The sequence below is a fragment of the Mustelus asterias genome, chromosome 18, assembly GCF_964213995.1.
Source record: "Mustelus asterias chromosome 18, sMusAst1.hap1.1, whole genome shotgun sequence".
NCBI classification, from domain to species: Eukaryota; Metazoa; Chordata; class Chondrichthyes; order Carcharhiniformes; family Triakidae; genus Mustelus; species Mustelus asterias.
The window spans coordinates 58,525,593-58,669,771 of record NC_135818.1 but is presented as its reverse complement, the minus strand read 5'-3'; the positions used below and the strand labels follow the sequence as shown (position 1 = coordinate 58,669,771).

The following is a 144,179-nucleotide window of genomic DNA, read 5'->3' as shown; positions in this document are numbered from 1 at the left end:
ATTAGACGGTGGGATAGAGGAATTCAAGCCACCTGAGGTAAGGAACTATTCACCTTAATAAATAAAATTGGGGTGTGATATATATTGTCTTTGGTGTCTGTGCCCAACACACTGATCTTTTAATAACAGTAAAGTCCATTTTTTTATTCTAAATTATCTGAATACGGAGTGGGTTTATGGCACTTCTTAACTTGCAAATAGGCAGTGCCACATATTGTATAATACCCCATGACATCTGCCTTTGTTTCAGTTAATATTATCCTGTTAGATTTTTTTTCCTTATCACAAAACGTTTGGCACAAAGTTTCATGATTACTTCAGATAAGTTAGTACTGCCGGTAATACTTAGGCTAAGATTGCACAGTATCCTGTACCTAAATGTTCTTCATGGCGAACAATGTATTATAAAGCAATCATCTAGTGCCGTGATTCCCAACTAGTGTGCCATGACACATTTGGTGTGTTGTGAAGGCCCCCCAAGGTGCTGCTAAATGAGATTCAAAATGATTCAAAATTCACGTAAATTGAAACTAACCTTCCTCTTCAGCTTGGTGGTCAGCATCCCCAAGGCCCAACAAACCTCGAGCCTCCCACGTGTGCACCAGCTGGGAAAGGGCTGCACATATGCAGTTCATATTATTTTTACGTTGGTAATCTGAACCATACACGTGCCAACTGGGAAAGGGTCACACTTGCACGAGTTTGGTTTTTTACGTTGGTCAGGCCCATGCACATGGGCGCAATCAATGTTTTTTTTAAAAATCCGAACCGCATATGTGTGGCCCTTGCCAGGTGGCGCACACGTGGGAGGCATAATATTCCTCGGAACTTGGAGATGCCGACCACTGAACTGAAGACAAAGGCTCCATGCGCCGGTGCAAAATCCCTGAGAGAAGTTCCCAGTGAGGGAAGAAGACAGTGGTAGAAAAAGGGAACCAATAAAACTAAGAAAAGGAGAAATAGCCTCCAAGTGGGCTTGGAAGAAGTCCTAGCTGTGGTAGAGACCCCAAAATAGGCCCTGAAGAGCCGAAAACGCAACCGAATGTTGGTTAACTCCGTGTTGCGGTGCGTTGGGGCAAGGAGGCACAGTAGTGTTCTGCTTGGCATTACCGAAGAGCTAAAATTATGTTTGTGAATTGATGCTTGAGGGTGTTTATTGTGTGTTTGACCACATTTGCCATGGGTAAGTTCTTGAAGAGCGAAGAATCTCACTCTGAATCTGATGTGACGAAATGAACAGAAGTGCAGGAGAAAAAAGCAAAGTTTGTACACAGACAGTAGAGTGACAGCTATTTGGCCTTCGGATTTTTGTGGACTGATGATGCTTCTTGCCCTGTCCCAGAATGCCTGATTTGCAGCGAGAAGCTGTCAAAGATTACAGTGGTACCAAGTCAGTTGAGGCACCTTTTCAATACAAAACATCATTCACTCACCAGCAAGGGTATACAGTACTTCAAACACCTGAGAGAACAAAACATATTATGTGCAGGAGGCAAGTTACCTGGTGGCTGAGCTCATTGTGAAATTGAAGAAGCCACACACCATTGCTGAAACCCTTATTCTGCCAGCATAAAAAATTATTGAGAGTAATGCTAAGCTGATTCTGTGAAAGAAATCAACAAAGTTGCTCTTTCTGATAATGCAATCAAACGGCATATTGTCAAAATATCAGTTGATATTTTGGGAGAAATTATGACTCCACAAGTATTAGTGGGCACTGCCAGTGCTCAGCCAATGTCAGGTATGTTGATGGGGATTCTATCAAAGTGAATATCATCTTTTGCAAAGAATTGCCTGGTCATTCGACTGGAGAGGAAATCCTTTGTGTCACAACTGCTTCTCCGGAGGAAACCATCTCAACTGGATCAAGTGCAAAAGCATCTGCACTGACGGAACAACTTCCATGACAGGAAAAGTCAAAAGATTCATGAGTTAGGTGAAATAACAGAATCCTGATCTCCAGGTCAGCCACTGTATCCTGCACCTTGAAGCCCTTGTTGCCAAAACAATGCCATCTGAGTTAACTGCAGTATTAGACCAAACAATGAAAATTGAGTTATGGGAAGTCAAGTCCTTTGAAATCACATTTAGAGTTCATTTATATATTATTGCCACATGTAGACTTACATCAACACTGCAATGAAGTTACTGTGAAAATCCCCTAATCACCACACTCTGGCACCTGTTCGGGTACACTGAGGGAATTTAGCATGGCCAATGCACCTAACCAGCACATCTTTCGGATTGTGGGAAGAAACTGGAGCACCCGGAGGAAACCCACGCAGACACGGGGAGAACGTGTAAACTTCACACAGTGACCAAGACGGGAATTGAGCCCGGGTCCCTGGTGCTGTGATGCAGCAGTGCTAACCACTGTGCTGCCCTTGTTTATTATAATCGCGTTTGTTTATTATTTTGTATGAAAATGGAAACCAAGTACTAAGGTTTACTCGTGCATATAGAAGTGCAATGGCTGTCTCGGGGAAAGGTCCCCTCATGTTTATGAGCTCCCTAACGTGTTGAAAGCATTTTCAGCTCTACATGAATTGCCACACATTTAATATGTGATGATTCTTGGTGTGCAAAGCTTGAATATCTTTAAGATATAATCAGCCATCTGAATGAGCTGTATGTTAAAATAGAGGGGAAAGCGAGAACATTCTGATTGTCGCATATAAACTTCAAGGTTTCAGATCAAAACTGGCCCTTGAGCAGGAAAAAATGGCAAGTGAGTCGATTGAGATGTTCAAACTGGCATCAGCAAATCCTGCTGGCAAAAGCACACTCCATTTCATCACACATCTTAAAAGTCTCCAAGAGAAGTTTGAATGCTACTTCTGCCCCAAGAACATGGAAGACTTTGACTGCATGTTATCCATTTAGTTCACTTTCTCTTGAATCATCAAATAAATTGTCATTAAAAGAACAAGAGGAATTCGCAGAGCTCAGGATGGATCGTACACTGAAATTGACGTTTGCAGAGGTGTGTCTGAATATATTTTGTTGGTTATGGGACATGGATATCCATCTATTTCATATGTACTATAACAGTACTCATCATTTCTCTCATCCTGCCTGTGTGATTTGGCATTCTTAAAACTGGTCTATTTAAAACTAAAGAGTGGAGCAAGACCTGTGAGCTGCCCTGTCATCAGTTCCTTCCCGGATCAAGAGGTTTTGCTCACAGAGGCAGGCCCAGATGTCACAATAATGTCAGTAAGATGCTGCTCACAGTATTTCCTTCAATTATGAACTTTCACATTGAGAAATGCAGATTTCTTTAATGGGAAACACTTAAATTGTGTGCATTTGCAAGAAGGAGTATTGTACTTTATGTACAACTGGTAATCAGCCTTTCATTGTAAACTACTGAAACCAATGAAAACTATGTTTTCATGAGGTTTTAGAGATAAAAGACTTTTGCTAGAGGACAGTTCAGTTGGAGAAAATAGGTGTGCCTCAACATTCTTTTTGAAATATAAAGGTGTGCCATGACACACAGGTTGGAAACCGCTTCTCGAGTGTCTTGCCATTTTGACAGTAGTGACAGCTGTGAACTTTGTAGAGTGATGCATTCATCTACAAGGAAACTATGTTCAGGAAAAGTCTACAATGGAGTATTCCATCTCTTGCATACAAACAACAAGCAGGAGTAGGCCATTCAGCCTCCCAAACCTGCTCCACCAATTAATATGATCATGGCTGATCTGAAGTAACCTCAAATCTGCAGCCCAGCTTGGAAAACAGAGCTATTTATGTTGCTTTTATTTCTCAAAAGGTATTGCACTGAAAACAACTCTGCACTTGTATAGCAGTTTAAACTTGGAACTTCAACCACTTTTTTGTGAAAGTGATTTCTGCTTTTGCTCCTTAATGGCCAAACTCTAATTTTAGAACTATGTATCTCATTCTTGATTTCCCATCACAAAAAAACTATCCCCTCGAATCTTTTTAACATTTTGAACACCTTGATCAAATCACTCCTCAGTCTACTGTACTTGAGAATACAACTCAAGCTTATGCAACCTGTGCTCATAATTTAATCCCCTAAACCTGGCATTATTATGCGGGACCTGTGCTGCCTCTGCTCTAAAATCAGTATATCCTTTTGGAGGTGCATCACCCAAAACTGAATGCAGCCTTTCAGATAGCATCCAACCAAGGTACTATTGCAATAATATTCCTCCCATTGATTTCCAGCCCCCTTGTGATAAAAGTCAATTTGATTACTTGTTGCACCTCTTTATAAGCTTTTGATTATTTGCATATCTGGAGTCCTGAACCTCTTTGTTCCTCTACAGTTTCTTGTATTTCACCATTTAGAAAATTCAGATTGGTCAAAATGGATGTCCTAACACTAGCCCACGTTGAACTCTATTTTTGTGTGGTTTTGCCCACTCACTTTAATCTTTGTATATCTATTTTGGAACTTGTTACTCCCATCTGCATCACTTGCTGTTCCCCTTAACCTACTGTCATCTGCAAACTGTCTGACCTTTCATCCAAGTCATTACTAAATATGGGGAAAAGTTGAGCTTGGCGCTGATCCCTGGGGAACACCATTTGTTCGTTCCCATGAATCTTCCCACCCTGTCTCCTAATTCCCAATTAATTTCCAAACCAAGTCTACTTTAGTAGGCTACCTCCAATTTTATATGTATTGATTTATGAACTGTGTTTAACTTTTTTGATTGCATTATGGAAGTGTAGATAAATAACGTTCTGTAGGAATATAGTTTTGGAGAAGGAGAATCAGTATTAAGGGGTTAATTGATTTAGATTAGCTCCTGGTAGAAATGAACTGTCAGTGATAGAAGTCCAGTTTCACAAAATAAAGGAGTAGAAGTGGCTAAGTTGCACCTGTTGGAAACTTAGCAACATTTTTATGTATGCTCAGCATGTTCTTTTCTCAGAATATTAAGTTTAGGCTAGACTGGTGTGGGGAAATACATATAATTTAAAGAAAAGAGGGGACCCTGACTTGGCTGTTCATTTATTTTGCAACGTCTCAATGTATCATCCATTTGATAAGGCATGTTGCAGCATATTGTTGGGCTAATGTTGAACAGTTTACAGATTTTCAATTAGCAAGAATTGTTTAAAATATGATGTTGCATTTTAAAACAAATGATGCCTGAATTTTTTTTCATATCATTCTTACCTCTGAGTCAAAAGATTGTAGGTTCCATCCCCAGTTCACTAACTCAGGTGCAGGCTAACACTTGATTGCAACAAGTTTATCATGTTCATATCTACTGTCTTTAAGTTGAGGTATTAAAACAAGGCCCTGGCAATCTTGGTTAGATTTTAAAGATCCTGTAATATGTAAATGAGAGCAAAATGTTCTTGTACCATACTGGCCAACATCCATGCCTCAACCATCATCACTAAAATATATTAACTGATCATTTATCCTGCTTGTTGTTTGTGGCATATTGCTACACTCAAATTATTCTTTTAAAAGAAAGTAATTGATTGTGGAAGACTTTAGGATACTAAATGCAAGTTTATTCTTTAGGCAAATCAGAAAATTAATGCCCGTTGGACAACTGAAGAGCAACTACTAGCTGTGCAAGGCGAGTAAATATTCCACTTGGGTTTACCACTTAAAATGTAAAAATGTTAATTTAAATGCAGTAACTTTTTGTTGATCATAGGATTTCTTTCTCCCCCACAGCAATAAGAAAATATGGCCGGGACTTTCAAGCCATATCAGATGTAATTGGCAATAAGACAGTAGTACAAGTGAAGAACTTTTTTGTGAATTATCGCCGTCGTTTCAACCTTGAAGAGGTTCTGCAGGAATGGGAAGCAGAACATGGTAGCAGAGAAGAAAATGGAAGCATTGCTGATAAACCCCAAAACTCTCCAGATGTTGCTACTAAACTTTCTGAGGAGGACGAAGAGGCAAGTCTCCATCCTTTGCCTTGAGCATTGTTTATGAGCCTTTAAAAAGCAAGTATTCAATGAAGAATGAAAGTTTATTTTCCTACTTGTATTTCCTTTTTTTCTGCTTGGAGCACAGGTATTTACAGAAAAAATAGTTTCAGTAGTGTGATATTGCTCTCAGTTGCAGAAGTATTTGCCAAATTTTACTGGAAATATTTTATTTATACAAACTAAATATTAAACTAGTATTAAAATAAATTGGCAAGGGGTGGGCACCATTATATAGAAGTAAAAAATAGGAATAAGGTTCATAAGAGTGTTGGATACTCCTAGAGAAGAAAGTAGTAATGTATTAGATAGGAGCAGACTATGAAGAACTATGAGGAATGTAAGGACGTGTTTAGGATGGATGACTATAAATGCACAGTGTGGCGCAGAAGGTCGCTGAGCTTCAAGCACAAGTAACTGTGCAGGAATATGATGTCGTGACAATAATGGAGACGGACTTACAAACGGTGAAACTAGCTACTTTTCAGGGAAACAATGTTCAGAAAATATAAGGAAGGGAAAAATGGCAGTACTGTTGAGGGAAGTCATTGTAATGTTGAAAGAGAGGATGTCCTTGAGAGCCCAAGGACAGAATCCGTTCGGTTAGAGTTGAAAAATAAACTGGATGATTATGCTACTTGGATATTCTATAGGTCTCCAAATAGAGAGAGAGAGAGAGAGGAGGAAATCTGCAAGCAAATTGCAGAGATGCGCATGAACTGTAGAGTGGTAATATTGGGGGATTTCAATTACATGACTATCAATCAGGGTGTTAAAGGATAAGGGGGGGGAGAATTTCTGAAATGTATTCAGGAGAGCTTACTTGACTAGTATGTTCTCAGTCCAACTGGGAATCTGGTATTTCTGGATCTAGTGCTGGGATAAGAGTTGGGCCAAGGAAACCAAATGTCTGAGGGAGGACAAAAGAACAAAGAACAATACAGCACAGGAGCAGGCCCTTCGGCCCTCCAAGCCCGTGCCGCTCCCTGGTCCAACTAGACCATTCTTTTGTATCCCTCCATTCCCACTCCGTTCATATGGCTATCTAGATAAGTCTTAAACGTTCCCAGTGTGTCCGCCTCCACCACCTTGCCTGGCAGCGCATTCCAGGCCCCCACCACCCTCTGTGTAAAATATGTCCTTCTGATATCTGTGTTAAACCTCCCCCCCTTCACCTTGAACCTATGACCCCTCGTGAACGTCACCACTGACCTGGGGAAAAGCTTCCCACCGTTCACCCTATCTATGCCTTTCATAATTTTATACACTTCTATTAGGTCACCCCTCATCCTCCATCTTTCCAAGGAGAACAACCCCAGTCTACCCAATCTCTCCTCATAACTAAGCCCCTCCATACCAGGCAACATCCTGGTAAACCTCCTCTGTACTCTCTCCAAAGCTTCCACGTCCTTCTGGTAGTGTGGCGACCAGAACTGGACGCAGTATTCCAAATGCGGCCGAACCAATGTTCTATACATCTGCAACATCAGACCCCAACTTTTATACTCTATGCCCCGTCCTATAAAGGCAAGCATGCCATATGCCTCCTTCACTACCTTCTCCACCTGTGACGTCACCTTCAAGGATCTGTGGACTTGCACACCCAGGTCCCTCTGCGTATCTACACCCTTTATGGTTCTGCCATTTATCGTATAGCTCCTCCCTACATTATTTCTACCAAAATGCATCACTTCGCATTTATCAGGATTGAACTCCATCTGCCATTTCTTTGCCCAAATTTCCAGCCTATCTATATCCTTCTGTAGCTTCTGACAATGCTCCTCACTATCTGCAAGTCCTGCCAATTTTGTGTCGTCCGCAAACTTACTGATCACCCCAGTTACACCTTCTTCCAGATCGTTTATATAAATCACAAACAGCAGAGGTCCCAATACAGAGCCCTGCGGAACACCACTAGTCACAGGCCTCCAGTCGGAAAAAGATCCTTCCACTACCACCCTCTGTCTTCTGTGACCAAGCCAGTTCTCCACCCATCTAGCCACCTCCCCCTTTATCCCATAAGATCCAAGGACATTTGAGTAAGATTGATCACCATATCATGAGATTTAGATTGATAATGGCAAGCCAAATCCACGACACCTTGAATGACAAGGGAGATTGGGAATCTGATGAAACAACAAAAGGTGCATGATGCATGTCAGGTGAACTATTTAAGTGAGACACAGGCCAAATACAATAAGTTGAAAAGGAGGGGCAGTGAAGAGCAAAATAAGACTGGCAATGAAAGAGTATCAGAATAGAATGGCAGCTAACATAAAAAGGAACCCAAATATCTTAAACTGGCATGTAAATGGCAAGCGAGTAGTAAGATGTGGGGTGATCCTATTAGGGACAAAGACGATGACGTGTTTGGAGGTGCAGAGCAAAACACGAATACTTAATGAATACTTTGTATCAGTGTAGTAAGGAAGATCATCTTGACAAAATATTGGTAGAAAGAGTTGATAAAGGTGATGGATGGGGTGAAAATTGATAGGCTAGATGTACTGGAAAGGTTGGCTGTGCTTAGAGTGGATAAGTCATCTGGTCTGATAGTTTGCAGCCCAGGATGCTAAAAGAAGTGGGATTGGAGATAGTGGAAAGGCTTTCCATAATCTTTCAATCTTCTCTAGGTAAGGGGGACATACCAGAGGATTGGAGAATGTCAAATGTGACACCCTCATTGATACATACATGCCTAGTAACTACAGGCTGGTCAGTTTAAAATCAGTGGTGGGTCAGTTTTTAAAACAATCGGGGAGAAAATCAACAGGCACTCGAAGAGGTTTGAGTTAAGGAAAGTCTGCATTGATCTGTGAAAGGCAGAGCATGCTTGGCTAATCTGGTCGATGAAGTGGATGTTGATATGCGTTCTAAGAAAGCATTTGACATAAAACCGCATCAAGGGCTGATTAACAAAATTGAGGCTCATGGAATAGGCAGGTCGTTGTCAGTTTGGGTAGGTTTGGCTTAAAGATAGAAAACAGAGAGCCATGGTAGATGATTGTTTTTCCACATTGGAGGATGGGAGACAGTGTTGTTCCCCAAGGGCCAGTACTGGGCTCCCAGTTTCCTTTGATGTATCATATAAAATAGATAAATGACTTGGATGTTGGAATACAGGAAAACTTCAAACTTTTCCCACGATGAACTTGGAGATGTGGCAAGCGATGAGGATGATGCAAATCGATTGGAAGAGGACATAGATATGCTAGCAGAATGGGCCGATGAAGTAAATGGAATTTAACACAAGTGTGAGGATGGCAGAGAGAGTAGTTAGCAAAGCATGAGAGACTTGGGCTTCATAAATAAAGGTATTGAGTACAAAAGAAGGTAAATAATGCTGAACCTGTAAAAAGCTCTGATTAGACCTCAACTAGGGAATTGCGTGCAGTCCTGCACATCATACTTTTGGAAGGATATATAGGGATGAGGGATTTTGCCTCCAAAGAAGGTTCGAGAAGCTGGAGTTCTTGGCATTAAGGAGGTTGAAGGGAGATTTGACTAGAATATCCAAGATTATGATAGGTTTAGATAAGGCAGAGAAAGAAAAACTTTTATGTTGGATATGTGGCACAGAAGCAGGCCATTCAGCCCCACCAGTCAATGCCAGTATTTATTCTTGACTTGAGCCTTTTCCCAAGTTTGCTCATCTAAATCTGCCATTGTAACCAACTGTTCGGTCCTCATTCATATGCTTGTCTGGTTTCCTCTTAAATGTATCTGTGCTATTCACTCCAATCACCCTGTGGCAGCGGGTTCCATATTCTCACCACTCTTTGGGATGAAGCGATCTTTTCTTATTTCCTATTGGTTTTCTTAGTGACTGTCTTATTTTAATGGCCTCTGGTTATGCTCTACCCCAGAGGAGGAAACATTCTCTCTGTATCCACTCTCAAAACATTTCATAATCTTAAAGACCTCTATTAAGATCACCCCGCTGCTGCCTTTCTCTAACGAGTCACCTAATTAACTTGCTGTGTAGCTGCCACAAGCAGGCAGCTTGTTTATCACTGACTGACAGAAAACTAAACAAAACTAGAAGTTGATAAATGCAAAACTAGACTAGATTTTAGAAAGTGATCAACCTTTAAAGTTCCCTCACTCACCAAATGCCCCAACTTAAGTAGTCTGTCAAGCTGGACGTTGCTACTTCTGTTTCCATTTTACAATCTTGCAGATTGAATTCAACAATTTTAGCTTATTGCCATAGCCTTTTTTTTCCCAACAAGAAGTGCTGGTAATGATTGTGCTGTGGCTATTTATAGCTCCTCTAAGACCATGTTTTGTTTCCTTTCTTGTCCCCTTCCCTTTTATCTTGCACTATCATCCTTTTTGTCATTTAACCACTGTTGCCTTCTATTTCAAAGACCTTTCCTTTTGTTCTTTGCTCCTGTCCCCTTTTCCTTTCCCCTCTGCTTACTTAAAAATAATAAAAGAAGCACTAAGTTAACAAGTACAGTAAACAATTAACAAGGCAAATGATATATTGATCTTTTAATGTAAAGGGATTGGAGTAAAAGAATAAGAAAGCCTTGCTACAGGTGCACAGGGTTTTGGTGTGTCCACACCTGGATACTATGTGTAGTTTTGGTCTCCATATATAAGGAAGAATATATTTGCATTGGAGATGTTACAGCAAAGGTTCACTAGATTGGTTCCTGGGATCAGAGGGTTGTCCTATCATTTTGAACTGAGATGAGAAATTTCTTCACTCAAAGATCACTGTGAATCTTTGGAATTCTCTATCTTAGAAGGTTGTGGATTTTCTGTTATTTCAATGTTTAGGGCTGAGACCAATTTTTGGTGTCTCCAGGGATCAAATGATATGGGGAGTGGGTGGGAAAGTGAAGTTAAGGCCTGATGATCAACCACGATCATCGTGAATGTGGAGCAAGTTTGAGGGGCAGTATGGTTCTCCCCTCCCATCTTTTACAGGAATGTTCTTAAAATTGTTGTTAGATTTGTCCAGTTCTGATATTAAGGTCTTAAACCTGAGTATTAACTCTATTTTTCTCTCCTCACAGATGTTGCCTGACCTGAATATTTCCATCCTCTGTAGTATTTTGCCTTTGTACACTATGATTACAACATGACATATGATTATGTAGGTAATCAGATTAGGGCTGGTCGATATGGCTATGATACCCCTGGCCCAGTGATCAAAAAGCCTAAAATAGAACTGGAAATTCTCAGCAGGCCTGGAAGCCTATGTGGAGGGTGAACACAGTTAACATTTCAGTTCCATGACCTATTGTCAGAGCTGAAACAATGGAGAAATGTTCCAACAAGAGGTCATCAACTTGAAGCATAACTGTTATCGGGTTTCTGATGCAGTAAGCCACTAAAAGCTGTCAGAACTTTTAATGTAGATCTTAAAATTTGTGTCATTTCTGAAATTCTTTACATGTAACCTTTTTAAAATATTGTTGTGTCATTTCTGAAATTCTTTACATGTAACCTTTTTAAAACAATATTTTTCAGGCTCCTTCTGTGCTCGATGTAAGATATCATTCTGCATCATGAGTGATGTGCAGTAGGTGATCTGAACAAGCTATGTTGACTACTGTTTAGTCCAGGTCATCCAACGATGCCAAACTTCAACCAACCACCTCCACAAACTCACCAGGACCAGCTAGCTTAACACCAAAAAAGCTACAATGTTCACAAATGGACGCTTCTGCCTTACCCTGCCTCTGCCACCAGAACAGCTTCCACTATTCACAGAAGTCATAGAGAAACCTTTGATTTGACATTCTGCTTCAAAAAAATGGAAATTCACAAAAATGCTTGTGAATGTCTATTGTCTTCGCTTAACCAGTTCATGACTAATGTCTCCAGGGCATTAATAATTTGTATATTTTTGGAACTGTGACTGCCATCAGATGCATCTTTACTTTCCTCACAGATGTTTTATGATTTAATGTGAATGCCATGATTGTATAACATATAACTGGCATACAGGAAATGGACGTCTGAACTGTCTCTAAATTATTGGGTACTTAAAACTGTATTTTGGACTGTGTATTGTAGACTTTAAACATACCTCCCAGTCTGAGGAAACTTGAAGGTAAAATAGGGCCTTTTATTAGCATATTCATGAAAAGAAAAATTGGATCTGTTTTTATTTAAGTTGCATCTTTTTTTGCTGTACAGTATTTTAGAGTAGTACGTCCACATCAAGTATGGAGAGACATTTTACTTGAATATTGCAGTTATTGGATTGAAACTGATCATATTCAGGTACTAAACTGTGGCACAGCTGAACTGTTGAACTCGTTGCATAATCTGTTGTGCTAACCACATGGAGTTCTTGCTTATTTAGCATGGTATGGGTTAAGCACAACATGCTATACAGACCCGTTGGGTTCATTAAAGTCATTTGAGTCTATGCATGTTTCTGTGTAAGAATGGGTGTTTACAATTTCTACATTAATATTTACCTGAAATTCAAATCCTTATTAGTCCTTTCTGGGAGTAATATCCCAGCATTTAGAATTTTCTAAATTAAGTTTGTTAAATTTGCTTTATGGGTTGCTGCTGATATATGTAGTGATGTTTGCCAGAATTTCAAAAAAATATAAGGATTTAGTTTGCAATAAATTGGGCATGTTTTTTATATAGCCTCTTGATGTGCTCAATAGGATGATGTTCTTTTTAAAAAAAAGTCAGTGTGTTTATATTGCAGATTTATATTTTATTGCCTGTTACTGCTAATTTTAACTGAGATAATTATGTGACAATTTCTAAGGTTTTGAGCATATTATACCATGGTTCCACATTGAGAAATGGTAATATTACAATACTGCTTTGAATATTGTGAGGATTCTTGTTAAATTTTTAAGAAGCGTTATTATTTCAACATTGCATCCTTGCAGCCAAGAAATGTGGAAGGGATGTAAATCATAGAATAGAAAAGGAACAAAGTGAAAAATGGGAAAATTGTAAATGCCACTTGTGGAAAATTGTACTTCTAACTTCTCAAAATGCACACAAGTTTTGCTGCAGTAAAACAGCATTGACATTTTTTCAGGAGAGTTAACCTTTTAAATCCCTCTATTTTTCTAAGATTAAACTTGTAAAAATGCTGGAAGATTCTGCCACATGACCTTTTCTGCTTGTGAAGATTGGAACAGTAATATGACAGCCATAACTGTAAATACAGATTAGCCGACTAATCATGTTTTATTGATTGGGAGCAAAAAGAATTGTGAAGCATTTGATCTCTAATGGAAAATTGGTCAGAAAATCTACATCTACTTGAAATAAGTACTTGGGGTAAAAAATACAAACCAAATTGCACTGTGGAATAATGTGTACACATTAGGTACTTGGACAATTGCTGTACTGCAAACCATGTTAGATAAAACAAAATTCTGCACTGCAAGTTGTGAAAATACTTGTTTCCAAAACAGAACATACAGCAACGCATTAACTAAAGTGGAAGCACATACAGTAATGCATTAACTAAAGTGGAAGCAATTGATCAAATTCTGTGGGGGGGAAAATCATTTTTAAATGTGGGCAGATTGTAAGGACAGAGTGCTTTGTGTGCTGAGAAGTTTGAGGAACAAATGGTCACCTCACAAGAAGCAGCATTGTTTTTAGAAATTCTGTTTGTTTCACCTTTAAATTTGAAACCCAAGTGGCTGTTTAATTTTAAACAAGCTTACAATGGTTGTTTTTATTCTTTCTAGATTAACTTCTTTCTGACTTGACAGCCAACTAAAGTAACATGAAAAGAATGATTGCAGATAAATAAACTATTGTTTGAAACAAAGTCTCTCATTATGACCAGATTTATTAAATCTTTACATCCGTGTGCAAAAAAATCTTTAAAAGGTCTGAAAAGCTGATAAGTGAAACCGTGGAAATATCTTTCTTAGTAAGAATATGCTGTCAATAGGAATTGGATCAATGACTTTTCAAAAGTGGAAATTTTATTCAGATTTAATTCAGTTTGATTTCAATACACCTTAAGTAATCCGAGCAACTCTAAAACTGTGATCAGGAGTACTAACTCTGTAATATCCCAATCCATTGTGATAACTGAAGTTCCAAGAGATTTCTAATCTGAAAAGACTAGAGCCCTATTTTCCTATTCCAGGCACAAATGTATTTTCAGAAGCTCATCAGAAACAGCATGACTAAACACTTGGTCAGGCATCAGCTGATCAAAGAGAATCACTCTAAATGACTATCAAGAAGGCATTTGATAAGGAAATACACAAGCTTATTAGCAAAAATGAGAATATTCGGATTTGGAGGTAATTTTGGGAAATAGGTTGATAATTGGATATATCTCTTGTGTTCGGTATCAAAGTTTGCCTTATACCTCTCCTGTCAGGTACCTTGGGATGTTTTATGTAAAAAGGTGCTATATAAATTCAAATTGTTGTTTGGGAGGTAGGAATGGGGGATAAAGTCAGTGTTCTTTGACCAGATGGATTCTTTTTAGGCAAAGGAATCAAAGGTTATTGGGAATAGATGGGAATGTAAAACTTGAAGCACAAATAGATAAGCCACGATCGTATCAAATGGCAGAACTGGCTCGAGGGGCTGCATGGCCTACTTCTGTTCCTATTTTGTATGTTTGTGTACGTTCATCTAATAGATGGTGATTCCCAGGACTCTGTCCTTGGATCTCAGCTTTTCTTCTGTAAAGGATAGAGGATTGTGTATCCAAATGTGCAATTAGCTTAAGGCAGGAGACAGATTTAAACAGATTGAACTTCATCTGCCAGTGTTTAGTTAGGAGCTGTTGAAGAACAATGGGATTTAGGTCTCCATGTACACCAAGCTTTTGCACAGCTAATATTGGAATGTTGGCCTTTTACTCAGGGGTTGTAATACAAAAATTAAGTATTGTTCACCTATGTGAAGTAAGCATTGTATTCAATATTGGGCATTAAACTTTGGAGAAGCTACTGGCCCTTGGTGTGGGTAAAAAGATCGTTTCACCAAAATGATACCAGGGTTTAAAGGATTAAATTAAATGCTGGGTGTATAAACATGACTTTGTATGACCTTGAGTTTACAAGATTGGGCGATTTGATCCAGGTGTTTAAAATGACACAGGGATTTGATAGAACGGCAACAGAGAAACAGCGAACGCAGAATTAGAGGGTGTAATTTTAGTCAGCTAAAACATTTCAGAGTGAAGTCAGCAATCATTTTTCACATAAGAGGATAACAAAAGCCCAAAACTCTCTTCCACTCCACCCTGTCTCCTTCCACAACCGCTGAGGCTGCTGGTTGAATTGAATTTTACAAGATGGAGAGTGATTTTTGGTTGGGAAGGTTTATCTATATTTTGATCTGCACTGCTTGCTTCTAGGTTAGGGGTTATCAAGGATGTATTTTGTGAAATGGTCAGGATATTCTGCAAAATCCAGCAACTCTAAAAGCTCTTCTGTTCCTTGAGGGAGCCGTATTAAAGTGTCTCATTCCAAAAGCACATTTACCTACTGAATAATTTTGTCTTGCACGATATCAAGTGTTAAAACTATGTGCGATTGGGAGAAGACGCCCTTTGTATTCACTGTAAGCAGCCATTATTGAGCTAACTTTATTTTCACCTTCCCAACAGAGGGCAGCAGGGAGGGTGCACTACACTTTCTCTCTACTTAAAAACTTATAATTTTACATTTTTGTGTGTATGTACCTAAATTCCCAGAATATAATACAACTAAACGTGTATGCAGATTAAATCTGACGGACTAATTACTTGTCACCTTGTTCAATTGTTCGCCAATATGTTCATTAGCATTGTACGGTGTTCATTTATTTGGACTTAATGTTACAATACAGGTGGACGCTTGTATGCAGCAGTGTCCCCCTCAACTGACCAAAGACAGATGTGTTTTAAAAGAAAAATGGTTTAACGTCGCCTCTCACCAATTTGTGTAACTCTCAAGAACAGAGAAATGCCAGGTTTCCTTGAGTTTTAAAAAAGGATGAATAGCATGCAAAATTAATCCACAACAGCAATAACACACACAGGTAATTACAAAAGAGGTAACGTGCTTTGGCCTTCTTTGGTCCACTGAAGAAATAGAGATTGGAGATTTATGGGAATGAAGTCAGTGGCTTATTGCTTGTTTGACTGTGCTAACCCCAGAGTCCTGTCTCAGGTAAGAGGCCGTGGCACTCTCTGCAAAGTTATTTCACATCAGGATTATTGTCCACCTGCTTTTGCATGTTCAGACTCTTGCTCAGTTCATGTCACTGTTCAGTTCACTTGCTCAGTTCATGTCTTCTGACACGCTGGTTCCAAATGAATGAGAGAACGGTGGTGCAGGGGATTGGAGAAATTTGCATTTATTTTTAAGATTTGAACAGAACTATTTGTAACTAATAAAATTGCAATTTTGTAAGGTTTTATCTGAAATAAATTGTTGTCCTCTGAATTCTAATGACCAGTTATATTTAGTTCATGGTGAACAGGTTTGCTGGGCATCACTTGCTGTTTGCTCGCTCTCTTAAGACCAGTGTGGATTTTGGGCCGTTTTAAACAAAAAAGTTAACCAATTTAACTGAACAGTCAGGTCAATTTCCAGATCTATCCGAATCTTTTTCTCTCTCTTTAAATGCAACACGTTTTGTTGATTTTAATTTGAGTCATGGTTTGTATGTTAAAAGCAAATTACTGCGGATGCTGGAATCTGAAACCAAAAAGAAAACGCTGGAAAATCTCAGCAGGTCTGGCAGCATCTGTAAGAAGAGAAAAGAGCTGACGTTTCGAGTCCAGATGACCCTTTGTCACAAAGGGTCATCTGGACTCGAAACGTCAGCTTTTTTCTCTCCTTACAGATGCTGCCAGACCTGCTGAGATTTTCCAGCGTTTTCTCTTATGGTTTGTGATGTTTCCTCTTTCTCCTCAATCATGGCCTTGTTAAATTCAATTATTCTTAATTTAAGACAGGTAAAAAATATGTAAATAAATATAATTTGAGATTTGTTGCTGGTTGGCCTTTCCAAATCTTTTGAATGGCGGGGGGGGAAGGGTGATGGCCTAGTTGTATTATCACTAGACTATTATTCCAAAACCACAGCAATGTGGTCGACTCTCAACTGCCCTCCAAGGGCAACGAGGGATGGGCAATAAATGCTGGACAACCAGCGATGTCCATGTCCCACAAATGAATGATTTTAAAAAAGCAAGTATCTGCATGGAACCTATCAAAAATCTCCATGGAGATGAGACACCAGGTAGCCCCACCCCTTGTATATGATTGGCAATTAATTCAGCTGTGCACCATGGAATTATTTTATTGAAGTGAACTGTGTTACTGAAAAGGTTGACAACCACTGCTCTAATGTTCTGCTAAATGTTTATCCCTCAGACAACATTAAAAACAGACTAACTGATCGTTCTTATTACTGTGGTCGAAAATCTCCTTCCTCATTAGTGACTGATTTTCCAGTGCTGCTGAAAGTGAATGAAGTTTTGGCTGGAACGCCAAATTTTCCGTTCTCGCTCACAACAGGTCCTGCCACGGACAAGACCAGAGAATCCCGCCCTGTGTGTGATATTGCTGTCTGTATAACTGGCTGCAACATTTGCCTGCAAAATTGAACATCTAAATTAAGTTGTTGGCTGTCAAGTGATTTCTATTACTAAAGCTGCCTCTGGATCGGTTTCCTCTTTCATATCAAATATGTCTTTATCCATCAACATTGACTCTTAAAATTGCCAAATCTACTTATGGCATGTAAATGCTTGCACATCTAAGGAAGCCCCATAACCTCTTCCATTGTTGGATACAATGCAAGAAATGAATGATTTTCTCTTGCCATCCTCCACCTTGATCTCTACGGTAACCTTACTCGTACTTAAATTTCACTTCTACTATGAAGGTCAGTACTGCACTGAACTTCCCTCTATTCTTTAAAAGATTCATGTGTTCCATGCTAAATTCACCTGCTTCCTACAGTTTTACAGCAAGGCTTATTACACCATCTCCATCTATTGGCAGGGCTTGAAAACTGGAGGTTCATTGCTCCCTCAATCTTGGTATTATCTAATCACCTGGTTTTACCTCTTCCGATAAGCTAAAATAGACAAATTTTCCTAATACTGAGATGGCCAAGGAGCTTCTATGGAGAGAGAAATAGAGTTCAGGTCAATGACCTTTCAGCAGAACTGGGAAAAGTATAAAACTCTCTCCACAGATGTTGCCTGACCTGCTGAGTGTTTCCAGCATTTTCTGAATGTATTTCTCCAAGCTGTTTTTAGGAAGTAACGAATCTCTTAAACAACCTGTGGTTTGTATTCATATAATTTGATCCAGAAATTGTTCCGTCATCTCGCAAACAAAATATTTGGTGTTTTGCTTAGCAATGTCATTTTTGGGTATTTCCTAGAAATATTTACATTTTTTCGTGCCCATGACTGCAACTCTGCTGTTTCTCTTGAGCATTGTGCAGTAATCACCAAGCCAGGCAATCGTTTTCACAGTGGCTAAATGGAGCTCTCTCAGCCCTCTGCGGAGTTTTGTCATGGGGCAGTCTTTAATGATGTGAGTCAAATGATTGAGCTGCACCACAGCTGCAGTCTGGGTTCCCTGTAAGTCCCCACTTGTGCCAATTTACTGCACAAAGGCCTTAGAGTGGAAATAGTTGAGTGCCCAGTGTTGGTGTGGCAGGTTGAAGTCGGGCGGACAGACTGGGATCTGTCATGAGGAAGTGGTTTTTAATGGTGGCATGTTGGTTCCATTCCTGCTGCCACAACGCCTCTGCTTTTATTCCTTGGCACGGTCATCTTAGCCATGATGGCAGGCAAGCAGCAGGTGGATTGGCAAGGTCTTTGTGTAGTGGCAGACTTGGGTTGATGTAAACCTTATCTAGGAAGTTTCTTGTTGCAATCTCCCTCCTTTATGTGAAGAGGTGGAATGTTGCTCAAGACTGGGAGCCAGGTGAGTTTAGTAGTTCGGAGGATATCCAGAATGATGCGCATTGTTGTGTTGAGCTGGAGATCTACAAGCCTGGTGTGAGTTGAGTTGTATTATACTGGTGAACAGTACTCGGCAGTCGAGCAGACAATGGCAAGTGCTGAGCTCCTTAAGGTTAATACTTCGCTGGATATAAACACAAATATATTCCCAACAAAGGGGGAAATCTAGAACATTTACATTTTAGACCAGGCAATAATCAATTCTGACCACCAGATCTGGGCACTATTAGTGAGCTGGTTGAACAGGCAAGGCTTTAGATCATCATTAGAATATTTTGTTTCACAAAGCATAGTTCAAACGTGCAACATAAATGCATGTCATTTGGAAAATATCAGGATAGGTTGATGAAGAGCGGTGATATTGAAGAACATCATAAAGGGATTGAAGGCAGTCAAATGAGGTCTGTAGATGTGGCAAATAGTCATTTGGTTTTTCAGAACTTGAGTATTGCTGAGAAGAGAGATGCTGTTGAAGCTTTTCAGCATTCGCTCATCAGGACAAACACGAGAGGGCCAGTTTTTTTTTAAAGTAAGAATTTATACTGCATGAGAAAAGAGGTTCTGATGGTTGATGTGGTAAAAATGAAAATGCAAAAAAAACCATAAATGAAAGAGATCTAAGGCAGAGCAAACTTTGAAACAGGGTGGTACGATGGCACAGTGGTTAGCACTGCTGCCTCACAGCGCCAGGGACCTGGGTTTGATTCCCGGTTTGGGTCACTGTCTGGAGTTTGCACCACCACCTCGTGTCTGCGTGGGTTTCCTCCGGGTGCTCCTGTTTCCTCCCACAGTCCGAAAGACGTGCAGGTTAGGTGCATCGGCCATGCTAAATTCTCCCTCGGTGTACCCAAACAGGCGCCGGAGTGTGGTGACTAGGGGATTTTCACAGTAACGTCATTGCAGTGTTAATGTAAGCCGCCTTGTGATTTAAATAATTTAATTTGTGCAGGACTCAAGTTGAAATGACATGAATGAAGTTCAGGTCGGTTCTGCCCCCTGCCCCCTGTCATCAGTTAAGTTATTGTAGAATGTGGTGAGGATTTCTTGGGCTTTGAATTGATTAATTGTGTTCCCAAGGGTTTTCAACAGTTGCTGCAATCAGTGTTACTGTTTGTGGCTTGTAATAACATGCCTACCCCACCTAGATGATCTGCTTATTTGAAACGAACATAAAATTATGGAGGACTTCATCAATTGAATTTACTAACATCTCATTTGGAGCATCACTGGGACATTTCCACCTCGCCCAAAATACAGAATTCTGGATATCTTGGCCTCAACTACATACAGCATTAACCACATATCAGCAAGATTTCTGACCATACCCAGGCCATTTTCTTTCTTTATCCTATGCACAATCCAGGCCTTGAATTACAACTTTTCCAATTATAAAGCAGCCATTATGTAACCTTTTTCACCTCTTTAGGAAGTGCTTCGCTTTTCTACTGCACAAACGCTCAAACTTCCTTTTGAATCCAGCCTCAACGACTTAATTTGAAAAGGATTAGTTTTATGTGCAGACTCCACTAAATGTCAGTTGTAGGCACTGAATACCTACATGATTCATTACTCTAATGTTCATTTACTACTATTGAATTTCCATCCAGTTTAGGAGATTATAATCCTGTATTTCTACTCTGCCTTGCATCATATTTGAAATGTTTCTTTTGAAAAATAACCTTAGTATGCATGTCTGGCATTTACAAGTGTGAATGCATTCACAGGTGGAGGCCTGGAATGCACTGCCAAGCAAGGTGATTGAGGCAGACACGCTGGGATCGTTTACGATTTATCTAGATAGCCACGTGAACAGACTGGGAATAGAGGTATACAAAAGAATGGTCTAGTTGGGCACATGAGCGGCGCAGGCTTGGAGGGCCGAAGGGCCTGTTCCTGTGCTGTATTGTTCTTTGTTCTTTGATTAACATTTCCAACATATGGCACCATGGTATGTTGAAATGTGGGTTTACTGTTTTAGCACACCAAGCAATTCAGTGTGGCTGGCAGGGCCCGATGGGCAAAGTCAGCTGTGTCAACTAACTATTAGACTTGGGAATAGGTGTAAAAGATGTTGGACTTTTATAAAACTAGTAGGTAGGTAGTTTTTATAAAGTAATAATCGGTTTAAGTACATGCTACTGATATGTGTTAACTTGCTGGATAATTACTGATGGCCTATCTAAGACCATGGGAAAGAAAGCAGAAAATGCTGGAAATATTTGAGGTCTGGCAGCATCTGTGGAGAGAGAAATATTTTGCACTTGAGGTTGATGACCTTTCTTCAGTCCTTCGGCCTTCTAGCTCGCTCTTGGCTATGCCTACTGTAAGCAGCAGGTTCACAAAAGGCACAAGGGCTCTGGAAAACAAATGATACAGTATAATGTACCAGTGTGATCAGTTACTGACAGAAGATGAGCCACAGCATTGGTGTTTCTCACTCTATATGTTCCTTCAATTTTGCAATAGCTCAAGATGATTATTCTGCTTACACGGGTGAGACCAAAATCACATCTAACCCCTTTTTCAAAAGGGCTGCATCCCTAACATTCAGAAGTTGACTCACACCCCCATTATCTTTTGGGGTGAAACCAGACTGAAACATTAAAGTTGTTCCATTTTCAGGAACCAAATGAACATACGGAACAATCGTTATGATTGGACTCAAATACTTGCTATTACTTGTCTTTGCATAATGATGGAAGGTAGTGGATGTGTCATACTTCTTTTGACTTTGAACAAAAGCTCTGATTACCCATCTGCTTTCTAGTTGTCTTGGGTTTTGAGTCATTGGTACTCAATCTTGTTCTACAAGCTGAATATAACTGAATTGCTGTGCCTGTGTTGTAGACCTGTTTTCACCACCAAAGAAGAGGACCCATGCCAGAGTGTTCGGGACCAGTGACTTGATAACAAAATAGCTGAGAGGTGTTCATTAATTAAACAGACTGGCCAATAAATTGCTCATTATTTTAGTCTTTGGGGAAAGAGTTTTTAATCCCTTCTTCGATAGCATCTTCATCCTCATTTTTTTTCAATCTAGAGTGAATATATTTTGCTTTGAAACAATTAAATGTAAATTCTTCATATAAAACCAAAATGTTTCCGATTATTCCTCTCACTTGCAAAGCTGGCCTTAATCTCAGTGCTTTTAATTCTCCTGAACTGCAGAAGGCCATAAGCTTCCAAGGAACCTACTTAAGATGTCCAATCCTGCATTTCATATGTCAGACCTTTTGTATTAACTGCAGTGCCACATGCTCTATGGCAGATCATGCCTAAACCATCCAGTAGACTCAGGGTTGCCTGTGAGACCCTATGCTTGGACTACCAGCTTTGTCTTAGGATAGTGCCTGGATGAAGTCCTATAATTTTGCCATGGGGTTTCTCTGTTTTGACACTAACCAAAACAGTTGTGCCCAATGCATAGCCTTGCCCCCAGAAAGGCATGTGGCAATTGTTGGCCCCGCTGAAGTATGTGTAAGTATAACACACATGCCTATTCAATACTGCATGAGGAATAGATGTAAATTGCCCTGAACACCCTATGCCCAACTGTGTGATTGAACACTAGCTAAGAATTTGGTGCATTTAAAAAAAAATCAATGAGGTAAGCCAGGGGGTGTTGTGCCGTGCTTTCTCTGAGCCTACAGTGTGGTCAAGTAATTGCATCTCCTCAATTTTCTGCCTGCTCTCAGCCAGTTATCTAGAGCTCCTTGGAATAGGTAACCCCTCGTATCATATGATGCATGAAGCCTACTTGACAGATCCTTCTGCATGGTCAGACTTGGATGGAAATGACCAGCCATGCACCATGTTGCCGGTAGCCTATTTTCCCTGAACACCTTGGCATTCATGTCATTACTTATCAAATGACATGTACAGGCATTGTGGATGACCATAGTTCCAGGGCTTGACCTAATTGGCTTCACATACTTGCTTTTTGCTTATGTGGCCCCTCGTCTCATCCGAGGTAGATTAAGTTTATCAATGAATTTGGTCTCCCAACTCACCAACTGTCTGACCAACTTCATGTGGTGTTTTGAAGAGGTGTCGCATCATCATTTGACAGAGAAAGCCAAATGACATAGTACAATCCGGACTTCTGAAAGGTCTTTGCTTACAATAACAAAAAAGGTACTTGATAAAATGAGCTCATAAGGATTTGAAACAAAAGTGGATTAGTAAGTCAGTAGTAAACCAGCCTCCCATCCATTGACTCTGTCGACACTCCCCACTGTCTTAGCAAAGCAGCCGGCATAATTAAGGACCCCACGCACCCCAGACATACTCTCATTCACCTTCTTCCGTCGAGGAACAAAATACAAAAGTCTGAGGTCACTTACCAACCAACTCCAGAACAGCTCCTTCCCTGCTTCCAATAGACTTTTGAATGGACCTACCTCGCATTAAGTTAATCTTTCTCTACACCCTAGCGATAACTGTAACACTACATTCTGCACTCTTGTTTCCTTCTCTCTGAACAGTATGCTTTATCTGAACACCATGCAAGAAACAATACTTTTCACTGTATGCTAATACATGTGACAAATCAATTCAAAGTAGCTAAAAGAACTTTAGGTCCAAATGAGTGAAAGTGTTGAATGACGTGTCTTAGGTCAGTGCTGGGAACCACCTTCATCTGGGTATACATAAATAATGTAGATTTACAATCTCAATGTAATAATGTGGATTTGAGACAACCACAGTCTTATAAAGGAATTTTGATAGGAGTGTGAACATTTACTAATCAGCAGCAAATGAAAGGCAATAGACAAATGCAAGATACCAAATATTGGAAATTGAAAAGAGGTGAATGCATAAAATAGAACTTGACGTGAAAAATTGAAGGAGGTGTAGGATCGAGTTTTCCTACGTTGCAGCAGTGACTACATTTTTGCATTGCTTTGCGACAGCCAATGATTGTGAAAAGTTTGCTTTGCAAACCTTTGTAGAATCTAGATGCTTGCTTATGTTTAAACAACAAGGCAATTACAGTAAACAAAGGAAACAGGGTGCTGGGTGATACTGCTGCATCAGTGAATCGTAAATCTCCAGAAGTGATGCTGAAGCTATACAATGCTTGTCAGCCCACATCTGAAATATCATGTCACTATGACATAAGACAACCATTCAGGACACAGTGACATTGCTGCAGAGAACAGCAATAAAGCTGGTAGCAGTATTAGAGGAATGAGCCATAAAGCATGATTAGAAAAGTCAGGGCTCTTCAATTTTGAAAATATGTGTCATGGATGATGTTATGGAGCCGTGTAAAAACATTTAATTTTGTGCACCCACAATAATGATTTTCATTCATACCATCGGAACACCGGACTCCATTCAGAAACAGATAACTGCTCTGAGTGAAATGAAATGCACTGGAAAGCTTCCCCATCTGAAATATTCTTGTAAACTTCTATAAGGAAATATGACATTTATCATTGACAGTCACTTAAACTCAATGCTGCGTAATTATAACAATATCTTCAAATTGTGATGGGTACAGTCAGTATGATACTGTACAGCATAATTACAGCAACAATATCTTCAAATTGTGGCAGGGATACAGTCAGTACGGTACCCTGCACAGCATAATTACAGCAACAATATCTTCAAATTGTGGGATACAGTCAGTATACTGACTACAGCATAATTGCAGCAATATTCATTTGTGGCAGTTGTACAGTAGTCCGTTCAGTACAGTATGGTTAGTTTGGTATGTACACAGCTACGTTCTCAGTACGGTATGGACACAGCAACATTCTCTTCATACTGTGGCAGCGATACACTGTTCAGTACAGTCAGTACAATATGGTTAGTTTGGTATGTACACAGCAACGTTCTCAGTTCAGTACGGACAGAGCAACATTATCTTCATACTGTGGCAGCGGTACAGTGATCAATTAAATACAGTACGTACTCAGTAACATTATCTTCATTTGGGGCAGTGGCCTCCATGCATTCTTGATACAAAAAACCAACAGAGCTGTCACAACGCACCATATTGTCCATTTCAGTTGTCAACAAAATTGGATAAGACAGAAGATGGTTGTTTACAGATTAAAGATGTAGCCAGAATTCTGGTTTTGTGATGCTTTTTCAGCTACTTTGACCACAATTCCAATGCACAGAAATTGATACTTTTGGTTAAATCCAAGTTTTTAAACATACGTTTTGGACTTGCATTAAGAGGACTATAGGAGCTCTTTCAGAGACTAAATATTGAGCTGGCTTTCACTTGAGGGATTCCCCTTCTTAATTACAGCTCAGCTAATGCAAATACTCAGGCAACAGTATTATGGTTAAAGAAGTTTCTTTATTTCCTAGGCCTGGTCAACGTATGAAGGAAAGAGATTTAGAGCAGTTCTAAATCACTCTGAAATTACATAACTTTTGATATTGTGATACTGAAAGTAATTTGCCCGTCCCGTTGCTCACACCAGCCAGGTGAACCAATAACCATTAGTAAAATTATTTACTTTGGTTAATAACATTTACCCTCTGACAACATGGAAATACATGAGTCCATGGATTTTGAGAGCCTTTCTCATAGTCTAACATTTTCTAGACTTTCTTATCGGGTGTAATGCATAACTTATTCATTGAACGGTCTGAGATTTCTAGTGCTGTCCTTGGCTAGGGAATATTCTATTCATTAGGGACGTCTAAAGACACTAATAAGAATTGCCTTTCCCTTCTCTCAGCAGCTGCGTTGTTCTGAAGAATGTGGTTCTTTTTACTTGACAACATCTCATCATGCCCTAGAGCATTGTGCTATTGACCAAGGTATATGCTTTTAATACAGAATATTCAAAAATGCTTTTATAAAATATATTCCAGGCACTTTGTGACTTCACTCTAAATTAATCTACCCTGATCGGTTAGTCTTTAGTCCCAAGTTATTCTAAACTCCCTCTTACAAGGACCAATATTTATTCTGTTATTTTTGTTCCTTTCATGTATTTGTAGTTTGTTACTTAATAAAATCGCTTGATCAAGTTAGTGATAAATTCACTCTTTACCATTGAATGAATGAATTGCCTGATAAATGCTTCGAGAACTATATGGTATTCTATTATTAATGTTGTTGCAATCAAATACACCAGTAAGCCACACTATATATTTGTGGTATATTTAACATACTGGGTTTCAACTGAATGAATTAAAGACAATTTCAGATTTTTAAAGAAACACTTAAAATTTGAATTGTCACATTTAAGTGGGAGAGACAACAGTTTTGACAAATTACAGTATGATGAATATCTCTCAGTACAAATTTAGGTAAGTCGTGATTAGAAATAAGCTGTTAGTGTCAAATTGCACAAGTTTCCTGAGTTTAAATAGATTGCAGAATCTTGCAATCAGTATCATGCTTATTATATTTGGTCAGATAAATCCAAATAAATGGAATTTAAGGTCAATTATGTCTGAGTGGGTTGTCCTGTGACCTTAGAAATTCTGAGTCTTACAAATGGTGGGTGAGGAGAACTTTTTCTCAAAGCCATCCTTGGCATATGAGTGACTGGCATGGCCAGCAGGTATAACCCATCCCTAATTGTCCTTGAGAAGGTGGTGGTGAGCCGCCATCTTCAACTGCTGCAGTTCTTGTGGTATAAGCACACACACAGTGACATTAGGAAAGGAATGTCTGGATTTTGACCATGTGAAGGGGAGGAATAATTATATAGTTTCAAATTAGGGTGGTGAGTGGATTAGAAGGAATCTTTCAGGCAGTGGGTTTCTCTTGTGCCTGCTGCCCTTGTTCTTCTAAGTGGTAGAGTTTGTAGGCTTTGAAGATGCTGTCAAAGGAACATTGGCAAGTTGCCCTACTGCATCATGTAAATGGGGTGGCAAGCAAACAAGTTGCTTTGTCTTGAATGCTATTAATCTTCTTGAGCGTTGTTGGAGTTGAGCTCATCCAGACAAGTGGAGAGCATTGAATCACACTCCTGACTTGCATGTAGATGGTGGACAGATTGGGAAAGTTAGGTGAGATGCTCACTGCAAAATTCCCAGCTTTTTTACTTGTTCATGTTGCCACAGTATTTGTATGGCCAGTCCAGTTAAGTTCTTAGCCTTGATGGTGGGGGATTCAGCAATGGTAATGCCGTTGGATGTTCAAGGGGAGATGGTTATTGCCTAGCACTTATGTGGAGTGAATGTTACTTGTTACTGAGGCACTGGCTGTAAGGTAGGTTTTGGTGGCTATGACTATGCCAAGGTATTTCTTGGCTAGTCTATAGCCAAGTAGCAATTTTGGCACAGATCCCCAGATATTAGTGAGGAGGACTTTACATGTGTTTTGCCATTTCCAGTACTTTGATTGATGTTGGATCATCCATCCAGTTTATGCTTTTCAGCTTCGCTGTAGTGGTTTAAAGAGGCATTTTGTGGGGGGCAGTTAAGTCGAACTCATTGCGACTGGTCCGGAGTCGGATGTAGGCCAGAGCAAGTCAGCATGGCAGATTTTCTCGAGTGAAGGGTATTAATGAACCACGTGGATTTTTACAATGAGCTGGTAGTTAATGATCACTATTAATGAAACCAGCATTCTATTCTCGATTTATTAATTCCCCAGCTCCCATGGTGGAATTGAACTTGTGTCTCTGCAGATTTAAACTGGGTTACAGGATTCCAGTAACACTATCCTAACATTGCCCCGTGCTCTTGATTTAATACACATTGGGCCAAAGATAAACAGAGCATGGTGCTATCAAATATAACAGTTGGTTGAGGTTAACTCCTAAATTCCTTCAGATGAACAACTAAAATTTGCAGTAAGCTGTTTCAGCATCTTAAAATCTTTCCCACTGAGATAACAGCTATAGAGAAAACTAGGCTGTGCATTTCACAAGTTCCAGCTGTAATCTTCAAATGTAGGACATTAGATGCATAGTGATATTTCAGCATATAATGCAGAGGTAAATACCTCTCATTTTTCTATACTCCAAAATTATTGAACATTGTCAAAGAAATATAATAGGCAACATCTTTAAATTGTGGTTGTGAATTCCTCAGACAATACAGAAAGTTACTCCTTAATGCATGAGGATCCAAAATAATACATTGAGGCACTACCATCTTAATCAAAATCATTGTATTAATAAACCATTAATTTGCCTGAGCAATGACTTGCTGAGACCAGAAAAACATCAAGGGTGAATGTTACACTTTTTTTAAAAAAAACTGCTGTCATCTATTTCAAGCAATTACTGTTGTTTGCTTTATGTTAGTGGAAGTTGCTGATAAGCAGGTCACTGGAATATAGATCTTGACCTATTTTGTGAAGTCTGGTGTCTGTTCGTTAATCCAGCCTCATAACCTTCCAGAATGCAATGTTACGCATCAGGTGGGATTTTGGTGACTGGTAATTCAGGAAGATACCTGGCTGATTTAGAATTTTCTCAGTTTTGCGCTGAAGCAATACAGAAAGGTGAATGCTGTATCTCTCTCTAAAGTGGCACTTGTTCTATTGCGTTCACAAACAATATAAAAGGGGCTTTCCTGCATCAAGCCTCAGCCATAAGCTGCTTCCTGTTCGAGCCCTTCAGGGTGCATGCAGCACCCTTGCAGATCTTGGTTTTTTTCTGATTCATCCACAAGTATTGCTTGTTCTTGTGAAGTTGACGACATATTCATTCATGAACAGCGTGGGACAGAAATGGCGTCTAATTTGGGAGAGGAACTGACGCTGGCGATGGAGTTTATGTATCCAAAGTGTTTGATATTTCCTCCTCTGCAACGTTGTCCCATCTGCTTGGCTGCATTAATAACTCGAAGATGATTTAGCCACCAGTCATTATAAAGCTGCACTGCGCAGCGTGGATTTCAAGGTTTAAATTCCTAACATTTCTACAAACGCTATTTAATTTCAAACAATTATTGGGCTGTTCTGATTGGTCCGGAGTAAAGTTTATTTATTAGTCACAAGTAAGGCTAATGTTAACACTGCAATGAAGTTTCTGTGAAATTCCCCTAGTTGCCACACTCCAGTGCCTGTTCGGGCTAATGCACCTAACCAGCACATCTTTCAGACTGTGGGAGGAAACCGGAGCACCTGGAGGAAACCTACGCAGACACGGGGAGAACGTGCAAACTCCACACACACAGTGACCCAAGCCGGGAATCGATCCCAGGTTCCTGGCGCTGTGAGGCAGCAGTGCTAACCATTGTGCCATCGTGCCACTTGATTTGTGAAAACTATTGGACCTCCTGTTGTGAGTTACTATAGCTTCATATCCCTGCCTTTATAAATCTCCACTGCTGGAATGAATCTGTGTTTCAACACAGTTTAAAGTTTATTTATTTATTAGTCGGGCTGCAATGAAGTTACTGTGAAAATCCCCTAGTCACCACACTCTGGCACCTGTTCAGGTACACTGAGGGAGAATTTAGCACGGCCAATGCGCCTAACCAGCACATCTTTCGGATTGTGGTAGGAAACCGGAGCACCTGGAGGAAACCCACGCAGACACGGGGAGAATGGGCAGACTCCGCACAGACAGTGACCCCAACCAGGAATTGAACCCAGGTCCTTGGCGCTGTGAGGCAACAGTGCTAACCACTGAGCCACCGTGCTGCCCTGTTGCTTGGTCAGGGAACTTGAGACTGGGTTGTGTTTCAGTTGCATCTTTACCCTCAGAAGCAGCAGGTTTTGCAGCATATGATATCCTGATGTGTGCATACATTAAAATCTTATTGTTATCTTTTCTAGACAAGTTTGAGATGTTTCCCTGTGATAAATTCTAGAATACGATCTCTCTGTTGACTTGGTATCTTCATCTCCCTCTTCTCTATTGAGGTTTAGTGATATTTTTGATCAGTGAAGCACAACTCAACCTACCTAACTGAGAAGCCAGTGTGTTACCTGGGGGAATGCCACCATCATCCTTTATAATTTGTTTAATGGCCCTTTTTTACCCTCAGTAGTAAAGGAATAGCATTCACCTTGCTGACAGCTGCTCAGAACTTGTACAATCTTCTTAGTGTAGATTTCCTCTAATCTGGCTTCTGATTTAGTGCTGTGCTCTCTGCAGGAGATCTGTGGTGTCTGTGAACAGTGAAAGGAACAGAAAGGCTCCTCAAATTGAAAAATCCTCACTGATATCCTGAGAGCCTAAACCAGGAGGCATGCATTAACTTTAAATCACATTTAGAAAGCAAAATAAAGACGTGGGACAGGCAGATAAGATTTTTTTTAAAAAAGATTAGACAGCCAGACAAAGAAAGAAAATATTTTTTTTTTGAGTCTCCAACACTAACTTCTGAAGAAATGAGGCTCCACACTTTTTAGGGCCAAAGACATTTGGCAGGAGTGATCATTAATCACATTGTTATATATTTAAAAGGATTGCAGGTTGCTTTAAGAGCTGATCACATGGTTTGATGGCGATGTCATTAGGGTGTTTGCACAGGCTGCTGTTTTACTTTGTTTGTACTCTGCAGTGCAGAGAACATCTCTTAATAAGACCCGTTGTGCATTAGCTTGAATCAACATGTTCAAACCATGTTATTTTCTTTTTGTTAAAACCCACAATCCCTAACGTAGTTAGGATATTACACACATCTTGGAAAATTCTCTAATTCTGATAAGGGCCAGCCCTGGTGTTTTCCGATGTGTTTTAACTAGCCCAAGGGGACGGCACGGTAGCATAATGGTTAGAACTGCTGCTTCACAGCGCCAGGGATCCAGGTTTGATTCCTGGCTTGGGTCACTGTCTGAGTGGAGTTTGCACATTCTCCCCATGTCTGAAGGGGTTTCCTCCCACATTCTGAAAGATGTGTTGGTTTGGTGCATTGCCCCGAACAGGCATCGGACTGTGGCGACTAGGGGAATTTCACAGTAACTTCATTGCTGTGCTAATGTAAGCCTTACTTGTGACTAATAAATAAACTTTAATCATTACAGTGATTTCAATGGTGTGTCTATTATGTCCTGTTGAGGAGAGGTGTATGTTTTTTTTAAAAGATGTTTTTATTGGAAGTTTTCATTTTACATTTGCTACAAGAAGCAATAAAATCCAAAATCTAGTCCAGTACAAAGTAATCATTATTCTACATAAACATACAGAACAGATCAGCAAATGATAAGAGAATATCATACAAATGGATCAAATTATCAATCATTGCAATCACCGTAGTCAGTGTCCCCTCTCAATCGGATAAAGGAAGGATGGCAGAGAGGTGGGGGAATCCCAGGGTAACAGGATAAAGCCAAGAGCACATGGCCCCATAGTGCATACCCTTCCCCACAGGATAATAGAGACAGAACTACATGATATATGAGACCTTATGGGGTAATATACAACCAACTGGGACCTAACTCAACATCCCAGGGCCTCCAAGCAATGAAAGAATAACCCAGAAAAGGGGGAACACTAGGATACTGCTATTGGTGCAAGATGTGACGTGGCAGTGTACACTCTCATGTACAGGAACCAGTCAGCCAAAAATGTGTGCACCTTGCCTAGGCTCACAACACAACAAACCTCCCTCTTCTCCCGCCATATCAGAGGCAATGATCAGGCTTCCCATCGCTGAAGAACTTAAACTATATTCCAACAAGGAAACCTTCCTGACAAGGAGAAGAAAAATTATCAAGACACCTATAACACGGTGTCTCAGGGAGAGATACAACTCTCCTCCTCCTGACAAGATAAGGGAAACCCTCTAGGATTAGCTATAACAAATCAGAACCTATATCAGCAAGCCCACATACCCAGGTAAAGAAAGGAAATCACAAAGAGAGAGAAGCATCAGGATTACCCAATAGACACCAGGCGTGGTCTTTCAACTTACACTTTCGCAGGAAGAATACCAGGAACAGAACACTGCACCTGCCCCCCCGCCGCAACCCCCCCTCCCACCATCTCCCCCCCCCCCCCCCCCCCTCCCCCCACCCCACCCATCCCCCAGGAGAGCCCAAACCTATTAGATGGACAGACTGGAAGTCTCCACTTGGAGGAGGCAAACTTCTCCACAGAGTCATAAAGAAAAAGGCCCTTCGGCCCATCGCATCTGCACCAGTCAAAGACAAACCACCCAACCATTCTAATGTCATTTCCCAGCACTTGGCCCATAGCCTTGTGTGCCTTGGCTTCACAAGTGCCCATCAAAATATTTATTAAATGTTATGAGTGTCTCTGCCTTCATCACCCTATAAGGCAGTGCATTCCAGACTCCCACCAGTGGGTGAAAACGTTTTCCCTCACATCCCCTCTAAACCTCCTGTTCCTTAACTTCAATCTATGCTCCCAGTCATTGATCCCTCCACTAAGGGGAAAAGTTTCTTCTCCAACCAGCCTAATCTCCAACCGAAGGCAGACTCCCAAATACGCTGACTTGCAGTCAGGCCCCACAGACAACAGGACACTACACCTCCAGGGGAGCCAAGTCTTAAGCCGGAGCAATCCAGAAACCTCGGGATGTCTTGGGGGAGGGCAACCTACTCCTCCATCTAACATACCCTCCACCTGACCTGGATAAACACAACCACTATTGCCCCTAACCTGCTCAACAACACACTAGAATAAGAGCCAACAAACCAAGAATATTCATATCACTCTTAGACATCAAACAAACTACCCCTTTCTCTAGGTACCCCAGAGGTGCCATTGAGGCCCCGCTATCAATGAGATTCGACCCATTTCCCCACATCAGAGAAACCCTAACAACCGAACCATCCATTCCATTAGCCAAAAAATCAAATAACCACTGTCCCTACCCTCACAGCCAATTCAAAATAGAAGATCAACCCAACAAGGCTAGATATCCAAAAATAAGTCAGCTACGCCCGGGTGTGCAGCAGGACATAATTCCCCAATCCAACACCATCAGAGATGCCAACGCCAAAAAAAACACCCAGTCTTTTCCAGCACACGTGACCTGTCTGTACTTTCTCGAGGAAACGAGCAAGGATTCCTGAATCCCAGAACAACAAAATTACAAAAGCAAAACGTGACTCTAATAGTTCTAAAGAGGACTTTCTTCACTCACAGTGAGGTCTTGTAAGGCCATACCAGCTATCTCTACACCAAACCACCCACCACCCTGCCGTGGGGCTACTCACCTTATCTAGAAAATAAAGTGAAGAGTACTAAAAATTGTACTCCCTCAGCGTAAACATAAGGATTTTTAAAAATCCAGGTAGATACTGTGCAACCCTCAGGTCTTAGAACCAACTCAGCATGCTCCCCAATGGAAAGAAGGAAACCCACAAACAATTAAACTACAGCTTCCCTCATTGCACTGTCGGAGCACGCCAGTGGATGAACACCATCAAGTAGAAAAGATAGACAATCCTGATTTTGACGGTGGAATTGGATATCAGGCCGCAAAAGCCTCTCTGCTGAGAGATTATGCACCCTTGTCAGGATAAAAGACAACATCAAGGGAACAAAGTTCAGGATTAATGATGAATTGCAGGATAATATAACCATCCACGGAGCTTGAAAAGGCCAAAGCCAGGATCACCGAGCATCTTCCAGGATCCATCCGGAATTTCACCAGAGCCTCTATACCTCCGCCACTTTGTCGACCTGAAGCCCCGGCGAAGAAAAGCCTAGGCCCCAGTGGGTGACAAGGACGTCCAACCACTTCCAACCCTTCTCGACCAGCCCCGAGAGCAAGACAATGTGAGACCAGTGGTCAGAGTCTTCGCCCGACCCCAGGCTTCGAAGAACGGGTAAAATGTGCTTCATTGAAATCGAGGCACTTTTCCCTCAAATCCAGATTGTGAAAGCAGGGCAGCCAATTCTGAAATTTGGCCAGGAATTCATCCTCAGCTTCCCTCGGGGACACCAGGCACACGGATACTCCTTCTCCAGCCCCATCTTCCCTGAGTCAGCCAGGATGTACAACACAGCATGCAGCAGGAATTCCAAAGACTGAAGGTGAGCCTTCCCCCAAGTAAAACTGCCTTCTCCCTTGACAGCATTCTCATCTCAGCTTCATCCAGTCTCTTTAAGATATCTCACAGTTCATCAACACGAGCACCAAGAATCTGCGCCAGGGATCTGAGAACATCATCCACAACTTCCTAACTGGATGTGTGTGTTCATGTTGATAGAAGTTGATATCACATTTTCTCCACTGTAAATGTGAGAACTGTTAGTCTTCTTGTTATTTCTATTGGAAAATCCGGGCCATTTTCCTTGCTTTCCTCAGACATTGTTCAGTTTTAAACCTTGACATCCAAGTTTGGACTTCATTCTTAACAAAAAAGAAAACACAACAGAAGCTGGTTGATAAAACCAATGGTAATACTGTCAAGTTATTTAGTAAGCGTTGCTGCTTGGGGCTGTCCAAAGAACAGCAAACAATAAATCCATCCTGGGAAGCTTTTTGCACAGCATTACAGGAAATAAAATCAAGCGGGCAGGCAGGATTTATTTCAATAGCAGGGCTGGGATCTTTCCAGCCGGATATCCTCCCTCACATTACTACGGTAAGTCTTGAAAATAAATTCAGGAAGTTATCATCATAGAATCCCTCCAGTGCAGAAAGAGGCCATTCGGCCCATCGAGTCTGCACTGACCACAATCCCACCCAGGCCCCACCCCCACAACCCAGTGCATTTACCCTAACTAGTCTCCCTGACACTAAGGGGCATTTTAGCATGGCCAATCCACTGTCTGGAGGTTAAAGATTAAATATGTCTCAGAAATGGGATTTTAGGTTGAAGGCTTTCTAAGGCAGAAAGACAAGATTGAGGTGGAAGATGTCTGAGGTGGAATAGCATATGAAGTCTGAAACTCAGTTCAGGGCAAGACTTTGGCATGAAAGGAATCGGATAAACCAGAAAATTATAAGCCAATTATTTTAGTTAATGATAACCAGCTGGGCGGCATGGTGGCACAGTGGTTAGCACTGCTGCCTCAAAGCACCAGGGACCTGGGTTCAATTCTGGTCTTGGGTGACTATCTGTGCGGATCTGCACGTTCTCCCCGTGTCTGCATGAGTTTTCTCCAGGTGCTCTGGCTTCCTCCTACACTCCAGAGATGTGCAATTTAGGTGGATTGGCCATGCTAAATTGCCCTTTAGTGTCCCAAGATGTCTAGGTTAGATGGATTAGCCATGGGAAATGTGTGGGGTTATGGGGATAGGGTGGGGGAGAGGGCCTGGGTGAGATACTCTTGTCAGAGATTTGGTGCAGGCTTGATGGGCTGAATGGCCTCCTTCTGCAATGAAAGGATTCTATGATTCCATGAATCTACACGACAGGATCAAATTAATAAGTACTCAGTCATCAGGGAGGGGTGCTCCAACGCACCCCTCCCTGATGAGCTCAATGCATTCTACGCCCGTTTTGAGCAAGAGGTCAGTGAGAGCATGCCCTTCACCCTGGAAGCCCTGGATGAACCTGTATCTGAGGTCACCACTGCAGATGTCAGAGCAGCTTTCTTGAAGGTCGACCCACGGAAAGCGACTGGCCCGGATGGGGTACCCGGCCGAGCACTCAGATCCTGCGTGGATCAGCTGGCGGAGGTATTCACAGACATCTTCAACCTCTCTTTACAACAATCTGAAGTCCCTATCTGGTTCAAGAAGACGACCATCATCCCGGTACCTAAGAAAAACCAAGCAGCGTGCCTTAATGACTATCATCATTATGAAGTGCTTCGAAAGGCTAATCATGGCATGAATCAATTCCAGCCTCCTGGACTACCTGGATCCACTACAGTTTGCCTATCACCGCAACAGGTCCACAGCAGACGCCATCTCCCTGGCCCTGCATTCAAGCCTGGAACACCTAGATAACAAGGACACCTGTGTCAGACTCCTATTTATTGACTACAGCTCAGCCTTCAACACCATTATCCCCATGAAACTCATCTCCAAACTCCGTGGCCTGGGCCTCAGCACCTCCCTCTGCAACTGGACACTGAACTTCCTAACTCACAGACCACAGTCAGTAAGGATAGGCAACAACACCTCCTCCACGATCATCCTCAACACCGGTGCCCCACAAGGCTGTGTTCTCAGCCCCCTGCTATACTCCTACATCTATGACTGTGTGGCCAAATTTCCCTCCAATTCAATTTTCAAGTTTGCTGACGACACCACCGTAGTGGGTCAGATCTCAAACAATGATGAGACAGAGTACAGAAAAGAGATAGAGAATCTGGTGAACTGGTGCGGCAACAATAATCTCTCCCTCAATGTTAACAAAACGAAGGAGATAGTGATTGACTTCAGGAAGCGTAAAGGAGAATATGCCCCTGTCTACATCAACGGGGATGAAGTAGGAAGGATCGAGAGTTTCAAGTTTTTAGGTGTCCAGATCACCAACAACCTGTCCTGGTCCCCCCCCCATGCCGACACTATAGTTAAGAAAGCCGACCAACACCTCTACTTTCTCAGAAGACTAAGGAAATTTGTGTTGAACATTATCAAAAGCCTTTCAAAAATTCATGCCAACCACATCCACTGATTTTCTTTATTTAGCCTCTTTGATATGTCTTCAAAGAACTCTAAAATTTGGTTAGATGTGATCTGCCTTTTAGAATTCTTTATTAATTGACCATTATTACCTCTCAGTTCTGATTTGATTTGGTTTGATTTATTATTGACACGTATTAACATACAGTGAAAAGTATTGTTTCTTGCGCACTATAGAGACAAAATATACCGTTCATAGAGAAGGAAACGAGAGAGTGCAGAATATAGTGTTACAGTCATAGCTAGGGTGTAGAGAAAGATCAACTTAATGCAAAGTAGGTCCATTCAAATGTCTGACAGCAGCAGGGAAGACACTGTTCTTAAGTTGGTTGGTACGTGACCTCAGACTTTTGTATCTTTTTCCCGAAGGAAGAAGGTGGAGATGAAGTCAGCTACAACTCTCACCAACTTTTACAGATGCACCATAGAAAGCATTCTTTCTGGTTGTATCACAGCTTGGTATGTCTCCTGCTCTGCCCAAGACCGCAAGGATCTACAAAAGATCGTGAATGTAGCCCAATCCATCATGCAAACCAACCGCCAATCCATTACCTCTGTTTAAACTTCCAGCTGCCTTGCCAAAGCAGCCAGCATAATTAAGGACTCCACACACCCCGGACATTCTCTCTTCCACCTTCTTCCTTTGGGAAAAAGATACAAAAGTCTGAGGTCACGTACCAACCAACTTAAGAACAGTGTCTTCCCTGCTGCTGTCAGACTTTTGAATGGACCTACTTTGCATTAAGTTGATATTTCTCCACACCCTAGCTATGACTTTAACACTACATTCTGCACTCTCTCATTTCCTTCTCTATGAATGGTATGTTTTGTCTCTATAGTGCGCAAGAAACAATACTTTTCACTGTATGTTAATACATGTGACAATAATAAATCAAATCAAATCAAACCAAATCAAATCAGAACTGAGAGGTAATAATGGTCAATTAATAAAGAATTCTAAAAGGCACATCACATCTAACCAAATTTTAGAGTTCTTTGAAGACACATCAAAGAGGCTAAATAAAGAAAATCAGTGGATGTGGTTGACATGAATTTTTGAAAGGCTTTTGATAATGTTCAACACAAGAGACTTACAGTAACAAAGGGCAGGAAAACTTCTCCCAGCTCCACATTACAACTGGTAGATCCCCATCGGCCAACCTGCCTTGCTCAACTTTTCCTGAACTTACCTGAGGGAAACTAGGAGCAAGAAACAAGTAGTTGTCAAGGAAAATGTCTGAGAAGGGTTGCCCACACTGCACCAAGTCTAGACTTGAAAATAGTCGCAGACCAATTTCTATTCCATCAACGTTCGCTTCTGTAGCAGACAGGAAATGATGGCAGAAGCCAGTGGGTGACTTGGAACCTGTTCTGTCAAAGTTGTTAATGTGAGTCTACAGCAGCCGGGCAGCAAGCAGGAAGTCAGATGTTTGACTGCCTATTTCTCCCAGTGCAAATCATGTGGCACATTACTTTCTACTTTGGCACTTGCAATGAGAAAGGGACAAAGCATACAGGGAGCAGGTAGCAGTCCAAAGCATCCGCCACACCCCCTGCCAGGGACAGATAGTCCTTGTACGCTAATTTGGCAGAGAGATCCAGTAAAGATGATGAAGGACTAGCAGAATCACAGAAATGTTACAGTGCAGAAGGAGGCCATTTGGCCCATTGTATCTGCACCTTAGTGCCATTGTCTCATATTCTCCCCGTAACCCTGCACATTCTTCCTTTTTCAGATAACGGTATCGTTCCCTTGACTGAACCTTGCCTCCCCCACACTGAGGCAGTGCATTCCAGGCCCCAAACACTCGAAGTATGCAAAAACGTTTTCTCATTTCGCTTTTGTTTCTTTTGCCAATTACTAAAACCTGTTGCCTCTCGTTCGTAATCCTTTCACAAGTAGCAAGTTTCTCCCTATTTACCCTGTCCCGACTCCTTATGATTTTGAAAACGTGCTGTCAACTCTCCTCTCAATAAGCCCTGAAAGTAATACTGTTGTTGGCAGTACTTGGGGTTGAGGGTAACCATACATGGAGTGTCCCTGCAAGAGATTGATGTCAACAGCGGCGGTACACTGGGAATCCCCCGTTGCGTTCTCTGTGAGGGGATTTGCATAATTGCTAGAGATTTAAATATTGGTTTTGGGCTGGTACTGAATGGGATGTGGAGGGTGGGAGGGGGGGCTGGGGGATGCAGTTGAGGTCTAATGATAGTGACATAGTGGATCCTTGTATTTGGAAGCCATGTAAAGGAAGGAGGCATGACTTAGAGATGCCAGTGCTGATTTCCAGTGTGCTAAATGTGGTACTTCCAAAGAAGCAGATAAACGTTCAGGTTTGTGAGGTGGTAGATGTCTCTTAGATAGGATAAAGGTCAGTGTCTTTGCATATTCAGTCAGTGTAGAGGAGGTGGTTGCAGGCAGCAAAGTATGTTCAGGTACAAGTGCTTGTAACACATTCTCTCATTGAACATTGTTGAATATGGCCCATGGAGAATTTCTATTTACAAATCCAGGAATAAGGGCAAAGCAGAGGCAAAAAAACAAGTTCTCACAATCATGGACTGAAAATGCTAACACTTTTCACACTTTAAACTTTCATAATCCCCATTGGCTGAGCATCTGATCACCTAAAGCCAGACATTTTGACTAAAGGACATCATAATAAAGTATAGTTCCAGTAAAATAAGCTGATGCAGTAAATCATAGAATCCCTACAGTGCAGAAGGAGGCCATTTGGCCCATCGGGTCTGCACCGACCACAATCCCACCCAGGCCCTACTCCCGTATTTACTCTGCTTCCCCCCCCCCGCCCCGTCACTAAAGGGAAATTTAGCATGACCAATCAAACTAACCTGCACAATTTTGGACTGTGGGAGGAAACTGGAGCACCCGGAGGAAACCCACGCAGACACGGGGAGAATGTGCAAACTCCACACAGACAGTGACCCGAGGCTGGAATTGAACCTGAGTCCCTGGTGCTGTGAGACAGCAGTGCTAACCACTGCGTCACCCTGCCACCTCCAGAGAACCAATGGAAATATATTTATGAAGTCCCCCCTCCCCCCACAGTCCTGTAATCCAATAGGCATTACACGTAGAATATTTTTTTCTGAACTGGAAACATTGAGCTGAAGCCTCCAAGGCAGATCTTGCCTTATAGAGCAGAGCAGGCAAAGCAGGATGCTGTGATAGGGGAACATCTCTGATGCCACATTGCCACATTACACACCTCTTCTCTACGCCTCCCCTTTAGAATCTTAGAATCTTAGAAACCCTACAGCACAGAGAGAGGCCATTTGGCCCATCAAGTCTGCACCGACCACAATCCCACCCAGGCCCTACCCGCATATCCCTACATATTTACCCACTAATCCCTCTAACCTACGCATCCCAGGACACCAAGGGCAATTTTAGCATGGCCAATCAACCTAACCCGCACATCTTTGGACTGTGGGAGGAAACCGGAGCACCCGGAGGAAACCCACGCAAGACACGAGGAGAATGTGCAAACTCCATACAGACAGTGACCCAAGCCGGGAATCGAACCCAGGTTTGGCAAGGAAAAGATAACCCTATGTTAGTTCAATCGAGAGATGCGTGAAAGATATGTATTTCAGAAGAAAAACAGCTACCAATAGTTCAGAATATTTTTACAATGGCTTCAATGTTTTGATGTTGACATTTAATAAGCTCAAAGCCTCCTTCCTGCTGTGTATTCCAAACAAATGGAGGTTAGTTCTAGTCATGAGTTAATGCATTGTGCGATGTAATTGCCAAATCCAGTATGTCTAAATGATTAATAAATCTCTGAAGGATTGATGCACACACAGACATGTGTTGTGGACTCCTTCATTCCCCCCCCACCCCCCTCCCCTCCATGTGTTGTTGTATATTTTGATTTGAAGTAACTAAAAGCAGTTTAGTATAATAGTTTACACTTTTTAATTTAAGAATCTTAGTGACTGGGGAGTGGAAGGGATATTTCTTTCTGCTTTTTATGTGTACGGAGGCTGTGCAGTTCAGGCACTTCTAAACAGCTGAGCTGTGAGTTGGCAGTGTGAGATTTCACTGGGAGGAGGGGGTCATCTGTTGACAGGTTGCTGACGTTGCAGGAAGCTTGGGAATCTACTCTCTGGATCTTGTTCAAAATGGACGGTAAGTGATGTGTAAAAATGACTACTGCACAAAGCCTTTATTGACCTAAAATGACATCAGAGATGGCATGGATAAAACAAGCCACAGTGTACGAAGATATTTATCCAAACATCCCCCTTTTCATAGAAAGGAATAACATCTAAATGCCTGATTCATAAGTTACTCAACAGACACAGTCCGTAAAGAAAATGACTACGTGTGACGCTAAAAGTGATTTGTTCTACAGAGTCGGTTCCAATTTCACCTGCCCTTACACACACACTGGACGGGATTTTCCAGTCTCATCCGTGGCAAAACCTGTTCCAAGCGAGAATGGGAAATTTGGCTTTCCAGCCAAAACTCTATTCACTTGCAGCAGCACTGGAAAATCTCAGCCGCGAACAAGGATGGAAGATTTTGTCCATAATGTTCATTTGAAGCATTTGGGTCTTCAAATGGTATCATTTAAATTGTTGTTGGTTTTTTGTCTGGTTTCTTCTGGTTTCTGGGGTGACATTGCCTCTCTGGGGATATTTGCTGCCATGGTAATTGTCGCCTTTGTTGGGGAACGGTTGATTCTGGGATTGACAGTCAGTTGTTCAGGAAGTGAAATCAAATCTACCTCATCAGCTGCCTGCTGTGAAGGAGAGCTTTCCTACGTCCACGTAGATATCTATGGTTGCAATGATAGATCAGGCCATTTACTTTCACTGTGTATGATCAACCTTTTGACACAGCTCCCAAGTTGCCGTGTGGGTTGTCTCTTGTTGAATGTGTTGAATGTTTGCACTCTGACCAGCTCTCCAACTCTCAGCTCTGGCAACAGCTTGGAAGCTTTATTAAAGGGAAATATGGCTTTGTTTCTTCACTTTGACCTTCTCACTCATTCCTTCTGGCTTCAGTCATTTTTGTAGTTGTGGGAAGAGTAATCTGGGTGCGACGTGACATTAGGTGGGAGTGTTGCTATGCCCTAAAGTCGCCCTGTACACTTGTGTGCTGGATCTAAGTTTAAAGTTTATTTATTAGTGTCACAAGTAGGCTTACATTCACACTGCCATGCTAAATCCCCTAGTCGCCACATTCCAGTGCCTATTTGGGTTCACTGAGGGAGAATTTAGCATGGCCAATGCACCTAACCCGCACATCTTTCGGACTGTGGGAGTAAACCGGAACACATGGAGGAAACCCATGCAGACATGGGGAGAACGTGCAGACTCTGCACAGACAGTGACTTAAACTGGGAATTGAACCCAGAACCCTGGTGCTGTGAGGCAGCAGTGCTAACCATTGTGCCACTGTGCTACTAACCGAGTTTTTGATTTTTTTTTTAGTTCAATCTCGGCATTCAAAAGGGAATTAGGCTGTAATCTGATAACATTATTACTATATGGGATTCCTCACCCCATCTCCTCCGACTACCACATTAAGCGATGAATCTACCTTTTTGTTTTTTTACATGGTGCTGTTACAAATTGTGAGGTCTGGTCCTGCATTGAGGGTGAAGTCTTGGCACAAGGTCTTGGATATGAGCAGAATGGAGATCATGTTTATTCCTGCTGGTGTTTGTGGGAGAATAAGCTAAGCGTATTTTTGAATGACAGAAATGTGACATTCTCTCAGAGGAGAAAGGCATCCCGCTGATTTTGCCCTGCTGGACTTAAACGGAGTGGGAATGGAGGGATACAAAAGAATGGTCTAGTTTGGACCAGGGAGCGGCGCGGGCTTGGAGGGCCGAAGGGCCTGTTCCTGTGCTGTACTGTTCTTTGTACCTATCCAGCCCTGTATTAAGGGTCGTTTAATGGTTAAGTACCTTGCTGAATTCTGCAGTCACATGGAAGGCATGCAGATTCATAGCTGCTTAAGGTGGCACGGTGGCACAGTGGTTAGCACTCACAGCAGCAGAGACCCCCGTTCGATTCCCGGCTTGGGTCACTGTCTGTGTGGAGTTTGTGCATTTTCTCCGTGTCTGCGTGGGTTTCCTCCGGGTGCTCCGGTTTCCTTCCACAGTCCAAAGGTGTGCGGGTTAGGTGCATTGGCCATGCTAAATTCTCCCTCAATGTCAGGGGGACTAGCTAGGGTAAATGCATGGGGTTGTGGGGATAGGACCTGGGTGGGATTGTGGTTGGTGCAGACTCGATGGGCCGAATGGCCTCCTTCCGCACTGTAGGATTCTATGATTCACACCCCTAATACAGAATGTAATAAACTATTCAATTTCCCTCCATTATGATCATTTCTAAACTTGGTCAAATGGGTCAAAACTTGAATCATTTGGTTATAACACTGTCTGGTATAACCAGCACGGTGTGGGTTATAAATACATAATTAATCGGACTAATTTTAGCCCCCTCACGTTTTCCATTTTTCTCTCCTGAGAGTGCTAATTCACGTCGATACAGAAATTCCTTCATCCGCAATCCCAAACGGTATGATTCACAAGGCTACTTGTCTGTTGAGAAATCACATTCGAGGCTGGTCCTGATATCTGGCCAAGAATCCAATTTGGGATACTCATCTTGTGGCTCACAGCGCGCTGAGCGACGTCTAACTGCAAAGCTCCGAGCCATAGCTGTTAAAGATTGCGGTGAGGCCACTATACTTCTAAATCTGTTTAACATCAGGGTGGGTGGATTTATCCCTGCTGCAGTGAATCACTTAAAAAACATCATCACAACAAAATCAGCTCAGATTTATATAACCCATTTGGTGTAACTTCCAGTCAAGTGGAAATTGAGTTGGGTTGACAGTCCACTCCTAGTTTCTTATCTTCAAATAAAGTCCTCCTATCTTGCCTGATCTCCTGCCTCAGGCTAGCTCAGATCCGGCACAGTGTGTTCCTGAAGCCGAACACTGAGGGCAGCTCAATTAAAGTAAGTGGGGGCACTCTCTTTCTTCACGGCACTAGCTTCCGTAAATCGGGTAAGTTTAAAGGTCCAGACACTTTGACAAGCCAGGTGTAAGGTAAGTGGGTCAGATTTTGTTGGGTGGGAGCTGGTTTAGGTCAGGATCTGGAATGGGTGGGTGGGTTGAGCTGGGTTAGGGTAGTGCTGTTGAGGGGGTGTGGTCGGATTGGGACATACCTGGGAGGGAAGTTCATAGACTTTGACAGTACAAAACGAGGCCCTTCAACCCATGGTGCATGTGCTGGCCATCAAGCACCTATCTATTCTAATCCCATTTTTCGCCACTTGGTCTGTAACCTTGTATGCTATGGGGTTTCAAAGCTCATCCAAAAGCTTCTTAAATGTTGTGAGGTACCAATGTGTACCATGACCACTGGCCTATCACCCTCCCCACTCTGGAATGTCCTTGGCCCCAGCACCAGCGAGGCAACATACCATCCTGAAGTCTCATTTGTGACCACAGAAAGGCCCATCTAATTCCCTTACAAATTGAAACCCCCCAAACTATTGCATTCCCATACTTTCCCCTCTCACCTGCAGTAGAGCCAATCATGGTGCAATGAACTGGGCTGTTGCTGCTTTCACCTGCGAGGGGAGGAGGGAGAGTGTGTGTGAGGGGAGAGGGGAGAGAGTGTGTTAGGAGTTGGGGAGAATGTGTGTGAGTGAAGGGGGGAGAGTGTGGGTGAAGGGAGAGGGGAGAGTGTGTGTGTGAAGGGTGGGGTGAAAGTGTGAGTGGAGAGGGAGAGAGAAAGTGTGTGTGAGGGGTGGGGGAAAGTGTGTGTGAGGGGTGGGGGGAAGTGTGTGTGAGGGGTGGGGGGAGTGTGTGTGAGGGATGGGGTAAGAGTGTGTGAGGGGTGGGGGGAGTGTGTGTGAGGGATGGGGTAAGAGTGTGTGAGGAGTGGAGCGAGACTGTGTGTGAGGGGTGGGGGAAAGTGAGTGTGGGGGAAGAGAGAGTGTGAGGGGTGGGGGAGAGAGAGTGTGAGGGGTGGGGGAGAGAGAGTGTGAGGGGTGGGGGAGAGAGAGTGTGAGGGGTGGGGGAGAGAGAGTGTGAGGGGTGGGGGAGAGAGAGTGTGAGGGGTGGGGGAGAGAGCGTGTGAGGGGAGAGGGAGAGAGAGATTGTGTGAGGGGTGGGGCGAGTGTGTGAGGGGTGGGGTAAGTGTGTGTGTGAAGGGGAGAGGGGAATGTGTGTGTGAGGGGTGGGGTAAGTGTGTGTGAGGGAGGGGAGAATGTGAGTGAAGGGTGGGGGAGAGTTGTGTGAGGGGTGGAGGGAGAGTGTGTGTGGGGGTGGAGGGAGAGTGTGTGTGAGGGGGGGGGGAGTGTGTGTGAGGGGGGGGGGAGTGTGTGTGAAGGGGAGGGAGGAGAGTGTGAGGGAGCGGGGAGAGTGTGTGTGAAGGGGGTGGAGGGAGTGTGTGTGTGAGGGAGGGGGTGGAGGGAGTGTGTGTGTGAAGGGGAGGGAGGCGTGTGTGAGGGAGCGGGGAGAGTGGGGGGGGGGGGAGGTGGAGTGTGTGAGGGAGCGGGGAGAGTGTGTGTGAAGGGTGTGTAATTAAGGTGGACACCCAGAGGATTTAACGGTGAAGATCAGGAATTCTGTTCCGAGACCTGCAGCTTGAATCCTTATTCTAATTCTAATTCCACAATAGGCGTCATTTCACCAGTGGAGCCACCAAGTGGAGAACCTGGTTATAACACAGTAATAGAGAGTTGAGAATGATAGATCCACCAGTTTAAGGGGAGCTGTTGGTATTTATTATAAAGAATGCAATGTAAAATCACCTGGGAAAGTTGTCTGTTATTAGAGAATTCTACGGTGGCTTTGGGATATGGAGGCACAGCTTTACTTTATCTGCTTTGAGTTCAATGAGGAAATAACCAAAATCACGGAGGAAGTCAGCACTGTAAATGCAAGCATATATTTTCAGAAAACCTTGATAAACGTGTCATTTCAAGAGCTGATGGGTAAGATTTCGCCATGCAAAATTGATAAGAAATTGGTTACAATCTTTAGTGTTTTTGACAATGTAGTTCTTGCTGTGTTTTCAGTCCTTGGTTTGGTAATAGTTCCTTTCGTGCTACCCTATCCACTCTATGTAGCAAGCTGTTTCTAAGATCAGAATGTGCCTCACCGACAGAGAGAAAGAGGTTACAGAATTTATGAATGAATTTACCCCATGTACCAGTCTCCCTGTGATAATGAGACATTGATTTAACTCAGTTAATCCAGATAAATCTACCAGCTAGCAAATGAATTCATCCTCTAACAGAGCTTCCTGGAAGAATGGCATAGTGGCATATCGCTGTATGAGTAATTCAGGGCACCCGAGTTCGAATCCCACCTCGGCGGATGGTGAAATTCGAATTCAATAAAAATCTGGAAATAAAAGTTTAATGATGGCCATGAAACCCTTGTCGATGGTCAGAAAAGCCCATCTGGTTCGGTGATGTCCTTTAGGGAAGGAAATCTGCCATTCTTACCTGGTCTGACCTACATGTGACTCCAGAGACACAGCAATGTGGTTGACTCTTAAATGCCCTTGGGGATGGGTAATAAATGCTGGCCCAGCCAGTGGCTCCCACATCCCATGAATGAATTTTTAAAAATCACTGTCTTGAAAGCTCATGATGTGGAGATGCCAGCGTTGGACTGGGGTAAACACAGTAAGAAGTCTAACAACACCAGGTTAAAGTCCAACAGGTTTATTTGGTAGCTTATTTGGAAGGCTCACACCATCCTTACGGAATAAAGCAGGGCAGCTCATCACCCACTGAGGCAAGGTTGCATCCATTCTGGAAATGGAAGCATTTAATTTGACCATAAGACTGGCTAGCTGTCAGTTATCAAGAGAATACTAATTAATTAATTTCATCAATTTATATCAATCTCAATCACTTGTTACATCTGATTATAATTATAAACAGTTCACCATTTAGCCACTTCATGCTGTAATTCCTGTGACATAACTGAACTGCTTTTGTTACTAGTTATTCACTTTGTCAATTTAAAACAATTTTGCATATTTGACATTTAAGTACTGTTTATTATGTTTCCAAGGGTGGGAATAATGTATAACTTGTCTGAACTCTTTGATTTGACAAGAAAAGCTAACTCATTGACTTGACCTACTGTTATGCTAATTGTAATTAATTGAGTAAATTCGAGTATAGCCTGAACTGGTTGATGTAAGTAAGTTGTGCAAGATGAATTCAGGCTTCTAATTCCCTCTTTGTGTTAAACTAATTAGTAAATCATAGATGGTGAAGGATTGAGGATTCATGTGGTGACCTTAGAACAGTGGTTTCCAAACTTTTTTCACTGGGCCGCACTTTCGGAATAAAAATTTGCTGGCGCCACACCAAATTTTTTATTGATAAGAAATACATTCAAAAACAAAAAAAAACAACTCCTAGCAGTGCTTGATTCATAACATAGAACACAACTACTTTATAATATGATCATGGGACATCCAGAAAGTATAAAACAATGCTTGTTTAAACCATGTTTAAATGTTTCTTTGATTGTCCTTGAATCTTCCCGCCACACTTGCCATCTTCTCTCGCCGCACCAGTGTGGCGCGCCGCACCCTTTGGGAACCACTGCCTTAGAAGATGGTGGATCCTGTCGGATGGTTCCCTGAGCATCAGACTTTCAAAGTTATTTGGCAAAAATGTTTCATCGCCTGAACTTTCAAACAAGCACCAAAGCCTAACTTGGCTGGTGGTCATCTCCTCCCTACACACCTTGAGTCTGCACGTTGTCCCCGAGGTGACTGGTGGTGGAGTAGAGACCGTTCTCCACCTCCTTATGGGGATGTGACTTTGTAAAGAAGGTCTGGATGAGGTGGTTTCTGTTGCAGTTCGTCCTGAGCAGCTCCGTGATCAGGATTCTGCGCTCTCCGGGCTGTTTCCAGGGATGCACAGAGATAAACATCAGCTGTTGCTGGAGGATCATCAACTTGGTGAAAGATATTTTTGATCTGCCCACAACTCGTTGGTCTTCCAGCACAAGGAGTTGTCCCTGACTGAGTGTTACAGAGTGGCACATTTCAAAGCCCAGGACTACGTGCTGAGGGACACATTAAATCTTGGGGCAGCCACCACCGAGGTGCAATAGGGAAGTTCGCTGTCGAAAACCTCTCAGCTATTGTGAACCGACGGAGTGGAACTACATAGAATCCCCTCAGCTGTAGGACTCACATTAAATGTATACAGTGAATATTACATGTACCATAATTGTATGGAAGCACCTCAGAGTGCACCTTGATCCAGGTAGACCACTTAAATACTTTTGCACCATTTGTAATTACCATTTAGAAATGTCTGTAATGTTTGACTGTATTAAAGCACCTCAAGGGTGCAACATGACGTATGTAGAGAACCTGAATATTATTGCATTTTGAAATGTTTGTAATGTCCTTTGAGATATGTTATGAATAGTGTATATTTTTGCAAAAAAATGTTCATTTGGTGACCTTGATAAATATTCTTGTCAGTCTGTTTATTTTTATATTATTTACCTCACTTTTAACCAGTTTAGGATTTACCAATATCCTAGTCTCTAAAATTGATCTAAGTATCTCTTAAATATCTCCCCCAACTCCCAATGATCTTCTAGTAACTCACCCAGTTGTCCTCTTATAGGGTCCCACCTCACATTTAATAACTCTTCCTTTACTAACAGCGTTGTAGATTTCTGGACTTACTAAAATATTTCTGAGATTCTTAAGGTATTTTCTTCAAACTCAACCCTCTCTCTCCATGCTTTCTCATTCTTTTTTATCTGTATCACACTCTCCGCCACAAATGTCCTGAAACTTGAAGCAGTCTCCTTTTTAGTGGTGCACTTAGTTTGAACTTTTGCAATCTCATTTCAAAAATATCCCAATGGTAACCTAAATGTGCTAATGTCTCTTTCCACATCATTTAAGCTCCACAAGCAAGCTGATGAGGTCATCAGGAAGGCAAGCGTGGTTTTAAGTTGTATTAACAGAACAGCACAATATAAAAATAACTAGATATTTATACATACATTGGCTGTACTGGGACTTAGCATTGCTATTATTAGAGTAATGTGTTTGGTTTTTAGTCTCCGCACATAATAAGGGGTATATTGGAATCCTGGAGAGGAGCGTAACCAAAATAGAACTAGACTGTGGGCTCTTAGTTATAAGGATAGACTTGATGAATTAGAATTATTTTTATTAGAGCAATAAAGCTGAGAAGAGCTGTGGCAAAATTTTTCAAATGAAAAAGAATAGATGATTAGATATGGACGTGAATGGGACAACTCAACAGTGTGCGTAGAAAAGATACAAGCAAAAAGTTAGATTAGGTGCCAAGAGATTTCTTTTCACAGTCAGTGTACTCTGCAACAGATTACGGAAGTGGGCAGGCAGTATGAACTCCCTACCAATCTTGAAAAAGGAGAGGGAAAAGTTCCTGAGAGAGGATGACATTTCAAGTAATAAAAAACAGGATGTACAGTAGCTGAGAATAACCAGAATAAGCTCCCCGTCTTAAGTCACCTTAGGGGATTTTTTAAAACCAATTTGGGTTTGGTTCTTCTTGATTTTTTTTTATCCTTTGCAAGAGATTGTGCAATGAATGAAGGTAGGTCAATAAAATATAAAAGTAGCTCTGACAAAGGATCATCCAGACTTGAAACGTTGGATCTACTCCCTCTCCACAGATGCTGTCCAGACCTGCTGAGATTTTCCAGCGTTTTCTGTTTTGTGTGTGAAGGTAGGTCGATATTGTAGATTGTGGCTGCTTACAGAGGACATGATTGGGTAGTCTTTTCACATCTTTTTTGCTTTCATATTCATTCAAGTTTCAATAAACAATTAACCAATAAGAATTACTTCTGTAAGACAACATTATTTTAAAGAGGGAATGTGAGGATGACCTGTATGATGTCCTCGATGAGAATTCTGTTTAAGTTTAGCGTGACACCTCCAAAGTTATATATTTACTTCAGTTGTGGGCTAAAGATAAAATAATCGTTAACAGATGCAGCAAACTAGGTTGAATATGTTTGTCTTTTCTCTTCCCCTCATTCCTGCTCCTCTTTGACTTTGTTCTGTGTTGATTGTAATTCTGTCTCCTTCTTTGCACTGTTTCATAAAGTTTGAGGTGTAAAACCAGCAGTGCTTAGTACGTCAGTATCTCACCCTCAAGTCTACTCCCAAGACCCTGCCAGCTGCCACAGTAAACCTCCTCTTTGAATTTGCACTCATCATGTAATTGACAGCCGTGTCATGACAAAATGGGGGGGCGGAGGGATGGAATAGCATAGACATACCCCAATGCCACTGCCATGCCTGTCCATACACTAGGATGGTTATCAGAAAATCAGTGTTTGCAATGTTTTCATCCTTTGAACTGAAAATCAAGGGGCACATGATTTTTTTATTAAACTGCATTTGAGCCCACTTGCAAGGGTTTTTGAAATATTTCATCCGACATGTCCCTTGTAACTCATTTCAGAAATATCCCACAAGGACTCTTGCGCCCACAGCTCTTTCTATCAGGCCCACATGGCTGTAGGTTTGGAGAACTCTACCATTGTGGTTTCCAGGTGTGAACAAAAGGAATTACTGGAGTTCAATCAGCTGAGGCGACACAAGCAAAGAGCACTGGTGAGTTGGCTCTTTCTCCATTTAAAGTCACTTAAGATCTTGAGGGCATTGACTTTGAAGGTTATCTTGCAACAGTGACAAAAATCAGCCTATTCCTGAGCCAGGCTGGCTGATCAATCAACAACAATCAATACCCTTTAGAAGAGAATGCAGGAGGGACAAGGTTACTCAGGGATTTATCAATAATGATGTGGATTTTGAATACAGTAAGATCCTGAGGGGTATTGACAGAATGGATGTGGAGAGAATGTTTCCTCTTGTCAGAGGATCTAGAACTCGGGATCAAAAATTAAAACTAAGGGGTTGCTCATTTAATATGGAGATGAGAAGATTTTTTTTCTCTCAGAGGGTAGTGAGTCTCTGGAACTCTCCACCTCCAAAGGCAGTGGAAACAGAATCTTTGAATATTTTTAAGACAGAGCTGGATAGATTCTTAATTGCCAAGAGGGTGAAAGGTTATCGGGGGGGAGGCAGGAATGTGGGGTTGAAGTTGCAAGCAGATCAGCCATAACTTTATTAAATGGCAGAACAGGCTCGAGGGGCTGAGTGGCCTACTCCTGTTACTAGTTTGTATGTTTGTAGGTTACAAACCAGTGGAAGTGAAAAGGACAGGAACGATGAGCAAGCAGATCTTAGTGTGGGACAGGATGTGGCCAGTTGAATTCTGGTGAGTCAGTTCATGTACAGTGGAGTTTGGGGAAAACCATGATTTGGAGAAGCTAAGCCTTGCGACCATTAAATAGAGAATAAGGGCTTCATTTGGTCTGGAAGTGAACCAAGGGCAGTGTGAGCGCTGTTGCAGAGAGGGAAGAAAATATTATTATTGACGGGTTAAAATATAATTTGAAGCTCAACTTAGGGGAGGCAGTGGTGTAGTGGTATTGTCACTGGATCAGTAATCTAGAGACTCAGGATAATGCTCTGGGGTCATAAGAACATAAGAACTAGGAGCAGGAGTAGGCCATCTGGGCCTCGAGCCTGCTCCGCCATTCAATAAGATCATGGCTGATCTTTTCGTGGACTCAGCTCCACTTACCCACCCGCTCACCATAACCCTTAATTCCTTTACTGTTCAAAAATTTATCTATCCTTGCCTTAAAAACATTCAATGAGGTCCTGGGTTCAAATCCCACCATGGCAGATGGTGAGATTTGAATTCAATTAGAATCTGGAATTAAGAGTCTGATGATGACCATGAAACCATTATCAATTGTTGTAAAAAATACCCATCTGGTTCACTAATGCCCTAAGAGAAGGAAATCTGCCATCCTTACCTGGTCTGGTCTACGTGTGACTCCAGTTCTACAGCAATGCAGCTGACTCTTAAAAATGCCCTCTGAAATGGCCAAGCAAACTATTCAGTTCTAAGGCAATTATGGATGAGCAACAAATGCTGGTCCAGCCAACAATGCCCACATCCCATGATTGAATAAAAAGAAAATCAAACCTCATTGTTGGGTTCAACCTGGTGGAACAACTGGCAAGGTGGATGGAATCGGGGAAAGGATGTAGCACTTTTGCCTTCATACAATGTTAATTTGAACTAGTTCTGATTCATTCATAACTTGTTGTTAGACATAGCATCTGATCAGCTGGCGATACTAGTGGAGCTAATAGTTGTCTACATGTGCAAACTGATCCTGTGTTTATTATTAATGTAAGAAGTTTAACAACACCAGGTTAAAGTCCAACAGGTTTATTTGGTAGCAAAAGCCACACAAGCTTTCGGAGCCCCAAGCCCCTTCTTCAGGTGAGAAGAAATTTCTATGCACCTTAATTTTAAATGACCAACCCCTTATTTTGTAGCTATGCCCACTTATTTGAGACTCTCCCATTCGTGAAAACATCTCACCATCTACCCTTTCAAGTTCCCTCAGGATCCTAAATGTTTGAATAAGGTCAATCCTCATTCTTCTAAACTCCAAGGAATGCAGACCCAGACTATTTAGTCTCTCTGGATAGGACAACCCTCTCACCCCAGGAATTAGCTGGTGAATCACTTTTTGACTGCCTCCAATCTTACTATATTAGGCAAGGGGATTTTCCACAGTATTTATTCAAGGTGAGGCTTCACCAATACCCTGTACAATTGCAACAATATGGATAGCTAGAAATCATTTGGTAGAGGATAATAGTCTACACCCGGCCTCCGTACAATTTGCCAAGGAAGGAGGAAAATTCAACTTCTTGGCACTTCTATCTACTATCCAAAGATTCCTGCAGGGAAGTGTAGTTGCAGGTGGAGGAGGCGGGCACATTTGATTCCTCACAAGTTTGTCACCATCACCAGCTCTCGATACAGTTCCCACTTCCAAAGATCCAAATCTGAGGGCCACAAATTCATGCATAGCTTCTGTGTTACTGAGTCACTGTTTGAATTGACTCAACCATCTAAAACATCTGCCATTCTTTAGGCAAATCCTTCTATTCCCAGGTAGCTTCAAGTCAAGAGTAAAGCACATTTTACAACTCTCGTTCTTTAACCCTTCCCTTTTAAACACTTCATCCTGAATTCTTTTGCTGCCTTCCAACAACAATGTTGTCAGCTCATCACTCGCAATGACTTCTCTTCCAACCCTTACATTGTTACCTCGGGAGCACCTCCCCAGTTCCATCCTTGAGCTTTTCATTGTTTAATTTGTTGTCCACTGATGATATTAATAATAAAGATGGGGAGATGCCGGCGTTGGACTGGGGTAAACACAGTAAGAGGTTTAACAACACCAGGTTAAAGTCCAACAGGTTTATTTGGTAGCAAAAGCCACAAGCTTTCGGTGCCTTCAGCCCCTTCTTCAGGTGAGTCCTGAGCTACAAAATAAGGGGCTGGTCATTTAAAATTAAGGTGCATAGAAATTTCTTCTCACAGAGGGTGGTGAATCTCTGGAATTCTCTGCCCCAAAGGGTAGTGGAGGTCTTTTGGCTAAGATTAAACATTGGATCAAGCCCAAGATGGGGGCAATGCTGTATCTTGTCAGCTTGGCTCTTTTTTGTCTCCCTCGTGGAGCCATTTAATTGGATTCAATTGGATTTTGAATTTGGGTTTTGGAGTAAGCAAGGAATGGATTTGGATTTGCCTGGTCCATTTTGAGCATTGGCTTTGTAACTTTAAGAATGGAGTAAAAAAAGGGTAGTGGAGACTGGATCATTCGAAGTATTTAAAGTATTCATTTTTCATTCTGCTCCACTTCCTTTTTTTTGATCTTATTCTTTCTCTGCACTTGATTTTCTTGTCTACTTTCTTCATTCCTGAAGGTATTGCTGCCTGCTGTAAAATGGCTCCACAACTCCAGCTATCCAAATAACCATTGTTCAAGTGTGAGCTTTGAGAGGCGGCTTAGTGGTGAATATTTGGACACAGTGGGTATTGCAGTCAAGCCCAATCAGTCCTCAGTTAGGTCTCCACACATACACACTTCCGACACGGATCACAGTAACAATTTGCAGCAAAGAATCTAGATGATCTCCCTTTCCTCTTAAACAGGCCCTCCCAAGAATAATGGGATCAATTTTATTTCCCAAATATTTCCCCATCTGAGAATCAGCAAACAGAAACACAACTCACAATGCATATAGTAGCATTAATGTTTCTTCAGAGGTCAAAAGAGAAAGAGGTGATCCGGAGAGTGGTTAAAGAGGATGGTTTTAAGACAAGCGTTATAAGATAGGAGTGGGAGGTGAAACGGCTGTAGGAGAGTGGTGGGCAACCTGCATGTGGCCCATCAGGGTTCTGAGGGCAGCCCCAAGACATTTTGTTGCCAGATTCTGCTGGTCTCCACTGTGTAGCTTTTTCCTCCCGGTATTACTAAAGTGATATTCACATAATAGTCACCTGGAGTATTGTGTGCAGTTTGGTGTCCTTATCTGAGGAAGGATGTCCTTGCTTTAGAGGGGGTACAGCAAAGGTTTACTAGGCTGATTCCTGGGATGGCAGGTCTGTCATAAGAGGAGAAACCAATTCGGTTAAGATTATATTCACTGGAGTTTAAAAGAGTGAGAGGGTACCTCAAAGGAACTTATAAAATTCTAACAGGATTAGACAGGGTAGAGTCAGAAAGAATGTTCCCGATGGTGGGAATAGGGGTCATAGTTTGAGAAGAAGGGATAAACCTTTTAGGACAGAGGTGAGGAGAAATTTCTTCACCCAGAATGTGTGGAGTTCACTACACAGAAAGTAGTTGAGGCCAAAACATTATGTGATGTCACGAAGATAGTAGATATAGCTCTTGGGGCTAAAGTGATCAAGGGATGTGGGGGGAAGGGGGATCAGGATATTGAATTTGATAATCAGCCATGATCATAATGAATGACGGAGCAGGCTCGAAGGGCTGAATGGCCTATTCATGCTTCTAGTTTCTATGTTTATTTTTCTGGAAAGCAAGGGGACATGAAGTGAGGTGCGTGCTGATTGCACGCAACAACGACTGTGAGAGCTGTGCATTCCCTCTGTGTCCAATCAAACAGCGCTGAGTATGGTGTAAGTAAGGTAAGTGTATTTATTTTGTTTTTATCATTTGAAGTTGATGGTTCTGTTAATATACAGATGATTAAGCATTTTCTATAACTTATGAAATATTTGGTGTGTCTTCAATATATTTAATCTTATTGGTGGGATCATGGTTAGTGGACAAGCCTGATTTCAAATCTGTGGCCCACTGAGATGAAGGCGAGCCAGTCATAAGGCCCCCTCACTAGCCTAGCTTACCCATCACTGCTGTAGGACATAGGCAGGGATTTCAAAGCCTGGTCGCTCAGCATGGTCACCAGTGGTGAGGCGAAGGAAGAGGCTTCACAAAAGGCCACCACTGGAAGAACAGACTTCTTTAGGGTAAAATATTATGGATGCTCGAAATTTCAAAATAAAAACAAAAACTGCTGGAAATATTCAGCAGGTCAGGCAACATCTGTGAAAAGAAGGCAAAGCTCACATTTCGGGTTGCAATGAAATGTTCTGATGAAAGATAATTTTGACCTGAAACGTTAACGTTGTTTCGTTCCACAGATGCTGCCTGACCTGCTGAGTATTTCCAACATCTTTTGTTTTTATTTGCAAGTTTGTCAGAGGATGGGGGTTGGGGAGCAAGGGTCTGCTGTTGTGGGGTTGGGGAAGATGTGAGAGAGAGAGGAGAGGAGAGGAGAGGAGGGGGAATGGTGATGAAGGGAGATAAACACAGAGAGATGCTTGTTGGAGCCATGCATGTCAGTAGCATTGTCCAGCTCGATCCCCACTCAATGTATTGTTGCCAAAACCCTCATCCAGACTGGATTATTCTAGTGCTTCCCCGCACAGCCTCCGCGTACTGTAACTTCATCTCATCCAAAATACTGGTGTCTGTAACCTAACCGGAGTACAGTACTTCACATCTATCACATGGCAACAAGGACAAGAGAGAGGGTGGTCAACCATATTTTAGGCAGCAGGGAAGGTGGGGTTTATTTGGTAGCAAATGCCATTAGCTTTCGGAGCCCTGCTCCTTCGTCAGATGGAGTGGATATCTGCTCCCAAACAAGGCACACAGAGACACAAAATCAATTTACAGAATACTGATTAGAATGCGAAATCGCATGCGAAATCACAATTGATGACTGCTGTGTGGAGAGTGAGAGAGAAACAAGGAACCGTTTAGATGGGAAGTTGATTAGCCTGGTGGGAATGGAAGTGGATTGTGATCAACTCGGAGGGGGCTTGAGGAGAAAGAAAACTAGGAAGGGCAGGGAATTCCGGACTTAATGCCAGTTTGACTTGGTGGAGGAAAGCAGCAAATGGAAGCACTGCTGGAATTCTATCGCCCTGTCTGCCACGGGAATTGGAGCAGGCAAGGGGCTGACAATGGGCAAGGTCCATTGACCTTGGGCAGGATTTTATGGTTTTGGGACAAGCGAGATGGGCAAGAAAGCCACGTCCTTTGTGGTAGCACTCACTCACACACACACACACACAAACACACCCTACATAACTGCTCTACAGATAGTTCCCACGCTTTAGAAAGGCCAGAATGTCACAACTCACCCAGTTCCAAGAAAAGTAAAGGGGGTGGGCTCTTTTCGACATTTAACCAAGAGTAAGTGGGCACTGGTATTCTAATTTGAGAGAGGGTTAGTCATTTCGAGGAGTTGATGTCGATAAATAGCATCCAGTGAGGGGATCAGCCTGGATGGCAGGAGGTACTGTGTAATTCCAGTGTCAATGAAGTTGCATTTTTGGACATTTGCTAACGTCACTGATGCCAGTACCGGCGTCCTCTCCTCTTCTCTCTAACAACCCACGGTTTCTCAATTTAACTAAAGCAGCCTTAAACCTCACAGGCCATATTTGGCGACCTTTTGCTTTGACATGTGCCTGAGCAAAAAAGTGGATGAAACATTTATAAGGGGAAAAGGAGTTCACAACAAGTGGCAGATTCTGAAACATTTGTACCTCTTTAAGGCTGTTTAGCCATTCAGTCGGTCAAAGTGCTGCTGCTGCTGTGTGTGTACTGGGTGTTATATTGTTTATAGAGAAGGGGATTTCCAGAGACAGAGGAAGTGATATTGACACAAGGGGCTTTCCAACCAGCAGAGTCAGTCAGTGCAGTGAATGGATCCGTGCTAGCACCAGCAGCACACACACACAGAAAAAAATGGGGAATTTTAACATTGTGCAATCGCTCCTTTTCAGTACAAGGCGTTCAAAATGGCAGCAATGAATCAGAGGTGCTTTTCGAGTGCATTTTTACCAGAAGACGCCGTTTTCCGGTCGCCTGCCCCGCGAAACTGACACGTTCGGCTCCGGGACTGAAAGATAGAGAGACCGAGGCACACACTCAGCGAGTGCGAGGGTGCAAGATCCATAGGAGAGAAGGGGGCCGCGTTCGGATGAAGAGCAGCATTTGGGGTTAGTACCGGTTGGAGGGATCAGGGAGGGTTGGAGGGCGAGTGGGGGTTCAAACAGATCCACACTGGAGCTGCCGGCTGGAGGAGGAACATTCCCACCTCCTTGCCCAGCCCGGCATTCAGCCTGGGAGACTGCTGGGTCCTACACTCTCGGTAGGCGGACTCAGTGGCTCCTTGTATGAAATTCAAACAACCTAAAAAAAACACATACACACATTTGGTGGGACAAGTTGGTTTAACCACACATACAGCCGGGCTCTGCATACACATTGCATCAATATCCCCCCTCTCCGCCTGTGATAACTAAACTGGCAGCTCAACTTTACAGTATAGACTGAATACCGAGTGGCCTTTTAAAGATCAGACACACAAGTTACACAGGAGGGATTATTCTGTTAAAACGCTAACTGGAGATGATGTAAGTGTAGATTTTAAACAGATGTGTCAATGTTCCATATTGACTCCGACTTTAGTGACTTATAGCAGTAGTTAACCAGGTTGAAAGGCTTGTAGCAGTAGTTAAACAGGTTTAAAGGCTTGCAGGAGCAGTTAACCAGGTATAAAGGCTTGCAGTAGTTAACCAGGTTTAATGGCTGCTGGAGTAGTTAACCAGGTTTAATGGCTTGTAACAATAGTTAACCAGGTTTAATTGCATGCAACAGTAGTTGACTAGGTTTAATGGCTCACTACAACTCACCAGGGAGAATGAGTAAAGTGCTGTGGATGGGGTGTTTCTGGCGCTAGTTGTCGCCTCTTTGTCTGCTCCTGTAGCCTCTGCAGTGACCTGGTTTGTTCTGTCGTGAGTAGTTTGCTCATGCAGACAGAGTTGTAACCACGTCAAATGCCTTGTGTCTCTGAACCTCCTCTCAGCGAAGGGGGGGGGGGGGCTCTGCATAATGCCCCTTTCTGTTGTTGGAATAAGTCGCAAACGATCAAGCCTGTGAGGTTTAAAAGAGCGCTCTATTTTTTAAGCAGAGTTGGTAGCCGAATGGAAAGGGTGAATCAATGGAGGAATGCATCACCAAGTTGACCCAGCAGCATGCAGTTCATTCTTAGAACAGAACAGGTGAAATCTGCTGACTCTTGTCAATGGAAACCGGGGCGGTTCACTGCTTTTTGCTCGCCAGTTTCGAACACTGTGTAAAGTGAGCACCTAGTTTGTATCCTGTTTGCATTGGGTGCAGCAAGCCCCTGGGTAAAGAAATAAAATAAGGTTAAGCACAGAAGCTTGTTGTTAAAGTAACAAAGGGCAGAGAGAAAATTTTGAGGTGATCCATTCTTCTCCCCACCCCCTCAGAGTGAGTGTTGTTCTCCGTTTATTTTCTAATGGGGGGGCGGGGGGGGGGAGGGGAGAGAGGAGACTGCTGCCAACTTTACCAACTGTGGTACCATTTCAGCAAACATCAAATTCTGGAAAGCCTCTACAGGCCACTCACCACCTGTGTTGAGAATGGGGAATGGCAGTTTTGGCATCCATTAGTCCTGTTCCCTCTAACAGATGTTGCCTGACACACTGGGATTCCAACACTTGCCCTTTCTGTTTGAGTATTTTACAGACTTGGTACAAAAGCAAAATATGTGGAAAAGCTGGGATCCTTTAGAAAGTTCAGCATTTACTAGGGGGTGACATTCAATTTTCCGGTTGACATTTGGCTGTCATTGTACTCTATCCCGAGTGGAGAAGACTTGAATTTGACAATCTTAACCAGTGTTGGCAGATCGAGAGGTTATACTAGCATTGGGGCCCATGCACACTTTGCCTGTTCCTGTAGTTGGAGAGTATTGATTCAAGAAATGAAGGCCAAAAGATTTGCAAATGTTGAACAACTCAATGTTTTAAGTTTAAATATTTTGGGGAGGCAGTATAAAGGCATATTTCATTTTATTCAACATTTTGTTTTGGTTAGTTTTGCATTCTTCCCTTCTCTTCTACCTCTGGTGACGTATCAGTTTCACAGGTTCTCTGTAATACTGCACAAAGCGTCATTTGAGGCGAATCATAGCACTCAATTGTAACAAAGATCTGATTCCCAGATGGTGCCTTATTACACTATCCTTGCTTCTTAGGCTCCTATTTTTTGTTTTTGTAACTGATTGGAAAAGGGACAGAGAGGCTAAGTAGAGGCCAGTTGTCATTCTTTATGTATGAACGTAGACAGCGAGTGCCATCAGGTTATTCGACTCTGGTATTCTTTAGCGCTTCACCCTCTTCACCAAGTGTTCACACTTGTTTAGAACATAGGGCCACTGAGTTTATGATTTAAGATTGGAAACTTTTTTTTTGCCTTCGTGAGCCTGGGGACACCAAAGCTGAATTGCAACATCCCATCACTGTCTTGCCGAGATCCACTAGCTCAGCATCAAGTGTTGAGCTTGGGACCTTTCTGGATTGTACTGTGTCTTTAGTCTATTGGGAAGATGGCAGTTAGTTAAATTAGAAACACGCGCACAAAATGTTGGCAATAAGTAGCGTGCTAGGTGGAATCAGTGGAGAGAGAACAGATAAAAGGTCAAACACCTGAAATGTTAAGTCTGTCCCCACAGATGTTGAGTATTTCCAGCATTTTCTGTTTTCTTTTAGATTTCCGGTGACCACAATATTTTGGTGTTTGTGTGAGTTAACATTGAATTGTGTAGAGGAGCACACATTGTACAATTTCATAACTTATGTTGATTATACACAGACAAGGAAGGACATAACCATTCCTTAAGGGTGTAGCTTAATTATTTTTGGAAGGCTGCCCATCCTTGAATGTATCTGTCACTTGGATGGAAAAACAATAGTTTACTTTTCAGTTTATTTAGAGAAATATAAATAAAACCTTGTTAGCTAACTACAATTGACTAGGATTTTTATTTGGGTCTAAAACTCTACTAAATTTGTCCATTTTATCTAAACAACTTCCATTCTACATTTAAGACGTCACAGAAACAAAGGAGTGGCACAGTGGTTAGCACTGCTGCCTCAGCACCAGAGACCCGGGTTCAATTCCGGCCCTGGGTGACTGTCTGTGTGGAGTCTGCATGTTCTCCCCGTGTTTGTGTGGGTTTCCTCCCACAGTCCAAAGATGTGTGGGTTAGGTTGGTTGACCATGCTCAATTACCCCTTAGTGACAGGGAGATTAGTAGGGTAAATACATGGGGTTACAGGGATAGGGGCTTGGTAGGGTTGTTGCTGATGTAGAAGCGATGGGCTGAATGGCTTCTTTCTGCACTGTAGGGATTCTATGATTCTAAGATACCTAATAAAATTGACAGTAATATACACACTTGAGGAAGATGGATATTCATTGGCCATGGTTCCTAAATACTATGTTTGACATGTCAGTTTTATAGCATGTTTAATACCTGTTGTACCAAAGATTCAGTATAGTTTCTTTCATTATTGATGACACTCCACTCTCCTCCTCCCCCTCCCCTACCCCCCCTCATATAATCTTTGGTCCCCATTGTTGTAAAGAAGAAACACTATTAATTTAGTGCCTTTCTCAACAATGGGCCATCCCAATATTGGCCAGTGAAGTCCTTCTTCTGAAGTGTAGTTATTGTTGTAATACAGGGCAATTCACATGGCCCCACTATAATAATAATAATGATCTGGTTGGTGATGTTGATTAAAGGATAAATATTGGTAAAACTATCAGGGGGAATTTCTTGTAAAGCAAAATACTGCAGATGCTGGAATCTGAAACAGAAAATGTTGGAAAATCTCAGCGCATCTGACAACATTCGTGGAGAGAGCACAGAGCCAACATTTTGAGTCAAGACAATCCTTGAAGGGTCTCTCCACAGATGCTGTCAGACCCGCTGAGATCTTCCAGCATTTTCTGCTTGTGTGAGAGAATTTCTTAGCCCTTTGCCCTTTTATAACTCGGAGCAAACCGAACTGCAGCTTACATCTCATCCAAAAGTTAGCACCTCCCACAGTTCCCTCAGTATTGTGATGAACTGACAGCCTACATTATAGACTCCAAGCTTTGAAATAAGACTTGAACTCATGATTTTTTGAATCAGAATGCTCCCATTGTAATTGGTGAGAAAGAAGGGGGATAAGTAAAGGTCAGCAACGGGTGGAACACCTTTATCAAATGTCCAAGTCTACTCCTGCAACTGTGATCAATTATCTCAGTTGCAATGATGGCCGAAGCATTATAGTCTGCTTTGGCTACAGAGTTTAGGGGGGAGAACAGAAAATTATGCATGGATTTTGCTCTTTATTATTACCTAATGACCTCTGATAAATGTTGTGGGGATGTTGGGCAAGATCAAGCTGCGATACCTTTCATATCAGGAATGTCTTCAATACTAATCAAAAGTGCTGAGATGCTGCACAGGTTTTAATTTTTTTGATCAGTAAGGGACTCCAGGGTTATGGGGATGAGGCAGAAAAGTGGAGTTGAGGATTATCACATCAGTCATGATCTAATTTGAGTGGTGGAGCAGACGCGATGGGCCAAATGGGCTGTTGCCACTCCTACCTCTTATGGTCTTAGGTGTCAATGTCTGTGGAACCATAATCTATTGAGTCATCACCTTCAGGAGTGAACATTGGAAGGAAACAAATGAAGTCAGGAATATCTCGTTCTGTAGACATTCAGATTTTAAGAGTCTTCAGATGTATAATTTACCATTTATCATTGTTTTCCATTTCCCCTTCTTTCCATGATCTTTGGTTTTTCTGTTTTTGTGAAATATTAATTGGAAAACATTTGAAGAGCAAAATTAGTTTCTGTTGTGGTGTGCAGTCTTGTCATATTGTGACAGACTGTAAAATCCTTTGATGTGACATTTAAAAAGGTCACTCCACCCCTCACCATCTATTGGGACAGATCTCTGTTAGAAACTAGGGTCATGGAACCTTCTGAAATGGCAAGGGTGTTTTTTCAAAAGTCGCTTGGGGAAGATTCTTATTTTAAATCCTGGCTGAAGTGCAAATAGCGTAAGAAATGGGGGACTTTTTAAATTGGGTGAACTCAAATGGCATGATGGTAAATAGATACAAGGTGCTTTCAGTAAAAACAGGGAAAGCAACTAAAGAGAGAGCAACTAAATTTCACAGAGTATATAAGCAACCTATAATAGTGAGAAATTGTTGCTAATTGCCATCACAGTGCTTGTAGAAGACCCTTTTTGGATTGGGGGCATAGTAAATTGTAGTTTCTCTGCAACCGAACAGGAGTAGATTATTTTTCTAGGTTGATATCAGACTGCACAGGGATTGTTAATGGATTTAAAATGCATTATTAGGCTGCTCTGAAGAGTCTTGATGCAGATTGATAAACTTTGTGCAGGGCAGCAGAACTCTGCCTGGACTGTGGTAATCCTTGGCAGGAGAGTATTACCTAGGAAGTCATAGTCCCAGTGACTGACCTTATTTTTTCAAAGAAAATGCACCCGTATTGGTATTAACAGCTGAAATGTGCACAGAAGGAGATTGCAGAAACAAATGTCGATGTTTTTTGTGCAGTGCTGTCCATATTTGCCTGTAGAGTGCGCAATAAACAATACTTTTCACTGGATGCCAATAAATGTGACAATAAACCAAATCAAATCTTTACCGAGCGATCGTGCTTTTAGTTTCAAGGCCTCCAAACAGGATTGGGGAGGGAAGGGAAAAAGGTGGGGGGAAGGGGTGGTGTTTGATGATGATGGTACAGGTATTGTGACCCAGCTACTGAAACATTATCTTATCCATTATTCCAATTCAGTCAGATTGAAAGATCCTATCGTAGTTTTGGTAACATAAGTTTTCAAGTTCATTTATTCGTGTCCCAAGTAGGTTTGCATTAACACTGCAATGAAGTTACGGTGAAAATCCCCTAGTCGCCACACTCCGGCGCCTGTTCGGGTACACTGAGGGAGAATTTAACATGGCCAGCATGTCTTTCAGCCTGTGGGAGGAAACTGGAGCACCCGGAGGAAACCCAGGCAGACACGGGGAGAATGTGCAGACTCCGCACAGACAGTGACCCAAGCCGGGAATCGAACCCAGGTCCCTGACACTGTGAGGCAGCAGTGCTAACCACTGTGCCACCATGTAGTGGCTCAGATTAGTAGATACTGGGTCATAGAGAATAGGAAGGTTTCGGAACCGAATCACTGACCTGGGCTGTGCTATCTGTGAGGCTGTTGCAGCTGCCCAGAGGAGCTGGATTGGGGAAATCAGACAGAGTTCATCACCTTCACTCGCCAGTGACTCTTGCTGGGAAATATGAGGCCCAGCTGTGATGTTCAGCAAGGTAAAATAGCTTGATGATGCCAGTTGATCAGGCTCTCAGATAACAAATAGCCTTTTGGGTGGGGGTGACAGGAGTTGTCTACATCTGCGAGTGCTGGTTGTCTAGAGGAAAGGGAAAATGTTTTTATAAATGAAATCTATGTCATGCTACTCTGGGATATTGTTGCTATAGGACTTGTTAGAGCATTGCAATAAATTGGTATTATGCCAGTAATCCAGCATTTGATATACTGGTGCTGATGCTTTCATTCAATTAAATTAATTTGTGACAATTGCAGCCATGGAGATCATTTCTGAGTAATGCGTCAAGCTCTGGAATTGGCAAGCTAGGGAAAAATATTTGCACGGTATCTGAAACTACCGCTTTTTGATTGTTTTCTCCTCATTCCTACTCCCTTCAGCAGAAGGGTAGCTTTGTCCCTCTGTCCGTGCTATACCCAGTTTCCCTCTTCACTGGAATGGATAAGCAGTTAGAATCATAGAATCCCTACAGTGCAGAAGGAGGCCATTTGGCCCATTGAGTCTGCACCGACCACAATCCCACCCAGGCCCTATTCCCGTAACCCCACATATTTATCCTGCTGGTCCCCCTGACTCTAAGGGGCAATTTAGCATGGCCAATCAACCTACCCGCACATCTTTGGAAACCCACACAGAGACGGGGAGAACGTGCAGACTCCACACAGATAATGACCCGAGGCTGGAATCGAACCCGGGTTCCTGGTGCTGTGCCACCACGCTGCCCCAGTTGCTCTGTTAAAATGGATTCTGTGCAGGAGTTTTACTCCAAACTGCCTCCAGTTGTCATCAAAAGCATTTTGGTAATGTTCGACCGAGTTCTGTGCCAACACCCTAGCACTGGTGGCAACCTGAGAGGTAGCACTTTGTGAGGTGACGATGAAATCTCCAAAGGTGGACAGTGCCATGTTGAGGTGGTTTGTCGGTGATCCTTTGACATTGGTGCTGGCATTATACCAACTGCAGCTGGCAGTGATGCGGGCTTTCTGGCAGAAGCCAGCAATGTAATCTTCTCCAGCCAATCTGAAATTTCATGTTCAGATTTGTCAGTTCCAAACAATTGTGGATGTACCAGGCTGTACAAGCATAAATAGGATAAATTCCAAAGCACTGAGGACTACACACACATCAGCTTTGTTCTTACTATATAGTTTCAAAAGAGAGTCATGATGGACTCTGTGTTTCTCTCTCCACCGATGCTGCTAAGATTTTCAGCACTTTCTGTTTTTATTTGAGATTTCCAGCATCTGCAGTATTTTGCGTTTACTTATTTTTGCAGAATTTGGTACCATTTCAATGAATTTGCATACTTAAAACTGGCTTGAAATAATATTTGCACCATAGTTCAGTCACTTCTACCATTATGGAGTAGAGAGTGGTTTTTATTAAATGCCACTTTCATAACCTTGAATGCAATTGCTGTAATTTCACCAGTTTGAATGATTTACGATCGTCACCGTGAGCATTGGTAGAGCTCTCTGCCTTAGGGTATCATTTTTTTTTGTTTATCAAAATAGTAAAGAGTAAAATTAGTGTTGTACAAGAAAACTATAACCGTTTATCTAGTGCTGCGAAATGTCACAATGTCCAAAAAGGCTGCAGAGTTTGAAGTGCAGACCCGTGCAGGAGTAGAGAGAGACTTGTGGGAAGATTGACCATTTTGGCTGAATAGGTAAATATTAAGATGGGAAGGAGAAAGCAAGGATGGATTTGGGGAGAGTTCTAGTTCTAATGGAAGCGAGGCAAAAGGTGTTGCCGTGAATCACGTGGGAATGAGACTTGACTGAAGCTTTAAGGGATAGGATGCGAGTGGAAGAGTTCTGGATTTGTTGGAGGTTATGTGAGGTGGGCAGGGAAAGCAAGGGAAATGTTGAATCTTGAAGTGTCTCAGATAGACCAATAGCTCTGTTGGGGCAGTAATATTTTGGAAGTAGGCAGTCTTGTTGATGAGCTAATGTGGGGTTCGAAACTCCCTAACGGTCGAATCAAAAGAGTAAGGACGTTTGTGACGATAGTTAAGAGAGGTGGGGCCAGGGTCCCGACTACAGGGTATCCTGGAGAGGCAGAACAGGATGACATTACAAGGATGAAGAAAGAATAGGCAAATGAGACTAGTAAAGACCAGCTTGTTAGAGTTACAAGGGTTGCATTTTAACTATATGTTCAATTCTATGTAAAGTGCCAAATCTGTTTTCTTGTGATATCCTTTATATTATTGCCCAAAGATTCTCCGAATCTTCATTAAACTGTTACAGCCAGTGCTGTTCTTGGCTTGGGCACATGTCTGCCTCCTTTTTCAATAGCTTTTTGTCCTTGTTTTTCTCACAATTCTACTGTGTATAGATCTCTCAGAAAAGTGAATATGTATGGCTAGTACAGCTGCCTCACAGCGCCAGGGATCCGGATTGGATTCCCAGCTTGGGTCTGTGTGAAGTTTGCAGATTCTCCCCGTGTCTGCATGGGTTTCCTCCGGGTGCTCCAGTTTCCTCCCACAGTGCAAAGATGTGCCGGTTAGGTGGATTGGCCATGCTAAATTGTCTCTTCATGCCCAAAGATGTGTAGGTTAGGTGGATTAGCCCTGATAAGTGCTATGGGAATTGGGGGAGGCGGGTGGTGGTGTTAGGTCTGCGTAAGATGCTCTTTCAGAGCGAGTTGGTGTAGACTCGATGGGCCAAATGTCGTCCTCCTGTACTGTAGGGGTTCTATGGTATGCTGAAGTGAGCAGGTTTGGTGCATTATTGATTTGATTTATTATTGTCACATGTATTAGTATACAGTGAAAAGTATTGTTTCTTGCGAGCTATACAGACAAAGCATTCTGTTCATAGAGAAGGAAATGAGAGAGTGCAGAATGCAGTTTTACAATCATAGCTAGGGTGTAGAGAAAGATCAACTTAATGCAAGCTAGGTCCATTCAAAGCCTGGCAGCAGCAGGGAAGAAGCTGTTCTTGAGTCGATTGGTACGTGACCTCAGATTTTTGTATCTTTTTCCTGATGGAAGAAGGTGGAAGAGAGAATGTCTGAGGTGCATGGGGTCCTTGATTATGCTGGCTGCTTTGCCGAGGCAGCGGGAAGTGTAGACAGAGTCAATGGATGGGAGGATGGTTTGCGTGATGGATTGGGCTACATTCACGACCTTTTGTAGTTTCTTGCGGTCTTGGGCAGAGCAGGAGCCATACCAAGCTGTGATCCAACCAAAAAGAATGTTTTCTATCGTGTATCTGTAAACGTTGGTGAGAGTCGTAGCTGACATGCTAAATTTCCTTAGTCTTCTGAAAAAGATGAGGCATTGGTGGGCTTCCTTAACTATGGTGTTGGCATGGGGGGACCAGGATAGGTTGTTGGTGATCTGGACACCCTCTCGACCATTTCTACTTCATCCCCGTTGATGTAGACAGGGGCATGTTCTCCACTATGCTTCCTGAAGTCGATGACAATCTCCTTTGTTTTGTTGGCATTGAGGTAGAGATTACTGTCGCCGGATTCTCTATCTCTTTCCTGTATTGCATTGTAACGGTATTGACCCATTGGGGAAAGGATTGAGAAATTTCCCTTGTGTTGTTCCACATCATGAGTTTGTGAGGTATTATACTGGTGAAAGAGAGGGAATTTGAAATTGGGAATTTTAACCAACATTGCACTCTGAACACCTGGCAGCTTGACTTAAAAAGTCCCTGTAGCTGAAGTCAGTGAACAGGTTGCATGTCTGCAATTCCACTTGAGGAAGCATGTCAAGGCACAAAGTATTTGTGAACTGCTTCCAAAAAGATGATGAGAACAGTTGTGTTACTGTCCATGCCTAGTATTGGCAGCATATTTGCTGAGGGATCTCTTTTCACAGTTCTTCACCTGTCGCTAAGAATAATTGAAATTAATATTGACCACAAGCTGCCAGGAATTAAGCTGACATGTGCACACTGTACCACAGCCCAGTGGTATTTCTGCTTACGGAACCAAGCATGAGCCCAGCAAGTGATGCTGAGCATGAACCAATTTTTAAAACAAGCGTGTTCTAACATGTGAACAAAGAAAATTACAGCACAGGAACAGGCCCTTCGGCCCTCCAAGCCTGCACTGACCATGCTGAAGATGAAGGATCGATCCAACAGAAATAGTATGAGGATTGCCCAATTTGAACTGAGGACAGGAATAAAATGTGATAAAGGACACACTGTACATCTTGTTTAGGGACATGACTTCACTTCTGCATAGTTCACATGACTCTGGTTTAGGGGAACCACTCGTTTGCTCACTAAAAGCAGTTTATTTTAATGGTGTGGTGTTCACCTTCACTATTCCAGTATTGAAGTACGTGCAGAACTGGCAAGACCCTTGGGTATTACCCAACCATGGGCTCTTCCTCCGCTGACTTTGTCTCCTTAGTATAGGATCGATCCGGATATGTTCCACAACTTCTGATTGTATATATTGGACCACGCAAAGAAGAAAATGATTCAACCTCTTCTTTTATTGCTTGATTTTTTTTTTGATTAGAAGTTTTATGGTAGTAGTTCACAATTATCTTTATTAAATCATTAGTGTTTGAAGTTTTGAGATGACACCATTAAAGTGTTTGGAATAATTCAAAGGTTCTTTAGATTGGAACTCAAGTGGTTCAGTAACTAAATATTAAGCCAATGTGTCTTGATTTAAGAGTTGAATTGTGAGTTGTATAGTTTTATGGAGCCACAGAACTTCATGATTAGTTTCAGCATTGCAAGTCTGCAATTGATATACAATTTAGAGCAGAAAAGTTGTTGTTCTTGTAACTTGCACAGCCATAGAGGAAATATTTGTATGCTGTTCTGTATTGGTTCATTTTTTTTACAGGCAATTTTGATTTGATTCTCACATACTGGATATAGTGAAAAGTATTGTTTCTTGCGCGCTATACAGGCAAAACATACCGTTCATAGAATATATAGGGGAAAATGATAGGGCGGCAGAATATAGTGCTGCAGCTACAAGTAGGGTGAAGAGAAAGATCAGCTTAATATATGATAGGCCCATTCAAAGGGAAAAAGCTGTTCTTGAGTCTATTGGTACGTTTTTTCAGACTCTTGTATCTTTGGTTTTCTGTTTCTTTAGTGATGCGTATTTAGTTAATGCTATAGATAGCAGATTTGGAGGAGCTGCCACCAGTCCAGGTTTAATGGACTGAAAGACGTTCGACTGTACTGACATTCCCAGGAGCCGCATCCCAAAACAGTCACAGAGGTGGATTCTTTTAGATCATGTATAACATCAATCAGTATTGGAATCTGGCTTCAAGATTTACATTGAGTACCAAGCATCCTTCCTAGCTTATGGCACCCAGAGCCCCTGTCTGTTCTGTCTACTCTTGTCTACTGGCTTCACAGGATTGAAGAGTTTGAGAAAGGTTTCTGAGAAGAAGACTCTACAGTTGACGCTTCCTCTGGAATCATATCCTTTTGGCAGAAAAGAAAATCCAAAAGAATTTACTCTCAATTGGGAGAAGGGTAGAAATGGCACCTGGAAGTGAGCCAGATAATATGATGGCTACCTCAACCCATCAGGCCAGGTAGTTAGCTCCATCTACCATTCCTGTATTTGGAGCTTGTTAAAGATTCAGAAAGAAGAGTTTGATAGTTGAAGGGATAGAGAGTACAGGAATTTGATTGTGGTTTTCCTCTGCCTGGATCTTGTATACAACTCGGCGAAATCTGGGAAAACAATAGCTATGAGTATGAAATACTCTGATTGGCTGTTATTTTTTTTTAACCATTGTAAACAATTAATGTTGCATCTTTTAAGACCATAGGAATAAAATCAAGAGTGGACCGTCTAGTCCTCCAAGTCCACACACCCATTCAATGAGATTGGGGCTCATCTTAGATCTCCATTCCAATTTCTTGCCCAATCTTCCTGTGTGGAAGCTCCAATAATGTTTCAGAATATTTCAACTGTGAAATATGCCTATGATGTGAAATGGGCAATGTCTATTGATAGTGTAGCCATAACAATAACAACTGAAGGCTAAATATTCGGTCATCTCTTCTTTGCACTTCTTGTATGAAGCACTTTGGTTCAACACTGCTACATAAAGTCAACCTACCTCCAAGCGATGATTCAATTAGAGGACAGTGTGGGGTTTGTACACTTATGAAAGAGAATGAGAAGATTAAAGTGTTCATTCGCTAACTAACTCCCACTTAAGTCCTAATTATTGGAATAACCATTCAAACCAGTGTTGTCCTCTCAGCTCTTAAGTTTGTTGAGCTTGGTGTATTGGTTTATGTTGTCATGGGAAAAAGTTTCATCAACCACTGTTTATGGCAAACATTGTATCTGAGTTTCATTTATTTCCTTGAGGTCATAGCGTTGAAGTCTTATTTCCATCTGGAATCTTCTGTTGGAAGGAAATATAGCTTTGTGCACCATGCTTAATGTTTTCTGTTTAAATCAAACACAATAATTAGTCATTTTAGACAACTGTTTGCTTCCTGTTGGGATAAAGCCTCCATTAAATTCATCACTAAACCGAAGTTAACAAATTGGGCAAAGAAATGCTGGGCCTTGTGTAGCCTCCTGATTGCTTATGAACCACCAGGAATAGAAGTAGGCCATTCAGCCCATTGAGATTTCTCTGCTATTCAGTATTACCATGGCTGATCGTTCACTTCAATGCCTTATCCCCAAATCCCTTTAGGTCATTGACATTTAGAAATCTGCCAACCTCAACTTATAGTGACTGAGCTTCCACAGCCCTCTGGGGTAGAGAATTCTAAAGATTCACAACCGTCTGAGTAAAGCAAAAATCTCTTCATCTCAGTCCTAAGAGGCTTCCCCCCTTTTTTTGAAATTGCACCCCCTGGTTTCAGACTCCTCAACCAGGGGAAGCATCTTATTGGCACCTACGCTGTCTGTCCCTTTAAGTATTTTGTAGGTTTCAGTGAGATCACCTCTCATTCTTTGAAATGCCAGAGAATACAGGCCCAATTTTCCCAATCTCTCTTCATAAGACAGTCCCTCTATCCCATGAACAAGTCTGGTGAGTTTTTGTTGCATTCCCTTTAAAGCAATAACACCCCTCCTAAGATAACTGGACAAAGTACTTCAGGTGTTGTCTATGTAAGGTTCTATACGGTTCAAACAAGACGTTGCTACTCCTGTACTCAAATCCTCTTGTGATAAAGGCCAACATATCATTAGCCATCCTAATTGCTTGCTGCACCTACATGTTAGCTTAGAATGACTTACTAACGTGGACACCCAGGTCGTCTCGCACATCTACACTTTCTAATCTCTTACCAGTTAAGAAATAGTCTTTAAATTTTTTCCTCCTTCCAAAGTGGATAACCTCACATTTTTCCCAATTATATTCCACCTGCTGTGTTCTTGCCCACTCACTATGTCTGTCCAAATCCTCTTTGAAGTCACTTTGCATCTTCCTCACAACACACACTCCCACCTAGCTTTGTGTCATCTATGAACTTGGAAATATTACATTTGATCCACACATCCAAATCATTGATGTAAATTGTGAACAGCTGTGGCCTGTGTACTGATCCCTGTGTCATGAGAGTGACCCACTTATTCCTACAGTCTGTTTTCTGCCTGTTAACCAATTCTTAATCCATGCTAGTATATTACCTCCTATCCCATGCACTTTAATTTTATTAACAAATTCTGGTGGGGGACTTTATCAGAAACCTTGTGAAATTCCAAGTATAAGACATCTGCAGAATCCCCTTTATCAATTCTGTTAGTAACGTTCTCGAAGAAACTCCAACAAGTTCGTCAAACAGTTAATGCGCATTCTGTCTGCGATTTTTATAGCTTTGTGATCCATTATTTGGAGGGTTTTGCCTGCTGCTGTTTGTGTAGCAGTGACCCAAGGCCACTTGCACACTTTCATTAAACGCAAATCAGCAGAGGACATTAAGCAGTTTTGTGTTCAAACGTGGGAAAGTGCAGTTTGTCCTTCCGGTTCATGTTATTCTGCTGGTCTAGATTTGTGCATGAAATTCACCTGAGGATAAAAGATGATCTGAAATCTTTTATTGGAACACACTGCCTTGTTTTTCGCTCGGTTTCTGTGGCGCCAAGGTGGCACAGTGGTTAACGCTGCTGCCTCACAGCACCAGGGACCCAGGTTCAATTCCGGTCTCGGGTCACTGTCTGTGTGGAGTTTGCACGTTCTTCCCGTGTCTGCGTGGGTTTCCTCTGGGGGCTCCGGTTTCCCCCCTAAGTCCAAAGATGTGCGGGTTAGGTTGATTGGTAATGCTAAATTGACCCTTAGTGTCAGGGGATTAGCAGAGTAAATATGTGGGGTTACAGGAATAGGGCCTGGGTGGGATTGTGGTTTGTGCAGACTCGATGGGCCGAATGGCCTCCTTTTGCACTGTATGGATTCTATGATTCGGTATTCATTTTTCAGTATCCTCCTGAGAGCCATTAACAATCCTGATTGAGTTCATTTCTGCTTTCATAATAGATCCATGTAGGTTTGTGATCCTAACTCAACTAGATTTTTTTTTGTGCAAGATTCTTTGAATTATTATTGATGTCCAAACATAATGAGTTTGTTGATGGTTATGTTTGTACAGGGCATCTTGTAGATAATGTTCACAGTTTTGTACAGAGCTGCATGTTGATCAATTCTAAACTAAGCTATGTGCAGCATAACATTCAGTGCAGGTTTTATGTTAAATTTCTTTCTTGGGGACTGCCAATCTGGAATGGGAGACTAAGGGTGTCATGTAGTTGCAAGGGCCAGAGTCCGACCCTCAAAACCCAAGCAAGTCTATTTATTTATATTACTTTTTTTTGTAACAGAAAAGCCTTGCCTTTTACCTAAAGGAGTGGCGTGATGATTCTCCTGATTCCATAAGATATTTTCCACTGGTGTTTAGCCAGGCCTTCCACCACTCTAGGGTCTGTTCATAATCATTATCAAATGTCCTTTTCCAGGTCAAATATGAAGTGAAGCAAAATAGTTATTTTTGAAAATGGTGATGTAACCCCTCATGTCTGCATTCTATCCCGTTTACAACGGTCTGATCCCAGATTGAAATGTGGGCTGGAATTTTCCAGCTGTTCATGTCAGCGAGATTCTCTGATCCAGCTGAGTGCCAAATTGTCCATCTTCACTTGCAGCAGTGGCGAGACGTGAACAGCCGGAAAATTGTTTATCCATGTCCAGTTAATGGTCAGGCTGGTTTGAAATAATGGCATGCGTAATCAATACTGTATTTATTCGACTTGCGAGGTCATTTGGCCTTTTGCCTGTTCTTTTATAGGATTAACCTAACCGAGGAAAAGAACTTGCATTTGTTATAGTGCCTTTCATGAAATCAGGGTATCCAAAACACTTTGAATCCCTGTAGCCATTGTTGTGATGCATGGAAACATGACACCCAGTTTACACAGCAAGATCCCACCAATAGAATCCAAGATGGCACCGGAACGTGGCGACTTCTTGTAAGCTGTGCCCAGCATACCCTCTAATGCTATCTTTCGATCTATGCTTTTAAAACTCTAACTCTTATAAGCTCTCTACCTCGCATTAAGTTGATCTTTCCCTGCACCCAAGCTATGACTGTCACACTTCATTCTTCACTCTCTCCTTTCCTTCTCTATGAACGGTATGCTTTGTACAGTGCGCAATAAACAATACTTTTCACTGTATGCTAATACATGTGACAGTAATAAATCAAATAGGATTAATCCTATCTGTTGACTTTAGAGGAACATTTTATTCCAGGTACTTTCTTGTAGGTATGATGCAAAGAAAATTTCATTCTTGAAACAATATCCTTGTCAGCCAGTGTTGGCTCCAGGACAATTTGCAAGTTACGCTCGTCTGTAAAGCCATAGGAGGTGCCAATTGGAAAGTACAGCATGAATTCTTCGAGTATGGCTCACCACCTGTGGAGCTGCTCAAGTTCCTCAACATTTTCACTGCCGAAGAATTGTTTTAAATTGAGATTTTAGTTAACGAACAAGCTAATTATATTAACTGCTGAGAACCTATTTCTATAATGATTAACAACATGTGAATGTTTTAGTCCCCAATTGTATTAAGCAAATCTTTTTTTGGGGATAACTGGCTGTTGAATGTAATTGGCTAGAATCTGAGGTTGGATTCAGTCTGCTCCAATGGACCAGGTTCTAACGAGACGACAACAGACGAGCAACTGTCTGTAAATGGAAATTGGATCAGATGACTATTATTATCAAGAATTTCTCATTTACATTCCAGAACAGTTTGCTTTATTGATAATGTGCAGCTTGCTGATGGATTGCAAGCCTGGAGTGATTTTTATCTTATTTGTAGGAAGATGGTTCTACAGAAACTCATTAAAACACAGGATTTGTTGAAAACCAAGCGAGGAATTTGCAGAATGTCATTTTCAAAAGAAACCACTGAAATTCTGATTAGTTGCCAACTCCTTAATTACCGCCCCCCCCATAAGAAAACCCTCTTCACTCCCCAATCTTTTCAACGAGAACCAGATTTTAGCCAGTGTCAAAATTTGCATTTATCGAATGAATGTCTTTAATTTAGATAATGTCTCCAGGCAGCTCACAGGGGGGTGGGGGCAATTTGAATCCAAACCCTAGAAGGAGATATTGGGGGACATACACCAGAGCTTGATTGAAGGTGATGTGCTATAAGGAGGATTATTTTATTTAAAACAATCCACAGAACAAGAGAAGTACGGGCTTTAGGAACAGATTTCCAGAACTTATTATCCAGTGGTTGAAAGCATGGGAGAGGGAAATGGGCTGAAGTCGCAATCATGGAAAGTTGGCAGGGGGATAGGGTTTGTAATGCTGGAAGAGTGAAGCCGTGGAGGGATGGGAATTTAAAATTTGGACATTGAGGGACCAGGAACCAATGTAGGTCTGCGAAGATTGGATCAGTGGGTGAGTCAGACTTGGTCAGTAGTAAAGGAGGATGAGCTGACTGTCACAGAAGATGGAGGATGGGAGGCCCAACGGAAAAATTCTCGTTTTAGGTTTGTTACAGTTTCCTCAGATACCATTAATGTTTAAAGAGAAACTCAGAATCTGTTACTGAAAGAAGAAAGCCACAAAATTCCACAATTTAAATTAAAAGTTTTACTATACAAGAATAAAAAAAGCAAACAGTACTGACAAAACATTATCAATTATACTTGACAATGAAAAAATAACAAAAAACACTAGAACTCATTCTTGAAATCCTCAATTAAATCTTCCCCTTTCCACTTTACCCCCACCCCATCTTCCACCACTGAAAGTACTAGTATTTGGCTACTTATCAGATTCTTGAAGGTTCCTTCATTTACTGGGACCAGTTCCAAAGTTTTGCGCAACTATTTCTAGGTTTGGGATTTATTGAGCCTTCCTTCCCTACCTGTTAAAATAATCCCTTTTAAATCTTCTTTAGACCCCTCCAAGGTTGAGTTTTTCAGCTTGAGCTGTCCTGCACTCTTGCTTAGTGACTCTACCTCAGAAATACTCTGACATCTGATAGCCCTTTAACTTCTAGTCTAAGCTGCTGTACGGTACTTGGTACTCATTCATTCTTAGTCTCTCTCTCTCTCTGTGCCTGTTCCCAAACTGAACTATTTTTTTTTCTGTAGGCCAAAAACACAGATGAACCCCACCCAGAAGCGCAGTTCCCTGCAACCTGTCTCCATAGTAACCTGACATACCTGGGATGTTCCAAACAAAGATTTAATTTAATAGGCTTTTACCTTCAAAACAAACCTTTGGTCCTGTGACTTACGTGACTAATTTATATCTCTAACGGACTTGATCACCCTTTTTTCCCGTGACTTACTGCCTCCACCAATAAATTCCAATGTTTACCAGGGTGCTTTTAGCTTCAAAACCAAACCTTTTGACCCTGAGGTCTGCATGAATAATTGACAGGACAATGCAGATCAGGAATACCGTCTCTAGTGCTCCAGCTAAATAAAGGCCTCCTGTTGTTCTGTAAGACTTTTCCCCCCTCCTGACTCTGACTTGTAAGTACACATGGAAGGACCTTTGTGTAAATGCCTGGGTGGTCTGGCGACCTCTGATCTCCAGAGATTCAGTAACCTTACATCTTAAAAAATTAACCTTCCTGAAACTAAAAGTTGCCTCTATTAAATATGAAACTAAATAATTACGATGGGTTAGCCCTTTAATTGTCTCACTGTGGTTGTGTCATTGGACCTGCTACCACTTTCGCTTTAGGCAAGTGATTTGGGTCATACCCAAGTTTGATTGCAGCAGGAATGATACTTCAATTGCATTTAGCTGAACTACTGTCACATTGCAACATTCAATGAACCATGTTCCTTCCAAGAAGATACTTAAGCAGCTATGTGATGTTCATGCAGTGTTTTGCTTTGACTAAATAAAAAGGACTTACACAGAAGTCTTTTAACATAGAACAAACTAAACATTACAATTGAAAGACAAAATGGTGGGAATTTTCCCACCCCGTCTGCCACGGGAACCGTGGGGGGAGGGGGGATTCCATGAAAGGTTCGTTGATCTCGGGTGGAATTATCCGGTTTTGGGCTGTTATGGTGGTGGAATTAAAGTGATGGACACAAAATGGTTACCTGGGAAGGGACATTAAAAGGCACTGGCTTTTGGCACAGACAGTTACACAAAAAGTTAAAACCTGCAGTATCTGAATTGCTGCAGGAAGCTGGTCAGAGCTTGAGGCACCTTTAGATAAGAGCAGACCCAGAACAATGAGTCTGATAATAAGGTCAGCCACAGATGGGGACATAAATACATAAATGTAACAAGATCAGCCACTGAATGTATAGATCGAAACCAGTCATCGATAGAGGACATAACTGCATAAATGTATCCATTCTATGAACAATGATATGTTAACTGTCCATGTTCGTACCTGTCTGCTTGTAACGATGTGTTGACTATGGATGTCCGTATCTGTCTACTCAACTTGTAACAATGTGTTAGTGGCTAATGTCCGTACTGCCTATTGTCTAAAAGGTATAAAAATGATCAACTACCATTGTGTAGTTGAGCGGAGTACCAGTGCTTTCTCCCAAAGCTTTGTCCGAAATAAAATTATATTATTGAAACCTCCAAGTCTGACTCCGAAGTGGTAAATTTCCCACAACAATTGGCGTAGTCGGCAAGGATCTCATTGCTGGTAAGTATGATCGATTGGCCACGATCGGAAAGCCGGGGTAGAGATCACTGAATCCGTGGGAGTCAAACTAGGTCAACAATACAGTTTAAAAATTAAGGGGTATTTATAGTGATAAGTATTGATTGTATACGGTATAGTGATAAGTACTAACTGCTGATAGTGATAAGTAACTGTTACTTGTGCCGACCGACTAGAGGACAAGCAAGTGCCTGTCTCAAACGCGCAGCCTTAGACCGGTTGTTAAGAGGGGAAAATCCCCCACGCGAAGGTCAGGACCCTGAAGTGGGCATAGAGGCACCAAGGGCACTTAGGATTGTGAAGCACAAGTGGCAAAGGTCGATTAACATCAAACTCTGTAGTGGCGGACAAACGCAGAGTTTGCCACCTGTTTGCATGAAAGTTTGTAAAGTTGGGGACTGTCAATGTTGTAAAGCGGTGCGGAAAAGGAGCTGATCAACTCTGACCTAGAGCCGGACTCCGGTGGAGAAACACATTGCCAAGGCGGTAATAGTGGAAGCCGTGAGTATAAATTGAAACCCTGAGACAGTAGTGAAACACGGTGCTAGAGTAGTAATAGTGGCCGGGGGTAGTGAAGTCCCTACGGTAGAGAGCACACTTTACCAGGGAGTAATTGTGGCCGTACGGTGCCTAAAACACATTGCCAAGGAGGCAATAGTGACCGGGGGTAGTGAAGTCTGCGAGATGGCAGATAAAGAAGTTATGAGAGGACCTGCAGGTTCTCTCATTGAAGTGTACACGACAGACAGACGAGCGTTAATAAAGAGGATGCAAAGGGATGGCTGGGATGCTTCTCAGACCTTAGAACAGCAGAGAAAGTGGATAGATGGGGAAAAGAGAAACAAGACAAAGAAGACAGGAGTATTATCAGTACATCAGTTAGCTGGACTAATTGAGCAAGTAGTCGCCTCTGCTAAAAAGTGGAGTGAAGATAAAGAAAAGATTAGAGAGTTAGAATCCAGAGTAAGGGAACTGGAGAAACGAAACCAAGTGTTAGAAGAGAATCGATGGAGAGGGGAAACTGTTCCTCTACCTCCTTATGAGTCCACACGACAGGGACCAACCGCTCCTCCAGAGGAGTGGGAAGCGCTAGAACACAACATAGCGCCAGTAACCCGAGGGAGAACAGATGTGCAGCCAAAAGCGAATTATAAACCATTCACCCCAGGCGAAAGGCAGCGGATAATGGCTTCCCTGGGTAAATTACAACCTAGAAGTGCAAACACTAAATTCTGGGAAGAATTAGATACAATTTGGGTAGGACACCAAATACACCTGAGAGACGTACACCAGCTGGTCAGGGCAGCCTGTCCAGCGGATAAGTGGAGGCAGGTAGCAGGTGGTCCCGCTGCTCCTCCAGCACAGGATTATAGTGGGGGACGGTGGACGCATGTAGTCACGCTAACAGCAGAAATAGATGCCCAACAGGCACCCTTCACCCAGTTTAAGACAGAAATTCAGAGAGTTTTAGGGAATGCTCCTACTAACTGGAGCAGAATTACCACAACCAAACAGCTAAAAGGGGAAGGAGCTTCTGAGTATGGGGAACGGTTGTTCCAAGTATACCAGGAATGCTCAAGGCAAGGAAACACAGGTCGTGGGGATCGAGCGTTCATCGCGGCTTTCAAGGATGGACTCTCTAGTGCTCACCAAACCATCCTAAAAATGGGAGTGATTATGTCCCAAGATTACGATGAATTGGTAGAATAGGCTAGCGGCATACCGGGAGGCGGAGAGGAGAAATCCCAGACAAGAACAAGGCTAGAAAGAGTAGCCGCTTACAGAAACGGGAACAGAACTAAGTCCAAACTGACTTGCCACAATTGTGGCCGACAAGGGCACTTTGCGAGGGATTGCGGGGTTCCAAGGAAAGGAAACAGATTTGGGAGCAGTGGGAAACATTGAAGCCACTGTAATAAACATGGACACACAGAAGCAGTGTGTTGGGATAAACATGGGAGACCCCCGACCCGATCCATGACCACAGCAGAACCGGAGGAACCAAGGAACCTCCGAGGTGAGCAAGATTGACGGTCTGCTGCCCCCATTCATAAGGGTAAGAAGGAGGGAAAGATTTATGTGTCTGCACTAGTAGGGGGCAGGCAATGTGAGATGTGGTGGACACAGGAGCATCCATATCTGTCACCGACCTACCCTTACCCACTACAAGTAAAATGATTTACCTAACCGGGATAGGAGGGAACAAAACACCCGCCTACCTGAGCGAGACCACGTTAGTAGAAATGAATAATTTGTATATACCGATGAGGTTTTATGTGTGTAAAAATAATGAGGGTACAATAATGGGAAATGATTTAATGAAAGAATATGAGATTCTGATAGACTGTGGTAAGGGAGAATTAATCTGGCCAAGACAGTCCGGCCGGAAAACTAGAATAGGGAAACTCACAAGTCACCTCGAAACTATTAAGCTGGCCACAGTCGCCACCAGAAATTGGGAATTAGAGACAGGAGGGTTCTGAGCCATCTGTGCTTCCGTCCCCGGAGTATGGGCTAAAACAAAATTAGATACCGGCTTAACTAAAAGGTACCTGGACCAGAGCATAAGCCCCACCGACAATACCCAATAAAACCAGAAGCAGAGGCAGCTGTAGTGGAGATAGTTAAAGGGTTAGTGGAAAAAGGAATTCTGAGAGAAACCACTAAGTCCCCAACCTGGCCGGTGAGTAAACCTGACGAAAGCTATAGGCTCACGCTAGATTACACCGGACTCAATAAAGTCACGTCCAAGTTGCACCCCATAGTAGCAAGCCCCTCGACAATTCTAAATGGACTGTCACAGGAGCACAAAATATTTACAGTATTGGATATAGCCAACGGATTCTGGTCCCTACCCTTGGATCCCGAATCCCAAGACAAATTCGCCTTTACAGTGGCAGACAAACAGTACACTTGGACTCGCCTACCGCAGGGATTCCACAACAGCCCCGCTATCTTCCATCGAGTAATGAGTGACATCCTGAACAGGGTAGAACTGCCAGAGGGTAGCACGATCCTACAATATGTAGATGATATCTTAATAGCTTCAGAATCCAAGTCAGGACATCAAGAAGCACTATATCTAGTATTAAACGAACTAAAAACTGCAGGGTTAAAGGTGAGCCCCAAAAAGGCACAAATCGGGAAAACACAAGTCCTGTACCTAGGACACCTTATATCCCAAGGGCTTAAAGAAATGCCAACAGACCGAAAGAAGGCAGTACAACAAATGCCGCGACCCGTCACCGTAAGAGGGGTCAGAAAGGTGCTAGGACTGTTTAACTATAGCCGAAGTTTCATCCCAGGGTTCGCAAAATTGGCAGAACCTATACAAAGACTAGTCAAAGGGGGAAAACCAGTTTTAAATCCCGTAGAATGGGGACCCAAGCAGGAAGAGGCTTATGACAAATTAAAAACAGATCTGGTATCAGTCCCTGGACTAGGATTACCAGATTCTAATAAGGACTTCCACATCCATTGTAGTAATGAGGGAAGGTTCTATTCCGCAGTGGTAACACAGGACCATGGCGACAAAAGGAGACCCATAGGTTATTATTCAACCGCAGAAGGGCCGATAGTCACCGGACTGCCAAGGTGCATAGCCGCCTTGGATTGCGTCGCCTGGGCCGTGAAGATTAGCGAGCCAGTAATAATGACAGGGAATATAATCCTTCACACCAAACACACCTTGGTGGAAATGGTGAACACGGGAAAGCTGAGGTCCATCTCAAACATGAGATGGGCTAAATGGGAAGCTGTCGTCCTACCTCCAAGCAAATCCGTAATAATAATAAGGGACACAGGAAATAACCCAGCAGAAGGGATTTTAGACACAGGAGAGCCACACAATTATGGGGATATAGATATGGACGTAGAAGAAGGTAGGATAAAGGATGTACCTTTAACAACAGCTGAGGAGATCCTTTTTGTAGATGGTTCACGCAAATATGTGGAAGAATCACCCCGGAGAAGATAAGGTAATAGCACCAGAGTGCATACAAAACACCCTATTGGAACTACACCATGGACTCTCGCATGCAGGTAGAGAGGCCATGCTAACTAGTATAGGAAAGGAATGGGGAGAGACATAGCCCGACACTGTCACCGATGCGTGTTGTGTGTGCAACACAACCCTGGTCGACCCATAAAAATTAAGATGGGTCACCAGCCGAGACCAAAGGGACCCTGGGAACATCTGCAAATAGATTTCACAGGGCCACTACCACAATCCCATGGCAAAACCTATTGTCTGGTTATCATAGACCAGTTCACCAGGTGGGTAGAAGCGTTCCCTACTACAAAGTGTACTGCTACCACGGTGGCTAGGATATTGGCAGAAGAGGTAATCCTAGATGGGGAGTACCCCTACAAATCGATTCGGACCAAGGGGCGCACTTCACTGGAAAGGTGGTAAAAACAGTGTGCCAATTGATGGGGGATAAAACAAAAATTCCACATCCCTTACCACCCACAGAGTTCTGGAATGGTGGAACGTATGAATAGAACACTTAAGAATGCACTGGCTAAAGCCATACAAACATCGGGAAAAATATGGACAGAAGTATTGCCCACTATATTAATGAGCTAAGAGCTACCACAAACCGGACAACCGGATTAACCCCTTATGAACTGATGACAGGACGGGCGATGCAATTACCAGAAAGCATCGTAACAGGTGGGACCGATGTAGGTCCACTGAAAGATAAAATCAGGAGATATGTTTTGGAAATAAGTGCCCAACTAAAAGGGATGCGCAAATTGGTAAAAGGTAATCAAGGAAAAAGAGACGCACAGAGTGAGCTTGAAATGCTCCCTGACGTCCCAACAGCGGGAAGTCGAGTCCTAGTAAAAACATTACCTGACAAACCAGGGTTTGCACCAAAATGGAATGGGCCATATGAAGTTATAATTAGTGGAGACACCTGTGCCTGTCTAGACATAAGAGGGAAAGCTGTATGGAAACATTGGACCCAGCTGAAATTACACAAAGGAATGAATGAATGAATTAAAGTGGCCAGATTGCTTTCCCCAAAACGGGTGAAGACTGCAAGCAAGAGTAACTGATGCGTTCGGGTTGACCGTATAACTTACTTACAGTATTAGGATTGATACTTGCTTGTTGAGGACATGTATGAAATCGCGTATGTAACTGTATTACTTTGCGTTGTCGCGACTGTAAACTTGACTGGGCGAGAGGATAACCTATTTTACAAGGCTCATATACACTTACACGGGAATCGAACTGTATGTTACCCATTAGCCCAATCGGTAGAAGCCCTATTTGTGGCCACCCCTGGGTGGACCCCTCATGACTTATATACAGTAGATACATCAGACGCACCCTGTAAGGGACAAATTGGCAAATATAAAAGAGGTATACAGAGAAGATGTGTGGAACTTGTAAATCCCCCAGATCCTGTGTGCAGGGGGCTCCAAGGGGTGGGAGGAAGAGTGTGCTCGGATTATGCAAGCTATCTGCTTTGTTTTTCGGGGCAGGGATGGGGATGTGCATATGCCATGGTCCCCAGGAATGATTCCTGTGTACAGACGCAGTGTGTCCGTCAGCACTGTCGGGTAAATAGGGGTCAGTTTACTTGCACCTGTGATGAACAGAAATGCCTGAATGTAACCGCGGGGAGGCAGCTGATTTGTGGACAGTGTAATGGGACTCATGTCAGCTCAGTCGAATGGACATACCCACTTGATACTTACCAGGTGGTGGGATCAAACGGGCAGTCAAGTAAACCGGGCAATTGGCGGTATAAACAAACTAATAATCTGGACACTAAATGCTACCGGGCTAAGAAGGGATTTGTATTCCTCTTCAATGGTACCTACACGACAGAAACACCAACCCTACCGATCCTTTTTGCGGTAGGAACAATAGGTCCACTCACTGTTCCATGCCCTCAGAAGGGGCATATCCAGAGAAAGATAGTAACCCGGGCTATCAGCGAAGAATTCTGTGCTGATTGGGAAACCTGGGCACGATGGGATCATCACTGGGATACGGGTTCCTCGGAGCCCTATCTCCGGGGGGGGGGGGGGGGGGGGGGCAGCAGGAGTAATTAGTGCAAAAAAGGGGGATCATATTGTTTGTGGACTAACAGTCCTGGGAAACAGCACTTCAAAAGCACTGGAGGTTGTCAACCAAGAAATGGCTGAATTGAGATTATATGCACAGCAGACCCGATATGCAGTGGACTGGCAGTTAGCACAATAAGGGGGAGTATGTACAATCATAGGAAACAAATGCATAACCCATGTCACAGACGAATCCTATAACATTACCCAAGTCAATAATAACATCAGAGAACAACTTGATGATTTCAGACGGACCCAGGAAAGGAAGTAGCTGGCTGGATCCTGTGGGGGGGATCCTATTTACTGCATGGACTGATCATACTCATTTCAATTGTAATTGTTGCCTAATTGTTGGATGCCTTAGTGTCTGATGTAAAGCAATGGTGACACGAATTGTGCCAGGAGCCAGTGTAACCATCGAGGAAGAATACATGATGGGAACCCCTGAAGAGGTCGAAAGCTACGAAGAAGGAAAGAAGAAGATGGACCTCTACCTGTGAAGTTGCAGTTGTTGGCCTGGGGATTATTAAATAATAATCCTGACCAAAAGGGGGGCGTGTTATGGTAGAATTAAAGTGATGGACGCAAAATGGTTACCTGGCACACACAATGGTTACCTGGGAAGGGACATTAAAAGGCACTGGCTTTTGGCACAGACAGTTACACAAAAAGTTAAAACCTGTAGTATCTGAATTGCTGCAGGAAGCTGGTCAGAGCTTGAGGCACTTTAGATAAGAGCAGACCCAGAACAATAAGTCTGATAACAAGGTCAGCCACAGATGGGGACATAAATACATAAATGTAACAAGATCAGCCACTGAATGTATAGATCGAAACCAGTCATTGATAGAGGACATATCTGCATAAATGTATCCATTCTATGAACAATGATATGTTTACTGTCCATGTCCGTACCTGTCTGCTTGTAACGATGTGTTAACTATGGATGTCCGTATCTGTCTACTCAACTTGTAACGATGTGTTAACGGCTAATGTCCGTACTGCCTATTGTCTAAAAGGTATAAAAATGATCAACTACCATTGTGTAGTTGAGAAGGTAGCTGCCAAGTACTGCGGAGTACCAGTGTTTCTCCCAAAGCTTTGTCCGAAATATAACTATTGTTGAAACCTCCAAGTCTGTCTCCGAAGTGGTAAATTTCCCACACTAGGGCTTAGCACGGCCAGAAAATTCCACCCAATGACTATGATGAATGAAATGGAGGTATGTGTCAAATAAACTTAAAGTGGCTTAAAAGGATCAAAACTAATCAGATAAAACATTCATGATTGAGTGTTGTCTGTCTCCAATTATTTCCACTTTATGCACCAATTGACTTAATTTTTTCATTTTCACAATCCCTAACCCCAGTTTTGAAAAGTTCAGGAATTCTATTGTGGAATGGCTGAAAAAAGTTTTGTAATATTTTGAAATGAGATCCTATACATGTGCATAACCGATATTCTCCACATTAATTTCCAGCTGACTAATGTTACTAGTTCTTGCACCTGGAAGGTTAAGGCTGTTCTAACCTTATTGTGGTCAGCTTAAATTTGCATTTTCACATGCGACTGATTATCGAGTGTATTCAGAAACTGCTTTTATAATTTAGTTCTTGTGCCTGTAAAACACGTTGACCAACAATGGCCTTTACTGATCAACTCCACTGTGCAGATGGAGCCCAATTACCTACTGATGTCAAGATGGCCACCACAGTAGATTTGTGTCTTTGTCCAAGAACCACAATGGGTTACTCTTATTATTCCATGTTGCAGCTATTTTAACTGTGCAAGAAAAGATGACCAAACATTGGGAAGTAAAGAAAAAATTTGTCCGGGGGTGAATTGCTCTAATCACAGGATGTCGGGACATTGAGATAAAATCTGTTTGCAAATTTACAACCCCCCCCCCGCCCACCCCCTTTGCCACTCCACCCATCTCCGAGAATTTTATCAAACCTGTGTAGAAACCGTATATCTGATTCCGAAAGGATGAAGGTAGAATATTTTTAATGATCCTGCAGGTATTGTATAGATTAGAGTATTTCTGTGTATCAGGAAGTTAGACCAAGTGATCTTCATAAGTCTTCACATGGTCTGAGCATGCACTGAACCTTGGTTCTGCTGACGTTGTATTCTTGCAAAGGAAGAATTGGAACAGACAGAATGGACTGAATGGCCACTTTCTGTGCCGTAACCATTCTGATTCTGTGTTTTGATATTGTTAGATGTGTTCAGCCAGACCATTCGCGAACTGTCGTATTTTGGCAAAAAAAGCAGTGACTATGCAAGTTCTGCATGAGATAGTGTTTCAGTGAGTGATTGTGAAAGAACATTATGACCTTCACTGGAGAATGGTGCCTTCCCCTGCAGATACTTGGAAATGGAAGAATAAAAACTGAAGACTTGTGACGAAAGAAATAAAGGCTTCTTCTGCACATTGAAATGACTGTCATTGCAACGTTGTGCTGCACAGTAATACACCTGGAAATCAGTTTAAGTGCACTCTTCTGGTCTTTGATGCAAGATATTCAAATGTACTAGAGGTGTGGGTTGGCTTTTTGCTGAACCAAAGTTTTCAAACTGGTATTTGTGTGTTTTTCAGTTTAAAGATGATAGCTGATGTAATTTACATATTTCTTGCATGTAATCTTTTCACAAGAATTTTTTCTGATCTAATGGAGCGTGTCATTATTAATATGGATACAGACTGGGCGGATGCTTTGTGATGTGGGGATAGGGTGAGTTAATCATTTGCTTTCATTCACGTTTTGTTGACGAAGACAGCTCTACCAAAGCATTTCATAATGAGGAAAAAAGTGTTTTTTTACATGAATTTAAGAGGCTCCATATTTACAGCAGTTACTATTTCCATTAAGGGCAAAAAAAAAGCAATTAGGTTTGTGGTTTCCTTTAAGAGAATAATAAAGAGACTTAGTCTTCATCTTGTTTTTAGTAAAACCTACCTTTTCATTCACTTTACATTGAAAGCAGCCACATCCCCTTAACCTTTTGAGTACAAAATTTCCTTTACTAAAGCAAACAAGTATGTTTTCCATCACCTAACAGAATAATTACCTGGTGTCCTTCCCGTGAGGTATTTGTTGGTACTTTGAAGAGGATTTTGTATTAATAATTAAGACTAAAATGGCTATTGTTTTTTGTATGGGCACAATGTTGACAAATGATCAAGACACAAGCCCTTTTCTGTTAGAATTTAGGTGGGTTCAGTGTGTAACTGTGTTGTCGAGAGTGGGATTTCTAAATTTGATTCTTTTTTTAACTTGTGAGAATCCGAGTCTCTTGTAATGGGGATGGTAGCTATGTTTTGGCAGTTCGAGTAGACCTTTTAATGGCCAACAATTGTGATTGTACATGACAAACCAAAGAGGGGATACTTACATTTGCAGACTGAAAAAAAATTCCATAGAGTAGCTTTAAATAGGAAACAAGATAATGACGCACGCTATTCAGTAATCCCTTAATTTTTCATGATGTGGAGTGGCTGGCATTGGACTGGAGTGGGCACAGTAAGGAGTCTCACAACACCAGGTTCAAGTTCAACAGGTTTATTTGGAATCACGAGCTTTTGGAGTGCTGCTGCTTCACCCAGTTTAGCTCTGCTGCAGTGTGTGTATTCAAGCCACATTTGGAAAACGTTGAGCACATGTTTCTAGGCAGTACTGAGGGAGTGCTACAGTGCCAGAGGTGCCATCTTTTGAATAAACATTAAACCAAAAGATCCCATGGCATCTTTGGCATGACAATTTTGAAGGAGAACAATGGATTTTCTTTCCAGTATCCTTGCCAACGTTTATCCCTCAACTAACGTTACTAAGTCAAATAATTTGTAATTTATCTTACTGCTGCTTGTGGGACTTTGTGAACAGGTTTGTTCCATATTTGCAAACATTCTATGCATAAAGCATCTCGTTATTTTTCTCAAAGATCCCAAGGTAGCTCGCATAGAACTACATTAACTATAAAGTTATAGAGATATACAGCACGGAAACAGACCCTTCAGCCTAACGTATCCATGCCGACCAGGTTTCCTAAACTAGCCTCATTTGATACTTTAAAAATATTTTATTGATGGTGAAGCTTTTTGTGACAAACAGGATGTAAACATTGCTATATCCTCCTTGTTTCCTATTCACATAAATGTCTTGGATTCAATGTAAAGTGGTCTAATTTGTTGGTGATACCAAACAAGGAGTGAAATTGGCTAATACAACTCAAAAATTACAGATTATGTTGCACAATATTTGTAAGGAGACTGAATAATGGAAATGAGATTTAATGCAGAGAAATATGCAATGATAGCTGTAGCAAGGAAAAATAGATGACACAAATGGTCCATGAATGGCAATGAACCGAACCTAACCAATGCAAAGTAGCAATCAAGATGCTAAACGATGGAACCCAAACAGTAGAGTTTAAATACACAAAATAATGATCAGCTGGCATAGAGCTGTGATTCCATTATGTCTTGAACACTATGTCCAATTCTGGTCACCGTGAATGCTGGAGGGTGTACAGAGAAGGGCTGCTAGACTGATCCTTAGTGCCTGATCTGAGTTTTAAGGAAAGACTAGGGAGCTTTTCAACCTAGTTTAAAAATGTCTTGAGGGGAACTTTTCAGAGTTGACCCAGACTTTTAAATTAGACTGTAACATTAGAGGGCATATGTTGAAAGTAATGAACAGTCATCTTAGAACTGATGTCTGGAAATTATTCTGCACACGCAGAGTGATCAAGGTATTAAATTTTGTTCGTGTGAAATAGCGAAAGCAAATTCCTGGAATCATTAGAGATGTATTTGGATGCTATAGTGGGGTGGAACTGTGTTCATACCTCTCTTGGGGCAGCACAATGGTTAGCACTGCTGCCTTACAGTGTCAGGGACCCGGGTTCAATTCTGGCCTTGAGTGATTGTTCTTCCTGTGTCTGCATGGGTTTCCTCCGAGTGTTCTGGTTTCCTCCCCCAGTCCAAAGATGTGGGGGTTAGGTTGATTGGCCACGCTAAATTGCCCCTTAGTGTCAGGGAGATTAGCAGGGTAAATACGTCGAGTTATGGGGATAGGGTCTGGGTGGGATTGTTGTTGGTGCAGGCTCGATGGGCCAAATGGCGGTCTCCTGCGCTGTAGGGATTCATAAAATGGGCTGAATGGCCTTCCTTATCTGTAATTCCTTTGTCCTGTCCTTTCAAGGTACTTTTGGGGAAAAAAAAGAGATGTCACCTGAAGCCCTAACAAATGTTTTTTGTTCAGTAATTAAAAACCGATGACCTGTCCATCCATCTCATTGCCGATAGTGGGATTATTCTGCTCCTTTTGCTGAATTGGCATCAGCCACAGCACTCCCAAGTAATCAGTTCCATGTGAACTACATTGGGATTTTCTGAGAGATGTAATGAGATGCTATTTAAATACAACAGCTTTTCTCCCCTCCTTCTCTCAAAGGCAACGAGTAATACACATCAAGATATAGTTCCCTTAGGCACTGGCAGCACTTCCAACACCAGGCTGAATATTGGAAATGGTACATAAAGTAATGTAGTGCATTACCTATCTTATTTCATTAATTTGACATTTTGTTTGGATTGCCTCAAGTGAATCTTCAAGATAGGATTTTTCTTTCAGTTGGAAGTTTGTACGTGCTCTTGGGGGCTTGATTGATAAATGCACTTTATGGGGTGGTGTTGAGTCATTTAATTGAGAGGGCTTCAAGCTTGATAGCCCTGGCGGCTGAGTTCAGTCGGGGGAATACTGGATGTCCTCTCGCTGATCTTGCATTGTGAAGAGGAACGGTCAGCTAGCTTCCTACACCTCGATATTTAGAAGCCCCAGTTTAGGGCGGGGCTGATGGGTAAGGATAGTATTGAGTTTGGCAGCGGGCACTGACCCGGTAGTCGGTAGATTGTTCCAGCCATATTCCAGCTTGCAGCTGGGCAAGGTACAGGACTGCTTCCATCACCCAGACTACAGTAGCTCCGTTTGTATCACTAACTTCACAAAAGGAAAGAAGAAATGAGGAGGAAAATATTGTGTTTGCGAAAGAGAGAGAAAGATTTGGGTTTGGAATTATTTCCATTATCTTTGGAAATCTGAAAGGACTTTAACTGTCTGGGATTTACCTCCATTTATCCCTAGGGGCAGCTGAAGCCTAAATTTAGCCCACTGAACTGTGAACCAGCTTTGATTATGTTTGAACTTGGTATACCAGCCTTCAATTAGAACACATGTGCTCCTGAGCAAATTAGTTTTTCTTGCCAAGTCATCAAAAATGTGAAGAGGAATAAGTTATATATTGTAAACAATCAACAATTGCCATCAGAAACACAATTAGCAGCACTGAGTACGCAAGTGGTGTTACAGATCACCCGGAGTCCGTGTTGCCGTGGCAACACACACTTTTTACATGCATGTTGTAGTCTGGAGCTATGGATAGTGATGATCCCAGCTTCAATTTCTTTCCCTCACATGGCTGGCCAGGAATCTCTTTCACTGTTTGCCAATGGTGTATATTGGATGGGTTGTAAGGTGGATTTTCAATCTGCTTGACTGCTTTATGAATACACTTTCCGTGGCCATCAAGTCCTGGGTGAGACTGGAACCCAGAGCATGTGGCTCAAAGGTCAGGGACACTATCCACTGCACCTCAAAACCTCCCATTAAATATTTAATATATGGGGCTAATTGAGAGAAAAATAGTTTACAAAAACAGTTCGCCTAAGTAAGAATAATTCAACACTGAAATCAGTATCCTAGGAATTAATTAGATAAATATAGAATTAAGTTCCTTTGAGAGCTAACAAACTTATTAGTATAAGAAAGGCACTCTATTAATTTGATTCATTCTGTGATATCAAGAAACGGGTGAAGGCACTGTATACAGCAAAGACTATGGGTCCTGGGAACATTCTGGTGGTAGTCCTGAAGATCTTGCTCCAGAACCAGTCATGCTCCTAGCCAAGCAGTTCCAGTACAGTCACAACATAATGTGGAAAATTGCCCACAAAAAACAGGACAAATTCAACTCGGCCAATTACAATCCATCAGTCTGCCCAGATCATCAACTGGGTGGAAGATATCATCATTATCATTAAGTGGTGTTTAATCAGTAACAATCTACTCATCTTCCTCTTCAGAGGATGGTATTAAACTCTAAGAAATCACAGTGAACAGCCTCTGCCTGTCGATGCAACATCCATTCCTCACGTCTCCTCTAATTATCAGATGGGTAAATTCATCTGATAATTATATCTGGACTAACTGCCTTAAATCTCAGCTTCTTTCATCTCAGGGGAACATCTATGTCCAGATGATACAAAACCTGTTTGTAACTGTCCTCATTCCCTTGTCAGAGATGCATTTTCTGATATTTAGTTCTGGATACAGTAAAGGCTACAGACGCTGACAACAGCGTGGCTATTTAGTTGTGCTCCAGAGCCGGTTGCATCCTCAATCAAGCTGTCATCATACAGCTACCTTACAATGTGGAAAATTATCCAAAACGAGACAAATCAAATCCGTTCAATTATGGCCCCATCATCTTACTCTTATCGGCAAGTGACGAAGGTGTTGTTGATAAGTGCTGTCAAGCGGCACTTACGCAGCAATAACTTACTCACCGATTGTTGTGTCTGGGTCACTCGGCTGCACACATTCGTTACAGCTTTGCTTTGAACATGGATCAAAGTACTGAATACCAGAGATGAGGTGAGAATAAATGACATCAAGGTTGCATTTGACCGTGTGTGAATCGTAGAATCCCTACAGTGCAGAAGGAGGCTATCTGGCCCATCAAGTCTGCACTGACTACAATCCCACCCAGGTCTTATCCCCGTAACCCCACACATTTACCCTGCTAATCTCCTGATACGAACGGGCAATTTAGCATGGCCAATCCACCTAACCCGCACATCTTTGGACTGTGTGGCATCAATGGGCCAGAATAGAATTGAAGTCAGCATCGGGGGAAAAATTCTCTACTGGTTGGAATCATACTGAGCATGAAAAGGAAAATGGCTGTGCTTGTTGGAGGCCGATCACCTCAGTCCTAGTTGCAGCTGAAGTTCTCAGGGTAGTGTCTTAGACTCAACTATCTTCAGATCCTTCGTCAATAACCTTCCATCTATCATGAGATCAGAAATGGGAATGTTCGCTGATCGTGCACAATGTTTAGGACAATTTGCAACTCCTTGGATACTGAAGTAATCCCTGATGACATGCGGCTAGACTGGGACAACATTTGGGCTTTGACTGATATGTGGCATGAATGTTACTTGCTACATGTTGGGTATGGTTATTGACTGACACCAAGGGAGAATCTAATCATCTCTTCTTGACATTCAATGGCATTATCACTGGATCTCCTACTGTCAACATTCTGCAGGTTTCTATATAAATACCGTGGCTTCAAGAGCAGGTTAGAGGCTGGGAATTCTGTGGAGAGTAACTCACCTCCTGACTCCCCAAGGTCTGTCTAACATCCACAAGGCACAAGTCTGGAGTGTGACTAAATAGTCTTTACTTGCCTGGATGAGTGCAGTTCCAATAACAATTCAAAAAACTTGACGCTATTCAGGACAAAGGAGCTTGTTAATTGGTAGTCTATCCATCACCTCTAAAACATTCATTCCCTCCACCTCCAACATACAATGGCAGCAGTGTGTACCATATGCAAGATGCACTTCAGCAGCTCACCAAGGTTCCTTTGACAGCACCTTCCAAACCTGTGACCTCCACCACCTGGAAGGACAGATATATGGGAACCCCATCACCTGCAAGTTCCTCATGCAAGCCACACACCAGCCTGACTTGGAAATACATTGCCGTTCCTTTCTGGTTGCTGGTTCAAAATCCCAGGCTCTCTCCCTAATGGAGCGTGAGTGTGTGCTCACTTTATAGACTGCGGTAGTTCAGGAGAGCTCGAGGGAGGGAGAATAGGAACGGGCAATAAATGCTGGCCTTGCCAGAGATGCTCACATCCCATGAACAAATTTTAGAAAAATCCATATGTACCAGACAAAAGCTCCTACACCCTCAAGCGCACAGACTATTAAGTAAACTGGAACTAAACTAGGATTAAAGACTGTGCTTTCATGTCAAAAACAGTACCCTTGATGATGTCCAAATTAGTGTTGTGCGGGAGGCATGCCAAATAACACTCTCATTTTTCAGATCTTTGCTGGTTCTGATGGAGGCCTTGGTGTTTTCCTATCTAGTGAGCTGTCTATAGACTTATGGTTTTAAGATTTAGTCTCTTTCTCGGGTAAGGATTATTTTATCTGTGGATGTGCTTGTGGTTAAATTAGCATTCGCCCTTCATGTCCTGGCATTCATTTCCCAGGACCCATGTCAGAGCATTTCCCTGACGTGAGCCATACTACCCAGATGTGCGAACAACTTTGGGTTTTGGAATAACTTGTGGTGCTGGTAACAAATGTTGTACTGCGATTTATCTGCTAAATTAATCTGACTTTAAGGCGAAAGAGAAACTTGGGGGTATTTTTTGAAGTTGATTATTGTAATCATGTCAGGAAACACAATAGTCCATTTTCCCACAGCCGGTTCCCACAACCAGCAATTAGCTAAATGACCATATAATCTCTTTTAGTGATATTTCTTGGGGAAAGAACGTTGGCCAGTAGAACTGTTTTACCCTTATTCGGATAGTGATGTGGAGAGCCGGTGCAGACTCGATGGGCTGAATGGAATTCTGTAGTTCTGTGGGATTTTTTAATTTGAGAGGACAGATGGAACCTCAGTTTAGCGTCTGATCAGGAGATTGGCAGCTGCGACAGTGCCGCTGCGACAGTGCCGCTGCGACAGTGCCGCTCTGACAGTGCAGCTGCGACAGTGCCGCTGCGACAGTGCCGCTGCGACAGTGCCGCTGAGACAGTGCCGCTGAGACAGTGCCGCTGCGACAGTGCCGCTGCGACAGTGCCGCTGCGACAGTGCCGCTCTGACAGTGCCGCTCTGACAGTGCCGCTCTGACAGTGCCGCTCTGACAGTGCCGCTGCGACAGTGCCGCTGCGACAGTGCCGCTGCGACAGTGCCGCTGCGACAGTGCCGCTGCGACAGTGCCGCTGCGACAGTGCCGCTGCGACAGTGCCGCTGCGACAGTGCCGCTGCGACAGTGCCGCTGCGACAGTGCCGCTGCGACAGTGCCGCTGCGACAGTGCCGCTGCGACAGTGCCGCTGCGACAGTGCCGCTGCGACAGTGCCGCTGCGACAGTGCCGCTGCGACAGTGCCGCTCTGACAGTGCAGCTGCGACAGTGCAGCTGTGACAGTGCCGCTTTGGCAGTGCAGTTGCGACAGTGCCGCTCTGGCAGTGCAGTTGCGACAGTGCAGCTCTGACAGTGCAGCTCTGTGCTGTCGTCGAGCCAAAAGTATGTGTATAAGACCTTGAAATTTGGTTTAAATCCACGTGCCTCTGGCTAACTAACAGGAACAATGCCACAAAGTCAATGCTGACACACAATTGTGTTTAATACAACATAGTAAATTCAAGGTCTTGGGTTAGTTGTCTGTTCTGTCAAAGTATTATGAATTCAGAGAGAGTGGAGTGAACAATACTCTATACTATTTGAGGTGTGTGCCTTTCGGGTAGAAAGGCTTGCTACTTCGGTTTACACCCAAGTCCAAAGATGTGCAGGATTGGCCATGCTAAATTGCCCATTAGTGTCCCAAGATGTATAGCATGGTGGCACAGTGGTTCGCACTGCTGCTTCACAGTGCCAGGGACCCGGGTTTGATTCCCGGCTTGGGTCACTGTCTGTAAGGAGTCTGCACGTTCTCCCCGTGCCTGCGTGGGTTTCCTCTGGGTGCTCTAGTTTTCTCTCTCAGTCCGAAAGTCGTGCTGGTTAGGTGTATTGGCCAGGCTAAATTCTCCCTCCGTGTACCCGAACAGGCGTCAGAGTGTGGCGACTTGGGAACTTTCACAGCAACTTCATTGCAGTGTTAATGTAAGCCTACTTGTGACACTAATAAATAAACTTAAAATTTTTAAGTTATGGGAGAGTAGTGGGGCTCGGGGCATGGGCTTGGGGTAAAATGTGCTGTTGAAGAGTCGGTACAGATTCGATGGGCCGAGTGGTCTCCTGCACTGTAGGGATTCTATGATTGAATTTTGGTTCACAGAGATTGCGCACTCGGCAATTTGGGCATAATTTTGACTATTTTGTGGCATTTAAATCTAGGCACTCGGAGAGTGGTTGAAAAGTTGTGTCTCTGCACTAGGGGGAAAGCAAAATACTGCAGACGCTGGAATCTGAGACAAAGATGTACAGGCTAGGTGGCCAGCTCTGATGAAGGATCATCTCGACTCGAAACGTTGGCCCTGTTGTCACCACAGATTCTGTCAGACCTGCTGAGATTCTTCAGCATTTTCTGTGTTTGAGTCTCTGCGCTGTGTGTTTTCCATCTATTAAAATCAAGAACTGGAATGTGGACTTTTGATTTCATGACCAATATTCCCCTGAGAGAGTTATTGCTCACCAGGAGCTGCGGTTGGAGAATTATCTGACATAACTGAATGGCATAATTCATAGAAAAGCTATGCTGCAGAAAGAGGCTATTCAGCCCATCGCGCCTGTGGCAGCCTGAAAGAGAAAGAAAAGGATCTAGCCTCTCATTTTAGTCCCACTTTCCAGCTACTCGGTCTGGAGCTTTGCAGTTGACAGCACTTCAGATGTAGATCCAGGTACCTTTAAAATGAGTTGAGTGTTTTTTTTCAATTCAGTTTTTAAACATTTGAGACGCAGATCATTGACTGAACATTTGTTCTTGAGTGATAATTTTTTTATTGGTCACCTTCAGCGCCGACTGACATGTTAGTATTAAGACTTTAAGCAGTCCTAGCTGATATTTTTATCTTGCTAACATTTAAGTAACCGGTCATGGCTGCTGGTAAACATTACGGGGAAAGGCATTTTGAACAATCCTTCAGTTAAGAGTTCTTTGATTGCTATCAAAATTGATGGCGTTATGCTCCTCCGCTCGTTCAACCATAGGGACCTTTTGTTGTTCATCTTTTCTCAAAAAGAAGTTGTCAGGCGTATTATTAAAAAGTTCAAGCAGCAGCAGAAAGAGCACACGTTGCTTTGGGAACTTTCCCCTCATAATTTTTCTGGGAATTTTCGAGAGGCCATCCCCGGCGCTACCAGGAACTGCTCCTGCCTAGGAAACTCCCTAACTGAATGACTGACTGATCTCCCTTTTTTAAGTTCTGTTTATTGCTCTGTTTAGACTGTCAGAACAGTATCCTCATGGCAGTGTTTCCAGGTGAGTCCAATTCTTTTTCAAGGAAATGCTGCTTGACCGTCAACAGCAGGTTGGTGTGAAAAGGAGACTGTGTAGATTAAACATATGTTAGTAAGCTTCAGTACCGTGGTTCCCAACCTTTATGGTTCCCAACGTATATCATGGCATGTCTCTGTACTACAAAACCCTTCTGAGGCACATCTCCGATTTTCTCTATCTCCTTCCCTTACTGGGAGCTTTGTTTTTAACTTTTCCCTGTTGCTCTCGCTTCTTGGTGATGCCAATCGCAGACCTGAAGGCAAAGGTTAGTTTTTTGTTTAATTACGTGAATTTTGAATCTTTCTTCGTGACACATTTTGTGGGAGGGGTCTTCAGTTTGCCATTAGTGACCACTGCTTCAGTGTGCAGTTCTATTGTTTCTTGATACGATGCACACAAATCCAGAGAAGTCTAAAGTGCTTAGCACTGCTGCCTCAAAGCGCCAGGGACCCAGGTTCAATTGCGGTCTTGGGGCGGCTGTCTGTGCGGAGTCTGCACGTGTCTGGGTGGGTTCCTTCTGGGTGCTCTGGTTTCCTCCCACAGTCCAAAGATGTCCAGCTTAGATGGATTAGCCATGGTAAATGTGTGGGGTTACAGGGGTAGGGCAGAGGGAAGGGCCTGGGTGGGATGCTCTTTCGGAGAGTCGGTGCAGACTCGATGGGGTCGGATGGCCTCTAGGAGCTTGTGGTGAATTTTTACCAATGTTAAGTCTACGTTTAGAAGGGATTGTGTAACTGAGGGAGGGGAGGGTTTCTGTGACACTTCTGCTTGGAAAGACTGCCCACTGTCTTTGTTTTCTTTGTGGGTCTCTTATGATGAAATACTGTTTGAGTTTGTACCAACACAAGTAGTGTTGGGCTGGAGTGGCTCTAAAGTACTGAGTTAATAAAGAAGCAATCAACAGTCATGTAGCTGTGATGATGTTTTTCACTGAAGTTGATTGAGTAAGTGAAGCACATTCTGTTGCTGAATGTCACTAGCTCACACTGGGAAAATTGCAGCATTCTCATCAGATTTGTAATGCATTTAAAAGATGTGTTATTACGATGTCAGTATTACTAAATCCCTAGCTTGGATTTGCCTACCCAGATTAATCTAATGTCAGCAAATAAGTGGGGTTGATGCCAGTGTTAACGTAATATCAGTTGCAACTCCGAAGCCAACCCTTGGCTCTGTTTAGGTTCCGTAGTTTACTGTGGGATTGAGAACAGGTTTGGGATTTGATGCGAGGAGCGTGTTTCTGTGCGAGTTTAGCATTGCTCTGAAGTGGCTTCAGCGTCACAGATGCTACCCGTCCTGTTGAGTTTATCCAGCATTTTATGCTTTTATTGGAATTTAAATTGCCCAGTCGCTGACAATCAGCCACGTGAATAGGGTAGATTCAGCTTTAAAAACAATTCAAATAGGTTAATATTGTGACACCAGCAGATGAGACAACAGTGGTGATGGGTGGTACGGTAGCACAGTGGTTAGCACTGCTGCTTCACAGCGCCAGGGACCCGGGTTCGATTCCTGGCTTGGGCCCTTTTCTGTGTGGAGTTTGCACGTTCTCCCCGTGTCTGCGAGGGTTTCCTCCGGGTGCTCCGGTTTCCTCCCACATTCTGAAAGACGTGCTGGTTAGGTGCATTGACCTGAACTGTGGTGCCGGACTGTGGCGACTAGGGGAATTTCACAGTAACTTCATTGTAGTGTTAATGTAAGCCTTACTTGTGACTAATAAATACATTTTACTTATGTTTGATGCTTTCTGTGGAGCCCAAACCTTTTCGGCAAACCTGCTTTGCCTCAATGTGCTTGAAAAGTTGAAGTGATCGGAACTCTAAGCTTATTACTGGAACTCTGTACAATGGCTCTGACGGGATTCCCCTCCCCTTGTGGTTTGGTAATTGTGAGAATAATCATGGCCGGCCTGCTCAGTGGAGGGTGAAGGGGCTATTTGCAGATGTACTTTGAACAGAATTGAAAGTTACTTTTTTGCCAAATGAATTAACTACTCCTGATTTTGGATTTTGTGGTCAGAATTTCTGTCTTTATCACCTTTCCCTTAACACTTTGTGTCAGTCCCTAGTCCATTCTGAGCTGTATACTAGGTTCACAATCAGTTTCGAAATCAAACTTGCCCCTCGGAATTTTATGCCGATTTTTATAGGAGTCATTCATTCTGATTTATTGTATTTTTATCTCGCCCTTTCCTTTTTTTCCCCCCCCAACTCTCCCCCCCCCCCCCCCCCCCCCCCCCCGCCTCACAACCCCAGGGACCTGGGTTCAATTCCCGGCTTGGGTCACTGTCTGCGTGGAGTTTGCACATTCTCCCCGTGTCTGCTGTGGGTTTCCTCCCGGTACTGCAGGGAAAAGCCTGGGAACCACAGGCCAGTGAGCATCACATCTGTGGTGGGTAAATTGTTAGAAGGTATTTTGAGAGACAGGATCTACAGGCATTTAGAGATGCAAGGACTGATTAGGGATAGCGAGCATGGCTTTGTGAGTGGAAAATCATGTCTCACAAATTTGATTGAGTTTTTTGAAGGGGTAACCAAGAAGGTAGATGAGGGCAGTGCAGTTGATGTGTCTACATGGACTTTAGCAAGGCCTTTGACAAGGTACCGCATGGTAGGTTGTTGCATAAGGTTAAATCTCATGGGATCCAGGGTGAGGTATCTAAATGGATACAAAATTGGCTTCTGGTTGTAGAGAGTTGTTTTTCAAACTGGAGGCCTGTGACCAGCGGTGTGCCTCAGGGATCAGTGCTGGGTCCACTGTTGTTTGTCATTTATATTAATGACATGGATGAGAATATAGGAAGCATGGTTAGTAAGTTTGCAGATGACACTAAGATTGGTGGCATAGTGGACAGTGAAGAAGGTTATCTCCAATTGCAACGGGATCTTGATCAATTGGGCCAGTGGGCTGACGAATGGCAGATGGAGCTTAATTTAGACAAATGCGAGGTGATGCATTTTGGTAGATTGAACCAGGGCAGGACTTACTCAGTTAATGGTAGGGAGAGTTACAGAACAAAGAGATCATGTTCATAGCTCCTTGAAAGTGGAGTCACAGGTGGACAGAGTGGTGAAGAAGGCATTCGGCATGCTTGGTTCCATCGGTCAGAACATTGAATACAGGAGTTGGGACGTCTTGTTGAAGTTGTACAAGGCCACACTTGGAATACTGTGTGCAATTCTGGTCACCCTTTTATAGAAAGGATATTATTAAACTAGAAAGAGTGCAGAAAAGATTTACTAGGTGATGCGCGATTAATTCACTCGAGATGCTCGATCGTACTCGGGAAATAAAGGCTTTTATTAGCAACAAGAATAGAGCATACTGCTTAACAATACAATCCTAGACTAAAGGGTCACTAGGAAGTGCAGTGACCTTTATACCCCTATAGGAAGGCGGAGCCAACCGGAGTGTACCACAGAACAATACCAACAGATAGAACACCCCAACCCTAACCCCAACAGCAAGCAGAGTAACATATGTACAAGTACCCATAGTGATAACCATCTATGGTTCAGTACCCATAGTGGTAACCATCTATGGTTCACCACACTAGGATGCTACCGGGACTTGATGGATTGAGTTATAAGGAGAGGCTGGATAGACTGGGACTTTTTTCCTCTGGAGCGTAGGAGGCTGAGGGGTGATCTTATAGAGGTCTATAAAATGAGGGGCACAGATAAGCTAGATAGTCAATATCTTTTCCCAAAGGTAGGGGAGTCTAAAACTAGAGGGCAAAGGTTTAAGGTGCGAGGGGAGAGATACAAAAGGGTCCAGAGGGGCAATTTTTCCACACAGAAGGTGGTGAGTGTCTGGATCAAGCTGCCAGAGGTAGTAGTAGAGGCGGGTACAATTTTGTCTTTTAAAAAGCATTTAGATAGTTACATGGGTACGATGGGTATAGAGGGATATGGGCCAAATGCGGGCAATTGGGATTAGCTTAGGGGTTTTAAAAAAGAAAGGGCGGCATGGACAAGTTGGGCCGAAGGGCCTGTTTCCATGCTGTAAACCTCTATGACTCTACTCCGATTTCCTCCCACAGTCCGAAAGATGTGCGGGGTGGTGGATTGGCCATGCTAAATTGCCCCTTAGTGTTGAGGGGGGTTAGCTAAGGTAAATGCATGGGGTTATAGGGATAGGGCCTGGGTGGGATTGTGGTTGGTGCAGACTTGATGGGCCAAATGGCCTCCTTCTGCACTGTAAAGATTCTATGATTCTATAGTGATCAGGAACCTAAAATGAATGCAGCAGACAGACTGGGGATCCCCATATTATTCTAGCCTATGCAGCTCAAATTGGAGAGTTGAGTTGACAGGTGGAAAATGCTGATTAGTGTGGATAAATGACGTTGAGGAAGGGGAATAAGTTAAATGATATTTGTCAACTGGACAGAAGATGAGAAAAGAATCCAGAGATACTGATTGGCAGATTGCTGAAATAATCTACAGTAGCAGCAGGTAGTCCAAACAACAGGGATTAAGATTGGTGATTAAGCTGGAGTCAGTTGGGGTCAACGTATATATGGATACTGATCCCGTGCCTACAACTGATATCACCAAGGGGCTGCATGTAGATGAGGAAATGGAGGACATCGAGGATTATTCTTTGGGGAATTGTGAAGGTAACAGCCAGATTGATGACTGGAACCAAGCAAGGCTAATAACGCTGAGTTAGAGGGCAAAGAGAATGAATCCGAAGAGAATGGAATGGAATGGCCTTCTGCGTCAAACATTGGAGAGGTCAAGGAGAATGCATCACGATCACAAAGGATGTAATTTATGATGTTTGTCACGGCAGCGATGCGACAGGACAGAAACCTGATTGGGGCATGGAGTTACAAGAAACTGGGCATGGATTTGGAAGGTAACATCTTCAAAGGCTCCGGAGATGAAAGGAAAGTGAGAAGTGGCAATAGTTTGGAAAGAAAGAGGTTGAGGAGGGACTTTCTGAGGAGGATTGATGGTAATTTTGAAAGGAGGAGGGGAGGGACGGTAACTGAGGGTGATTTACAGTGTCAGTGAGCACAGGGAGCAGGAAGGGAAGTTGGGCAGTCAGCAGTTCAGTAGAAATTTGGTCAGGGAAGTAGAAGTGTCGTGAGTGGGATGAGCTGTGAAAGAGCACAAAAACAGATGGAAGAGAAACTGAAGAAACACGCAGGTTCAAGGCGAGGGCAGGTTAGAGTCGGGGAAGTGCGGTGGTGGGGGGTGGGGGGCGGGGGGGGGGGGGGGGGGGAAGGTGAGGTCAGAGCCAGAGAGGTGGGGGGGAGGGGGGGGGTTGGAGCCAGGGAGGTGGGGGAAGGGGGCGGGTGGTTGGAGCCAGGAAGGTGGGGGCTGGTTAGAAGGGTGGAGGGGGGGGATAGAGCCAGAGAGGTGGGGGGAGGGGGGGGGGTTAGAGCCAGGGAGGTGAGGGGGGGGAGGGGTTGGAGCCAGGGAGGTGGGGGAAGGGGGGGATGGTTAGAGTCAGGGAGGTGGGGGGGGGGGGATGGTTAGAGTCAGGGAGGTGGGGGGGGGGGGAGGGGTTGGAGTCAGGGAGGTGGGAGAAGAGGGGATGGTTAGAGTCAGGGAGGTGGGGGGGGGGGAAGGGAGGAGGGGGAGAATAGAGCCAGGGAGGAGGGGGGGGTGGTGGTTAGAGCCAGGGGGTGGGGGGAGGGAGGGGTTAGAGCCAGAGAAGTGGGGGAGGGGAGTTGGAGCCAGAGAAGTGGGGGAGGGGGGGTTAGAGCCAGGGAAGTGGGGGGGAGGGAGAGAAAAGAGCTGGGGGGGTGAAGGGAGGGGTTAGAGCCAGGGTGGTGGTGGGGGTGGGACGGGGTGTTAAAGCGGGGAGGTGGGGTGGTTAAAGTCAGGAGGTGGAGGGATTTGTGGAGGTTTAACTCTGCGGGCAAATGAAAGTTTGGGAGAGTGAACGGGTGAAGAAACAGAAACTTCTAAACATCAATCAACAGGACTCCATTTTAGTGACAAATGAAATCCTTAATCGCTGTTAAATATGAAGGTTGAGGTGGCAAAGGAGAGCATTTAAAGGCCTATCTTTGCTTTCCAGAATGACCTTGCTGCTGCAGCTAAGAGTTGATGTCCAACCGTGATTGATGGCTGGCTAAACCAAGCTTGAGCCAGACATGCTCAAGTCTGTGTCTCTGAGTGGAGTGTGCCAACGTAGGGGCCACATGGGGATGAGGGAGGGCGCAGTGAAGAAATTAACAAGGAGGAAGCATGTTTCAGTTGTGGAGGTTATGTGCATTTGGTTAAGGACTGGATAGCACAGAGCTCAAATAATTGAGCTCGAACACCACTGTATGAGCTCTGAGCAGGGGCACAGGGAGGTGGATGGAATTGGTGATCTTTTGGATTGAACCAATTGTTAGCTCTGGTGGTCAAATTTTACAGAACCAAAACTCATTTCCCATGTTTCTCTGATTGGTCTGATGTATGAATGCACTTTCCGTGACCATCATGTTCTGAAAAGCTTCTGAACCAGAGGTAGGGACACTGCCCACTGCACCAAAAGACCTCCAACCCTCGATAACAGGAAATGTTAAACCAGAATTTTAATCCTTCAGAGTAGCATTTCAATAACGGATTCAAAATTCGTAATAGGCAGAAGGCAGCAACACTCAAGCAGATGTAGTGCAATCTGACTGAATTCCAACCAGATATTTGTCTGATACAGTCTGGTTGACTGGCACTCCATCCCCTACCTTAAACATTCATTCCCTCTGCTGCCAATGCGTAGTGGCAGCAGTGTGTACCACACACAAGATGCACCACAGCAACTCACCAAGGCTCCTTCAATAGCATCTTTCAAACCCGTGACCTCTACCAAGAAGAAGGGCAGCAGATATCCACATCTTGAGGATTAATTTTTTTAAAAACAAACATCAACTCCACATTTCCCTCCAGGCCACACACCATCCTGACGTGGAAACAATTACTTCACTGTCACTGGGTCAAAATCCTGGAATTCTCTTTCTGACAACACTCTGGGTGTACTTACAGCCAGGCCTGCAGCCTTATTAAAATTTCATTCATTCTTGGGACGTGGGTGTTGCTGGCTAGGACAGTATTTATTGGATTGACATGGTGGCACAGTGGTTAGCACTGTTGCCTCACAGCGCCAGGGACCCAGGTTCGATTCCCCGGCTTGGGTCACTGTCTGTGCGGAGTCTGCATGTTCTCCCTGTGCCTGCGTGGGTTTTCTCCGAGTGCTCCGGTTTCCTCCCATAGTCCAAAAGATGTGCTGGTTAGATGCATTGGCCATGCTAAATTTTCCCTCTGTGTACCCGAGCAGGCGCTGGAGTGTGGCGACTAGGGGATTTTCACAGTAACTTGCATTAACACTGCAATATAGCTACTTGTGACAGTAATGAATAAACTTTATTGTCCGTCCCTAATTGCCTTGAAGAAGATACTGGCGAGTTGCCACCTTTGCGTGTGAAATTAGGTGTGGGTAATAAATACAATGTCCACATCCCATGAAAAAATGAATAAAGATACACTACAAAGCGTTTTCCATGATGAGATGGTAGGAAAGAGTACATTTTGCTTTGCTTTTCCCCTTGTATATTGCACGTGCAAAGGATGTTCTCGGTCATGAGGGCAAGCTGGACCGTAGCTATTTAAATGACAATTGTAATTTTGCCAAAAATGAAACCAGCAGCGCAACACAAGCTGATAATCTTGCCCCTAACTGCAACTCCAAGACACAGTGGCATTCTAACTATACTGCCTATGTAATAACTATACTGCCTATGTAATAACTATACTGTCTATGTAATAACTATACTGTCTATAATTATACTGCCTATATAATAACTATACTGCCTATATTATAACAGCTGATATAACTATGCTGGATTGGCCGTAGTAAATGCAAGGGGGTATGGGGATAGGGCTGGGGGGAGGAGGAGGGCCTGGGTGGGATGCTCTTTTGGAGAGTTAGTGCAGACCTGATAGGTAAATGACACCCTCCTGCACTGTAGGGATTCTATGGTGCTATAATTCTATATTGTTTTTGCTTCTTTTGCCAATTACTTTCAATCTGTGCTATCTCGTTGTCGATCCTTTCACGAGTGGAAGCAGTTTCCTCCTGTCTACTCTGTCCAGGTCCCTCGTGATTTTGAATAGCTCAATCAAATCTCCTCTCAGCTGCCTCTTCTTCCAGCAAAGAGTCCCTATTTCAAGCTACCTTCATACTTGAAATTCCTTATCCCTGGAGCCATTCTCGTGAATATCTTCTGCACTCTTCACATCCTTCCCAAATTGTGGTGTCCGGAACTGTACGCAACATTAATTCTCTCCTATACAAATGATACTAATTGATGCCATCGACACTCAAGTATGCTTTCTAATACCTTTATACTTTATGATACCTTAATATCATAATACTTTTATGGTGCACCATTAAAACTAGGATAGCCCCATCTGCCAAGATTATACTAGGGAGCAAGGAGGGTGAATAGCAAAGAATCTCAGCACCATCAGTATGCCACAACTGGGCAGCCCTGAATGGAAATTTAGGTAAACATACAGGTTTGCTGAGGGCAACTCATGTATATGAAAGTCAGACCATAAACCACCATAGCCTGTAATAGGACTATCACTGAATTGGGTGAATGTATTCTATTAGCAAGCAATTCAATATTTGGAAAGGTAAAGGTAAACGTTTTGGTATCATTCAAGAGATGGTTCGATGTGATGTAGAGGCCTTAGTTTCTGCTTGAAAGGATGAGGTGGATGGATCAAATGGTCCTCTACATCTTACTGTGAGAAGTATTGTATTCATAAAATTTGTTCCATTCATGAACGTTTGTGTTTCATCACCAAGTGATTAGGATCGTAGAATATTATGGTACAAACTGAGTCCGTTTTTGGAAACCATTGGCCTTAGTTATACCTGTCCCATTGCAAAGTGCGATGATTTACACTGAAAACCGCTCGTTTAGACAATTAGCATCACAAAATGCCCCATGGTTCAAAGCCAAACCCAAGCAGGATTAGCATGGCAAGTAAAGAATGTGACCAAAAGCACAGTGATTTTAACTAGGTTTTTATAGGATGGCAAATGATGAAGTGAGGAGGGATTTAGAGAGGTCCTGGAGTGTGGGGCCAAGGTAAGTGAAGGCTCTGCAGTCTGTAGTGAAGGAACCGTGTTAAAGCAGTGTTGGGTTTGGAGAATGTGAACAGGAACATAGGGCTGGAGGAGAGAAAAACCTAAACCTCTGCCACCAATCTCCCTCTGTAACTGCCCATTCGGGCTAAACCAAGCTACTCACAATCATGGTGCGGTATTCAATCCCAAACTCCACTTCCAACCTCATATACTCCTCCTCAACGTGTCCATCCGCCTCCGCCTATAGAATCCGCTAGTGCAGAAGGAGGCCATTCGGCCCATCGAGCCTGCACACCGACCACAATCCCACCCAGGCCCTATCCCCATAACCCCATGCATTTACCCCAGCTAGTCCCCCGTGACACTCAGGGTCAATTTAGCATGGCCAATCCACCTAACCCCTACATCTTTGGACTGTGGGAGGAAACCGGAGCACCCGGATGAAACTCGGGCAGACGCGGGAAGAATGTGCAAACTCCACACAGACAGTCACCCAAGGCCAGAATTGAACCCGGGTCCCTGGCGCTTTAAGGCAGCAGTGCTTGCCACTGTGCCACCGTGCCACCCCAGCTGCTGAATTCATCAGCTGTAACTTCACCTGCAGATTCACCAATGCCAACGTTCGCCTGACCTGCCTTGAACACGCTCGGTTAACTTTAGCTAATCCAAGGGCTGCTATTCCACACAAGTCTCGCCCACTGACCCCTCTCATTCTCACTGATCCTTATTTGCCTTGGTTCCCAGTCCCTCAATGCCTCAAATTTAAAGTTGTCATCTGTATCTTTGAACCTGCCAATCTTTGTCATATTCTCCATCCCTTCATCCATGTCTCACCCCACCATTATTTCTTGTGAATCTTTGTTGTGAGTTTTCTATGGTTTTCTGGACATTAGGCTATGTAATTCCCTCAGTAAGCTGCTTCACCTCTCCTCCTGCCTTTTCATAATCATAGAATGTTTACAGTACAGAAGGAGGCCATTCAGCCCCATCGAGCCTGCACCGACAACAATCCCACCCGGACTCTATTCCCGTAACCCCACATATTTACCCTGCTAATCCCCCTGACACTCAGGGGCAATTAAGCATGGCCAATCAACCTAACCTGCACATCTTTGGAGTGTGGGAGGAAACTGGAGCACCGAGAGGAAACCCACGCTGACACGGGGAGAGCTGACAGTCACCCAAGGCCGGAATCGAACCCGGGTCCCTGGCGCTGTGAGGCAGCAGTGCTAACCCACTGTGCCACTGTGCACCCCAGTTTCTTCAACCACCATAGCCTGGGAATTTCCTGGGAACCCACTGGTCAGCTTTTGGATGCTCCTCTAATATCTCCATCACCCATTGGCTTGGCATCCACTTCCTGATGCCACCTCTGTAAAACAACTTGGGATGCTTTTTTTTTTCAAAGGTGCTATATAAATGCAAATTATTGACAATGGTTTGTCTGTTGCACTTTTTATTTTTCCATTTGTCATGCTGATGCTAACGCTGCTTCTGGAGATAAATTATGCTGATAAAACTCATTTGTCGGTGGGATTTTCTGCCACCCCCAATCTCTGTCTTGACCCACTCCCCACCCTGAGCAGATTTTCCAGAGGCGGTTTGCCCTTGGCTACCGACGGGGTCTTCCAGTCCCACCCATGTATACGGTGTTTTGCCTGGCTCGCCTGTCCTGCCGCTGGGGAGCCCGCCGCAGGGGAGGGTAGCTGACGGCGGGACTGGATGATTCTGCGGGCGGCAAGGGTTGGAAAATCCCGCCGGTAGTTTTTGTTTCCAGTAAGTATGGCCCTGTCAAATCATGGTGATGTTCCCAGACTCTGCACGGACATTTTCCTGCTTGCACGATGAAATTCTCAGAAGTTAATGAGTTGTTCCTGGGCTGGATCAGTGGTTGGGTGTACGTGTATCTGTTACTGAGGTGTATGAAACTGAAGTTCCAATAGTGAAAGTACCTGAGCCGGTTACAGGAAAGCAGGAATAGCTTGATCTGGTTCCCAGTTGGGATTCCCCGAGTCCGGTATGTATCAATACAGGAGCAGACAAATATAATTTAAATAGAACAGGAACTAGCTTGTCTGGAATATTTTTAAGCATTCAATAGGTACAAGTAATTGGTTGATTTCATAGAAATTATAGAAACCCTACAGTGCAGAAAGAGGCTATTTGGCCCATCGAGTCCGCACTGACCACAATCCCACCCAGGCCCCACCCCATATCCCTACATATTTACCCATATTAATCCCTCTAACCTACACATCTCAGGACACTAAGGGACAATTTTTTTAGCATGGCCAATCGACCTAACCCGCACATCTTTGGACCCCAGTTTCTCAATCAGAAACATGCTTTATAGACGACTGATTCCGGGAATTATAAAGTGGAAGTGTACATATGGAACACATCGGGGGGAGGAGGTTTCCCTTCCCGCCCACCACGGGAATTGTAGTGGGCGGGGGGGGGGGGGGGGGGGGGGGGGGTGGGCTGAGCAGACCATGCAAAGGTTTGGTGACCCCAAGGGGAGGGGGGAGGGATTTTCCAATTGTGGGGCGAGCGTGGCTGGAATATCCCGCCAATGCTTGAGGGGAGTGCATCCCCCAAAGGATGCGGGGAAGTGGCATCCCCCAAGTTGCCAGTGGTGGTACTGTGGGGATGGAGAGATTGAAGGTGGGAGATTGTGTGGACACATCCCCCGGAACATATCCAAATAGAGTTGGCAGCTCTGCCGTCCACTGATGCGAATGATGCAGTGACCAGTCAGAACTTTTGGCTGATGTGCCAATGTTTCGGGGGGAGGGCGGGGATGTTTCTATGATCCTCCACTGGGCATGAATTCGGCAGGGGTGGTGGGGAGGCAACCATGTAAAATATGAGAGGTCCACAGTCCGCCCACCACTTTCCCACCCATTCCTGAACTGTTCCCCACAATGCAGTAAGTGGGCAGGCGCCAAAACCAACAGTCTGCCTGGCATTTTTAGATAATTCACGATCAATTGAGCTAATTACCAATGTAATTGAGCAGGATATTACTCTGCCTACGCTATAGTACGGTTGGATTGGGCAGGCCTTTTTTTTTTGAGCCCAAGGTTTAAGAAAATAGGATGAAGGGGGGACAGATTAACATGGCGCTGAGAGTACCCTGTGCACATCAGGAGTGTTCTCCTCCCCCCCGCCCCCCCACCTCCCTCCCCACCACTTCATCCCCTTTTGCTTGCCTTCTCAAATCTGCATCCTCCCTCTCTCCTTGCTGGCTGCTTGATTCCCTCCCCCCACCCCCAAAAAGGCTTGGCCTGGGCCCTAGCATCCATTACCACCACTTGTGGGTTGCTGGCATCTCTGGCAGTGGCCATGTCTGAGGTCTGTCATTGCTGGGACTAATTGGCCAATAGCTCTCTAGGGCAGGATTTCTTTCTCTCTCTCTCTCCACCACCCCCAAACTGAGGGGTGGAAGTCCCACTCTCTCCTCGTTTAGCCTTCTGACACCACACTATGGCAGAGTGGCAGGGTTTTTTTTTTCCAGGTGCATGGGCTGCCGCTGTCTTTCCTTCTGTTGAGGAGGGGACAGGGCAAAGAATCTGCCCCCCTCTCCTCCTTATCAAATCCAGCCTTCCATTACACTGAGCCAGAATTTAGTGTGATGCCACCCTGTATAAACTTCGGACAGTAAAGGTATCAGAGCAACCCAAGGACAATTATCTTTATGTTCATTCACAGGAAACTTCTTGTAGTAGCCACTCTATAGTGTTAGCATTATATTTTAGTCTTCAGTTTTTATACTTTGCATTTTAAATGACCTTATTCATAGAAATCATAGAATCATAGAAACCCTACAGTGCAGAAGGAGGCCATTCAGCCCATCGAGTCTGCACCGACCACAATCCCACCCAGGCCCTACCCCCACATATTTACCCGCTAATCCCTCTAACCTACGCATTTTAGGATTCTAAGGGGCAATTTTTAACCTGGCCAATCAACCTAACCCGCACATCTTTGGACTGTGGGAGGAAACCGGAGCACCCGGAGGAAACCCACGCAGACACGAGGAGAATGTGCAAACTCCACACAGACAGTGACCCGAGCTGGGAATCGAACCCGGGACCCTGGAGCTGCGAAGCAGCAGTGCTAACCACTGTGCTACCGTGCCGCCCAATTATGAACTCTTTTCACCATTTTTGTCTTAATCCTGTTACGAAGGTCCTACCAAGAAATCAGAAAGAGCAATAGATAAATGATTATTTTTGCTCAAGTATTTTAGTGATGGATTTGCCAGTTTAGCTATTAGGCTGAATGAACAGCTGATTCTGAGAATCTGGCATCATCTGTGGAGAGAGAAACACAGTTTCGAGGAACCCTTATGCAGAAGGGTTACATGGACTCAAAACTTTAAATCTGTTTCTCTCTCCACAGATGCTGCCAGACCTGCTGAGTTTATCCAGCATTTTCTGTTTTTACTTCAGATTTTTCGCATCCACCGTAGTTTTCTTTGGACAATTGAGAGGTGGGTCAAAATCAAACCTATTAAGATGGCGCTGGAACGAAGTGAGTTCTTGCAAGCTGTCCCCAGCTTACCCTTTAATTCTATCCTTTACGTTTATGCTTTTAAAACACATACTCCAATTTGTTCAAACTCCTCCCTCCCTTCTCCCCAATGTACTCTATGAACGGTATGCTTTGTCTATATAGCTCGCAAGATACAATACCTTTCACTGCATCCCAATGCATGTGACAATAATAAATCAAATCCAGAATCGAGCGAATTGTTCCTTTACAGGATGGAACTACAGCCAGGTGAGCAAGTGAAAAGCATATGGAAAGTATTCTTTCTTTAGAAAGGAAAGATTATATTAACAATGACACAACACCTGCCAAGAGTTTTATAGCCGATTAGGTACTTATGAAGTGGAATTATTGTTGGAAATTCAGCAATCAATTTGCAATGCAACAGCAATGTTGTAATACGCCGCCTGTTTTCATAGAATCCCTACAGTGCAGAAGGAGGCCATTCGGCCCATTGAGTCTGCACTGACAACAATCCCACCCAGGCCCTATCCCCGTAACCCCATATATTTACCCTGCTAATCCCCCTGACACTAAGAGGCAATCGAGCATGGCCAATCCACCTAACCTGCACATCCTTGGATTGTGGGAGGCACCCGGAGGAAACCCCACGTAGACACGGGGCGAATGTGCAATCTCCACACAGTCACCCGAGGTTGGAATTGAACCAGGGTCCCTGGCGCTGTGAGGCAGCAGTGCTAACCACTGTGCTACTGTGCTGGCGTTGGACTTATGCGTTGGACTTGTGCCACTGTGCTGCCCAGTGATGTTAGTTGAGGAATAGGTATTAACGAGGTCACCCAGGAGAGCTACCAGGCTCCTCTTTGAATAGTGCCCTGGGATCTTTAATGTCCTCCTGAGAGAGCAGCTGGGAGATCAGTTGGCACCTCTGACAATGCAGCACTCTCAATACTGCACTAAGAGGTTGCTTTACACGACACACTCGTGAAGCCCTTAAAGATTACATTTAAAATTATCTATTATTCTGTGCCGAATAGGTTAAAAAGCCAGAAGTGTTTGTCACTATTATCCAGTTCAGCATCTGTCAGTTCAGTAGTTTTTAAAAATTTGTAAAAACGAAAAAAATCTATCAGAATAACTTCTGCATTTACTGGAAAGGTTACAGAACTGATGATGTGTCAACGTCTCCTGGGATGGTAAGTTCTGAACTACCTCAGCAAGTGCGAAAAGAGCACTCCGAGGGATTTTCCCTTTCTTCCTCTCTTCCTTCCCCGTCCAAACCCTTCCTTCTCGAGACTTTCATGTTCATGAAGTCTAAATCAATGCAGCCGATAACAATAATGCACGCTTATATTTCCTTCCATTTGTTTTTTCCGTTTTTCTTTCCCCAGTTTGTCCATTCTCCTCTGAAGTGACTGTGTGACTGGTTCAGTGCAATTCCATGCAAAGCCTTTGATTCATGTGGTTATCGCTCATGTATGAGTCAGGACAAAGGAGTCTGGCATGGGCTTCATCACAAGCGTGCCTGTTTCTCCTCTCAAACATGTAGCCACACAGATTGCACCAGCAATCACAGAACAGAGAAACACTAACTACTTACCCTCCTTACCGCCCCCCCTTCCTTACCCCCCCCTCCCCCCCTTACCGCCCTCCCCCTCCTTATCGCCCCCCCTCCTTGCCACCCTCCCCCCCCCCCCTCCTTACTGCCCTCCGCCCACCCTCCTTACCGCCCTCCCCCCCCCTCCTTACCGCCCTCCCCCCCCCTCCTTACCGCCCCCCCCCTTACCGCCCCCCCCTCCTTACCACCCCCCCCTCCTTACTGCCCTCCCCCCCCTCCTTACCACCCTCCTCCCCCCTCCTTACCGCCCTCCCCCTCCTTACCGCCCCCCCCCCCCCGTACCGCCCTCCCTCCCCCCCATTACCGCCCTCCCCCCCCTTACCGCCCTCTTTCCCCCCCCCCTTACCGCCCTCTTTCCCCCCCCCTTACCGCCCTCTTTCCCCCCCCCTTACCGCCCTCTTTCCCCCCCCCTTACCGCCCTCTTTCCCCCCCCCTTACCGCCCTCTTTCCCCCCCCCTTACCGCCCTCTTTCCCCCCCCCTTACCGCCCTCTTTCCCCCCCCCTTACCGCCCTCTTTCCCCCCCCCTTACCGCCCTCTTCCCCCCCCCTTACCGCCCTCTTCCCCCCCCCCTTACCGCCCTCTCCCCCCCCCTTACCGCCCTCCCCCCCTCCTTACTGCCCTCCCCCCCCCCCCTTACCGCCCTCCCGCCCCCCGTACCGCCCTCCCCCCACCCCGTACCGCTCCCCCCCCTGTACCGCCCTCCCCCCCCCCCCCATACCGCCCCCCCCTTACCGCCCTCCCCCCCCTTACCCCCCTCCCCCCCCTTACCGCCCTCCCCCCCCCCCCCTTACCGCCCTCCCCCCCCCCCCCTTACCGCCCTCCCCCCCCCCCCTCCTTACCGCCCCCCCCCCTCTCCTTTCCTCCCCCCCCCCCGCCCCCATTCCCCAATCTGGTAGTGCTGAGGTTATTTGTAGCTTCCACTGCTGTGTTGACTGAGTTTGATTAATGTTATACCAGTTGATCTCAAGGTCTTCCTGGTCTCCATGGCTTGCTCTCACACCAATGATGCGCCAAGCAACTGAATCATTGGGATTGGCAGTGTTCTTTGTGCCAGGCTCCATGCTCATGCTTGCTCAAGGGTAGGAAGTGCCATGTTCTTTCTGTCTAGCTCCACCAGAGGATATAGGTGTAGCAGAACTCATTGCTACAGTTCAGAGCAAGCATCTGAATTGAGCAGGACATTAGCGGTTAGCATGTACAGAGTCCCTGTTCAGAGTTGCGTTTACTGTGTCCTTAGCAGGAATGATGTATGGAAAAGTAACTTAGGAAAATCCACAGGTTTGAGGGAAAATTGAGTCTGCAGGAAGACATGCTCAGTTGCTTTGTCCACGTGATGATGTGCAGCCAAAGCATGATTGACAAGCCAGGAAAAGTCAGAGATGTAAATAAATGGCATTAATTCCAGAGCACTGACTAATTGGGCAATAGTAAATGTGTACAATTGATCATGTGCTTCTGCTCTCTATTTTGTAACCTTGATGTACAATTATGTTAGCTACAAGTGTGATATGTGTAAGTAGCAGAAAGGATTACAGGGTGTGCTATTGGAGTATCACGGTAATTTTGTTTTGCAATAGGGTTTATTTTGGGATCTGGGACTTTCCTCTTGCATCTTTTATCGAGTCCTGGTATTTAACTTTGTGGAAATCCAGAAAGGCATCCTGCCAATGAGTGCTGTGTGTTTACTGGATTTTGGACGCGATACAAGTTCTTTGGTCAGCAAGACTGAAGGAGCCGAGAGTAAAAGACATATCCGTCTGATCGGGAGATATGTACAAATAGAAGACAGAAATGCAGTGAAGTTACAGACTCTTCAGAAAATGGAAAACTTGTATAATTATTCTAGTTCTTTGCTGAAAGAATTTTGCAGTAGAACAGAGGAATTGTGCGTTTGTTCACTTGTACGAGATTCTTTTTCAGATGCATAGATACCACGTGTCACTTGGAAATTGCAGGAGAAGCCTTTGTGGTTTTGAGGGTTTTCTGTTGAAGTTCTCTTGAGTTGGATGGATAACGGAATGATTTGGAAACTATTCTTTCACCGGTCAGACCTGAATTCAAATCCTTGGAAATTAAGTAAAGGAATAACATTCTTAATTCTCCAGTGTTGAACTGAAACAATCATTATCTCAGTTGCGTTACACTTAAATGATTAATACAGACTTGAAAATATTAGTCTTATACATTTGCCAGGCACCATTTATTAAAATGTAATTGGAATCCAGGTGGGTTGAGGTCATGTTTTCATTGCTGTTGGCCAGTTTGTCTGTAAAACTGTGGATTTTCTTTTTCTCTCCCAGTGGGTTTAAGGATGGTGGGGGGGGCATGTAAAATCCAGTGGCTTTTAGTCCACTTGCTCCCAACCTGTCTGAAATTTTACAGGGTTGGGGGTGAGGAGTGGGGGAGCGTTGGCTGGCCCAACCACCCCAAGTCTATTGGCAGAATGTTAAACTGCATGCTTCTGGTCTGACTGAGTTAATGTATTAGCATTTTATCTTCAACATGGATGGGACTAAGTCCAATGTGGAGTGTTCCCTGCTGCAGAGACTGAGAGGCAACCACGCTATATCTTCTGGCCCCAAGCTCATTAATTATGCAACCGGATGTTTTGTGGTGTGGCAGGCATGATGGCTACATATTCCACCATCACATCTGGGCACCATATTGAAAAAGCACCCAAACATCACTGGTCCACGATTGAAGATAGAGGATGGATCTCTGAGGTTGAAAGATGGATCATTGCATCTGGAATTATGTCTTTGAATGCAGATGCCCCCCCCCCTCCCCCCCCACCTCCTGAATCACTGCTGTGGTGTTCCAGGGTCCATGATTGCTGGTGGCTTCCATCCCAAGCTCTGGTTGCAGCCCCAGACATTGTTCAGCTGAGTCCTGACATCTGCAACACTGCATGCTTTAGGCCGGTGTTTTCCTGCTGGCATCATAGAGAATTGGGCACCAGTGGACCTATTGAACTGGGTCTTCATCCCATTAGCAAGATGCAAGGCAGCTTCCTGCCAGCGGGTTTCCTGATCCGCCATGGTAGGCACCAATGGAAGATCCCATGGGAACTTCATGCCGGCATGAACCCGACTCTTGCAATTGTGCCAAATTCTTTCCCGTCCCTCCCTGGTGAGGGCTTGGAAGAATTCCACCCAAAATGCTTACCTTTGCCTATAGTACATATAATATATAGAGCTGTTATAGAATGTTGATCTATCACTAACTTACTTCAACTGGCTTGCTGTTTCTTATTCTAGAGTGGGGTCTACACTATCATTGCTATGAAGGACTCTGGATTAATTTATTGCACCATTTATTTTGGAATTTTCTTTCCCTTGCTTTGTGACAGGAGACTTGGATATTTGTGCACGTTTTGATGCAGGAGAGGGGTCGAGCTCAGAAATAATACCCTTTGGAAAGTTTAATGTGGTGAAATGGGACTGAATTAGATCCAAATTCAAATCTAGATCGATGGAATATGAATCTCCTTCCTTTAGAATAGAATAGAATAGAATAGAAACCCTACAGTGCAGAAGGAGGCCATTCGGCCCATCGAGTCAGCACCGACCACAATCCCACCCAGGCCCTACCCCCACATATTTACCCGCTAATCCCTCTAACCAACACATCTCAGGGGTAATTTAGCTCCTCGAAAGGTTTCGTATGAATTGAGTTTGACCAGAGTCAACCCAATTTCCCTGTAGATATGGACACAAGTTCAAATAACTCATAAATTGGCCCTGAGGAGGATGCAAGAATTGATGATTTGGAAAATAGAAATTGCTTTGTCCTTTTTCCCTCGCCCTGTAGACATTCTGTTGGAGTTAGGTTGTGAATCCAGTGCCATTTTTGTCCAATGATGCAATTGGGTGCATTCTGTGGGCCTGTACGATTGAAGCTGGTGTACGGTTTGATATACCATTTATTGTGGGCTGAATTTGTGCTGAGCTGTGATTCCACAGTACCTCACCTTGGGAGGATGTTGAGCACCAGCCTAGTTAGTGTTAACCAAATCTGATCATGGCCAAATTCAACATCTGTATGTCTATATTTTCCCACGGGGGTCAATGTGCAGTGAGCAGGATGGGGACCCCTGGTTAAGTTTTCCCCTTTCTGTCCCAAGGGTACTGAGGGTAATTTCACTACCCACGATCTTGCTAAGAACAGCCAAATGAAGCTGAGAACTTGGTTTTTTTTCCCTTCGCTTTCATTTTGCTCACTGCTGAACTGTCCCCTCCAATGTAGAGGGTGGGCTGAGTGATTCTTCACAGGCCGCTTCCCTGCAACAAACTGGGAAGGAGTACAAAATCAGTGTTTACCTTTATTCCATATCCCTGGAGAAAATGATAAATTACTCTTCTAATCCTCTCCCTATAATAGGGAGCAGAGAGTCTCCCTTAATTGTATCAAACTAACCTAAATGAGAGACAATCATAACTCTGACTTGATCCTGTCACCTTACTTGTCCACTAAACCACCTGAGCTAAGGGCTACCCAAAGGGGTGTATGTAACTCAGTAAGGTGCGGCGTCAGTTTATGCAATGCAGTGGGAGAGGTGGCCAATGAAGCTCCGTACTAAAAGCTGCTCCTCTACAGATTTGGACGGCCGTAGGCCATGGCAACAGCAAAAAACATAGAGTCATCAGCCCCGCCGCTTTCGCTGGAGTCCCTGGTGCAGCAGGCGAATGTGGCGCACCTTCCAAATAGCAAGCTGTCATCTCTAAGCATTGAGCCAGAGGATGGGGGCTTCAAGGAAAGGTTTCTGCTGAAGCTGGAAAACAAGTACAAGTGTGAACATTGTCGTCTTGCCCTCTGCAATCCCAAACAAACCGCCTGTGGCCACCGGTTCTGTGAGAGCTGTGTTCGGAAAATTCTTGGGTAAGAGACCACTGATTAGAAATTCCGATGTATAATCTTGGATAAACTATCCTTCAGATATTGTAATTATTGTTTGTTTGCTGCATTGCCCAGCTTGGCGTTTAAAAGGGAAACAATCATTCTTGGGCTCATTTTAACTGAACAAGTTACTCGTCGTTACTTTGAAAGCTATTATCTGTGCTGTAGTGAGATCAGAATGTCGGATTGAATAAGAAATGTCTTCAAATATTAAATTATTGATCGTTGTCTCATGCTTCAGAAGTAACAGTGGCAACACAACTTCACTGGGAATTGTCACCATATAAAATTTAACTGAGTTTGGGTCAGTATTGTGCCAACAACTGGAAAATCACAAGACCCAGAGGCTGTTGGGGAAAAATGTCATTTGGAACAAAATAATGAGAGGAATTTTCTGGCCATTAACACTCCACCACCACTGCAAGCAAGGACAGCAAATTTGGCGCTCAGGAGGAGGCCATTCGGCCCATTGAGTCTGCACCGACCACAATCCCAGCCAGGCCCTATCCCCGTCACCCCACACATTTATCCCACTAATCCCTCTAATCTATGCATCCCAGGACACTAAGGGACAATTTAGCATAGCCAATCAACCTGATCCGCACATCTTTGGAGCGTGGAAGGTAATCGGAGCACCCGGAGGAAACCCCCGCAGACATGAGGAGAGTGTGCAAACTCCGGACAGACAGTGACCTAAGCCGGGAATCGAACCCAGATCCCTAGAGCTGTGAGACAGCAGTGCTAACCACTGTGCCGCCCCAGTGCCACCCCTTGGAGATCATATTACGAGTGCTGTTTATGTGAATAGATATCTGTTTTGAAGTATATAATTTAAACAAATGACCATCAAAGATGAGAGACTGTGATCTAGAGTCTATGGGGATGGATGGATTCTAAATCCAAGGGATGATGGCATTAGTAATGAACATATGGATGTATTGCCCAAGCAATTCCCCACAATGCTTTTTAGATGCAGTTTAGAAACCAGAGATTTCTGGTAATATAACTTGAGAACTAAAAGGGAAATATGTCTTTTTAAATAACTGAATTATTTCTGTACCATTAGGATTTACATTATTGTGATTGTATTTATTTGTTTTATGTTTTTAGGAGTCCGAAACCAGTTTGCCCAGTTGACAATGAGCCATTATTTGAGAATACGGTAGGCAACCAACTGTACAGTACAATAGCCTTTAAGTTTGCTTTTAATACTTAATCTAGACTAACTTGACATGGCTTTCATTTGTTTTAAAGGTCTTCAAGGACATGTGCTGTAAAAAGGAGGTTCTTGCACTTCAAGTCTACTGTAGGAATGAGTTAAATGGCTGCAAGAAACAGCTACCTCTCGGAAAGCTTGAGGTAAATGATATGATCCAACATCTTAACTGAAGCGTATTCAGAAAGTTATTTTGATGCATTTTTAGATAAGTGGACTAGAGGATTATGATTTAATATGGGGAGTTTGATCTGGTCTCTTATTAATGCTTACGTTATGTATCATTTGAATGTATACAAAAGTTTTAATATTAGGACATTATGGCATAACTGGGCTGTTACCGATTTTAATACGCAGATTTTATTTTGAGAATTTTTAATTAACAATCAAAAAAACATTTACCAGCCTCAGTGACTGGATAACTGTTGGCCCCGTGTTTATTGGTGAGTTTTATAAATATTCCTTCATAGGGTATGGGCAAGACCAGCGTTTAATGTCTGTCCCTAAATACCCTTGAGAAGGTGGCGGTGAGTCGCCTTCTTGAATAAAACGGAATGCCTTGCAAGGTCATTTCAGAGGATAGTTAAGAGTTACCCACACGCTATGGGCCTGGAGTCACGTATTGGCCAGACTGGGTAAGGACAGCAGATTTCCTTCCCTAAAGGACACAGTGATTTCAACTGTCCAGTTTTTTTCATGGTCACCATTACTGATCGTACGCTTCAATTCCAGAGCTATTTAATTGACTAAGTTTAGGTTTTCCAGCTAGTCCAGATCATTAGTCAAGACCTCTGGTTTTACTAGTCCAGTAACCTCTACCCTACTGTATCCCCAGCAGTCAAAACCATGCCACATTTGAACATTATCTGGATGGAAAAATCTCATGTCAATATTTATTTTCTTGTTTTGTCTCTTCACAAAGGGTCACCTACTTGAATGTCCTTATCAGGAGGTCCGGTGTGCACGCAGGGGCTGCACGGAAATGGTGCAAAGGAAAGATTTAGCCGATCATTTAAATTCAAGCTGTAAATATCGGGAGCAAACCTGTAAATACTGCAGGAATCACATCACTATTGCAGAGTTAAAAGTAAGAGACTTTGGAATAAGTACATGCTCTTCTGTTCTCTTTCTCACCTATCATTAGCGCTGTTTGTTGCCATGTTTATAATATGTCACTTTTACCTTTCAAGTTTATTGAAGGGAGAATCAGAATTATAGAGTCATAGAGGTTTACAGCATGGAAACAGGCCCTTCGGCCCAACTTGTCCACGCCGCCCATTTTTTGTTTCTAAACCCCTAAGATAATCCCAATTGTGCTCCAATTCAGTGTTATTGTGGCAAACTCGGTGCTGTGTTCTTAACCACCTTTGTGGCTGCTGCCAAGCTATGTATGTTCTTGGCTGTTCTTTCAGCTTTTTAAGTGCTGGTTGAGGAACAAGTCTTCTACGCAGGTAGGATGAGTGTTCCTCCGATGGTGCTCAAACTAGTCACTGTGTTACCTCGTAAACTGTCCTCGGACATTTAATTAAAGTAGCGACAAAATGCAAATATTTGTTGAGCCCAAAACTCCTGTCATGAGTTAACTGTAAGGAGGCTAAGGAAATTTGGCATGTCCGCTACGGCTCTCACCAATTTTTACAGATGCACCATTGAAAGCATCCTTTTAATACATTCCATTCAAAAGTCTGATGTCCCCCCTGCCCAGATGCATCACAGCTTGGTATGGCTCCTGCTCTGTCCAGGACCGTGAGAAACTCCAAAGGATCGTGAATGAAGCTCAGTCCACCATGCAAAACAGCCTCCCGTCCACTGACTCTGTCCACACTTCCCACTGCCTCAGAAAAGCAGCCAGCATAATCAAGGGCCCCAGACATACTCTTTCCCGCCTTCTTCCATTGGGAAAAAGATACAAAGGTCTGAGAACACGTATCAACTGACTCGAGTACAGCTTCGTCTCTGCTGCCATCAGACTTTTGAATGGACCTACCATATATTAAGCTGATCTTTCTCTATACCCTAGTTATGACTGTAATACTATATTCTGCACCCTCTCCTTTCCTTCTCCCCTATGTACTTTATGAACGGTATGCTTTGTTTGTGTAGCATGCGTCGGTTAGAGGCACGGACAGGCGATTCTGTGGGTGCGAACGGGACTCCAGGATGGTAGTCTGCCTACCGGGTGCTGGGGTAATGGATGTCTCCAAGCGGATGGGAGGCATCTTAAAAGGGGAAGATAAAGAAACGGATGTCATTGTACACATTGGTGCAAATGATGTAGATAGGAAGAGCAGGGGGATCCTACGAGAGCAATTCAGGGAGTTGGGAAATAGACTAAAAAGTAGGGCCTCCAGGGTGGCCATCTCTGGGCTGCTCCCAATGCCTCGTGCCAGTGAGGCTAAGAATAGGGAGTTAGTACAATTGAATGCTTGGCTGAAGGACTGGTCCAGGAGGGAGGGCTTCATTTTCCTAGATCAATGGGAAGTTTTCAGGAGAGGATGGCACCTGTACAAGAAGGATGGGTCACAACTAAGTTGGAAGGGCACGAATATCCTGGCTGGGAGTTTTGCTAGTGCAGTTCGGGGGGGTTTAAACTAGTATGGCAGGGGGGTGGGGATCAAAATATTAGGTCTACAAGTGTAGAGGCTGGGGATGAGCTTGGGGCTGGGACAAGGCTGGCAAAGAAGAAGAGCACTCTGGGGGAGGATGACCTCACTGGGCCTGGAGGTCTGGAGTGCTTATACTTCAATGCAAGGAGCGGAGCAGGTAAGACAGACGAACTTAGGGCCTTAATGCTCACGAGGAATTTGGATGTGGTTGCGGTGACAGAGACTTGGTTGAAAGAGGGACAGGACTGGCAGCTGAATATTCCAGAGTACAAGTGTTTTAGGCGAGACAGAGGAGGGGCCAAAAGAGGTGGGGGAGTAGCAGTATTAGTTGGAGAGCATATTACAGCGGTGCAGAGGGAGGACAATTCAGAGGGGTCGTGTAACGAGTCACTCTGGGTGGAGCTTAGAAACAGGAAGGGCGCAGTCACTATGTTGGGGGTATACTACAGGCCCCCCAACAGCCCAAGGGAAGTGGAAGAACGGATATGTCAGGAGATACTGGATAGGTGCAGGAAAAATAGGGTTGTTGTCGTGGGAGACTTCAATTTTCCTGGTATAGACTGGAAATCGCTGAGAGCTGGGACTCTGAATGGGGAGGAATTTGTAAAATGCGTACAGGAGGGTTCTTTGGAACAATATGTAGATAGCCCGACTAGAGAGGGGGCTATACTGGACCTCGTACTGGGGAATGAGCCTGGTCAGGTCTTCAAAGTTTCGGTAGGGGAACATGTGGCAAATAGTGACCACAATTCTGTTAGCTTTAGGATAGTGATGGAAAAGGATGAGTGGTGTCCCAAGGGTAAGGTGTTGGATTGGGGGAAGGCTAACTTTAGTGGGATTAGGCAGAAATTGGCAGCTCTTGATTGGGAGAGGCTGTTTGAGGGTAAATCCACATCTGGCATGTGGGAGTCTTTTAAGGAACAGTTGTTAGGGCTGCAGGACAGGCATGTGCCTGTAAAAAAGAAGGATAGGAAGGGTAGGATTCGAGAACCGTGGATAACCAGGGAAATTGAGGGACTGGTCAAAAAGAAAAGAGAGGCGTACGTTAGGTCCAGGCAGCTAAAAACGGAGGGAGCTCTGGAGGAGTACAAAGAAAGTAGGAAAGAACTCAAACGGGGAATTAGAAGGGCAAAAAGGGGTCATGAAATGTCCTTGGCTGACGGGATTAAGGAGAATCCCAAGGCATTTTATTCATACGTTAGGAACAAAAGGGTTGTCAGGGAAAAAATCGGACCTCTCAGGGACAAAAGTGGGGAATTATGCTTGGAGCCCAAAGAAGTAGGGGAGATCCTAAATGAATACTTTGCGTCGGTATTCACAAAGGAGAGGGATATGTTGACTGGGAGTGTCTCGGAGGGGAGTGTTGAACCGTTGGAGAAAATCTCCATTACAAGGGAGGAAGTGTTAGGTTTGTTAGAGAATATAAAGACTGACAAATCCCCAGGGCCTGATGGAATCTATCCAAGGCTGCTCAGGGAGACGAGAGATGAAATCGCTGGGCCTCTGACGCAAATCTTTGTCTCGTCACTGGATGCAGGCGAGGTGCCAGAGGATTGGAGGATAGCTAATGTGGTCCCGTTATTTAAGAAGGGTAGGAAGGATAACCCGGGTAATTATAGGCCGGTGAGCTTGACGTCCGTGGTGGGGAAGTTGTTGGAGAAGATTCTGAGAGATAGGATATATGCGCATTTAGAAAGGAATAAACTCATTAACGATAGCCAGCATGGTTTTGTGAGAGGGAGGTCATGCCTCGCTAACCTGGTGGAGTTTTTTGAAGAAGTGACCAGAATGGTTGACGAGGGAAGGGCCGTGGATGTCGTCTATATGGACTTTAGTAAAGCGTTTGACAAAGTCCCTCATGGTAGGCTGGTGCAAAAGGTTGGATCTCATGGGATAAAGGGGGAGGTGGCTAGATGAGTGGAGAACTGGCTTGGTCACAGAAGACAGAGGGTGGTAGTGGAAGGGTCTTTTTCCGGCTGGAGGCCTGTGACTAGTGGTGTTCCGCAGGGCTCTGTATTGGGACCTCTGCTGTTTGTGATTTATATAAACGAAAGAAGGCGTAACTGGGGTGATCAATAAGTTTGCAGACGACACAAAATTGGCAGGACTTGCAGATAGTGAGGAGCATTGTCAGAAGCTACAGAAGGATATAGATAGGCTGGAAATTTGGGCAAAGAAATGGCAGATGGAGTTCAATCCTGATAAATGCGAAGTGATGCATTTTGGTAGAAATAATGTAGGGAGGAGCTATACGATAAATGGCAGAACCATAAAGGGTGTAGATACGCAGAGGGACCTGGGTGTGCAAGTCCACAGATCCTTGAAGGTGACGTCACAGGTGGAGAAGGTAGTGAAGAAGGCATATGGCATGCTTGCCTTTATAGGACGGGGCATAGAGTATAAAAGTTGGGGTCTGATGTTGCAGATGTATAGAACGTTGGTTCGGCCGCATTTGGAATACTGCGTCCAGTTCTGGTCGCCACACTACCAGAAGGACGTGGAGGCTTTGGAGAGAGTACAGAGGAGGTTTACCAGGATGTTGCCTGGTATGGAGGGGCTGAGTTATGAGGAGAGATTGGGTAGACTGGGGTTGTTCTCCCTGGAAAGACGGAGGATGAGGGGAGACTTAATAGAGGTGTATAAAATTATGAAAGGCATAGATAGGGTGAACGGTGGGAAGCTTTTCCCCAGGTCGGTGGTGACGTTCACGAGGGGTCATAGGTTCAAGGTGAAGGGGGGGAGGTTTAACACAGATATCAGAAGGACATATTTTACACAGAGGGTGGTGGGGGCCTGGAATGCGCTGCTGGGCAAGGTGGTGGAGGCGGACACACTGGGAACGTTTAAGACTTATCTAGACAGCTATATGAATGGAGTGGGAATGGAGGGATACAAAAGAATGGTCTAGTTTGGACCAGGGAGCGGCACGGGCTTGGAGGGCCGAAGGGCCTGTTCCTGTGCTGTGTTGTTCTTTGTTCTTTGTTCACACAGGAAACAATACTTTTCACTGTATCCCAATACATGTGACAATAGTAAATCAAATTAAAGAGGTACCCAAATCAGAGCGAGTGCTGCTAATACATACCAATTGATGCAGATCTGGCTCTTTTCGCTGCAAACAGTGTGAGCTACGGTATGAACAAAGCCTTGGACTCTTTAACTGCTGTGAATTATATTTTCTTGTAGCTCAGTATCGAGGGTTACTGAGATTTGGCAATGGTTTGAATAGTTTGATAAGAATGCTTCTGATTTCAGGCAAATGCTGTGGTTCTTTCTCTCTTGTGTAACAATACGTGACATTTTATTACATATCTGGCTGTGTTCTTTGTAACTGGTGGTGGGAGAGGTGTTAACCAAAACGGCAACAATTCGATCACAAATAATGACTGTTTGGGTAAACCTATAACCAAAGTGGTGTTAGCGTTGTTACTACCTCGAAAGAGCATGATCTTTAAGGGGTGATATTTTGCTGATTTTGTGCAAAGTGAGTCACAGTGAGAACTAAACTGGGTTCTCATTTTTCTTTAATCCTGACTTTCTCCAGTTAGGACCTGGGGGTGGGTGGTCGATTCTCCCACGCCATTGTGCTGGGTTTTTTTTAGCACAGCAGGCTGGGAGACTCGAGCAGTGATCGATTCATGCTGGGCGCCCGGGCCTCTGCCTAATATGTACAGCTTCTAACATTTTGAATAGTATTAGCAGGCCCAGGAGGGGTTTACTATAGATCTCTACTTGCGGGGAGCTAGCGCCTGACCCCACTGCAATGAAGGGGGGCAATCGAGGCCCCTCAGAGAGTCAGCCGCCAGTGTGGGGTGCGCCCCCTGGCTATTGCCAGCCTGGGCTCCCTGGCACTACCCAAGGGGTAAAGTGCCAATGCCCAGGGAGCATCTTGACACTGCCCACTAGGCATGGGGCAATGCCAAAGGGGTGGGGCCTGAAAGGGCAGGGCCTCTTGGTGGGGGGGGGTGGGGGGGGGCGGTGATTGTGGGGGAAGGGGGTCCTGCTGCCACTCTGCATTCGGTCTGAGTGACAGAGGGAAGGAGGCCAGCGATTGGGGCTGGCCATTGAGGTGGGGGAGAGGCAGTCTGCTGAGGGGGTCAGGACTCCGGGGCGGGGATGCCGAGGCTGGCCTGGGCATGTTTGGGGGGGGGCTAGCGTGGGTGGGGGCGATCATAGGGGATCACCATCTGATCTTGGTGTTGACAGATCGGGGCGTGCGCAGTGGCTCGCTCAGCGCTATGCTGCTGGCTTCTCCAGTGTGAATAGACCTTGCTCCCAGCATTTTAACGTGAATCACGCTAGTGAACTCTGCTGTGCACAGAGTGTGAGAAATTTATTTTTAAACTCTCGCTGAAATAAAAAGCGTAATTTACTCCAGTTTTTACGTGAATTCGAGGGAAAATCGCTCACAATTATTCTACCCTCCTGTCAAACGTGAGATGGAAAGACAGATGTCTTTCAGAGCCACACTGGACCTAAAGGGATTCAGGCTGTTTATTCTGTATAAAAACTGTACATAAAACTGCATCGTGCTGCATAAACAGTATCTTTAACGCTTTTCTATCAGTCACATCCTGAATTTAAAAAGTGTGTGTAATCAGGCCTGCCAGCGCCAAGGAATTGCCAAGGGTATAATTTATCTCGACTGAGATCATTTGATCAAGCCCTGGGAGTCTGCTGCCTGTGATGCCATTTCCCAGCCAACATCAATATGTCCAGGAGGAAGGCAGACGTTTTCTTTGGGCAGGATGTGAGGGGTGGTGGGTTATGGTTGGGGAGGGGGAGTGGGGTGGAGGGTGGGGGGGGGGGGGGTGGCGGTGGGTGGGGGGGGGTGCGGGGGGAGATAAAGAGGCGGATTTAATCATAAAGAACTGCGCTTATTTTTGAAAGTGAAATGCATCAAAATAATTATACTTGTCAACGCAAGTCATTGAGACTCAACTTTTCTGACCAAATGCTTTCAATCGGACTTCGCTCTGGGCCGTTCAGCAAAAGATTATTTTGTTGCAATGAGCCACATTAAAATAAGGCATCTAAAAGCTGCACGTGACTGCAAGTTAACCAATGGATACAAGTTAAAAACCACGTGTCCAATCTTGGATAACGTCTTTAAATTACTTCAGCAAACTATTTTGAGGAGGGTGGAGTATTTGGAAAAAATTGATGGTTTAATCTTTCTTTGTAGAAACATGAAGACTTTGACTGCCCGTCATTCCCAGTACCGTGCCCTAATAAGTGCAATGCTTACATTCTGAGGGGAGAGGTAAGTGTGTTTGTCTTTTCCAAGTAGCCCAGTTTTAAGAGTTGTTAACCGGACATTTCTGATTATGGATTCAGTTAATATGGAGAAATTTCTTTAACTGCATTATCATAGAAACCCTACAATACACAAAGAGGCCATTTGGCCCATCGAGTCTGCACCAACCACAATCCCACCCAGGCCCTACCCCCATATCCCTACATATTTTACCCACTAATCCCTCTAATCTACACATCCCAGGACACTAAGGGGCAATTTTAGCATGGCCAATCAACCTAACCCGCACATCTTTGGACTGTGGGAGGAAACCGGAGCACCCGGAGGAAACCCACGCAGACACGAGGAGAATGTGCAAACTCCACACAGACAGTGACCCAAGCCGGGAATCGAACCCAGGTCCCTGGAGCTGTGAAACAGCAGTGCTAACCACTGTGCTACCACACATTACAATTTAGTTCTCCTGCAAGAAAATCACCACACAAAATTTATCCCTTCGAGGGAGAATGAGAGGAAAGAGCGATTTGTGATTTGTAAATTGCCACTTGTACAACTGGGTTCTGTTGAGCCCTGGAACCTGCCTTTACTTGTAGGATTTGCTGAGTTGTGTGCTTCTTAATCTGAGTTGAAAGATTCCCAGTCTCTCATCCCCATTATTGAGATGGTGATGTATCCACGTTCTTGTGTGCTTAGGCACAAGGCTGTCTGGGCTTGATTGCTAAAAGCCACCGTAAGCAATAAGATGTCTTTTACTGCATTTGAATGGGAGCTAAATGCACTCTAATTGAGCGTTTATCTCAAGTAGTGAGCTTCTGAGAAGTTTACATCATACTTGTGTCCTTTGACCCATCAAATTACAAAATGCTATGTTCCTTATTATGGAAATATAGTGAAGAAAATGGAGAGCCAATTGATGAAGATAGAACATAGAACAGTACAGCACAGAACAGGCCCTTCGGCCCACGATGTTGTGCCGAGCTTTATCTGAAACCAAGATCAAGCTATCCCACTCCCTATCATCCTGGTGTGCTCCATGTGCCTATCCAATAACCGCTTAAATGTTTAGGGTTTAGGATTTCATTATTTGCGGCAGAGAGGAAATCTTCCAGTTGTGGCCCGATCAGCCAGAAATCATTGTTCATTTCTCATGTTTGCTATAGCTATGGTGTGTGTGCTCGGGTGATTCAAGTGCAATGATTATTCAAGATCAATGATGATACAATTATTCCTGTTGGGAAGGGACAGTGCCATCACCTGTAGCCTACAGATAATGTTTTTTGTTGTTTTACTCTTAAACAAGTTTTTCAGTATAAATCTTTGTTTAGATGCTGTCACAGATGACACAAGATGAAGGAAATCCATTCTCTACCAAGTAGAATACATGTTCAAGTATTAAATGTGGTGACCCTCACCCTCTGGGTTGCATACCTAGTTTAGGATATTGGGATATATTTGAGATATCATAAAAATAGAAACTGCTGGAAATATTCAATAGGTTCGGCAACATATTTGGAGAGAGGAATAGAATTCACATTTCTGGATGATGACCCTTCATCAGGATTCAGAAGCAAAGTAAATAATGTTAACATTAAAATTTAGGTCTTTAAAGAACGCAAAATCATCTTCTGTGTATTTAGACGCATATTAACATTTTTAATATCTTTGTAAGTTTCTGCCATAGCGTCATTCTTTATCGGTTAACCTCCTGACTGTTCTTATCAATAGCCTTTCAATTATCGATAAAAGTGCATGATTTGAGTTGCTCATTGTTGGAGCATTTATCAACAGTACTCTCTGTTTTCTATCTGCAGTTAAGTAACCACCAGTTACAATGTCTCAATGTGGTCATGTCTTGCCCATTCTCTAAGTATGGATGCACCTTCCAGGTCAGTACAAAATGTTTTTATTATTCTTCATATTGAAGCTTTATTACAAACAGGAGAAAAATCTCGACAATAGCGCTAAAATTCTAGGGTAAAAGCCAAAAAAAAGCAGATGCAGGAATCTGAAACAAAAACAGAAAATGCTGGAAAATCTTAGCGGGTCTGACAGCATCTGTGGGGAGAGAATAGAGCCAACGTTTTGAGTCTAGATGACCTAGAGTCAGCTCTGACCAAGGATCATCTAGACTCGAAACGTTAGCTCTATTCTCTGCCCACAGATGCTGTCAGACCTGCTGAGATTTTCCAGCATTTTCTGTTTTTGTGACTAAAATTCGAAAGGGGTCGATCTTACCAACAGAAGCCATTTCTTGAAATTGCAGAAAGAGAAACTGTCTGGTATCTCTTTGTTGCGCTGTGGATAGCTGCATTATAATATTGCAGCACGGTGGCACAGTGGTTAGCACTGCTGCCTCACAGCGCCAGGGAACCGGGTTCGATTCCCGGCTTGAGTCGCTGTCTGTGTGGAGTTTGCATGTTCTCTCTGTTCCTGCGTGGGTTTCCTCCCACAGTCTGAAAGACGTGCTGGTTAGGTGCATTGGCCATGCTAAATTCTCCTTCAGTGTACCCGAACAGGCACCTGAGTGAGGCGACCCGGGGGATTTTCACAGTAACTTCATTGCAGTGTTAATGTAAGCCTAATTGTGACACTAATAAATAAACTTTAACTTTAATGTAACATGTAGAACAAAAGACGTACCTTCATGAACTTACTTGGTGTATTTATCCAGGGACTAATACTGTTTACTGATTGCCTATAGTGAGTTTACATTTCTGTTTTATTTTCCATTGTTTTCTCCACAAGCTGACACTGAAGTTTCTTTGCTTACTCTTTTAGGGAACCAACCAGGAGCTTAAAGTGCATGAAACTGATACTCTGGCTCAACACTTGAACTGTGTGCTGGTGAAGAATGGAGATCTGGAAAATACGGTAATCAGAGGGAGCAATTTGCTTAGTCCATCAAAGTGTTTGTTAGTTAAATCAGTGGCAATGGTTGTTTTTAAAAGACTGCTCGCTGTGGCAGAGATCAGCAAGATTATTTAAATTTTAACCAGTTTAAAAACAATGGCTGCAACATGAGCCTCTTGTATGCCTCATTTATTCTTTAGAAACAAAAGTTGCCACTTGTACTTCGCACCAATGCTTCAAATATTGAGTCGTAGGAAAACTGCCCTTGGTCCAGTCATTTGTTCCAATATTTGGATCCTATTTGCATTAATTCCAGTAAAAGGTGTTGATGCAGTGGAACTCTTCACTAACAGACCCTGCTGTTTCATCCCAAATCTCATTGTGATCTTCCTATTCTCATTGTCTTATCTATCCTTGGTCTATTTTATGTCAGCTGATTTCTTCTAGGATGGTGGTGCCATTCCTATCTCTCTAATCCACTGCAGCCCCACAACGCTGAGACATCTGCAATCTTCTCATTCTGGCCTTTTATGCATCCCCAATTTGAATCGCTGCACGATTGAGGGCTGTGGCTACACTCCAAGCTCTGAACTACCCTCCCTACACCCCTCTGCCTCTCCACCTCGCTTCCCTCCTTTAGGATATTCCTGCAAAACTGCCTCTTCGACCAAGCTTTTGGTTATCTGACCTATCATCTCCTCATGTGATTGGGTGTCATTCTCTGTTTTATAATGCTTCTGTGGAGCACCATGGGACATTCCATTACGTTAAAGACAAAATAAGTTGTATTGTTATCAAAATAGTGGAATATTTGGTTGTAAATCATTTGTGTGTTTGAACAATATATTTTGGGTTAACTAGTTAACACGAGGTAAAAGGTAAAGTCCCAGGTGACCACAGGCTGCTCTACCCCTCAAATTTAACCTGAGGATCACCACGTCTCAGGCAAGCGGCAACTTTCATGAATATCCTCGGCTGGTATGGGAATTGAACCCACGCTGTTACCATCGCTCTGCAGCCGTCCAGCCAACTGAGCTAAACCAACATACTAGAAGTATGATAAAACCGTTAAACTTCACTTCCCAAGAAACAAAATTTGTTTCCTGTTATGCTTGGGAAGATTTGATGCAAGGGATGTCTTTATTGTAAGAAAAGGGTTCTCGCAATGGAAGGCAGCTGTGTCTGAGCATTCTCTTCCAAGTCTGTCACACGCACACATCCAGCATTTGCCTTTTGGTTTCTCATTCTGTGGTGCTGTTTCACCCAGTGGAAATCCCGGAACATTCTGTTGCTTCCTCTTTGTCATGAGATAAGGGAACATTGTAAGTGCTTGTAAAATCCATTTATTAAACAAAAAAATGCCAAGTTATTCAGTTGCATTCTTGCCTTTACTTCTTCCTCCTTCCATCCATTGGGAGGTCAAAAATTAAATACTTGGCCGGATGCTGTGCCTACTAATGTTAACCTGGTTTAATGTTTAAAACAGCGTGCAAAGTTAAATTAATTTAAGAAATGACATAATCATATTAAAATACTCCTGAGATTGGAATTGTGACATCCTCAGCACTGATCCCCTGGTTTAGCTGGATGGTAAAGTACAGGGAGGTGGATGATTGAGTGGGTGTGTGTCAGTCACTGGATACAGGATTAGTCAAAGTTCTCCTTGTGTAAGAACAAGAGGACTGTTGAAGTTGCTCAATGCACCACCTAGTGGCTGATTGAAGTCAACAAATGGACTGGGAACTGAATTGTCTGAGAACAAGGCGTTCTACATCTTGTTAATACAGATCCCACCAGTTTAAAATGCCCAGATAAAATGGGCTGCCACTTATATCGGGCAATGGCTGTGATCCATTTGCATTGACGTTAATTTAAAGTTTTCTGGACGTAGAATCTCACGTGCTTGGTTTCCTCTTCGCTTAGGCACTCGATGAGATAAAATCAGCTTCGAACTCGAGAGGATGTTCCACAATTAATATTGCATAATTGCCACCAGCCATTAGTGCTTGCCAATTTCTAGACTACATAAATTCACTAATACAAAATCCAGTAGCAGCAGCTGGAGCGATTGTACCTGCTACATTTGACAGCTTCTGCCACTAGGATTTAAATCTAACCCGGTTCTGGCTTGACCTTTATTCGTCATTCACTGAAATCACTTTATTGGGTGGGAATTTTCTAACTCTACATGGTTGGCTCAGTGGTCTAGATGCACTGCTGGGGTCCCCATATCTATTTTGCTCTGCAGGAGTTTCCAAGTTTCCCTCCACCCTTTCTGCCATTCTACCATAGCCATTTAGGCCTCCTTGAAGGCCATCTTTTGTTCCTATTCTTGTCTCCCATATCTCCCAGTTCTGATCATTTGAACTGAAATGTTAATTCTGTTTTCCCTCCTCACCGGTGCTACCTGACCTGCTGAATGTCTCCAGCAGTTTTCTGCGTTTATGTTCGTTTGGGCTCTTGTAATCCTTAAAACTGGTTTCCCTGGTTTGGGCTTAATGTGTGGCTTGCACAATATAAAGCAAGTTAAGATCTTGCTGTACAGGTATCTATCTGACTGCAGGCCACAACTGAAAAGTAAACTAGCTGGGATTGCCCAAGGCTGGCGTGTAATGGCCTTAGAATCCTGATGTGGAGATGCCGGCGTTGGACTGGGGTAAACACAGTAAGAAGTTTAACAACACCAGGTTAAAGTCCAACAGGTTTATTTGGTAGCAAAAGCCACACAAGCTTTCAGAGCTCTAAGCCCCTTCTTCAGGTGAGTGGGAATTCTGTTCACAAACAGAGCATATAAAGACACAGACTCAATTTACATGAATAATGGTTGGAATGCGAATACTTACAACTAATCAAGTCTTTAAGAAACAAAACAATGTGAGTGGAGAGAGCATCAAGACAGGCTAAAAAGATGTGTATTGTCTCCAGACAAGACAGCCAGTGAAACTCTGCAGGTCCACGCAACTGTGGGGGTTACAAATAGTGTGACATGAACCCAATATCCCGGTTGAGGCCGTCCTCATGTGTGCGGAACTTGGCTATCAGTTTCTGCTCAGCGACTCTGCGCTGTCGTGTGTCGCGAAGGCCGCCTTGGAGAACGCTTACCCGAATATCAGAGGCCGAATGCCCGTGACCGCTGAAGTGCTCCCCAACAGGAAGAGAACAGTCTTGCCTGGTGATTGTCGAGCGGTGTTCATTCATCCGTTGTCGCAGTGTCTGCATAGTTTCCCCAATGTACCATGCCTCGGGACATCCTTTCTTGCAGCGTATCAGGTAGACAACGTTGGCCGAATTGCAAGAGTATGTACCGTGTACCTGGTGGATGGTGTTCTCACGTGAGATGATGGCATCTGTGTCGATGATCTGGCACGTCTTGCAGAGGTTGCTGTGGCAGGGTTGTGTGGTGTCATGGTCACTGTTCTCCTGAAGGCTGGGTAGTTTGCTGCGGACAATGGTCTGTTTGAGGTTGCGCGGTTGTTTGAAGGCAAGAAGTGGGGGTGTGGGGATGGCCTTGGCGAGATGTTCGTCTTCATCAATGACATGTTGAAGGCTCCGGAGGAGATGCCGTAGCTTCTCCGCTCCGGGGAAGTACTGGACAACGAAGGGTACTCTGTCCACTGTGTCCCGTGTTTGTCTTCCGAGGAGGTCGGTGCGGTTTTTCGCTGTGGCGCATTGGAACTGTTGATCAATGAGTCGAGCGCCATATCCTGTTCTTATGAGGGCATCTTTCAGCGTCTGGAGGTGTCTGTTGCGATCCTCCTCATCTGAGCAGATCCTGTGTATACGGAGGACTTGTCCGTAGGGAATGGCTTCTTTAACGTGTTTAGGGTGGAAGCTGGAGAAGTGGAGCATCGTGAGGTTATCCGTGGGCTTGCGGTACAGTGAGGTGGACTCATGGTGAACAATCACTGAAACAACTCTATGATGACATCAACAAGTTCCATCCCACCATCAGACTCACCATGGACTACTCTCCGGAATCGGTTGCATTCTTGGACACACGCATCTCCATCAAGGATGGTCACCTCAGCACCTCACTGTACCGCAAGCCCACGGATAACCTCACGATGCTCCACTTCTCCAGCTTCCACCCTAAACACATTAAAGAAGCCATCCCCTACGGACAAGCCCTCCGTATACACAGGATCTGCTCGGATGAGGAGGATCGCAACAGACACCTCCAGACGCTGAAAGATGCCCTCATAAGAACAGGAAATGGCGCTCGACTCATTGATCAACAGTTCCAATGCGCCACAGCGAAAAACCGCACCGACCTCCTCGGAAGACAAACACGGGACACAGTGGACAGAGTACCCTTCGTCGTCCAGTACTTCCCCGGAGCGGAGAAGCTACGGCATCTCCTCCGGAGCCTTCAACATGTCATTGATGAAGACGAACATCTCGCCAAGGCCATCCCCACACCCCCACTTCTTGCCTTCAAACAACCGCACAACCTCAAACAGACCATTGTCCGCAGCAAACTACCCAGCCTTCAGGAGAACAGTGACCATGACACCACACAACCCTGCCACAGCAACCTCTGCAAGATGTGCCGGATCATCGACACAGATGCCATCATCTCACGTGAGAACACCATCCACCAGGTACACGGTACATACTCTTGCAATTCGGCCAACGTTGTCTACCTGATACGCTGCAAGAAAGGATGTCCCGAGGCATGGTACATTGGGGAAACTATGCAGATTCTGCGACAACGGATGAATGAACACCGCTCGACAATCACCAGGCAAGACTGTTCTCTTCCTGTTGGGGAGCACTTCAGCGGTCACGGACATTCGGCCTCTGATATTCGGGTAAGCGTTCTCCAAGGCGGCCTTCGCGACACACGACAGCGCAGAGTCGCTGAGCAGAAACTGATAGCCAAGTTCCGCACACACGAGGACGGCCTCAACCGGGATATTGGGTTCATGTCACACTATTTGTAACCCCCACAGTTGCGTGGACCTGCAGAGTTTCACTGGCTGTCTTGTCTGGAGACAATACACATCTTTTTAGCCTTGATGCTCTCTCCACTCACATTGTTTTGTTTCTTAAAGACTTGATTAGTTGTAAGTATTCGCATTCCAACCATTATTCATGTAAATTGAGTCTGTGTCTTTATATGCTCTGTTTGTGAACAGAATTCCCACTCACCTGAAGAAGGGGCTTAGAGCTCCGAAAGCTTGTGTGGCTTTTGCTACCAAATAAACCTGTTGGACTTTAACCTGGTGTTGTTAAACTTCTTACTTAGAATCCTGGCCAGTTTCCTTTTGTGCTGATCAGGGGCTGATATCTGTAGCTATGTAAAAACAGCTTTGCAGTGTTGCTTGGGCACTTGAGGATTTTTTTGTGTATTCCTGACCATGATGTGCACCATAGAAACACAAATTCAGTGTGCAATAGAACCTTGGGATTGTGGGAGACACTGTGTCAGGCACCGCTGTCCCATGGTTCCATTGCTAAATTTATGCCTCTTTACTGATGGTGATCACAGACTGAACCAAGTGTAGGGTAGGCTTTCTTATCTTGCGCTTGAGTGCTGCTGTTTCGGCCATTGTCGACAGCTCCTCCCAATGCTTTAACAATGGAATAATGAGGGAAAGGTTGTTCCAATGTCACTTAACACTAGTTGTGGTAACGTGATAATTTAGGGAACTGGAAATGGCTGAGGGTTGATTTCTTGAACCCTGGGAGTTTACGGTCAGCAAGGGCAAATTTGTGTCTCATGGATGGGACATAGTGCCATGGTCAAATTAGAGGAATAGTTTCAAGGTGCTACTGTACTTAATCCCACGAGAAATTCTAATGTCGTAACAAAAATTTACTCATTTTTACTGTTTAAAAACAATCCTGGATGTTTAGTGCGCTTCACCAGGAAGAGCTTTTGCCAATTGAGCTATGACAACCAATGGAGGAAATGTGGGGAATGCAGCCTGCAATGTTATATAACACTGAATTTGATGCCTTACATGGTCAGGTGGATTGTTCAGTGTGGATTTTTGAGAGAATCTGGAATTATGGTGCATTCCTCCGCATCTGAGAATTGAAAACAGGTGTGTTCTGGATCAAGGCATTTTAATCGAATACTTTTTAATGAGTTGTTTCTTATTTTGTTTGAAAAATCATTTTTAAGGAAACCCAGTCAGCATTTATAATCTCATAAAGCTGGTTCTGAATGAAGATCCCTTTGATTTTACAACTTGCAATCAAAATATTTCAAAGTTTCTTCTGCGCTAAGAAACCCTAAATGCATTGGAAATGTTTTCAAAAATCACATTCCGTTATATGTGTAAACTTTGTCCGGATGTTGTTTTGTGTAAAGTTTATATTCATCTATCAAATCAATGACAGGTATTGATTGGGATCTTTTTAGCGCTGTAAGCTACAAGCAGCTATCCGGTGTTTGATTGTGGATCCCTTACAGTAACGCAAAACTGGATTTCACGCCGCCAGCTGTTGACTGAGTTCACTTTGTTAAAACGGTCGTAGCAGATGTTGATGGTTTGGGCTATTTGATTTTTTTTTAAGCTTTGGCTTTGTCTGTATTTCGATGAACAATCTGTGCTTTTTTTTGTTCTTACAGCAGTGGTGTGGATGCATTTTTTGTGGGTTCCTTTGTTGTCCTGGTCCCATGGAATAAATGGAATTTTTGGAAATGGGTCACAGTTTCCTCCTCCCTTTTCTAGATGTGTCAGCACTGGCTGAGTGGGGTCCCTATTTCCCCTCCAGTGCAGGAGCTTGTGGCTTCAAGCCCCATTCCACAACCTTGAGCACACAATGCAGTTTGGCATGCCGAGCAGGGTGCGCTGTTAAGAGATGATATCTTTTGAAATGAGATCCTGTCTGATTGCTCAGGTAGAAAACAAGAACAAAAGAAAGACTTGCATTAATATAGGGCGGCACAGTGGTTGGCACTGCTGCCTCACAGTGCCAGGGACCCGAGTTCAATTCCTGGCTTGGGTCACTGCCTGTGTGGAGTTTGCACGTTCTCCCCGTGTCTACATGGGTTTCCTCCGGGTGCTCCGGTTTCCTCCCACAGTCCAAAGATGTGCAGGTTAGGTGGATTGGCCATGCTAAATTGTCCCTCAGTGCAATGGGGTAATGGGGATAGGGCCTGGGTGGGATTGTGGTCGGGGCAGACTCGATGGGCCGAATGGCTTCCCGCACTGTAGGGATTCTATGATTCTGTAGTGCCTTTCAAAACCTCAGAGGAGGCGGTAGTGCAGTGGTATTGTCACTGGACTAGTAATGTTCGAATCCCATTATGGCAGATGGAGAAATTTGAATTCAATAAAAATCTGGATTTAAAAGTCTAATGAAATGATGAACATGAAACTGTTGTCGGTTGTTGTAAAAATCCATCTGGTTCACTAATGTCCTTTAGGGAAGGAAATCTGTCATCTTTATCTCACCTGGCCTACACATGACTCCAGACACACAGCAATGTGGTTGACTCTTAAATGGCTTTGCAAGCCACTTGCTTCAAGGACGATTAAGGATGGGTGAAGCCCACATCTCCTGAATGAACGTCACAAAGCTCTTTATAACCAATGAAGCATTTTTGTAATTTTGTGATTCTGGCCTCACTCTACTTTCCTGTTGTAATGTATGGAAACAATGTGACGATTACCAGTAACTTTGGTTGAAGGATAAACAATGATCAGGACACTCGGGACAACTCATGGAATCCCTGCAGTGCAGAAGGAGACCATTTGGCCCATCAAGCCTGCACACCGACCACAATCCCACCCAGGCCCGATTCCCGTAACCCCACATATTTACCCTGCTAATCCCCCTGACACTAGGGTCAATTTAGCATGGCCAATCAACCTAACCTGCACATCTTTGGACTGTGGGAGGAAACTGGAGGAAACCCACGCAGACACCAGAAGAATGTGCAAACTCCACACAGACAGTGACCTGAGGCCGGAATTGAATCTGGGCCCTTGGTGCTGTGAGGTAGCAGTGCTAACCACTGTGCCACCATGCAAGAGAAGAACTCTTCTTCAAATAGTGCCATGAGATCTTTGTCCACCTGGATTAACATCTCCTGCAAAGGATGGCATCTCCCTCCATCTTGAACTGGAGTTTCAGCCGAGATTAAATGTTCAAGTCTTTGGAGTACAACTTCAGAAAAACTTCTGCCTCAAACATTTAGGGTGTGAAATTCTAGGAACCACAGCACACTCTAAAGAAGAGCAGTGGTATTCTCCTGGGCAGTATTTATCCCTCCACCACCCCCACGAAAAACAGATTAATTGGCCATGGATCTCAATGCCGTGTGTGGGATCTTGCTGTATGAAAATTATCTGCCAGGTTTTGTCATGTTGCAACAGTGACTAAAGTCTGTCGGTATGTATTGAGATCATGAAAGGCAGTTCATATTTATACTTTTAACTCTTTCCTTTCCTGTCTTTGCATATATTTGGTAGGAAAGAGTTTGAGACAATCTTTCAATTCTCTGTCAGAATTTGTGTGGGAAGCCATTCATGATAATCTGAAATTTCAGATTCTTTCTCTCCATTCTGTCACTGACTGCCATTGTTGACATGCACCTTGCTTTTTCTTTATTAACCCCAGGTATGTTCATACAACATACAGTTGGGAGTAAGAGTAGGCCATTTGGCCCCTGAAGCCTGCGCCGCCATTTAATAAGATTGTGGCTGATCTGTGATTATGGCCTCAACTCTGCTTTCCTGTCTACCTCCTAAATATAACCTTTGACTCTCTTGACTCCTCCCTTCCACTACACAAAAGTTTCAATCTTTTCATCCATTCTCTTTACGCCAGTTATTTTTATCCAATTTATTTTCATGTAATTCAGTTAGAAAGGTGGTCAGCTGACTGACACAATAGGGTAACCTCAAATGATAGGCTAATCAGTTAATTGCTCTCTGTTTTGGAACTGTAGCTATGAGAAGGGAGCTGTTTTTGCGCTATGCTGTTGGGTCTTTGATCTGGTTTGACTGCCGTTAGCCATGTTGAAACCAAAACCTCGAATGATGTGAGAAGTTCTCATTTAAAATGTTTCTGGGCATTGTTCCAGCCGTGAGCTCCTGAGTCTAGACGTCTGAGAACTATTGAAAAAGCTTGTGATCCACCCTTTTTTTATTCATCTTAAATCTAAACTCGATTCCTTCGTTCTACGAAAGAACATTAATGTTCACTGATATTGAAGAATTATACTTTAATATGCAATTGGTCTTAGTTTTATACTCACGCTGGACTGAATTACAATGTGAAGTGCACATTGTTACTTAGCTGAGATTAAGATATATTTGTGGACAAATTTGGATCACTTTTTGACACCTTATTTAAATATATAGATTGGAGAGTAATTTCATTTTTTTTTTTGCATTTAAATATGTTGTATTAAGAAGATGCAGGATGAATAGATACAATGCCCCGGATACACAAAGTCATTTGACATATTCCTGTCAAGTTATTAAAATGGGTATGAAAATTCAGGCAGAGCAATGGCTCTTTTAGAATATTGGGCTCCAATTTAAATCCCAGCCAGCATCTGTTCACCCCATGACCAAGTGATCAAAGCCTTCCTCTCTCTCTCGGAGAGAGAACTGAGAAATTGGTGGCATTGGGACGCTTTTAAAATGGGAAACCTTGTCTGAAGCAGTGTTGCCTCTTGTCAGATGACCATGGCATCGAGAACGGGCCCGAGGCCCAGTTCATTCTTCGCTCCCGGGAGTACAAATAGCAGATGATAAGAACACAAAGAAATAGAGCTGAGATTTTTGTATATTTGACAAAAATTAGAGATTTTTGGTCTCTGCAAACAAGTGACAAACATGAATCTTGATGCCAGTTCCGTAGAGGACATAAATCCAAAATCTCTGGTGAAGAGATCAACACTGCTTGCTGATTTGAGACTCCTCAGTAACAGCATTTTATTAAAAAAATCTTGTTGCAGATTTTTGAGCTTCAGAACAAATTGCAGGAAAAGTCTAAAACGATTGACATTATGGCAGCTCAGATAAGCCACATGGAGAAAGAACAAAGTAAATTAGGACAGCTTTCAAGTAAGAACGAAAGTCGACTTGGGCACATGCAGGTAAGAACTACTGGCACAAATAAAAACTGCTTTGGTATCTGCAGCTCCCGGTTAGTGGGAGCTATGCCTATAATACAGCTTGCTGTAGAACGTTGAACGGTTTAGGAATAAAATGTCAGAGGAAAGCTTGACCAGATTATACAGCGCTGTTCTGATTAGGCCGTCTGCTTGCAGAGAAACGACGGTATCATGGGAGGTGGTGGCATAGTGGTACTGTCACTGGGTTAGAAATCCAGAGACCCTGGGTAATGCTCTGGGGATCTGCGTTCAAGTCCCACCACTGCAAATGGTGGAATTTGAATTCAAAAAAAATCTGGAATTAAAAGTCTACTGATGGCCATGAAACCATTGTCAATTGTGGTAAAAGCCTATCTAGTTCACTAATGTCCTTTAGGGAAGGCAATCTGTCATCCTTATCCGGCATGGCCTATTTGTGACTCCAGACACACAGCAATGTGGTTGACTCTCAACTGCCCTCAGGGATGGGCAATACATGCTGGCCCAGCCAGTGACTCCCACATCCCAGGACTGAATAAGAAACAAAATTTTGGGATCTAAAGGTTCTGAGGCTGCGTGACAGTGAACGGGCTGAAGTATGAGTAAAGACTAAGGAGGCACAGGCTTTTTAATCTAGAAAGCTTGCAGCTGAGCTGTGATCTTGAGTTTATAAAATAGTTAAAGTTTTAAAACGATACCAGAATTGGGACAACTTTGCTAACCAAACTCCCCCAACTTTCCCAAAGAGTGGAAACGTAACAATCCTCTGCCTCATCTGCCCTTGAGCATGGATTTAAATGTAAACGATGTGGATTCTAGGTTAACTGCAATGCTGAGTTTCCCTGTCCACCTCGAAGAATATCTTTCACATTGTGACAAACATGGCATTTAACTTGTGCTTCTTTTCTGTTTTGTAGAAAATGTTAGCCAGTCACACAGATAAATTAATGAATATTGATCAAGCGTCACAGCAGACGTATCAGAAGCAGGAGGAGTCTGTGAGAGAGGTGAAAAGTTTGGAAGAATCTGTAAACCAGCTTCAGATGCAAGTGCGACAGCTGGAACTGTCCGGCAGAACTGGTGGGACAGGCACGGGATCAGCAAGCCTCAGTGAGTACAGTACCATCACTCTATTCCCTAGACTGAAGGGCCTGTTTCTGTGCTGTATATCTCTATATGACCTTCTGTCACCTGCTGTTGAAAAGTTAGCAGCAATGCAGCCAGTTTTATAAATAATGGAGCATTCACAACTAGGTTACACCGATAATGTGCCAAACTTTAGAGGAGCTCTGGACCATAATTCTAAGCGTTAACATTTTATTTGTTTGGAGGCTGGATATTATTGCCATGACAATGGTTTCCCCCCAATAACTTTTTAAATGAAAACACTTTGTCTCGAGTCGGCCATCATTAAGAAGTGTGATAGTAAATAAATTTATCGCTGCAAAATTACCCAGCTCAGATAAAAGCTTTCGATCTGAAAATGTTTCTGTTTTTTTTGCAGCAGCACTAGATAACCAAGTAAAGAGACACGACAACCTACTGAGCGTCCACGATGTGCGGTTAGCGGACATGGACCTGCGCTTCCAAGTGCTCGAAACGGCAAGCTACAACGGGAAACTGATTTGGAAAATCCGAGACTACGCTCGCCGCAAACAGGAGGCTGTCAGTGGGAAAACGTTGTCCTTGTATAGCCAGCCGTTTTACACGGGGTACTTTGGCTACAAGATGTGCGCTCGGGTTTACCTCAACGGAGACGGGATGGGTAAAGGGACGCACTTATCGTTGTTTTTTGTCGTTATGCGGGGAGAGTACGACGCACTGTTACCGTGGCCTTTCAAACAGAAAGTAACGTTGATGCTATTGGACCAAGCACCGGCCAATCGCCATTTAGGCGATGCCTTTAAGCCAGATCCCAACAGTAGTAGTTTTAAAAAGCCAGTAGGTGAGATGAATATTGCTTCGGGCTGCCCGCTCTTTGTTGCACAGCCGGTCTTGGAAAGTGGGACGTATATTAAAGATGACACTATCTTCATAAAAGTAGTTGTTGATACCTCAGATTTGCCGGATCCCTGACCCTTTAACGTGTCCGACACGAGGGGAGTTAAAATTGCAGCACGGGCTCTGCGCCAACGGAGTGCAGCGTTGTTGATTTTCAACAGAAGGACATTCCTCGCAGCTGGTCGCTATGAGCAGTTCACCTGTCCCACCTGAAGCACAAGGACTTCACTTCACAGCAAAAGAGGTCATACTGGAAGGACACCGATAACTTTATAATATTTGGTGGTGATTCATTCTGTGGGTTCCCTCAGGAGTTGCGTTAAATACATTACAGGTGTCCTGAAGTAATGACAGACAGTATTGATTGTCCAATCAAAGCGGGAGTTGTAGTTGGAACTCTGAAAAAGCACTGTAGCATGTTTCTCTGTTAGCATTACAATCTGGCTACTCTGTATGCTACAGCAGCATGGCCAAAATGTGACTTGCATTCTTCCTTTTGTTTAGCTTCCAAGTTCGAGCTGGGTTCAGCACTGAGTTCTGAGTTATGGTAAAGGGAATTTCCAGAGTTGCGACAGTGTGACTCCAGGTCATTGCCTGTAAAACTCCCCAGTCATTTCTTCAATTCCAATGAGTTGAGCGGCTGTGGTTTGATGGGAGGGGTGAAGGAGAGGAAACCTGCCAGCCGAGAGTCAGTCCAACAGGTTCCTCCCATTTCATGTTGTCTGGGGTGCATGGACAGCTCATTCAAAATGAGGGTTCGGATTGAATTGAAATGTTAAAAAAGATTATTTAGTTCCTATTCTTGGAATGTTAATGTTATAGTTTCTTATTGTGTACTAGTCCTGAATACAAAAATCCTGCGGGTAACCAAATCTGATCAGGTTCCTGGGTCACTGTTTGTGTGGAGTTTGCACCTTCTCCCCGTGTCTTGCGTGGGTTTCCTCCGGGTGCTCCAGTTTCCTCCCACGGACCAAAGGTGTGCAGATTAGGTGGATTGGCCATGCTAAATTGACTCTTAGTGACAGGGGGATTAGCAGGGTGAATGCATGGGGTTACGGCGAATAGGGCCTGGGTGGGATTGTTGTTGCTGCAGGCTCGATGGGCTGAATGGCCTCCTGTACTGTATGATTCTAGGTTTCCAATTGGAGAATAAATATGCTGCCAACTGGAAGCAGCAGTGAATCACAATGACATAATTTATCATCCAGTTTGGCCTCAGCAAACTTCAACCTAAGAAATGAATCGCATCTGCTTTGTCCCATTGAGTCGATCTGTTATCAATGTAGTCTCGCTTGTCCTAACTACAGAAAGCTCTCTGTGAAGCAATCCACAAACAGGGTAGTTCCCTTCATTCACCCTTACTGCAGCAAACTCTGTGTGGGGAACTGCGTGACCAGGGATTGCCCCCTTCCTGGCGGCAGCTGTGTGGTACAGTCTGCAGAAAAATAGTGCTCACGTGATGTGATGAGAAACAATACAAGTTGGAATCACCATTGATGGTGTGGCTGGAATGACAAGACCATCTGACCATGGAATCCATTTTCACAAATTGGCAATAATCGCACCTTTTTACATTGCCTCGTTTGTACTGCAGTCGAACCAGTTGAGTAGGAAGTGCACATTCAATTTGAATATAGTTGTTTCCAAATGTATAACTGAAGATGTATTTCTTTCGCTCACCCTTGTGCCCCTTATGACACGGATCATCCAAACACGCAATATTCTCAAATAAATAGTCCATTCCCCTGATGCTGGGTTGGTAAATACACTCCCATATTGTGGTGGTAAACCTTCTTGCTGGGAAGGTTCCCCTCTCAATATCCCTGGTCTGTGCTGAGTTATCTGATAGCAGGGCATGACGGGTCATTTGGGTGTGGAAAGGTAGAAAAATTTGCCACAGCTCCAAAAATCCAGCGGAAAATGCAAATGTGAAGATGTTCAGTAATGCGGCCTTCTGTGATGAACTAGGTGTCTCGTTGCAAAAAGAATTGAGTACAGGAGCAAGGATGTCTTGCTGCAGCTGTGCAGGGCCTTGGTGAGACCACACCTGGAGTATTGTGTCCAGTTTTTGGTGGAATCTTTGCTCCCCCTCCCCAGCAGCAGAGATGGCCCGCCATTGGCTGTCCCAGGATCCTCTGGTCCGCCAATGTCGATGGGGTTTTGCCTGCCTTGTGCTCTCCACTACCAGGGAACTTGCCTGGGAGGGAGGGGGAGGGAGGTGTCACCATTGGCAGGACTGGAAAATTTTGCCAGCCGGAAGGGCTGGAGAATTTTGACCTTGGTCTCTTTGCCTAAGAGAGAGGATATATTTGCTACAGAGGGACTGCAGTGAAGGTTCACCGGACTGATTCCTGGGATGGCAGGATTGTTATACGAGGCGAGATTGGGTTGACTGGGCTGTATTCACTGAAATTTAGAAGAATGAGAGGGGATCTAATTAAAATGTATAAAATTCTGACAGAGCTGGACAAACTGGATGCAGGGATGTTTCCTCTGGCTGGAAGTTCTAGAACAAGGGGTCACACTCTTAAGGATATGGGGTAGGCCATTTAGGATTGAGATGAGGAGAAGCTTCTTCATTCAGAGGGTGGTGAACCTGTGGAATTCTCTACCATGGAAGGTTGTGATGGTTAAGTGACTGAATATGTTTTGCAAGGAAGTAGATTTCTAGACTGTAAAGGTGTCAAGGAGTTTGGGGAGAGTGTACGAGTTCAGCATTGAGGAGCAGCCATGGTCATATTGAATGGCAGAGCAGATTCAAAAGGGGCGAAGGACCTACTCCTATTTTCTATGCTTCGATGTCCAGACTCTCATGAAGAACAGCCATTTGAGGGAGGTCTAGTAGCACAAGTGGACCCAAGCCAACATCAATCACAACCTTCAATTGAGATGTTTAAAAATCTATTATTGTCTTCAGTCAATGATTCTAGAACTCCGTGCGGATCAGTGGGAAATGGATGACAACGTGAGGATTGGTCTTATTCACTGTGTCACAGTAGAATCTCAGCAGGTATTCCGAGAGTATGAGATGGAGATACAAGCTGTGCTTTTCTCCTCGTTTTGCACCAGGCAATTCTTTGTGAATTTGTGAATCTCAAAGAGGTTTGCAATATTAACTATTTCAGCTTTGTCAAACTTTACTGTCAGAGTAGCCAACAGACAGTTACAAAAAGTGAAGGTGGATAATTTACATATTGGGATAGCTCTTGAAATAAGGATGGGTCCTGAAATTTGCGGGTACCATTCCAATCCAATCCTTAATAATTGGATTTGTTCCTCCTTGCAATGGTTTTGTCTACTCTCACTTTATGTAAAGTCTCCAAAGATGGGAATTTGTTTGACCCAGCTTACCACTCTACCAAATTACTGCATTGTTTACTACAAATCTACCACCCGGTTACAACTTAATCATTGGTGTGCAGGTGAGGATTGGATTAAAATACTAAATCAGTCTGGTCTTTTTCTGATCCTGATTAAGGATGGGGCCTTTATAAATTTATTTTCAGCAACTCTCTTGTCGCTTTTATTGGATGCAGTGAAAGGTTCGGCACTTTAGGCGCTTATACTCTGGTGTTTGCTTATTTGCGTCTCCAGGTTTAGTGTCTGTTAACCATCTCTCCATGTTTACTCTGCTAAATCCCGCCTCCCTTATCGGGGGGCTAAGTTGTATACCCATGTTTAAAAATCTGCTGTCAGAACAAACAACACGAGATTTAGTGCTGGAACTGTGGGGAGCTGGGAATCGATGCTGGGGGTCCTTAAATTCAAACAAACCAGTGGACGAGGACCCTGTCACAAAGGATGAACGGGTGATACAATAAGGGCATCATGTTGACCTCGAACGTCACTTCCATGTAGCCATTGGAGATTCTGCTCAGGAGAAGCTGGAAACCGCAAGCATTTCAAATCAGTCCATCCCTTTGAATAAATTATTTTGTTCCAATCTTTCAGGATATTGTAGTGTTTACTTTGTAACAAATGTAACCTCAGCATTTTTGACATTACTAAAAATTATACTATTTAATGACTGGCAGGTTTGGGTGTCTGAGAGTGTGTGTGTTATTCATACTGGAAGGTACCAGTGACGTTACATTTTGTAAGATCTTCTTTTCCTGACTGTTTGTTGAAACCTTTGTTTCTTTGACCTCCTTTTGTCACCAGTGGCTGTGAAACAATGACTATGAGAACACAAAGACATTTCATCATTTCTGGAGAAATGTAATTTCAATAAATGCAGATATACCTCAAAAGGAAACTTCTCTACTCCGATCCTCTGTAAGTTGTGTAATTATCCATGCACCGTATGCAGTACAACAACAAAAATTATGTGCATTTTTATGATGTGGAGATGCCGGCGTTGGACTGGGGTGGGCACAGTAAGAAGTCTCACAACACCAGGTTAAAGTCCAACAGGTTTATCTGGAATCACGAGCTTTCGGAGTGCTGCTCCTTCATCAGGCGAGTGGACGTAGGTTCACAAACACGACATATATAGGCAAAGAGATAATTGCAAGATAACTACAGATTGGAATGTGAAGAATGGTTGGAACGCTCTGAAAGCTCATGATTCCAAATAAACCTGTTGGACTTTAACCTGGTGTGAGACTTCTTACTCTGCATTTTTATGACACATTTAATTTAGTAAAACATCCCCAGATGCTTTGCCAGAGCATTATCAAATAAAACAACAGCAAGCCTTGTGAGATGCTGATGGCCTAAAGCTTGGTTTTAAGGAGCATCTTCGAGGAGGATGCAGAGGCAGAAAGGTTTAAGAAGGGGATACTGGAATTGAAGACCTCAACAGCGGACGGTATGGCTGCCAATGACGGGACAATTAAAACCTGTGATGCCCAAGAGGTCAGAATTGGAGGAGGACAGATATTTTGAAAGGTTGTGGTGCGGAAGAGATTTTGGAGGTAGGGAGGGCAAGCCTACAGAAGGATTTGGAGACGGGGATGAGAATTTTAAAATTGCACCGTTGCTTACATGTGGGCTAATGTAGGTCAGTGAAAGGAGGATATGTTGTGAGTTAGGATACAGCAGCAGAGGTTTTGGGGGATTACCTTCATTTAATGGAGGGTGGCAGACAGGAGGTTGGCTGGGAGTGTTAGAATAGTCACGTCAAGACGTACCCCAAGGCATAAGTGGAATTGAGGAATTCGAAATAGGAGCTCTTACTGATGACATAGACATGTGGTTAGGATATAATATAACTCCAAAAAGTAAACAGTCTGGTTCAGCCTCAGACCGTTGACAGGGAGATGGGTGGAGTTAGTGGCAACAGGAACTCAAGAGATTGGTTTTGGTCTTCCCAATATTTAGCTGGAGGCAAGTTCTGCTTATCCAGTACTGACTCTCAGAGCCTGTGATGAAATTCAGCTGGA

General features: G+C 43.6%; 2 protein-coding genes across 8 annotated transcripts in view; both read left to right on the top strand.

Annotated features, from left to right (window-relative positions):
* Positions 1-13,710, top strand: part of rcor1 (REST corepressor 1) — a 132,238-nt gene extending 118,528 nt beyond the window's left edge. For 2 of the 7 annotated variants that reach the window (XM_078234079.1, XM_078234075.1), the window contains 4 exons: positions 1-37; positions 5,519-5,576; positions 5,678-5,907; positions 11,422-13,710. The exon at positions 1-37 is cut by the window's left edge and continues 41 nt beyond it. In XM_078234079.1, coding sequence (XP_078090205.1) covers positions 1-37; positions 5,519-5,576; positions 5,678-5,907; positions 11,422-11,463 — 367 coding nt within the window. In that variant the 3' untranslated portion in view covers positions 11,464-13,710. Of the gene's footprint in view, positions 38-5,518; positions 5,577-5,677; positions 5,956-11,421 lie in introns of all 7 variants that reach the window. The other 5 variants (XM_078234080.1, XM_078234076.1, XM_078234081.1 and 2 more) reach the window with 3 other exon arrangements.
* A 42,851-nt stretch (positions 13,711-56,561) lies between these two features.
* traf3 (TNF receptor-associated factor 3) lies at positions 56,562-143,063 on the top strand. The gene is made up of 11 exons (XM_078234094.1): positions 56,562-56,872; positions 114,503-114,784; positions 115,913-115,964; positions 116,057-116,161; positions 116,941-117,105; positions 123,810-123,887; positions 125,693-125,767; positions 126,660-126,752; positions 136,657-136,797; positions 137,712-137,904; positions 138,299-143,063. Exons 2-11 carry the CDS (start codon positions 114,522-114,524, stop codon positions 138,868-138,870), a joined length of 1,737 nt encoding a protein of 578 aa, XP_078090220.1. The 5' UTR covers positions 56,562-56,872; positions 114,503-114,521; the 3' UTR covers positions 138,871-143,063.
* Positions 143,064-144,179: the final 1,116 nt, after the last annotated feature.

Coding starts and splice junctions, on each gene's coding strand:
- traf3 (XM_078234094.1), top strand. CDS start 114,522: ATGGCAACAGCAAAAAACATAGAGTCATCAGCCCCGCCGCTTTCGCTG. Junction 114,785..115,912: donor TGTGTTCGGAAAATTCTTGG/GTAAGAGACCAC, acceptor TTATGTTTTTAG/GAGTCCGAAACCAGTTTGCC. Junction 125,768..126,659: donor AGTATGGATGCACCTTCCAG/GTCAGTACAAAA, acceptor TTACTCTTTTAG/GGAACCAACCAGGAGCTTAA.